Source organism: Pecten maximus, chromosome 1, assembly GCF_902652985.1.
Source record: "Pecten maximus chromosome 1, xPecMax1.1, whole genome shotgun sequence".
NCBI lineage: Eukaryota > Metazoa > Mollusca > Bivalvia > Pectinida > Pectinidae > Pecten > Pecten maximus.
The window spans coordinates 5,982,460-6,124,023 of NC_047015.1; the positions used below are offsets into that span (position 1 = coordinate 5,982,460).

At 38.4% G+C, this 141,564-nt stretch overlaps 3 protein-coding genes and 1 pseudogene across 4 annotated transcripts; 3 read left to right on the forward strand and 1 right to left on the reverse strand.

Annotated features, from left to right (window-relative positions):
- The first annotated feature begins 9,930 nt into the window (after positions 1 to 9,930).
- LOC117323248 lies at positions 9,931 to 13,862 on the forward strand. The gene has a single exon (XM_033878337.1). It carries the CDS (start codon positions 9,960 to 9,962, stop codon positions 12,102 to 12,104), a length of 2,145 nt encoding a protein of 714 aa, XP_033734228.1. The 5' UTR covers positions 9,931 to 9,959; the 3' UTR covers positions 12,105 to 13,862.
- Positions 13,863 to 21,505: 7,643 nt separating this feature from the next.
- LOC117323251 (piwi-like protein 1) lies at positions 21,506 to 53,896 on the forward strand. Its single transcript, XM_033878352.1, has 20 exons — positions 21,506 to 21,582; positions 24,579 to 24,724; positions 26,724 to 26,886; positions 28,552 to 28,627; positions 28,747 to 29,037; positions 30,201 to 30,396; positions 32,882 to 33,000; positions 34,487 to 34,567; positions 34,894 to 35,007; positions 35,307 to 35,498; positions 36,274 to 36,352; positions 36,829 to 36,927; positions 37,267 to 37,407; positions 37,598 to 37,900; positions 41,371 to 41,466; positions 41,756 to 41,872; positions 45,535 to 45,918; positions 46,615 to 46,682; positions 48,105 to 48,282; positions 51,982 to 53,896. The coding sequence occupies exons 2-20, from the start codon at positions 24,614 to 24,616 to the stop codon at positions 52,066 to 52,068; spliced, it is 2,895 nt and encodes a 964-aa protein (XP_033734243.1). The 5' UTR covers positions 21,506 to 21,582; positions 24,579 to 24,613; the 3' UTR covers positions 52,069 to 53,896.
- A 7,478-nt stretch (positions 53,897 to 61,374) lies between these two features.
- On the reverse strand, positions 61,375 to 68,230 carry LOC117323258 (UPF0561 protein C2orf68 homolog). 2 transcript variants are annotated; one of them, XM_033878375.1, is made up of 4 exons: positions 68,066 to 68,230; positions 66,196 to 66,317; positions 62,250 to 62,329; positions 61,375 to 61,944 (listed from the first exon to the last, which is right to left on the reverse strand). In XM_033878375.1, exons 1-4 carry the CDS (start codon positions 68,140 to 68,142, stop codon positions 61,810 to 61,812), a joined length of 414 nt encoding a protein of 137 aa, XP_033734266.1. In that variant the 5' UTR covers positions 68,143 to 68,230; the 3' UTR covers positions 61,375 to 61,809. The 2 variants fall into 2 exon arrangements, with proteins under 2 accessions (XP_033734266.1, XP_033734257.1); XM_033878366.1 differs by lacking the exon at positions 68,066 to 68,230 and adding an exon at positions 67,397 to 68,037.
- Positions 68,231 to 68,291: 61 nt separating this feature from the next.
- On the forward strand, positions 68,292 to 119,795 carry LOC117321689 (annotated as a pseudogene).
- The last annotated feature ends 21,769 nt before the right edge of the window (positions 119,796 to 141,564 follow it).

The window sequence follows — 141,564 nt, forward strand, 5'->3', positions numbered from 1 at the left end:
ATGTCATTCTGATGAATTTGACGTTTTCAGTTTTTCTGTGACACATACAGTTTCCGGTATACGCCATTTTGAATTTCCACTATATATTCTATATTAAAAATAGTTTTACATTTTAAACTTCTTCTCAAGTTCCACTAATGGCACTCAGCTCAATCTTAGCTGAAATAATCCTTGGATTGTCCTGGCCAAGTTATGGTATTTTTTAAGTTGATTTGAAATCCAAGATGGCCGCCATGACGTCATGTATTAAAAAGCTTAAAATGCCCATAATTAAAAAAGTATTCATTTTACAGGGGTCAGGTAATTACGTTATTTGTAGTTAAAGCCTGGCTCTAGCTTTTACTCACTAAAAGTTATAGGGTCAGAGGTCAAATAAAAGCGTTCGCTATGGGGTCAAATAAGTCTATTTTTAGAAAATCTTCATTTTTAAATCTTTTTCCAAAAAAAGAAATTTAAGTATGATTCAAAATTTTATTCTGATGATTTTCATGTTTTTTGGTGTTTCGGTAACGTTTACCATTAACGCGGAACGCCATTTTGAATTAATTTGGCATCTGATATATAACGGCATTTGAGATATAACGTTAGTTGGACGAGGGGAGATAACTCGTATAAGGCTGTACGAGTTATTTCCCTTCGTCCACTCCTTTGTTGAAATGTAATATCTCAGATGCCAGATTAATCAAAACTAGAATGTGGATGACCTATCAAGTGTTCTAAAATAGTTTTTTTTATGTTTGGAAATACCAAGCCTTTAGGTCATTTATGCTAAATAGTGAAAAGCCCGTCAAATTGTTCCGAAACAATTTCTAGTTTGATACATATTTGGTCTTGGGCATCCTTGGGTGAGGATGAATAAATTTTGTATAAGCAGTGGAGGCCCCCCAGGGGCTTTTGGGTTGGACCCAATAGTGGAAATATAGCGAATTATTTAAAATCCATCTGTAGGAATGAAATAATTTGGTGTGAAGCATCCTTGGGTGATGAATCAATTTTGTGCAAAAATTGCATTCGAATTGAACAAGTCAACTGAGCATATGTCAAGGTCAAAGGTCAAGGTCAAATTTGTATCTTTTCACAGGTGAGCATTTTGTTAAAACCTTAAGAAGCAAAGTTGCTCAAAATTAGAAAAAGAATCATCTGACTAAAGATTAGGGTCACTGGGTCAACAGCTAATTACAGATTTTATGCTTTTTACTGATAGACATTTTGTGATGACTTTATGAGGCAAAGTTAGTTCGAATTAAAGATCAAGGTCATGATCAAAGACAAATTGTCTATCTTTTCACTTCTAAACATTTGATGATGACATTACAAAGAAAAAAACATTGGATGGAACTTGTCATTAAATCAACTGACTAAAGGTCAATGCTACTGGGTTCACACGTCCTGGTCAAATTGTGTGTTTTCACGGAGGAACATTTTATTTTGACATTATGAAGCTAAATTGGTCAGATTCAAAGGGATATAACAAGATGACCAAAGATTAAGGGCTTTGGGTCGTCAGATTTCAAGGTCATTTGGGTCTTAGGTGAGGCACAAATTTGATCTCTTACAATGGCCCTGGATAAAAAAAAACCCAAATCAAGCTTTACAATTGGGTATTATACTAATGTGTGGAGATGGAAGAAAAGCGTCCCTTTAAAGTACATGTATACTCTTTGTTTTAGTAATTATATTTCGTTTCCTACTTGTAATTTTGAAAACTCAAACTGAGCCTCAGCGATATGGGCAGATGAATTCTTGATGCTATACCGGGGGTAAGTACATAGGTAAGCACTAACCTGTCAGTACTCTAGCGTGCTTTGAATTTTGTTTGGAACCACAATGCTCAATTTGGTTTAAGGGAAATGTTAACAGAAATACACGTAAACTTAAGAGCGCTTTGTCATATTTGCTGAAATATCCAGGTGAGTGATGCAGGCCCCATGGGCCTCTTGTTTTTGTTTATTTGTGATCTTGGTTTTTCCTCACGACTTGTGCAAAATATGATCCATTTAAATTCACCATTTTTACAGTACATGAGAAGGAAATATCAAAGCTAGATCATCGTTTAATTAAATGGGGAAAGCAATTTTCAAAAAGTTGAATATATTCAGAGTGGTAAGATTGTAGATTGATTTTCTTCTTAATGAACACACAATTGGCTTGGCAGACATCTATAGAGTTTACTTTTGTTTGATCATCTTTTTTGAAATATAATATTGTAACAGGTATTACGACAATGACGTCGTACCAGCCATATTTTTTGACACAAGATACAATTTTGCAAGAAGCATACGTAGATGGAGAGATATCAAAACTGTTCAAAGGAATGACTCCTAGTAGGTTATTAGGATGAATAACCTTTGCCTACCACACTTTCAAGATCACAAAAATCAAATGCGCCAGTAGGATGTTGAGATAAATGACCTTTATCTATATGAAGGTCACAAGGGTCAGATGTACTACATTAGTAAGTTTGATTAAATTAAAGACATTTGCCTTCTTTCAAAGTCATGGGGTTCGAATGTAGCAGTAGCATGTTGTGATGAATGGTCTTTACTACTTTCAATGTCACGGGGATTTAAAGTACTAATGGTATTTCGGGGTGATGGGATGAAGTATTATAAAATTTGATCAAACGTTTACCTTTATTCAGGATCACTTTTCAAATGTCTAAAAATCTTCCACAACATCTAACTAACAAGGAGGTACAGAGATGTAAATGAATGATTTTGGCCATACAAATGTATTTTGAAATCACAGGAAGTATACAACCAAGGGGCCGGATCGTGATGTAGTATGCAGGAATGATGCTCTATCAAATTATCTAGGATAAATCAATGGCCATCGCCGGCCTCACTCAACGTAAGATAGACTAAGCTATTGTGTTAACTAGGACCATACAAAGGCCGAAGGTCTGATGACAAGGCCAGTATGATGCTGTAGCTACACACAATGTAGCATTTAACACTTTATATGACATAACAGATTTGTCAGTGTCACTATTTGATGTCTCTACATCACACAGGAAATCTGAATCATGTCCACTCCAAGGATCACTGAGTGTAAACATAGGTCATTAAGTCGGTATACCGTATTTATATCGTAGTGTTTAGACTGTATACGTGACTCGTGAAACAAGCATCACTAGTAACTTGATCTATTATAGTATAAAGGCATAACTGAGGATGGATCAGTCTAGTTTTCAAAATCTAGATATGAAAACTTATGTCGAATGGTGTAATGGAGTATGAAAGGGGAGGAATGAAAATAAAGAATAACAATGAATATGTAGAGGAGTAAGGAAGGAGGAATTTGGGGGAGGAGGAGTAAGAATGGAGAAATTAGGGGAAGGAGGAGTAAGAATGGAGGAGTTTGGGGGAGGAGGAATAAGTATGAAGGATTGGGAGGACAGGGGTAATATTGAGCATTGAGTGGCCAGGGATACGTATGGAGGATTAGGGTGGCCAGGGATACGTATGGAGGATTAGGGTGGACAAAGATACGTATTGAGGATTGGGGTTGACAGGGATACGTATGGAGGATTAGGGTGGACAGGGATACCTATGGAGGATTAGGGTGGACAGGAATACGTACGGAGGATTGGGGTGACCAGGGATACGTATGGAGGACTGGGGTGGACAGGGATACGTATGGAGGATTAGGGTGGACAGGGATACCTATGGAGGATTGGGGTGGCCAGGGATACGTATGGAGGATTGGGGTGGACAGGGATACGTATGGAGGATTGGGGTGGACAGGGATACGTATGGAGGATTGGGGTGGACAGGGATACGTATGGAGGATTGGGGGGACAAGGATACGTATGGAGGATTAGGGGTGACCAGGGATACGTATGGAGGATTAGGGTGGCCAGGGATACGTATGGAGGACTGGGGTGGACAGGGATACGTATGGAGGATTAGGGGTGACCAGGGATACGTATGGAGGACTGGGGTGGACAGGGATACGTATGGAGGACTGGGGTGGACAGGGATACGTATGGAGGATTAGGGTGGACAGGGATACGTATGGAGGACTGGGGTGGACAGGGATACGTATGGAGGACTGGGGTGGACAGGGATACGTATGGAGGATTAGGGTGGATAGGGATACGGTTTGAGGACTGGGTTGGACAAGGACATGGATGGAGGATTATGGTGGACAGGGATACGTATGGAGGACTGGGGTGGACAGGGATACGTATGGAGGACTGGGTGGGCAGGGATACGTATTGAGGATTAGGGTGGACAGGGATACCTATGGAGGATTAGGGTGGACAGGGATACGTATGGAGGACTGGGGTGACCAGGGATACGTATGGAGGATTAGGGTGGACAGAGATCCGTATTGAGGATTAGGGTGGACAGAGATCCGTATGGAGGATTAGGGTGGACAGGGATACGTATGGAGGACATGGGTGGACAGGGATACGTACGGAGGATTAGGGTGGCCAGGGATACGTATGGAGGATTAGGGTGACCAGGGATACGTATGGAGGATTGGGGTGGACAGAGATCCGTATTGAGGATTAGGGTGGACAGGGATACGTATGGAGGATTGGGGTGGACAGGGATACGGTTTGAGGACTGGGGTGGACAGGGATACGTATGGAGGATTAGGGTGACCAGGGATACGTACGGAGGACTGGGGTGGACAGGGATACGTACGGAGGACTGGGGTGGACAGGGATACGTATGGAGGACTGGGGTGGACAGGGATACGTATGGAGGATTAGGGTGGACAGGGATACGTATGGAGGATTGGGGGGACAAGGATATGTATGGAGGATTAGGGGTGACCAGGGATACGTATGGAGGACTGGGGTGGACAGGGATACGTATGGAGGACTGGGTGGACAGGGATACGTATGGAGGATTAGGGTGGACAGGGATACGGTTTGAGGACTGGGTTGGACAAGGACATGGATGGAGGATTAGGGTGGACAGGGATACGTATGGAGGACTGGGGTGGACAGGGATACGTATGGAGGACTGGGTGGGCAGGGATACGTATTGAGGACTTGGGTGGACAGGGATCCGTATTGAGGATAAGGGTGGACAGGGATACGTATGGAGGATTAGGGTGGACAGGGATACGTATGGAGGACTGGGGTGGACAGGGATACGTATGGAGGACTGGGGTGGACAGGGATACGTATGGAGGACTGGGGTAGACAGGGATACGTATGGAGGATTAGGGTGGACAGGGATACGTATGGAGGATTGGGGTGGACAGGGATACGATTTGAGGACTGGGGTGGACAGGGATACGTATGGAGGATTAGGGTGACCAGGGATACGTACGGAGGACTGGGGTGGACAGGGATACGTATGGAGGACTGGGGTGGACAGGGATACGTATGGAGGATTGGGGTGGCCAGGGATACGTATGGAGGATTAGGGTGACCAGGGATACGTACGGAGGACTGGGGTGGACAGGGATACGTATGGAGGACTGGGGTGGACAGGGATACGTATGGAGGACTGGGGTGGACAGGGATACGTATGGAGGATTAGGGTGGACAGGGATACGGTTTGAGGACTGGGTTGGACAAGGACATGGATGGAGGATTAGGGTGGACAGGGATACGTATGGAGGACTGGGGTGGACAGGGATACGTATGGAGGACTGGGTGGGCAGGGATACGTATTGAGGATTAGGGTGGACAGGGATACCTATGGAGGATTAGGGTGGACAGGGATACGTATGGAGGACTGGGGTGACCAGGGATACGTATGGAGGATTAGGGTGGACAGAGATCCGTATTGAGGATTAGGGTGGACAGAGATCCGTATGGAGGATTAGGGTGGACAGGGATACGTATGGAGGATTGGGGTGGACAGGGATACGGTTTGAGGACTGGGGTGGACAGGGATACGTATGGAGGATTAGGGTGACCAGGGATACGTACGGAGTACTGGGGTGGACAGGGATACGTATGGAGGACTGGGGTGGACAGGGATACGTATGGAGGACTGGGGTGGACAGGGATACGTATGGAGGATTAGGGTGGACAGGGATACGTATGGAGGATTGGGGGGACAAGGATACGTATGGAGGATTGGGGTGGACAGGGATACGTATGGAGGATTGGGGGGACAAGGATACGTATGGAGGATTAGGGGTGACCAGGGATACGTATGGAGGACTGGGGTGGACAGGGATACGTATGGAGGACTGGGGTGGACAGGGATACGTATGGAGGATTAGGGTGGACAGGGATACGGTTTGAGGACTGGGTTGGACAAGGACATGGATGGAGGATTAGGGTGGACAGGGATACGTATGGAGGACTGGGGTGGACAGGGATACGTATGGAGGACTGGGTGGGCAGGGATACGTATTGAGGACTTGGGTGGACAGGGATCCGTATTGAGGATAAGGGTGGACAGGGATACGTATGGAGGATTAGGGTGGACAGGGATACGTATGGAGGACTGGGGTGGACAGGGATACGTATGGAGGACTGGGGTAGACAGGGATACGTATGGAGGATTAGGGTGGACAGGGATACGTATGGAGGATTGGGGTGGACAGGGATACGATTTGAGGACTGGGGTGGCAAGGGATACGTATGGAGGATTAGGGTGGACAGGGATACCTATGGAGGATTAGGGTGGACAGGGATACGTATGGAGGACTGGGGTGACCAGGGATACGTATGGAGGATTAGGGTGGACAGAGATCCGTATTGAGGATTAGGGTGGACAGAGATCCGTATGGAGGATTAGGGTGGACAGGGATACGTATGGAGGATTGGGGTGGACATGGATACGGTTTGAGGACTGGGGTGGACAGGGATACGTATGGAGGATTAGGGTGACCAGGGATACGTACGGAGGACTGGGGTGGACAGGGATACGTATGGAGGACTGGGGTGGACAGGGATACGTATGGAGGACTAGGGTGGACAGGGATACGTATGGAGGATTGGGGGGACAAGGATACGTATGGAGGATTGGGGTGGACAGGGATACGTATGGAGGATTGGGGGGACAAGGATACGTATGGAGGATTAGGGGTGACCAGGGATACGTATGGAGGACTGGGGTGGACAGGGATACGTATGGAGGACTGGGGTGGACAGGGATACGTATGGAGGATTAGGGTGGACAGGGATACGGTTTGAGGACTGGGTTGGACAAGGACATGGATGGAGGATAAGGGTGGACAGGGATACGTATGGAGGATTAGGGTGGACAGGGATACGTATGGAGGACTGGGGTGGACAGGGATACGTATGGAGTACTGGGGTAGACAGGGATACGTATGGAGGATTAGGGTGGACAGGTATACGTATGGAGGATTGGGGTGGACAGGGATACGATTTGAGGACTGGGGTGGCAAGGGATACGTATGGAGGATTAGGGTGACCAGGGATACGTACGGAGGACTGGGGTGGACAGGGATACGTATGGAGGACTGGGGTGGACAGGGATACGTATGGAGGACTGGGGTGGACAAGGATACGAGTGTATACGACTGTATACGTTAGACTGATCCTCTACCTACTGTATACGTTAGACTGATCCTCTACCTACTGTATACGTTATACTGATCCTCTACCTACTGTATACGTTATACTGATCCTCTACCTACTGTATACGTCAGACTGATCCTCTACCTACTGTATACGTTAGACTGATCCTCTACCTACTGTATACGTTATACTGATCCTCTACCTACTGTATACGTCAGACTGATCCTCTACCTACTGTATACGTTAGACTGATCCTCTACCTACTGTATACGTCAGACTGATCCTCTACCTACTGTATACGTTATACTGATCCTCTACCTACTGTATACATCAGACTGATCCTCTACCTACTGTATACGTTATACTGATCCTCTACCTACTGTATACGTCAGACTGATCCTCTACCTACTGTATACGTTATACTGATCCTCTACCTACTGTATACGTCAGACTGATCCTCTACCTACTGTATACGTTATACTGATCCTCTACCTACTGTATACGTTATACTGATCCTCTACCAACTGTATACGTCAGACTGATCCTCTACCTACTGTATACGTCAGACTGATCCTCTACCTACTGTATACGTTATACTGATCCTCTACCTACTGTATACGTCAGACTGATCCTCTACCTACTGTATACGTTATACTGATCCTCTACCTACTGTATACGTTATACTGATCCTCTACCTACTGTATACGTCAGACTGATCCTCTACCTACTGTATACGTTATACTGATCCTCTACCTACTGTATACGTCAGACTGATCCTCTACCTACTGTATACGTCAGACTGATCCTCTACCTACTGTATACGTTATACTGATCCTCTACCTACTGTATACGTCAGACTGATCCTCTACCTACTGTATACGTCAGACTGATCCTCTACCTACTGTATACATCAGACTGATCCTCTACCTACTGTATACGTTATACTGGTCCTCTACCTACTGTATACGTTATACTGATCCTCTACCTACTGTATACGTCAGACTGATCGTCTACCTACTGTATACGTTATACTGATCCTCTACCTACTGTATACGTCAGACTGATCCTCTACCTACTGTATACATCAGACTGATCCTCTACCTACTGTATACGTTACCATGTTACCAAACTTCGCTCTGCCATTGAAATGCCGCGCGATGCCTGAGAATCAGTAAGTATGCCTAAAATAACAATGCAGCGATTGACTCATCGCTGTTAAAATAAATCGCTGTAAAGACGCGTACCCTGGATGTTTTTATAATGAACGTGTGGTAAGTGATCACGCGCACCTGTGAGAGGGCTGCTTACTAAAAAGTAAGGAAGAAAAAAAACCGCCCAAACACCGTGAAGATTATGTTCTGTGGGGAAAGCAAGCTTAACAAGAAATATCTTTAAAAAAGGTAAACGGCATAGTTTTAATGCTAGTGGTTATAATGTAAAACTGCTGGTGAAATAAATTAACGAACTAATTAATAAATGCGCAGTTTCATCACGGATAACAAAATTATATCAGTTTGAATCATTTTTGGTGATAATAAGACTGCATTTCAATCAGGAATATGATTTTATTAATGTGTCATTTGAATAGATACATCCACTTATGTTTCGCCTTTAACTGGATATCTGCATTTTGCATTGATCGCTACATTGACCAATCACATACTTCAGCTTGACCAGTAACGCCACCTGTCGCGTCATATCCGGGGTCAAAAGAAAATTATACGGCTGTGCCGAAAAAACGTTGGCAAACGTTTGATTATTTCTCAAACGTATTTGTTATGATATTAAATTATTGCCACCTTCAAAAGAGCGATCATTGATCCAGGGTTCAGTCACACCCGAATGACGACAGTGACCGTGATGTTGTGTACAGTCTACCACTAACGCACCATCACAATAGTCACTAAGTGGTATGTGTGACCTAAATGAAACATCATACAAATGACACGTACAGAACATCATTGATCATATGTATCCCCCCTTAACTCTGAAATCGATGAATTTTTGAAAATTGTATGTATACACACCAAATAGAAAACAATTAGACAGCTTCCGGGCTGGAGTACATCATGCTGAATGTTAATATAAATATCGCCCTTAACCGTGATGACTGTTCCCCAGCATCAAAGCTGCTAGCCCAAAGTACTGTCCGCTTGAGACACAAAGTTTACTTAACTATGAAAACAAAACAAAACAAATAAATTGATCAATCATAGTGACTGAGCCTTTTGAAATATGCATTATTGCATTTGGTTATGTAGATCTCCCAACTGATATATACATATGACCACCGCTGATTTGATCATTACTGTGATAGTCTTATCAAGCTTCCGCCATATCGTACAGCCAGGCTTCCTCACAAATACATCCCCGAACCATAACATTTAAGCCCCGCATCCTACTTGTAAACACCAAACGATCGAGGGTGTCTCATACCAAATCTATCTCATCTAGGGAAGACATGGAATACTTAGCGATTATCACCGTTCTCATGTTACCGTCTTTCAGATGCCAGTATATGGTTGACAATTTGAAGTTGGAATGGAGTTTAGGCAGTCAAAAATGTCAAAACAGCTGGACCTGTGCTGATAACGCAAGTGACGTGACGAATCTTTGCGCGTGCGATGACGTATGTAAAACATACGATGACTGCTGTTTGGATGTTGACCAGGATCTCGATTTACATCGCGACACCTTTGTATCCTGTCAATATATACCGGAAATTAAAGAAAAGACTTATGTATACATCGTACAAACTTGCCCAGATAGGAATGATAATGGCGATTTGAAGACATTGTGTGAAAATGGAACATTTAATGATGACATCACGATTAGGACTCCGGTGTCGAGTGTTAAAACTGGCTTACTATACAAGAACATGTACTGTGCTATGTGTCACCACGAGGATTACATTACTTGGAGATCGGGAATTGATTGTACATGGAGGATTGACTATTATGACAGGAACTATTCTTTAGCTGCTTTACGAAATGATTCCAACTGTAGGATCGTTTTCGAACCGCCACCATCTCCGGTAGGTTTGGAACCAAGAGAATGTCTCCCACTCATCGACACTTGTGAGGAAACATCTAACGAAAGGTGCCAGGCAGAAAGCAGAGCTCTGGTATTTGGTAATACTATATATAAAAACATTCACTGTGCGTTATGTAATGGTGAGGTTTTGGCCAACTTATCGTGTGATCCGTACAGTGTGAATATATTACCGAAAAATCCTAACAAACGGAAACCCATCAACTATAGTTATAGGTTACTGGTGGACCTTAACGCCCTGACAAGCACTGGTGTGTCCTCGGCCAGGAGGGCTTCCGACAGGAAAGACCAGCGGGACTTATCTGACCTCTGTACAGATTCCTGGATATTCGACCCTTTGGCTGAAACCTGCCGCCAAATATTTTGTGTTGCACCATTTGTATATAAAGACAGAAGATGTAAACTGCCATCGTGGGAAGATACAAATAACACCAAAACACGAGATGAGGAACAACACATGTCCTGTCCGTTTGTACGTCTCAACCATAGTGAATACAAAATCGTTAACTTAGACCAAGTATTTGTGTTATCTTCTGGATTTATTTACAGTAAGAACGACTCCTACATAGGAGAAGGATTCGCCTTGGTATGTGTCCAGGAACTCGGGAATCAATCACGTCTGCCGGAAAGCGATAGTATAACGTTACTTTTTACCAGTGTGGAGAGTGTTCTATCTGTGGTGTGCCAGTGTTTATCAATAGTTGCCCTGAGCATTGGACTGACGATTTACGCATGCTTTCCAAAATTACAAAATATCCCCGGTAAGAACTTGATTTGTCTGATGGCCAGCCTTCTTCTGGCACAGGTGCTATTCATCTTGGCGCCGCTTTTCATTGATATTACCCATCTGTGTACCCTGGTGGCAATAGTGATGCACTATGCGTATCTGGCTGCATTTTTCTGGATGAATGTAATGGCAATTGATATATTTTTAACGTTTTCAAAAGGATTTGCTCAGTCGAGAACTGACAGTTTGCAACATTTCGTTTGGTATTCATTGTACAGCTGGTTAGCGCCTGCTGCTATTGTCTGCGTGGCAATCATTTTCGATTTTACAGCAATAGAATCGGATTCGAAGCCTAAATATGGAGCGGTCGTCTGCTGGATTTCGAACAGCTTCGCATTATTGTACTTTTTCTTGGTTCCTTTATTTGCCCTGGTCTTCACGAATATAGTACTGTTTCAGTTTACGGCTAGAGCCATATACGTATCGGACAAAGAGACATCACGCATCCTAAAAAAACGACAAACATGCAAGTTGTTGATATATCTGAAGCTGTCTAGTGTCATGGGTTTTACCTGGGGCTTCGCCTGTGTCGCCATTTTCTTAGATTTGCCGCCATTTTGGTATCTATTCATTATTTTCAATGCCTTACAGGGTGTGCTCGTTTTTCTGTCATTCGTATGCTCCACAAAGGTTCTCCGTCTCCTGAAATCAACACGGTTTTGTAGTTGTCTCAAAGTTTGTCCTACCTTACACGACATACGTACAAACAGTTCAAATGACAGACCGTCCAAGTCGAACAGGACCGTGATGTCAAGCATCACCATTAAATCTAGTGGGAACAGCGAGTCGGCCTGTTAGTTTTCATATTAACGGATTACCACTCGTAATTTGTCTACTCTATGTGCGGTTCCGCTTCGAATATAATAATATCTCGATATTTTATTACGTTTCCTGAAGATCTATTTTTGTAATAACTGATATTTAATCAGCCAACCCAATTTGTTCATGCATCAAGACTATAAAGTTCGATTAGATGAGAATAAAATCACACAAGACTTGTACTCAAGTAAATTTTCTAAATTTTGATAAAACAGAGTATCGATGTTCGTGAATATCTTCATTTATCTATCGATGTCACGGAAATACGCCTATGTTTATGTATACCCGTAGAAGTAAACTGTCTATGTATAAGTTTTATAGGCTGGACATTTTAATTCAAATATTTTTTACCCGTGTATGTTTAAAGAATGTGTGACACTCAAATAAAATAAATGATAATTATTATGTTATTATTATTAGTAGTAGTAAACTGTTTATATATACCTGTAGAAGTAAACTGTTTATGTATACCTGTAGATGTAAACTGTTTATGTATACCTGTAGTAGTAAACTGTTTATGTATACCTGTAGATGTAAACTGTTTATGTTTAACTGTAGAAGTAAACTGTTTATGTATACCTGTAGAAGTAAACTGTTTATGTTTACCTGTAATAGTAAACTGTTTGTGTATACCTGTAGTAGTAAACTGGTTATGTATACCTATAGAGGTAAACTGTTTATGTATACCTGTAGATGTAAACTGTTTATGTATACCTGAAGATGTAAACTGTTTATGTATACCTGTAGATGTAAACTGTTTATGTATACCTGTAGAGGTAAACTGTTTATGTATACCTGTAGTAGTAAACTGTTTATGTATATCTGAAGATGTAAACTGTTTATGTATATCAGTCGATGTAAACTGTTTATGTATACCTGTAGAGGTAAACTGTTTATGTATACCTGTAGTAGTAAACTGGTTATGTATACCTATAGAGGTAAACTGTTTATGTATACCTGTAGATGTAAACTGTTTATGTATACCTGTAGAGGTAAACTGTTTATGTATACCTGTAGAGGTGAACTGTTTATGTATACTTGTAGTAGTAAACTGTTTATGTATACCTGTAGAGGTAAACTGTTTATGTATACCTGTAGCAGTAAACTGTTTATGTATACCTGTAGATGTAAACTGTTTATGTATACATGTAGTAGTAAACTGTTTATATATACCTGTAGAGGTAAACTGTTTATGTATACCTGTAGTAGTAAACTGTTTATGTATACCTGTAGCAGTAAACTGTTTATGTATACCTGTAGAGGTAAACTGTTTATGTATACCTGTAGAGGTAAACTGTTCATGTATACCTGTAGTAGTAAACTGTTTATGTATACCTGTAGATGTAAACTGTTTATGTATACCTGTAGATGTAAACTGTTTATGTATACCTGTAGATGTAAACTGTTTATGTATACCTGTAGATGTAAACTGTTTATGTATACCTGTAGAGGTAAACTGTTTATGTATACATGTAGATGTAAACTGTTTATGTATACCTGTAGAAGTAAACTGTTTATGTATATCTATCTATCTATCTATCTATCTATCTATCTATCTATCTATCACTATCTGTCTGTCTGTCTGTCTGTCTGTCTGTCTGTCTGTCTGTCTGTCTGTCTATCTCTGTTTATAATAATGTCTGTTTGCGGTTGAAAATTGAATTTTATGTACAAATTTAGTTCTGCTTCTTAACAGGACCTTTCATTACCAATAAAATGGCAGATTGTTTTCTTGTACATTGTTTAGATTTTGTCTTTTGTTTGTTTCCTCAACATAAGAACTTTGGTAATTTAGATCTAATAGTTGGTGTAGAAGACCGAGAGGTTTGACCGACGAATTATGATGTGTACCAATGTCTTGTATGTTCAATATCACTCCTTCGCTCCTTCGACCTAAACGCGAAGGAGCGAAATCACGATGGCGAAGGAGCGAAGACACGGTGGCGAAGAAGCGGAGGAACGAAGGAGCGAAAAAGCGAAGGTTCCATCGCTCCTTTGCCATCGTGTTTTCGCACCTTCGTTCCTTCGCGTTTAGGGCGAAGGAGCGAAGGAGCGATATTGGAAATTTGCCCCTAACGGAACACCAGTATAGCCTAGCAGGACGAATACGACTGGGTGATTGTTAGGACTAACCTTCTTCAATTCAATTTATTTCCGAAAGTTTTACAACTTATAGGATAACAGTACATAGATAAGGACAAAGACACCAACTCTTAGCTGTTCCATCACACTCTACTAAATCGTCCTGGATACAATCACCTTTAATAATAATAACAATCCGTTATAGTTAGCACGATACAACACAGTGATAGTACTCCATTTTAAACACACTTCGATACCAAAACAGAATACTTCCCTGTGTTTTTACATCAGTGCCGTATCTAAACTTTCTAATTAAGATGTAAAATCCAGTCATTTAGTTCTAGGAGTTATAGGAAGTACCAACTCCTTGTGTTTATTAGTCAAACCAATCCCTACAGAACTCAGAAACACACTATCCTTAGGGACTTGGTTCGCAGGAAACAGCAGCTGATTGGTTGAGTAAGTTGTGCGAGTTCATGTTGTCGGTTTGTGGCGAGTCGTCCTGGTACAACCACCGTGTTATCGTTACCCAAATGGGACTTTTCGACCACCATTCTGTTTGATTTTTAATGTTTAGAGTATGCATGTCTACATAAATACGGTTATATTATTTAAATATTTATTCAAAGTACGTTAAAAAAATAATTTTAGTCAATAGTATGGGATTTGCCACCCGAAATTGTCACTGCTACCCGCTGTTTGGGCCGAGATCTGCCGGACGAAATGAACCTACCGGGTAGAAAAACAAAAACATTCACTACATAGCACGCGCTGCCATCACATCACCTTTTAGTAATATTATTCATTTATGACTTTGTTTTCTAATTAATTATAATAGGCCCTCGGCGAATTAATTATCGACCGAGGGTATCGTTTTCACAAACAACGATATTTTTCGTTGCTAATCTACTAAACTTTTGTAACTGTTGTGTGTCCCATGTTCTATGTCTATATGTGATCGTTTGTAATTTACTTGTGTCTTGATTAAGAGGCAGTTGCCTCGACAATTCAACAATTAACTTGTCTGTACTGTCAATTTACTTGTCTGTACTGTCAATTTACTTGTATGTACTGTCAATTTACTTGTCTGTACTGTCAATAATGTCTACCACGGTCTGTTCAATTTAGGTTTTAATGTTCTGATAAAATATGTTTCCTTCTCCTTTCTTTCAACGGTATCTTCTGTAAAAAGTTTTAAAAAGGGAAATATCTGAACTGCATGTTTCTTTCCGCATATTTTCTATATTTCGGCACATTGACACGTTGGTTTTGTACGCGAACCTGTGCCCGTAGAGAATGGTTTGTTTCTCCAATTTAGTATTTCTTACATTCTGGCCATGTTATGACATAAATTACGTTTTTGGATTCGTATGTCATATTGGCATTTATAGTAAAATGCCTTTGACTAAATCGATAAGATGTCCCTTCTTCTAAATGTGTGCATGTACCGCTTCGTGGATCTATTTCGTAACCTTAAATTCCGTTTGATCCTCGAAATTCGACTTGCATAAAAGTCTTCTCAAATATTTGGTTTGCCGCTTACTATTGATATATTGTTTATTTCTAAATATATATTTTTCATTTGAGTATCTCCTTTTAGTAAAACGTTTAAGTTGTGAACTGTTCGGCTAATATTCTGACATTGTTGGTTGTGTGTTGTCACTAACGGTATCGTTGATGACTGATTGATCCTTTTGCTGAAGAGTTGGCAATTCTGTTCGGTTTATTGCGGTTGTCTTTTTTACTACATCCTCTATTAATTCTGTCGGATAATGTTGAGATATATGATGAAACAATCAGCTTAATATCTTTCCCCAGTATTGTCTAACTTCTCTAATCCCAAATTGTTTCCAGATATCCCAATGTTAAGGTTACATATGGGTGCCATTTTCGTACCCATTGCTGTTCCTTTAATCTGTAGAAAATGTTCACCATTAAATGTAAAAGTATTTTTATTTTAAATGATTTCTGTTGCTTCTAAAATAAAATTCTATTTAAAACGACTAGTAAATGTATCTGTTTCCCTTATAGTTTCTATCCACGTGTGTTGGATTCTTTCTGTAATTTTCGCTAAATTGCTGTCTTTTACCGTTGATGCTGCTCCATAGCTGATAGGTCTGTCAGGACATTTTCATTTATACTTATCAGCATATTGTTGAGTGTTTCCTTTTGTTTCTTTTCGTTGTTGAAATCTTTCCTGTATGCTCTATTATAATCCAATAACCAAATTTCCTTATATCGCCACCTGTCTTTTGACTTTTTCTCTTCTCCTTCATATGCAGTTTACCACATTTCCCAATATCCAGTAGCTTTCCTGAAGCCTCGGCTTTAAAGTTTGTGTTCATTTTTCGTCCATATCTATCACTTTTGTCTGAGGGTTTGTAGATCTTACATTAAGAACTTTAACAGTGTAAACAATGAAAAATGTCAAATTTTCGAGACAATCCGTCCCTTCATCAAGACACAGATAATACAAATACAATCACATGATATACAAACAGTACTAGAAAATACAATAAGATAAGTTAGAGTAATATTTTCGGTAGTGGTTGAAATAACAACCATGAATCCTTCAGCTGGCATGGTCCGAAGGCGTAGGCTAGCGTGACAATGACAGAGCCATGTCCTGTTAAGTTATTGTTATGTGCACTTTGTCTCACAATCTAGTATATACTTTGTTGATTTGACTGTTAAATGTTTGATTACCTGTACAGTTGAATTTACACAAACGTGATTCATGTGTTGATTATGTTTGTTCATTCACATTCAGTTTTTTCATAATAAGCATTTTGTTTTTATTCCTCTCTGTTTTTTTCATATTTTCTGAATATGACAATGCACAAGCAGTGCGCTTGTTGCAATGGTAGGTCTACAGTTAGACTTAGTTGTAACGGTATGTCTACAGTTAGACTTAGTTATAACGGTATGTCTACAGTTAGACTTAGTTGTAACGGTATGTCTACAGTTAGACTTAGTTGTAACGGTATGTCTACAGTTAGACTTAGTTGTAACGGTATGTCTACAGTTATACTTAGTTGTAACGGTATGTCTACAGTTAGACTTAGTTGTAATTGTATGTCTACAGTTAGACGTAGTTGTAACGGTATGTCTACAGTTAGACTTAGTTGTAACGGTATGTCTACAGTTAGACTTAGTTGTAACGGTATGTCTATAGTTAGACTTAGTTGTAACGGTATGTCTACAGTTAGACTTAGTCGTAACGGTATGTCTACAGTTAGACTTAGTTGTAACGGTATGTCTACAGTTAGACTTAGTTGTAACGGTATGTCTACAGTTAAACTTAGTTGTAACGGTATGTCTACAGTTAGACTTAGTTGTAACGGTATGTCTACAGTTAGACTTAGTTGTAAAGGTATGTCTACAGTTAGACTTAGTTGTAACAGTATGTCTACAGTTAGACTTAGTTGTAACGGTATGTCTACAGTTAGACTTAGTTGTAACGGTATGTCTACAGTTAGACTTAGTTGTAACGGTACGTCTACAGTTATACTTAGTTGTAACGGTACGTCTACTGTTAGACTTAGTTGTAACGGTATGTCTACAGTAAGACTTAGTTGTAACGGTACGTCTACAGTTATACTTAGTTGTAACGGTATGACTACAGTTAGACGTAGTTATAACGGTATATCTACAGTTAGACTTAGTTGTAACGGTATGTCTACAGTTAGACTTAGTTTTAACGGTAGGTCTACAGTTATACTTAGTTGTAATGGTATGTCTACAGTTAGACTTAATTGTAACGTTATGTCTACAGTAAGACGTAGTTGTAACGGTATGTCTACAGTTAGACTTAGTTGTAACGGTATGTCTACAGTTAGACTTAGTTTTAACGGTATGTCTACAGTTAGACTTAGTTGTAACGGTATGTCTACAGTTGGACTTAGTCGTAACGGTATGTCTACAGTTAGACTTAGTTGTAACGGTATGTACTTAGCTGTAACGGTATGTCTACAGTTAGACGTAGTTGTAAAGGTATGTCTACAGTTATACTTAGTTGTAACGGTATGTCTACAGTTAGACTTAGTTGTAACGGTATGTCTACAGTTATACTTAGTTGTAACGGTAGGTCTACATGAGGCCAGCTTCCTTGATTTCCCTAAAATGACGGAAATTGAGTTTAGCAGATCTTGCAATGGGTGTCTATCAACTGAACAAGCCAATTAGTATACTACAGATCATTTGTTAGAGGACAGCCAGTATGAACTTAGGGCAGGAAGGGGAAACCTAACTTAATAAAGGTTCAAATCCGTTCTCGACATGTTGCTTCAAAGATCTACATCCTATGGATTGGATAATATCAGGTTTGACTCCAATATGAGGTTGGTATTGCCAGAGTAAGGTTGGTACCAGAGTATGTCCACAACACCAGAGACTTGTATATCAGATATACAAGTCTCTGACAATACCTACCGTTTTCCACCAAGACTTTCCGTGTGTATCATTACCCAGAACTCCAAAGTTTACAAACAATACACATTAATCTTACATGTGTGTTCCTTTATCTTTTACACCAATCCTCCACGGTTCCTGATCTCTAAATCTAAATAATCTTTTTTTCTTTTTTTCGCGACATTTTACGAATTTCACTTGTCATTCATGGTGGTTCTCTGCAATGCATTATTAATATTTTTATAGGAATATATTCCATGGCGATGTGGATAAGTAAAGTCGACCGAGACGTCTAGATAACTATGTATTAAAACATCATCCCAATCAACATTATAACGTTTCTCTCTATACGTTTCGTAATGACCTTGGTCATACAGCCATGGCAAAGGTTACGTTTAAGTGATGACTTTTTCGGTACGGATATATTAAGGCTACAGAAAACCGGACAATGATACCTCAGACGCTGGTCTAGAAAACGTTCTCCTGTAGAGCAATGATCTACCAGGCGATGATTACTAACACATATAACATCAAACACAGACGAAGAATTCCCAGTGTAAAAAATAGGCCACGCACCAAGACAAAGGATTAAGCATGCTTCGTCAGCTGGGTGACAGACCATATTTGACACCACGACTACAGGCCGCGTCGACAATAAACATGATTTTTATTCGACTATTTTGGTAATTTGTCATCTTCTGAATCTAATAATGAATCGATATGCGAATTTTTGAGTGATATGATCAGGGACGTGTACGTACATACTACAAGCTGGTATATCAAATGATACGTTACATGAGATGGATCATGGTTGATATTTTCCTAATATAAGAAGTTAGTATATCAAGTTAGCATGGATGAAGGTTGCGATTAATGAGGCATGTTAAAACAAGAGGCCCAAATGACCTGCATCGCTCAACTGGATATTTCAGTAATTATGGCAAAATACTGTAATTTATTCCAAATATTTTTCTACTTTTGAACTGCCTCTCCCAACAATGGTTCAAACTACAGGTGGACTAAATCCTGCCATTCTTGATAGAGAAAAAGTATCTTAAAGTTGTGTTTTATTTATTTATCTATTTTTGCTATATATCCCCTATTGGGTCCCCTTTTTTCTGCCCCAATGGTGTCACATCCTTCATTTATAAATGCAACATGTAACACTGCCACATAATTATCCAGACCAAGTTTTATCAAAATATATTTAGTTGTTCAGGATATTAGCGTTTTAACAATATTTACCTTTCGGGACCAGGTGAACCAAAAATCGTTCATAATAATATTAAAAGAGCAATAACACTCTAAGTTACTGTCGAATAATTCCCAGTTTCGAACTCGTCCTATAGTTCGTCGATTTATGGCAGCATACAATGTTTCATCAAACATGGTTGATATTTACTCTAGTAATCGTGTTCACAATTAGCAAGGTCCAATAATAATATTATTTCAAAGAGCAATACCTCTGTAAGTTACTGTCGAATAATTTCCATTTTCGAACTTGTCCGATATCTTGTCGATTTAGGGCAGCATAAGAAGTTTCATAAAAATTGGTTGATATTTACTCTAGTTATCGTGTTCACAAGGTCCAATAATAATATTATTACAAATGGCAATAACTCTGTAACTTTCAGTGAAATAGTTCCCATTTTCGAACTCGTCCGAGATATTGTCAATAGGCGTTTTAGTCTGGTTCCCCGACCCTTATTTCCGTTTCCGTTGGACTACAATATAGGGTCCCTATATATAGTGTAGTCCAACGGAAACGGAAATAAGGGTCTAGGACTACTGTATACAAAGTTTAATCAAACTTGGTTCATACATTTTTACTTCAGCTATCGTGTTCACAAGGTCCAATGATAATATTATTTACAATGGGCTATAACACTAGCTGTAACTGTCGAATAATTCCCACTTTTTAACTCATCTGAGATTTTGTCGATATATATATCTACACAGTTCCACCAACCTTGGTTGATATTTACTCCAGTTATCGTGTTCACAAGGTCAATAATAATATTATTACAAAGGGCAATACCTCTGTAAGTTACAGTCGAATGATACTCATCAATGTCAATATATATATGGCTGCACTTCCACCAAACTTGGTTGATATTTACTCAAATTATCATGATCACAAGGTAAGTGTTGACGGACGGCTGGACGCCGGATGCCACGCTATGACATAAGGTCTCCTTGGTCCTAAGCTTAAATTAGAGAAAGGTCATGACATAAACAATATTAACAAACAAAGAAGAATTACCCTATAGTTACAACTGTGGTTATTAGTCGAATATGAAAATAACAAAATTATAGAAGTTGCTTAGTAAGCTTACTAGATATGTATACAAATAAAACGTTTCCCCACATTATGAAATTACTGTTGCATACATTAAGTGGGAACCTATTTTGTATTCCACAAAGTCCTTGTTGTATAGTCTAGTTCAGCACATTGATATATATGTCACACGAGTATTTTAATATGAATATGTGGGTATTTCTTATTATTATGCACAATTAAACACGTTTCAAATGAAACACAGTTTATTGAACATAAACACCGACACGGAGACAGTGACCTGAAATAAAAAAGAACAATACCTAGAATACATATGGACACGTGTAAACGATGCCGACAATTACATTATTTAATACTATAATATTATTTTATCACCTTGGCCAGTGTCCCAGGGTAATACAATTATATATTCTATAACTACTTAGAGATTTTCTCCTCTACCATGTGGAACAAAGCTTTCCTGATGTGAATATTAATCTTTTACTTTATAATTGAATGTAAATTACAATTATGCTAATCAAATTTGATATATTTCGTTTCGTTTCGTTTTATACTTCAAAGGTTTATATGAACCACATCCGGGCATCATCAAATAAACATTGAAAACGAGGCTTAGCGCGAGTAGAGGTTTTGATTTGCTGCAGTTGTAACAAAGTTTGTGAAATGGTGAGAATTTCATAAATGTTCTGTAGGCCTAATCCCATATGTACTATATATTGGTGACTGAACACTTTTATTTTACGTGATGTAATCAAACAGTTCAAAGATAAATATTCGCCATCTGACAGGTGACTAAACATTCTGTTCATCTTTGTTATGCATGTGCCATGATGTGGCTACTGGATACCACTCGGCCCACTGGTCAACACATGGATGATCAGATTTAGAGCATATATGTTACAATTACTTTATGATTGAATTCACATGGACGTAAATATGCGAGTTCTATTATGATATGCATAAAACATGACTTCCATAGCCTCGTCTCTGTGTCTGTCAATGCAACTTTTGACAGATTAAGGCAAATTTAGGAAGGTGTTTACTAAAGTCTCCTAGGCGTTTCTCGTAACATATTTTTCCGAAATATATTATCTATTTTTAGCCCACTACATTTTTGCAATCACCAATATCTTTAATTTTCAATAGGGGAAAATACACAGCATTTTTGAATATGGGAAATTACGGAAATTGGTAGAATGGAGCTTGTCTCTGATTTTTCCTTTTATCCAATTGCAAAGGAAAAGTAAACAAAACGTTGAAATTATAAGACAATTCCATTGTACACTGAAATAATGATTTCAAAATAATTAAAGAAAAATTAAAAAAAAAAACGAAGCATAAAAATGTATAAATTATCATCAGAGACATATATACAGAGATTGGCAGCTCTCTATTTGCCCTTGTGTTTACATAGTGGCCCCTGACCTTCCCACAATCCTCTGCGGTCGCTCGATTCAGTCTTCACTAGACGCCATATTGGAGAAAACTTGAAAACCAGACACATAATTATCGATAATTTCTATTTGAAATCATCACCAAGATCCAATTATGTGCTTTAATTTTATTAATATCAGAGTACAGAAGTGTCATCAATATGAAATATATCACAATTTGCTGTCCAAATGTTTGTATTTTGAGTATGAATGTCAAGCACAATGCAGGAAAGATCGGCGGGAATCTCCAATTTTCGAAAAGTCCCTATGGGGTTTTCGAGAATATGGATAAATGACAACAATGTGCATGATAATCAAGACCACATTCCATAAGTATGATAGTTTTTGGTTAATGTGGTAACTTTTGTAGTGGCCTAGATAAAACAATGTGCTTTTTGTGTGCGTTTAAAATTGACGATGTTTTGGTTGGACGTAATGGCTGCTTAATTACAAAACTTGGACATGTCGATAAGACCCAATGGTTTTTAGAAAATACGGATAAATGGCAACAATGTGCATGATCAATAAGACTATATCCTATAAGTTTGATAGTTTTTGGTTAATGTGGTAACTTTTGTAGTGGCCTAAATAAAACGATGTGCTTTTTGTGTGCGTTTAAAATTGACGATGTTTTGGTCTGACGTAATGGCGGCTAATTATAAACTTGGACATGTCAAATAGGACCCAATGGATTTTCGAAAATACGGATAAATGACAACAATGTGCATGATCAATAAGACTATATCCCATAAGTATGATAGTTTTTGGTTAATGTGGTAACTTTTGTAGTGGCCTAAATAAGACGATGTGCTTTTTGTGTGGGTTTAAAATTGACGATGTTTTGGTCGGACGTAATGGCGGCTTAATTACAAACTTGGACATGTCGAATAGGACCCAATGGATTTTCGAAAATACGGATAAATGACAACAATGTGCATGATCAATAAGACTCTATCCCATAAGTTTGATAGTTTTTGGTTAATGTGGTAACTTTTGTAGTGGCCAAAATAAAACGATGTGCTTTCTGTGTGTATTTAAAATGACGATGTTTTGGTCTGACGTAATGGCGGATTAACCAGAACATGTCGAATAAGTTCCAATACATCGATACACACATGCGCAAAGCCTGATTTACCTGCGCTCGCGTGTGTTTGATAGGAGACAGGACGCTCTCGATAAGGGATATGCTTGAGTGGTCACGAATAAAGGGAGCCACTACGTGTACGGGGAAATAGTGATGTTACTTATCTCTCTGTATATATGTCTCTGTTATCATGAAATGATTTTCTGTAAATTATTTTTTTATGCAGTGTTCACCCATGTTTTTTTTCCCCTATTTCTATTATTGTTCTTTAAATTTTAGTCCAGCCATCCATATTGGTTTGACTTGCAGTAACGAAATTCAGACATGATTATTTTCTGCTTTTTGTAAAATTTCGATGTTCACTTCTGTCCCTTGTAACCCGGCTGGGGGAGGTCCCAGAGTCCCCCCTTCCAGCTTTTTTCTTTCTTTTCTATATGCACTCATGACTGCAAATCCTCTATAAACGCAAATGATTTTACAACAAACTATCTTTCCTAATGTCTTAAAAAGTACATACCTATCAAGTTTAACAGTAAGTTAACTGTTTTACAAGATTTGTATTTTATAAATCTAAAGTTTAAAAAAGAGGCGAAATGGTTAGAACTATCTTTAGATCTACCTCTTCGTCCACCATTCTGACATTTCAGTTTAAAACACAGGAAAAATATATAAAAATTGTCTGTTTCCTGTTATTTTATTTTTCATTTGTTAAAAGTGTTACACCTTCATATACTGTGGTGGATTTTTTGTACTTTTTATTGAAGAAAAGTAGGAAAATACATAACTGAAAAGCTGGTATTTATAATTGGAAAAATACCACTTAAAATTTAGGGAAAAAACTGCATTTATTGCCTAGGGGAAACAGCTGAAAGTCTGCTGTGAAATTGGGAGTAAAAAAAACTGGTAACCATGCAATACTGCAAACAGGGTGGCTCGGTAGCTGTGATTGCTAATGGCCTTGGGCTGGTACGAATTGCCAAATGCACTCGAGCTAGAGCTGCAGACTATTAAGTAGTACCTATGTAAAAAAAAATGGAGCTTTTGGCAAAAGTTTGGCTGTATCTTAGTAATTTTTCTATCTTTTTTCGATCCATTAGAAAATTTTCATCTGAAGCTATAGGTATTGTTCATTTCTCTCTTTTCAGAAGTTATGTTAATGTAGAAGTTTGATCTGAAAAAGATGGCGTCTGGAGGATATGGGCGAGGAGGACGCGGTGCTGCCCTTCTTCAAGCCCTAAATGCACCTGCACGTAAGCCTGGAGGAACAGAGGAGAGGCAGGCTCCTACAATGGTTGGTTTAGTTAGTATACATTGTAAAATTATGGATAAAGTTTTTAACAAGTGTATTATCAAAACAAATAATAGGAAGCAATGTTAAAATTTGTCATTGATAAATTTATATGTAAAGACACGAAGGTATTATTGTGGACTTATTTTATTGTTTTAATCTTAAACCAGCAGAGTCAAAAGCACTGCCTTAAAATTAGATAATGTTATGAATTAGTAATTATTAGTTATCTGTTAGTTAAAGAAATGAACAAGCTATGGTTCTTTAACCAATATCCTGATAATCCAGCACTGAAAAATAGTTTTGGTTTCGTGCATTTGATGCTTTTTGATTGAAATATATTCAAAAACCACTGGCCATGGGCAAGTGAGCTTACGCAGTGGAAAGGCATCCGTCATCCGTCCGCCCAGTGTCACCTTTTCCATTTAAACAACTTCTAATCAATAACCAAGAGGCCTAGAAACCTAATATTAGGCATGTAGCATGCTGGGATGAAGGGCTACCAAGTTTGTTCAAATGAATGAAGTTGACCTTCATTCAAGGTCAGGGGTCAAATAGGCTAAAATCTTTAAGCGACAGCTTCACAATAACAAATAGGCCCAGGGACTTGATAATGGGTCTGTAGCATGCTGGGGTAAAGGACTACACAGTTTAGTTTAGTTTAAATCAATTTTATTGCATAATGGCAAATGGATTGGACAAAAGTTATGCAACTTACCAACGTCCTTTCCGTAACAAATGTGTATAAACAATGTTTCACGTGACATAATTATTAAACTTTTTTAACAAAAGGTTGGAAAATGTAAAGCAGCGAAATAGATTGTGAACACCAAGTATGATATAATGTTTATCGTTTATACATGCAAGGGGTTTCAGTGGCCCTGACGGCGCAAGTAAAACACTACTGTTCATACACTCCGATCCTTCTACTTTCTAAGAGTTCGTCACATCCTGTGCTTAGAAGCATTCTCCAGTCTGACGTTGTCCATCTTTGATCACTCCATGGAATACCTAATTACTTAACCTTCACAGTTTGTTCAAATGAATGACCTTGAGCTACATTCAAAGCCACAGAGGTCAAATAGATCAAAATATTTCAAAGATTTCTTCTCAATAACCAAGAGTCCCAAGAAGTTAATATTCATAGTGTATAAGCCAACTGTTGGGGGAAGTATTAGTTCCATAGGGAAGAAACATTTTCAATGGAGGTAGGCACCATGGCAGTGGCAAAATAAGTATTTCTCCAAAATTTTCAGATGAATGACCTTTATCTTCTATTACTTAACCAAAAGATGCAGAGACATAATATTTGGCTTATAGCATGCTTGGATGAAGGCTAGGAAGTTTTTTCAAATGAATGACCTTGACCATTATTTAAGTTTGAAAGAGTTGAGTTGGCCAAAATATTTAAAAGATACCTTTTCAAACAATTGTGAGACCCTGAGATCTTATGTCTATCTGGTCTCTGTATGTTTATATATAATAAGGATCAGTGGATAGCAGGTGGGCAATTCGGGCCCATTGGGCCCTTGTTTCAGGAATTAACTGTATATTTTGTAAATTTGGGTTAAATATGAAATGATTTCAGTTGGAAATTTAGTCCAATTACAGCCCCAAAAAGCTCCAAGAAAAAGTCATGAAAACCCCTGTGTGAAAGACAATATTCATATTTAAAACCCCTGTGTGAAAGACAATATTCATATTTACTAGTGTTAGCTATAGGAATTTGTCATTTCATAATCAGTTATCTGTTATTAATCATTTGGAGAGTTTTTATCATGTTCATCATTTAATGTAAGGTGTACCTGATGTAGGATGCATGGCAACTACGTCAGATATATAACACTAATACAGTATTCCAGTGGCCAAGTCAAAGTCTTCAGTTGGCTATATTTGTGTTAAAAAACCCCAGAAAAACAACTAAATGCTACATTTTTACTTGTTAATGTATTTAAGTTTTAATATTACTGAATCAGTGAAATGTTTTTTGATCATACAACAGCAGTCCCAGTCTGGTATACAACAGACCCAGCCACAACAGCATGAGCAATCTGTAGCAAGTCCGCCACCACCTGCCATGCCTATTGCCAGAGGTAGAGGTGCATTGGGACTTCTGGCATCAGCTGCAGGAAGAGGAATCCTGCCCCCTAAAGCACAACCTTCAGGTATGGTGTAATGAATTCAGAATCACATGTGACATGTTGTTTGGGAACAAATCTGTCAATATCCTATTTTCGACCAATTTCTTTGAAACCTGGTTGGCTTTATAACTATGAAATAATGTTGTTTGCCTGGCACAAATTTTGATTCAATTATCTTTACAAAAGTTATTGTCAATTTAGTATTTGATTATTGTCCAGAGATTTTAGCCATACACTTTTTGACCGATTTCTTTGAAACTTGGAATGCATTATTATCATGACACATTGCAAATTCCCAAAACTGACCCTTCTTGAAACCCATCACCTTTTGATACGGACACAATGACAAAGAATAGAATTGATCCCTCTGAGTTCTTAATACTGAACTGATTTTGTGTCCAGAATGGTTAAAATATACCCCAAACTACTTCTGTACGCCTGAGCGAACATAACGGGTACCTGACTAACTGACTGAAATCAACACCTGTTTTTTTTGCGACAGCCAGGGACCTATAGCCATACTGGGCATCAAAACTTCTACAACTTCCCCAGCAAAACCATTATAAGTAGAATTTTGTGCATTTGACAAGTTATAACCATGCCTGTGAATTAGTGCACTCAAAGTATGGGTTAAAATGCAATTGTATTTCTAACCCAAACTTGCTGGTCGAAAAACTGCTATGTTAATGTTAGTTAATACCTGCAGCTAATCTAGCAAGGAGGGGGTAACATGTCCCGCCAGCCTGTTACATCTTGTATCATTTCAGTATTATTTTGCACCAATGTATTCAGATAATGAAACAGACTATATAGATAACCTGTCATCAACGCAGCAACAGACAGTGCTGACCTAGCAAGGAGGGGGGTAACATTTTCTACAAGTCATTCCTGTTACAGCTTGTAGTTATGTGTGTATTGTATGACCATGAATTCAGATATTAACATTGATATATAGAAGAAAGAAACAGACTAGCTAACCTGTGTTCTGAAGCACATGTACTTGTTGTTGATCCAGTGAGAAGGGGGGTAATGGTTTAGCTCATATCATGGGTTTTGTATGAGATTATTGTAATTGATTAAATGGAATAATGTGATGAACTCTTACGATCAATTATAATCAGATTTTGTTACCTGATGGTTAATTTTGTGAAACCTGTCAGGGCTTTATCACCCATCCATTTACGTCTGGTAAACGGACCCATTCCCAATGGAGAAAAGGTGTGATTTTCCCCAATTTCCTACTTGAAAAAACAATTGAGATCCCCACCCGATAACCATATATATAGCATTGTTTGACATCAACAAATCAAGCTATTAACAAATTGAATATGAATATTATTTTGATGTTTGGTCAAATCCAACCAGATCCACGACGTGGGTCCTCTGGGCCTATTTGCTCAAGTTATTAAATTTTATTAATAAAATGAAAGTTTTTGAGTTTATGTAATTTGCTCTTACTGTTACAATATAATACTTATTTAATAATAATTAAATTAATTAAATTATAATAATATTATTTTATTTGTTGGATGTCAGTGTTACATCTATATTGCAGGCTAACATAGATACTAAACCCTATATTGACCCATATTTTATTATAGTTAAAGGATTTTACATAATAATTTCAACTTAAGGTTCTTCAATACTTTTGCTGATTTTTGTGAAATTGTTTTTGTTTCTCTACAACAGCAGGGACACCAGCAGGAGCAACCCCATCAGAAGCAAATGTTCAACCAAGAGGAGTAGAAGCTCTATTTAGACTCACGTAAGTTTCAATTTTACTAAACAATTTTATGTACAGAAAAGGGAGTTTTTTTCATATTCAAAAGATAAGTTCAATGTATAAAAAGCCTATTTCTATCTCAGTGAAATTTATATATGAAGGTCTGGAAGAGGTGGAATGATGGCTTCAGCTGCAGCCAATGGTGGACGACAACCTGGCCATGTCCAGTCTGTACAACAGTCGCCCCCACAGAAGCCGCAACCAGCCAATGTCCATCAGTCTCCTCCTACAATGCCACCCCAACAGGCAACAGTCAAGGCTCCTGCCCCAGTGGCAGGTATGGGCCAGACCTCTGCAGTGTCTGGTGAAAAAGCGCCACTCACCAGCAGATTTGGAAGCATGTCATTGGATCGTGAGGAGGTTGTTCACAGACCTGGCTCTGTGGGAAAGCCGTAAGTGCTTTTGAAACGATAGGGCAGCTTACTTCTAGTTTCATTTAGGACCTTACAGAAACATGTATACAATCATAATGTTTCACATTGCAATAAGTCCTTAATCTATATCAGCCAATTTGTCAACTTTAAACTAAAAAAGGTTACTGTTTTTGCATTAAATAATAATGTTTGTTTACAGTTCTTACAGTACTTTCATTTCTGAATAAATATATCTTTTCTTTATTGGATATGCTGTTTAATGAATTACCCCTACAAGATGAATTATACTCTATTGTGTATGAATAAAGGCAAATAACTCCCCAGAATAGCAAACATAAAGTTTATTAAAAGTGTAAAGGGTAATTATAACATCCAAGATGAGCAATCCTGGACTTTGTACAACTAATGGGTTAAAGTGAGGTAAGTCGATGCAAAGTTGTGTATTCTGTAGCAGCAATATAAGCACAAATTTTGTGTATTAATTTAATTTTAAAGCCATATGTAAAAAGGTAAGAAAGAAAATACATGGACCTGATATCATTTTAGACGGATCATATGTTGGAAGATAATAAAAAAAATGTATAGAACTCACAGCAAATATATAGAACTGAAGTGTTTCGCAGCAAAGAAATAGCTGTTTATGCTCATTATCGGAGTTATTGGCAGGATTTGGAAGATGGGATAAAAAATAACTCCCTATGACAAATTGTGGGTATTATCTGATGCAGAGAGTAGACTACAAATTTCAAAATATTAACTTCGATGATCGTATTCAGCTCAAACTATAGCTTCCTTATGGGCGAATGAGTCCACTCATACCTATGATTGATCATCGTTCAGTCCTGAGTAAATATGTCACTATTGTTGATGGCGACAAGATAATGTATTGTTTGCCTTAATTCAAACAATACACACCCTTGCTGGTGTACAATGTAGTTGCACCAACCGCATTGATCAGTATGTATGACTGTATTGTTTGTGGATTGTTTGCGCGACAGCTTCCTGCAAACTGATTTTGATTTTCTCAGTGCTAACAATGGCAGTTTCCATGTGTCATTTTGATTCATAAATGATTTATAAGGATGTCATTTTAGTCCCATGTGTAATGTGCCCTTGTTAGAAATATGCATTTCTAAATGTATTTAATTTCAAAATTATTACCTCATTATTTTGTTTTGTAGCTTGCCTTTGTCTGCAAATTATATCAGGCTACGGTGTCTCAACCCTGGGGTGTACCAGTATCATGTAGATTTCAGTCCACAAGTGGATTCCAAGAATATGAGATTCAAAATGATGAGTGAGCTGAGGGATATCATAGGAAGTACAAAGGCTTTTGATGGTAGCATTCTCTATCTGCCAATCAAACTGCCAAGTCAGGTATGATAGTTATGTTTTTGTTTTCAGGATGTAGAATCAAAGGAGTAACAATTGTTACGATTAGTAATAGTAAAGAGGAATATACTTTATTACATTTTTAGCCCACCATCTGATGATGGTGGGCTATTCAAATCGCCCTGCGTCCGTGGTCCGTCCCTCCGTCCGTCCGTCCGTAAACAATTCTTGTTATCGCTAATCCTCAGAAAGTACTGAAGGGATCTTTCTCAAATTTCATATGTAGGTTCCCCTTGGTGCCTAGTTATGCATATTGCAATTTGAGACCAATCAGAAAACAACATGGCCGACAGGCAGCCATCTTGGATTTTGATAATTGAAGTTTGTTATCGCTATTTCTGAGAAAGTACTGAAGGGATCTTTCTCAAATTTCATATGTAGACTCCCCTTGGTGCCTAGTTATGCATATTGCATTTTAAGACCAATCGGAAAACAACATGGCCGACAGGCAGCCATCTTGGATTTTGATAATTGAAGTTTGTTATCGCTATTTCTGAGAAAGTACTGAAGGGATCTTTCTCAAATTTCATATGTAGGTTCCCCTTGGTGCCTTGTTATGCATATTGCATTTTGAGACCAATCGGAAAACAACATGGCCGACAGGCAGCCATCTTGGATTTTGACAATTGAAGTTTGTTATCGCTATTTCTGAGAAAGTACTGAAGGGATCTTTCTCAAATTTCATATGTAGATTCCCCTTGGTGCCTAGTTATGCATATTGCATTTTGAGACCAATCGGAAATTAACATGGCCGACAGGCAGCCATCTTGGATTTTGACAATTGAAGTTTGTTATCGCTATTTCTCAGAAACTTATGAAGGGATCTTTCTGAAATTTCATATAAAGGTTCCTCTTGGTGCCTAGTTATGCATATTGCGTTTTGAGACCAATTGGAAAACAACATGGCCGACAGGCAGCCATCTTGGATTTTGACAATTGAAGTTTGTTATCGCTATTTCTCAGATACTTATGAAGGGATCTTTCTCAAATTTCATATGTAGGTTTCCCTCTGTGCCTAGTTATGCATATTGCATTTTGAGACTATTCGGAAAACAACATGGCCGACAGGCAGTCATCTTGGATTTTGACAATTGAAGTTTGTTATCGCTATTTCTCAGAAAGTACTGAAGGGATCTTTCTGAAATTTCATATGCAGGTTCCCCTCTGTGCGTAGTTATGCATATTGCATTTTGAGACCAATCGAAAAACAACATGGCCGACAGGCAGCCATCTTGGATTTTGACAATTGAAGATTGTTATCGCTATTTATCAGAAATTGCTGAAAGGATCTTTCTGAATTTCATTTGTAGGTTGCCCTCTGTGTCTAGTTATACATATTGGATTTTGAGACCAGTCAGAAAACAACCTTGCTGACAGGCAGCCATCTTGTATTTTGAAAATTGAAGTTTGTTATCGCTATTGTACAGAAGGTACTGAAGGGATCTTTCTCAAATTTCATATGTAGGTTCCCCTTGGTCCCTGGTATTGCATTTTGGGACCAATCGGAAAACAACATGGCCGACAGACAGCCATTATCGCTAAATCTTAAATTTTATATATAGGTTCCCCTTGTTTGAAAAGTACTAGATCTAGAGGGCTGTTTCTGAATTTACACAGATTAGTAAGACTTAGAAGAAGGGAAAAGTAGAGAAAAGATCAATCTGACATGGAACCTATAAAGATCATTCAATGGTGGGCGACAAGAACCCTCTGGGATCTCTTGTTATCAGTGAAATATCAAAAATCATTCATTCTATAAAAGTGATATTTTTCACTAGTGAATAATATCATATTTTTCACTAGTGAAAAATATCACTTTTGCTGATTTGACCAATCAAATTAATGATTAGAAAATACCAAAATAATTGACCAATCAGAAAGCCCGACATATATGTCAGCACCTGGACAGGAGAAACTACTTTTTTTGTTTACAAATTATCGCTGTAGTCCTAGTTAGCATACGGGGTAGGGTTTTCGTTGATAAAAAATGTAATAAACAGAATATCTAACAGTGTCTTCAGTAAAACCAAATATATTTCACTCGTGTGGCTAATATTTTGATATTTTCACGCGTGCTGCGCACGCGTGAAAAATATCAAAATATTAGCCCCACTCGTGAAATATATTTGGTATTACTGAAGACACTGTTAGATATCCTCTATGTAATCAATTTACCTGTGCATGTATTAGCTGGTGTAAAAGGTATTGGTGGATACTTTCAACCAATTTAGTTCATACTTGTACAAAGTATCATAGCACGAAAACCTACAAATGATTACAATTGTCAGGGTAAATGGTTCAGAGGTCCTATTTAACAACGAAATAATTTTAAAAGTGTCTGCAAACAGTTATTATTAGATTTAATCACTTAAACAATTAAATGATAATGGTAGCAGGGGTATATAAAACAATTTATTTTAAACATGAAACAACAAAACGTCACTGTTAATGAGGTAATTTCGTGTTGTAGGAGACAGTGGCACATTCCAAACGCCTCACGGACAATGTAGACATCACAATCACAATCAGACAGACCAAGGTGGTAGCTCCAGAGGCCTGTGTACCACTCTACAACATCATCTTCAGGAAGTAAGGCTATAAGTATGAGTTTCAATATGGAGGGGACTTTTAGACCACCGTCTTCAGATGGTGGGCTATTCAAATTGCCCTATATCTGTGGTATGTCTGTCTGTCCATCCCTCCTTACACAATTCTTGTTATCACTATTTCTCAAAAGTACTCCAGGGATCTTTCTGAAATTTCATATGTATGTTTCCTTTGGTCCCTAGTTATGCCTATTCAATTACGGAACTGAATGCAACATGGCTGATAGACGGCAATCTTGGAATTTGTCAATTGAAGTTTGTTCGTCATTGCTATTTCTCTAAAAGTAATGGAAGAGTCTTTCTGAAATTTATTATGTATATTCCCCTTAGTCCCCTGTGCAAGCTCTATTTCAGGACCAACCAGGGAAAAAACATGGCTAACAGGCAACCATATCATATTGTGACATTTAAAGTTTGTTACTGCTATTTTTCAGAAAGTACTTACGAGATCTTTCTGAAATTTAATATGTATGTTCCCTGTGGTCGCTTGATGTGCTTTATCCATTTTGGAACCAGTTAAAAGCAACATGGCTGAAAGGTGGCCATCTTGGATTTTGACAATGGAAGTTTGCAGCTTCTTAGAAAGTACTAAAGAGATTTTTCTGAAATTTTGTATGTATGTTTCCCTTGGTCCCTAGCTGTGCAAATTCCATTTTGGGATCTATTGGAAAACAACATTGCTGACAAGCAGCCATCTTCAATTTTGACATTTGAAGTTTGTTACTGCTATTTCTCAGAAAGTACTAAAGGGATCTTTCTGAATTTAACATGTATGTCCCCTTGGTCCCTAGTTAAGTATATTTTATTTGGGGGACAAATCAAAGGGCAGCATTGTTGTCAGGCTATCATGTTGGATTTTGACATTTGATGTTTATTATTGCTATTTTTGAGAAAGAACTTGAAGAATCTGAAATTCCATCTGTTGGTTCCCTGTGATCACTAGTTGTGCATATTTTATTTTGGGAAAGATAAGAAAACAACTTAGCTGACAGGTGGCCATCTTGAATTTTGACAATTGAAGTTTGTTAACAATGTGATGATGGGCTATTCAAAACGCCCTGCATCCGTGGTCCGTCTGTCCGTCAAGCTATCTGTCTGGCGTCAACTTTTTCCTTTTAACAACTCTTCAGTAACTAAAAGGCCCATTTCATTCAAGGTCACTGTTAAAATTAGCTAAAATCTTTAAACTTCTTCTCTTTACGCAAGAGGCCCAGAGACCTGATATTGTGTCTGCAGCATGCTGGGGCATTGACCTCAAATTCAAGTCACTGGAAATCAAATCTTCCAAATTATATCAAAACACTTGTTATGAGACGAAGCGGGACAGGAGAGAGATATGATTATGCATAATACTTGTATTGTTTTCTCTACACTATGAATAGAATTCAGATGACCTTTAATGCACATCGGTCTCTTGTTATATTGTATTAATAGTTATTAGTTGTCATTCATGTTTTTATTGACAACAGGATAATGAGAATTCTGGAGATGGTTGAAGTTGGTAGATATTTCTATAACCCAAAGACGCCGTCAGCAGTCCCACAACACAAGTAAGGGAACAATGTCTTGTTTCTTCTATGTTTTTTCAGGCCATTTTTGCATTTCATTTCTAACTGTGAATTGTATAAAAAAGAATCATCTATACAGCATATTATACTTTTTCATCGCTGATTTTTTCCAAATCTTGTGTCTGTATTTTTAATGTTAACTCATATTAATATGAAATGGTTCATATTAAGATAACTTTTAAATGGTATAAAAACAAATAAACCAAACACTTATTGAATGTTTTTACCATTATTTGTGAATTTGATTAAATTCTTAAGGAAACATGAACATGATCGATAATAAGTAAATACACTGTCATAAATGATAGGTTGGAGGTATGGCCAGGCTACATCACCTCTGTGTGTGAAAACGAAGGTGGATTAATGTTACTTGCTGACGCTAGTCATAGAGTGCTTCGGACCGAAACAGTCCTCCAAATGTTGTAAGTATCCGAAAACCTATACCTAGCACGGGGGAAAATGGTGTAATTGGCTAATTGTGTCTTTTTGTGTTACAGCACAGACTTATGTGATTCATCTAAAGGCTGTATTAAGAATTAGCACAGGCATATGTGATTCATCTAAAGGCTCTATTAAGAATTCAGTATTCAGAGTTGTGGTTAGTGAGGGATGTGGAGAAGATCAATGAATTAATGATATTTATAATATTTTTATTTTTTTGTAGAAGTTTGTATAAAGTTGAATGAAGAAAAAAAACTAATAGTTACAAATCATGTTGCAGGCACAGCATTCTTCAAAGGAACCCACAGAGCTTCCATGATGTTTGCAATCGCACCTTGATAGGGACAATTATCCTCACCCGATACAACAATAAAACGTATCGAGTTGATGACATCCTTTGGGATAAAAATCCACAGCACACATTTACTTGTGCCAGTACAGGAGAATCAACAACATTTATAGAGTACTACAAGTAAGATAACGGAAGGTTGGGTCTCCCACAACTAATTCAGCCAATCGGCTGCTGTTTCACATGAACAAAGTCAGTGGTAATATAATTAGTTGTGTGAGACCTTCAAATAATAATCGAGGAATTGGATTATCTGCTCTCGATCACCCCATGTTTCTTTAAATAATCAAGGGAGAGGACATGTGTCGGTTCCCTTTTGTTCGTAATTTGCTTACTCAACATAAATGGCCATCTTAAATTTATAACTGAACACAAAATACTCTTAAAACTTTTAAATAAATGCTTTGCCATCCCGCCCATAAAAAAAACATCATGAAGCATTAATAAAACATTCTTTTGCCACTCTCCTCCCCCATGTGGCACGATTCATACAGATGATGAAAAGTAATAGAAGTTGGGATCAGTGCTGGAAAACTGCTTGAATTTAGAGTCAGTGCTGGAATTTGCTCACAAGTGTTTGAAAAGTACTTTAATTCATACTTGCTGTAAAAATGTAATTCTTTTCAGATCCCTTGAAAATGAAATATTTACTGCAGGAAAATTATGAAAAAGTACAATTACATGTCTTATTTCTTTTGTTATTTGAACCATATGTTATAGATAAAAGATAACCCAATTTCAGTTAAATGTGGACAAAAAATAAAAACAAAAAAAATACATGAAACGAATTTTTATCCTCTAATTAATAGACTTTTACTTGCATTATAAAAGCAATAATAGCATTTTGACCTAAGTTTGTGTAATAATCCTTTATCAGAATTTTTTTTTTTCTTTACAGGAAGGCGTACAACAAGAACATTTTAGACCATGAACAACCTCTTCTACTTCACAGACCGAAAAGGAAAACTTTACCAGGGGTATGTGTCTCCATATTAATCTATCACAATGGGCGAGTATAACAATGAGTTTGTACTTATCACTTCTCACACTGTCAGTATCTGTATTAAGTAATATGTATCATGCTTACAGTCAAACCTCCATGATTCAAACTTTGTTGATTCAATTTTCTCGCTAACACTAACTTTTTGTTTGGTCTCAAATTTTCTCACTAAAATGCTACTAACGAACCTGTATATGATTCAAATTTTTACAAATCAAAGTTCTTGATGTATCGGACTGAGATGGTCCTGATCAAATGTTATTTTTTGGGTAGGTCTGAAATCCAAGATGGCCGCCATGGCTAACAGTATCCCTATACTTGCTCAGAGTATGTCAACTACAAGAGTATAAGGGTCTTTAGAGTCATATGACTGTTAAGGCCCATGGGCCTCTTGTTTACTATTTTGCTGATGTCTGAATGGCACAATAATATTTTGATTGTTATGTATATCAGGGCAAAGAAGCAAAAAGTGAAGCTATTTGTCTGATTCCCGAGTTATGCTATGGCACAGGTCTGACAGATGAACTCCGAAATGACTTCAAAGTAATGAAGGTAATTATGTATTTTTACATGTTTGTCAAATTTGATGAGATGTATTAATATTTATCAGAAATAGGTTGTACATTTCACTGTTATCTATGGAGTTATATTACCCTATGTAACTGCAGCTCAGCATGGGGAATACATTGTATTAAAAGATAATATTCCATGCTTCTAATTTGTATGTCATCTGTAAAATTCTTTCTCATACCAGACAGCTAGATTTAGAGTGACCTATTTATAGCAGCCCCTTTCTAGCATTGTTTGGACAGTATTGATTTATTGTTTGATTTTAAGCTGTATCTGATGTTTTAAAAGTTGGGCATATTTGTTTTCAATCAATTTGTAAAGGACCTTGCATGTCACACTCGAGTCACACCAAACCAGAGAAACCTGACAATGAAGAAATTCATCAACAGTGTGAATAGAAATCCAGATGCTAAAAAGGAACTGTCAAACTGGGGATTGGAGCTGATGGATGACACTCTGAGCGTGAGTATTTATTTTGAAATAAATGGAGAAAATAAATGTATTTGTTGTGAAGACTTTAGGAATACTATTGCCTTAATTTAAATATCTGCTACAGCATATCAGTAGAATTGCATTTACATGATGACATAATTCTCAGCATGAAAACCAAATGTCATGAGTGAGATTCTCTAAAATGTTTTTATTTATTCAGATGGACGGTAGACAGCTTCCGCCAGAAAAGATAATATATGGAAATTACACGGGTTCAGCTGGTCCTAATGCTGACTGGGGTCGCGATGCTACTAGACAACATGTGATAACAGCTGTGCCTCTTAAGAACTGGGTTGTGCTATACACCAAGCGAGATGGGACTAAAGCATCAAACTACATCAAACAGATGCTCCAGTGCTGTCCTCAGATGGGTATTGAATGTCAACCTCCAGTTCGGTTTGAGTTACATGATGACCGAACAGAGACTGTCATCAGGACACTGAGGGAAAACATTAACCCATCTGTAAGATCATTACTTCTAGTCACATAGTGTTTTTCGTGATTAAGATTAAGATATTATGAGAGCCATGCTGTTTTTACATATGTATGTACAGTAAAACCTGTTAACTTGAGCTCCTTGGTTTATATTGGAATATAGAGGAAGTGATTCAATTTATAAGTGTGATCTGAGGATAGTTCTTCACCCTTAGGTATTGATCATGTGTGAAAAAGTAACCAGCATTATGTTAGCTACAATGAGATTGCATTTGGTAACGATGCCAATAGTGATGTTTTTAATACTGTATCACAGAAAAGGAAGGCATGTAAAAGTTGGAAACATTTACATATAAAGTGACTGATCTACCTTGAGGGTGTGCAGAAAAAGCTTTAATCTTAGGGTTGATATATATATATGTATGACATGGAGGATCGAGTACCTTAGAAAAAATTTATTCAGTTTCAGTTATATAGACTTCACCTGTTATTATGGAAAATCGCATGTTTGATATTTGAATTATTTTTCCTTGCATAATCTTAGGACTAACAAACATTTAAACTTCATTACATCTAGTAGTACGTAACATCTAGTATAGGCTTGTTAAGTCACCTGAGACGAAGTCTCAAGTGATCTATTCTAATCGCCTTTAGTCCAAAACCATTGAACCAAATTCAATGAAATTTTTCAGGAACCTTCTATGGCTAAAGGTCAACCAAAATTGTGAATGATATGGTCCCCATCCCCCAGGGGCCTGAGGGGCGGTGCAAAAAGGGGTCAAATTAACTAAAACTTCAAAAATCTTCTTCTTTACTCTCAGATATGGTGGAATCAAATGCCCTTCATAGATGGATGGTCTTAATGTGCTTTACCAAAATTGTGAATTTCATGACCCTGGGATCTCACCTTTGCCCCAGGGGAGGGGGTAAACTTTACTATAGTTTATATAGGGAAATCACGTTTTTGACAATCATTTGTTGGATTTCTATTGGAATTCATTCTAACTTGGTTAACGTTATAAGCATGAGATGACAGTTTGATGGTATGTACATATTGGACCTGACTGACCCACAGGGGCTGATGGGCAGGGCTAAAAAGGTCAAATAGACTGAATTTCAAAAATCTTCTTCTCAAGACCCTAATAAAGTAGAATCAAATGCTCGTCATAGATCAAAAGGTCTTAACCCTTTGCCACATGCAGGTTATAACACTTCAGCACTCTGTGCCAATAGTGCAAAGATACATTGTTGCAATGCAACATTATTGCGCTGACTGAAATATACATACACCATCTCAATGGCGGTTTTTCAGAAATTAAGCTTTGTTTTGATTAATTTTTCTAAACCTAATTTTGAAAGTGAAATAGTTGTTTTAGACATTTTTAGTAAGTTACAATTATGTTCAGAATTTCTTAAATTTTAATTCTGTGCTATTTTCTTTATAAAACCAACAACACATAACCACGAAATCAGCTGTATACAAACAGAACAGAAAAATTTCAAAATATTTTGACAATGTAATTTATAATTCATTGAATTCCTGTACATGAAATGATTCAACATTAACTCCCAAATGAAACAAACTGAATTTTCAAAGTTTTCACAAGAATATTTCAACAGTTCAGGCTTAAGCCTAGAATATTTTATATCCGATGTCGCGACGAAGGAATGTGTATCCGACCATTTTGGGTCAAATCTACCTTCGTTTTTCAAATGCCGGCGAGCGTAGTTATTAGTGTGTCGAGCTATGGTGGAAACTGATTCTCATTGAAGAAAAGGTAGAAATAATCAATGGGACTTGCAGTATCAACATCAAAAGTTTCTGGAAGTTCTGGCCCCGTTTCCCTAACAAAATCATTTACTGTGATCGGCAAAAAATCTCTGTCAACATTACCTAATGGCGGCGGTACAACTAGTCGCCGTTCGTCCTCATTTTCGGACTCGTTATCTGTTGACAGTTCATTTAGAACATCGTTAAGATCAATATCTGACTCAATGTATTCAGGTCCAAAGCCATCGAACTCTAAATTATCATCATCGTCGTCAAAAATGTCGCGCAAAATCGTAGCCACAGCCGCCATCACGCCTCGTTGTTGTCACACTTTTCTACACTCATGACTCACACTTTCTAGGTTAATTTATTCAAAAACTTCCGTATGAATGACGTGTACAAATCTGATTGGTCGATGCATTGATATCTTCTTAAAATAGTATCAGGGATTTCCAGATAGGTGTCGCTCTCAATCACGGGATTTTCCATGTCTAAGTTTACCGAACCGGCATGGCGTCGAGAGGCGCTTACATTGAGATAACGTAGAGGCGTCGAGAAGCGCTTACATGGAGATAATGCAGAGGCGTCGAGAAGCGCTTACATGTGGCAAGGGGTAAAGGCGTCCAGAGGCGCTTACATGTGGCAAAGGGTCTTAAGGTGCTTTATCAAAATTGTGAATTTCATGACCCTGGGGTCTCACGTTTGCCCCTGTGGAGGTGGTAAACTTAACTATAGCTTATATAGGGAAATCACATTTTTAACTATCATTTGTTTGATTTCTATTGGAATTCATTCTAACTTAGTTAACATTATCAGCATGCATGGGATGACAGCTTAATGGTATGCACATGTTGGCCCTGACTGGCCCCTTGGACTGACTGGTGGGATAAAAAAGGGTCAATTGAATATTTCAAAACTCGGTGACCGTCAAAGCCCATGGGCCGCTTGTAAAAGTTCTGATAGCCAGAATGTAATTTACTATACTACATTTGGATATCAAATGTATACATGTAGATGTAATTTTTGTCCATTTCCTTTAAAAGTAAAACTTTAATTTAATTTTAAATCCAGTTATTTACCTAATGTTGTGTGAAAAAAAGGAGTAATTAAAATAGACAAATAAAATGATCATCATTCTGTGGCTGGATATTAGTTCCTTTAATATCAGAAAACATGTGGCTGACTGCATGTTGATCACATTGCCAACTTCTTTGATAGATGAACTTCAGTTACCTCTACCTATAAATACCTAGATTGAATTGGTTACAATTAAAGATTGATACTTTTATGATTAGTATCACTTTCCAAGTAATGTAAGTTTTATATTTGTTTTACCCCCACTTTAATCACATTGAAGCACCAACAATTGTTGCTTGAAATAGCAATGTTTTACAACATCAATGTAACAGAAATCAATTATTAATAATCTGATGTATGCTTTGGATCTTCAATTTTGAAGGTATAAATTTTAAAATGTTTTGAATACTGTTAAGAACATGGATGTTTTAGCAAGTCCCCTTTCATACTGAACATAATTGCATCTTGCAAAAATGACTGTCTGATTGGAATTTTTTTTAATGGCAAATTGGGAATTTCAGCAGATGAGAGTAATGGGGCTGTAAGATGCCCAAGTTCTTATTGTAATAAAATCCCTGGTTGTACTTAAAATATTTCATTCATTCGTAGTGAATGCTGACTTCATTTGACATGACATTTAATCCGTACAGATTCAGATGGTTGTGATTATCTGCCCAACTAGTCGAGATGATCGGTATTCAGCAATCAAGAAATTGTGCTGTGCAGAATGCCCTGTTCCTTCTCAGGTAAGACTACTGTCCATATACATGGTGACAAATGTCTGGTATTCTTTTCACTAATAGATCTAGAGTTTGTATTCCTAAAACTATTTATTTAACTCAAACTCAGATTCTGTGTTTCAAGTATAAAAGTATATTTATTGACAAGTCACTTGATCCCTTTAATAGTTACAATACATGGAGGATATAAATAACTAGGATAACATATTCTGGCTCATTGTTAATTATATTGAAGATATGTCTACTGTCTGGTGGTGATAGTATGTGTTTTATGTGGTACATTTGTTTAACTTAGGTCATCATTGCCAAAACCATCATGAGAGAGGACAAGTTAAGGAGCGTTACACAGAAGATTGCCCTGCAGATCAACTGTAAGATGGGAGGAGAACTCTGGGCATTAGAAATTCCAATGGTAACACATCAACAATTTTCTTCCCTTACAAAATCAATCTATGGGCGAACTTGATTCTGACATGCCAGTGTCGGCGGCAAGTAGGCAAAATTACTTGATTGTGTCCCGAATATGCGTGCGCAATTTCAGCACATGCCGATCGGCGTAAATTCCTGCTGGTTTGGAAGCACCGGCAAACTAAATGGCGAAATGTCCAACTGAAAGATTAGATTAAGTGAGAAGTTTGAGAATTTCAACTTGTTTTTTTTAGCTCACCTGGTCCGAAGGACCAAGGTGAGCTTATGCCATACCGTTGCGTCCGTCTGTCCGTCGTCTGTCGTCCGTCGTCCGTCCGTCCGTCAACAATTGACTTCTTCTTCATAACTGCACATCAGAATTTGACCAAATTTGGTCAGAAGCATCCCTATGGGTAGGGGACTCAAAATTGTACAAATGATGGGGCTGACCCCCTGGGGGCCTCTGGGGCGGGGCCAAAAGGGGTCATTTTTGCGCTATTGATATAAACGACTTCTTCTCTGAAACCAAGCAATGGCTATCACTCATATTTGCCTGGTAGCATCACTATGGGGTGGTGATTCAAAATTGTACAAATGATGGGGCTGACCCCCCAGGGGCCTGAGGGGCGGGGCCAAATGTGGTCTATCTTGCTATATTGATATAAACGACTTCTTCTCTGAAACCAAGCAATGGCTATCGCTCATATTTGCCTAGTAGCATCATTATGGGGTTGGGATTCAAAATTGTACAAATGATGGGGCTGACCCCCCCAGGAGCCTGAGGGGTGGGGCCGAATGTGGTCAATTTGGCTATATTGATATAAACGACTTCTTCTCTGAAACCGAGCAATGCCTGTCACTCATATTTGCCTGGTAATATCACTATGGGGTTGGGATTCAAAATTGTACAAATGATGGGACTGACCCCCCAGGGGCCTGAGGGGCGGGGCCAAATGTGGTCAATCGGGCTATATTCATATAATTGACTTCTTCTCTGGAACCAAACAATGGATATCTCTCATATTTTACTGGTAGCATCACCTTGGGGTAGAAATTTGAAATTATACAAATGACGGGGCTGACCCCCTGGGGTCTGGGGGGGGGGGGGGGGGGGGCAAAAGGGGTCAGTTTTACAGAATTGATATAAACGACTTCTGCTCTGAATGGATATCGCTCATATTTGCCTGGTAGCATCACTATTGGGTGGGGATTTAAAATTGTACAAATGATGGAGCTGACCCCCCAGGGGCCTGAGGGGCGGGGCCAAGAGGGGTCAATTTGGCTATATTGATATTAGCGACTTCTTCTCTGAAACCAAGCAATGGATATTGCTCATATTTGCTTGGTAGCATCACTATTGAGTGGGCCTTCAAAATTGTACAAATGATGAGGCTGACCTCCCGGGGGCCTGAGGGGCGGGGCCAAGAGGGGTCAATTTGGCTGAATTGATATGAACAACTTCTTCTCTGGAACTAAGCAATGGATATCGCTCATATTTGCCTGGTAGCATCACTATTGGGTGGGGATTTAAAATTGTACAAATGATGGAGCTGACCCCCCAGGGGCCTGAGGGGCGGGGCCAAGAGGGGTCAATTTGGCTATATTGATATTAGCGACTTCTTCTCTGAAACCAAGCAATGGATATTGCTCATATTTGCCTGGTAGCATCACTATTGAGTGGGCCTTCAAAATTGTACAAATGATGAGGCTGACCTCCCGGGGGCCTGAGGGGCGGGGCCAAGAGGGGTCAATTTGGCTGAATTGATATGAACAACTTCTTCTCTGGAACTAAGCAATGGATATCGCTCATATTTGCCTGGTAGCATCACTATTGGGTGGGGATTTAAAATTGTACAAATGATGGAGCTGACCCCCCAGGGGCCTGAGGGGCGGGGCCAAGAGGGGTCAATTTGGCTATATTGATATTAGCGACTTCTTCTCTGAAACCAAGCAATGGATATTGCTCATATTTGCCTGGTAGCATCACTATTGAGTGGGCCTTCAAAATTGTACAAATGATGAGGCTGACCCCCCGGGGGCCTGAGGGGCGGGGCCAAGAGGGGTCAATTTGGCTGAATTGATATGAACAACTTCTTCTCTGGAACTAAGCAATGGATATCGCTCATATTTGCCTGGTAGCATCACTATTGGGTGGGGATTTAAAATTGTACAAATGATGGAGCTGACCCCCCAGGGGCCTGAGGGGCGGGGCCAAGAGGGGTCAATTTGGCTATATTGATATTAGCGACTTCTTCTCTGAAACCAAGCAATGGATATTGCTCATATTTGCCTGGTAGCATCACTATTTAGTGGGCCTTTAAAATTGTACAAATGATGAGGCTGACCCCCCGGGGGCCTGAGGGGCGGGGCCAAGAGGGGTCAATTTGGCTATATTGATATTAGCGACTTCTTCTCTGAAACCAAGCAATGGATATTGCTCATATTTGCCTGGTAGCATCACTATTGAGTGGGCCTTCAAAATTGTACAAATGATGAGGCTGACCCCCCGGGGGCCTGAGGGGCGGGGCCAAGAGGGGTCAATTTGGCTGAATTGATATGAACAACTTCTTCTCTGGAACTAAGCAATGGATATCGCTCATATTTGCCTGGTAGCATCCTTTTGGGTAGGGATTCAAAATTTTATAAAGGAAGGAACTGACCCCCACTCCCCACCGGGGTGCAGAGGGCGGGTTCAAAAGGGGTCAGTTGGTTTAAACAACTTCTTTTCTGAAACTAAGCAATGGATATCACTCACATTTGTGTGGTAGCATCCCTATGGGGTTGTGCCAAAAGTTAATTTTATTTCATGGATTAATGCATTTTTTGACATAAAATCCTCACGTACCCATATAAAATGCCTATGATATATTGACATAGCAATACCAGTGACAAATATACTTAATCATCATTCTTGTTTCATATCTCATGAAATCCAGGTGAGCGATACAGGCCCTCTGGGCCTCTTGTTTTTGTTTTTTTTTTCCTTTTTTTTTTTTTAATTTCTCAAAGTTTAACTGCACGGTAGCTCAAATCTACAGCATAACACCTGGATAGGAATCTGTGAGTTGTCAAAGCTACATTACAACATTTAAATGGAATCACCGGTCAGATTTGACACATTGAATCAACAGGTTGTTTACATTATACCACGACAGGTCAAGTCAGCTTGCAAATTGGAGCGGTCCCATCTGCAAAGGTCAAATTGACTGAAATTTCAAAAATCTTTCTTCTCATGTAGAATCATGTAGAAGTAGAATCTAATACTCTTCATAGATGAAAGGGAAGGTTCTTAATTTGCTTTACCAAAATAGTGAATTTCATGACCCTTGGGTCTTGAGTTTGCCCCTGGGGAGAGAGTAAACTTTTTTATTGTCCTTTGTTTGATTTCTATTGGAACTTATTCTAACTTGGTTAACAGTATCAGCATGGGAGTTTAAATAGGGAAATCACAGTTTTAACTATCATATTTCTATTTAAAAACATTTAAAAATTCAGGTGACTGTTGTGAGGCCCAGGGGCAAACTATCATATTTCTATTTAAAATCATTTAAAAATTCAGGTGACTGTTGTGAGGCCCAAGGGCATACAACTTAACATTTGGTGGGGGACTTTAATTTGCCAATTTATCTTGCTATATATAATTCTCCTCTTGATCCTTTTCCACAGAAAAAACTGATGGTGATCGGGATTGATGTTTATCATGATGCTGCCAAGGGTAAGAGGTCCATCGCAGGATTTGTGGCTAGTACCAACCCCCAATGTACCACATGGTATAGCCGAGTCTGCTTTCAGATGCCAGGCCAAGAACTGGTAGATGGCCTCAAACTATGCCTCATCTCCGCCATCAGAAAGTACCATGAAGTTAACCATGTGTTCCCGGAGAAGATCATTGTATTCAGGGATGGTGTGGGTGATGGACAGCTCCAGTATGTGTCTGGTCATGAAGTGGAACAGCTGAAGGGCTGCTTCAGCCAGTTTGGAGAGGATTACCAGCCACGTCTGGGAGTAGTTATTGTCCAGAAACGTATCAATACAAGGATATTCCTCAAGGTATTTACATTTTAACAAAATTTATGCCATTTCTGTGTAGGCTCTGGCTCATGATCAAATGAAAGGAAAAGATATGATGATTAATATCACAAAAGTAGATGTGTGCTGTATATACATTGTGTATTTAAACTCAATATTACAAATTGGCAGGAGCCAACAATCTGATGAAGGTCGGGGAACACAACTTGTGTTGTCAAGTTTTTGCATCTAAAGTATAAAATTTGTGGGATCATCTTTAGATGGTCAAAAATGGTTGCAATTATCAAAATCTAAAACAAATAAACAAGTTTCAATTTACAAAATATGTGTTCGAAGTCATTAAATGTAGTGTGGCAATTATAATTGATAATGTGGATTGGTAAGGTCTGAAAATAAAATTACATGACTTCTGGATACAATTTTGACCATTTTATTTGTAGTAGAAAATGTATGGAATTAAATTACAATCACGAGTGCCCAGAGTCAACCAAAATACAAAATATATGGTTAGTAGTATGGTGAGTCCTTCAGGAAAGTGTCTTCACAGAAATGGATGTCAGAATTCCTCTAGTATCTCTCACAACAGTTTAAAGATGAAGTTGTCTTGGCAATTTCAAGATCAGATATATTGGAAGTAAGCAGACATGGCTTAAATGAATATTTTGAAGTACTTGTTATATATTTCTGCTGACTTGTTCGTATTGACATTTCTTACAGGGTCACCGTGAGATGGAAAATCCACCCTCAGGAACAGTAGTAGATCACACCATCACAAGGAGGGAATGGTTTGTTGAAAATGTTTCAATTTTGTTTAAATTAGTGCCTCATTTCAATTTTTAGGTCACCCGAGACAAAGTCTCAGTTGACCTATTGCGATCGCCTTTTGTCCGGCGGCGTCCAATTTACATTTTCAACTTCTTCTCAATAACCAACAGGCCCAGAGACCTGATATTGGGTGTGTAACATGCTGGGATGAAGGGCTACAAAGTTTGTTCAAGTGGATGACCTTGGCCTTCATTCAAGGTCACAGGGGTCAAATTTGCTAAAATCTTTTAAACAACTTCTTCTTGTTAACCAAAAGGCCCTGAGACTCAATATTAGGCCTGTAGCATGTTGGGATGAAGGGCCACCAAGTTTTTTCAAATGGATGACCTTGACCTTCATTCAAGGTCACAGGGGTCTAATATGCTAAAATCTTTTAAACAACTTCTTCTTGATAACCAAAAGGCCCAGAGACCCAATATTAGGTCTGTAGCATGCTGGGATGAAGGGCTACCAAGTTTGTTATAATGGATGACCTTGACCTTCATTCAAGGTCACGGGGATCTAACATGCTAAAATCGTTTTTAAACAACTTCTTCTTGATAACCAAGTGGCCCAGAGACCCAATATTGGGTCTGTAGCATGCTATGATAAAGGGCTACCAAGTTTGTTCAAATTGATGACCTTGACCTTCATTCAAGGTCACAGGGGTCAACAAATATGCTAAAATATATCATAACTCAGGTGACCGTTAAGGCCCATGGGCCTCTTGTTGTTGTTTGTTTTAGGTCACCTGAGACGGTCTCAAGTAACCTATTCTTATCGCCTTATGTGGGGCATGTGTCCATAAACAATTTACATTTTCAACTTCTTCACGAGACACCCCTGAACCAATTGTGATATAATTTTACAGAAATTTTCCATAGCCTAAAAATTGTGAATTATATGGTCCCCACCCCCAAGGGGACTGAGGGGCGGGGCCAAAAGAGGTCAAATTGACTGAAATTTCAAAGGTCTTGTTCCCAAGACCAAAATAAGGTAGAATCAAATACTCTTCATAGATGGAAGGGTTTTGAGGTGCTTGGCCAAAATTATGAATTTCATTACACTGGGGAGGGGGTAAACTTTACTGTAGTTTTTATGGAGAAATCTTATTTTTGACTATCACTTGTTTGATTTCTTTTGGAATTGAACTTGGTTAGAATTAGCAGTTTGTTGGTATGCAAATGTTGGCCCTACTGACTCCAAGGAGCTAATGGGTGATGTCAGAAAGGTCAAATTGACAGAAACATTTCAAAACTCCAGTGACCATTAAGGCCCATGGGCATCTTTTTTTCTTTCTTTTTTTTTTATGTATGAAAATGTGATATTCTATTTGAATTTTAACCTTCTGATAAAATTCAATGTAAATAAGTAAAAAGAAATATTGTTTTAATGTTTTTTAGGTATGATTATTTCCTTGTGTCACAGCATGTGAGACAGGGCACCGTGTCTCCTACCCATTACATAGTGGTCCACGACAACACAAACCTCAAACCAGACCACATGCAGAGACTGTCCTACAAAATGACACATTTGTATTATAACTGGCCAGGAACTGTCCGTGTACCAGCTCCTTGTCAGGTGAGTTGATCAGCAGAATTCATTAGTAAAGGGAAGACAATATGCTTAGGATTAGTTTTTAGCCGGTGGGCGAAGCCCACTGGCTTATGCTATCATGTATGGTGAAAGGCCTTGTGGGCAGGATAACTAAAAATTAAAGGGTCTGTTGTATGGAAAAGACAGGTCAGTATGGTTTTTGAGGTTTGAGTGATAAACAGTTAATCTTTAATTGATTTATTAACGCCAGGGACATTTCAGGTCCTCTGCCATTTTAGTCGTCAATCAAAGCACTGCACTTCTACATTATCAGCGGCAAATGTTGCTTGGTAATGCTTCATCAAAGCTTGCCTGATGGGGCATAAAATGATTAATCATGAAGGCCGTTATTATTATTTCATAATTGAACTACTCTGGTGTAAGTGGTACAACCATTTGTACCTGATAAATGAAAATGGCCCACTCTCTCTCATAGGTACTCTTATAGGTACACGTGTGCAATCGGGGAAAAAAATAACTCTAGTCTAAAACCACATGATAGGCATTTTCAATCATGGCGTGTAACTATTTCAGACTCATTGAATGTTAATTTGCCCATAGCAGACAATATCTAATATTCATTGATACTTGGCCTCATGATCCGCACACTGTTAATATGAAACTGTCATTACTAGGCCAAACAAGATTGCGATCATGCAGGCATGTATATCACATTGCCTGTATTTGGCTTTCAAAAGGCTCATTCAAGACAGTGTGTGTTAATTGTTAGGCACAATAAGGTCTTAATACACAGTGTGCAAGTACAGCGATTGACTATGTCTTTGGCTGTACAAGTTAGGAAATATTATTATCTAGCTATAGGTTGTTTGACATCGACATAATCGTTGATAGAATGAGACGTCGACTTGGTCATATTTTACACACTCTGTTAACATATTGGTCAAAACTTGATAGCCTAATATAGACATAAATATCATTCTATTGTTATTTTATTATCTCACTAGTTTCCAGTAACACTGAGTTAATTGTACTACCAGCATCTGTGTCAGTGTCTATATTTTGGGTTCCTAGTATTTTGTCTTAAGTTTTTAAAAAGGTAACACGTCCAACAAGTATAAGCTTATATCAGTTCCTATTTTAGTTTGCACCCATTACAGGTGATTGAGTGACTTCATAGCTTTAATACTGTGGTGAAAATTGCCATGGTGTGAACTAGATCATGGTATTGACCAATTCTCTAATGGGCATCAATTGAGATGCTTGGACACATAGAAACATCGCAGACTAGTACTGGCAGCTTGTCAAATGTTGCTAATGTTTCACAATAAATTTTCTGTAGGAATTGTGAACATATCTACAAAACTTTGATCAGTCAAACGAGCTGCATGTTTTGATAAGATTCATATAAAAACTTGGTGTCGCTACACACCAGCATTTATGATGCTCTTGAAATTGAAATCGCTATATCTATATCTATGGAAAGTGTGCTTAATTTCATTTCACAATTTCCTGACCTTGACGTTTTCAGGGTAATTTGAATGTGTTATATGTCACAGAAAAAAAAAATGAATGTGGTGCATTTATTACGCCTATTCCCATCTATGACCCATGTATGGCTGTCCTTTAGGATTTGGGTATACATAAGTTCACACACTGGCTTGACTTCTCATTAAGGGGTTACAACCCATTCACCTTCTTCCATGCTGGAGCTTGTCCGTTTGGTTGTAATGTGATGTCACACATGGAGTCTGGAAACAATGGGGACAATCAGAATCTTGGTATTTAGACAGGTGGACTGTGCACGTCTGTTTTAATACACCGGAAAAGTAGACTGCTAGTATTAGTTTTGGTATAACCTCTTGTTCATACATTTATAAAAAAAAAAATAGACTTATATTGATTACATGATTTTACAAGGCTGCAATTAGAAAACATATGTTTGTTTCAGTAAACAAAAATGTAAAAACCTAATTGATTGTCATGATGATAAATCAATAATTCAGATATGTTCTAGAGATATAATATTTATCAACATTACATGTGAAACACCGAACACAAACTAACTTTTTTAGGTGCTGTGAAAGAGCAACCTTAAGCAGTCATCGCCATATTTCGCAAGAACAAATTCATTTGGAACTCTCGAGGGAATCAAAATGTCACTTATTTGAATGATAAATCTTGATAATTCAAACGGGACTGGAAATAATTTTCCCCAAAAATGCGAACAGCACACTAGACAATCTTGCCTCCTTCCGCGAAGTATTTGTTTGTGATTAAGTTATATGATTTACGCTTTTATATGTTTGAAGACATTTGTAGAATTCAAATAATTATAGAAAAACAGCTTAAATCGTACACAATGACCTGTTTTATCCACGAGTATTCCAAACTATTTTCTGTGCAAATTATTACGCTTGCTTCCTGGTTTGTGCGAGGGAAGGTAACTTGTATACACTCCAGTTGATGTGACATTGGAAATTCAATGAGTTCTTTGGTTGATAAAAATCATTGATTGCACTTGTTTCAAGAAACATGACGGATGTCACGGATTGATCAATCTGAGAATTAAGCTTACTCATAGTATGCCAATTTAAAAGAGGTTTAAAAAAGTGATTCTTCTCTTTTTCACAACTTCAATGCAACCACAGCCTTTTTAGCCCACCATCATCAGATGGTGGGCTATTCAAATCGCCCTGTGTCCGTTGTCCGTCCGTCCGTAAACAATTCTTGTTATCGCTATTTCTCAGAAAATACTGAAGGGATCTTTATCAAATTTCCTATGTAGGTTCCCCTTGGTGCCTAGTTATGCATATTCCATTTTGAGACCAATCGGAAAACAACATGGCCGACAGGCAGCCATCTTGGATTTTGAAAATTGAAGTTTGTTATCGCTATTTCTCAGAAAGTACTGAAGGGATATTTCTCAAATTTCATATGTAGGTTGCCCTTGGTCCCTCGTATTACATTTTGGGACCAATCTGTCCTGAAAACAACCTGGCCAACAAACAGCCATTATCGCTAAATCTCAAATTTCTTATATTGCTAGGATTCCCTTGTTTGAAAAATATTTGAGGGATGTTTCTCAATTTGCACAGATTAGTAAAATGAAGGAGAAAATAGATAGAAGATCAATCTGACATACAACCTATAAAGATCATTCAATGGTGGGCGCCAAGATCCCTCTGGGATCTCTTGTTAAGTAAATGAAATTTCTTAAAATGACAGAATAATCATCAGTAAAACATTCAGGAATGCACTTAAAAAACCATAAAAATGTCTCTTTATTACATGTCATTTCATATTTATATAATATTTGCATAGTATTTGCTTTTCACTTGTATTTCCAACCCTCATGCACATCACCTATTAATGGCCTCGACACTTTGATTTGATCATTTATTTATTTATTCATTTATTTTTTCTTGATCACTCAATCCTCATAAACAATAACAACCTGTCTTTTCCATACACGACAAGATTTGAAAAAATCAGGCCTAGATGATATAAGGAACTTTTTTCATCTTGTCCATTAAATGTATAACAATCATGATATATAAAAGCCCACCAACAATGTGGCCATTTGCCTCTTGTTGAAAAAGTGGAAATATTAATTTACATTTTGTATCAAGAACAGACTGGGCTGACTTAATGCATGTTTGACTAGTTTGTCAGATTTCAAACTGTTTACAGTGAATGATTTAATTTTTGTTTTTTCCCTTTCAGTATGCCCACAAACTTGCTTACCTCGTGGGACAGAACATCCACAAAGAACCTGCACCAGAACTGTCAGACAGACTTTTCTTCTTGTAAATGTCAATCCATTTCTTATCGGAGAGCAGCTTAATGAGTTAATACTCATCTTCATTTAGGAGAGCATGCAAGAAGCATGAATGACACCAAATATATCCAGATTCATGATTTTAATGTATCCCAATTCAGTGATAAAATGGTAGCAGTTTGCTGTAGATGAACATTGCTATAGGTTGATGCGACTCATCACATTGAATTTTCTACACAAAGTGTTTTCCAAGACTGAGCAGAATTTACATGTACAGAGTTCTGTTTGTGCTTTATGATGCATTCAATTGGTAAGGTTGTGTGGGGTTTCATAAATACTGGGTATGTTTATTTTTGACAAGCTGTGTTAGTTGGGACAAATCTGAAAACAATTTTCTTTGTGCAATTTACATAATTATTTAGACTTCACCTATAAGGCTAGGTGATGCTCTTGTTGATCTCATTGAGGAAAAAAAAACCAAAAACAACAGCATTGAAATAATTCATTTACAACTATGTTATTAGTAGCTGTGTGCCTGGTAAAGTACAGTTGCATAAGGCTGTGGTGCTATTTAAATGTAATACAGAAAACGTCACAACTAAATCCCTTATTTCTCAGGTGAATTTATTTCTAAACGATTTGTTTGACATTCCTCAACTACATATTTTATTCAGGCATCCATAGATTTGGTTGAATAAGAATATGTCTTTCATGTTTATGAATGTTGAATATGTTTGATGTAGTAGATTAACTTCATGCCTTTTTTTCTGAGGAGCAATGTTTGTAATGTAAATTTGGTGTATGTCATTGTTGTGATATCACAAGTTACCAGTGTTCGTACATATCTACTGGGAGGGCTATTCCAATAGGATAAAACATGGTTATAACCAATCTCGAGGGAACAAACAGTCCACTTTGCTATTCATATTAACCTTAACAAATCAATGTTCAAAACTGATACAAATTTTATTAAAGTATCAACTTTGATATCTCTCTATTAATCATAAAAAAGTAGATAAGTTGATAAGATTGTGGCGGCCATCAGTCAGGGCTGAGGAGTCAAAAGTCAGAAATTGGTTCATATTGACACTTTCTTGTCATAGCAGTTGTCTTGTCATAGCAGTTTGAATTGTAAAGTTATACCCGTTCAATTTGGTGGTTATCTGTCATTGATATTAAGTTTAAAATTACATATGACCACTTTTAAAATAATGGCTTGTGTTCAAATCTATAACCCATGAACAGATTTGGTTTTATGTTTACACCAGACTTCTGCTGATTAAACATGGTTAATACGAGCATTCAACAGATCTACTGTAAGTTATACTTTTTGATACTCAACTATATGAACAGTCTGGCGTAGTGATATGACTTAGACTTTAGTGCTTTGTAATCTCAAATATGGTAGCAGCGTTTGCAACAGTAATATAACCATGAAATATTTAGGGTGAGAAAAATATACTTGAAAGCACTCGTCCCTCTCACTTCTAAATTTCAATTAAAAAAAGAAACAACAACACAAAACCTGTGTAAATATGTTTTCAATGTTTTAATCATTATATAATTTGAGCTGCGGTTTTGTGAACCTTTTTTTTTATATATAAAAAACAGTTGATCATTCGCTTCACAATAGCGACATTTAAACTGATGTCTACAGGCCTCATAGGAAATAACAAACAGGTTCTAAGCAGTAAAATCTGTTTTTGGACTTGGATTTAGATAAAGTTTAATCATGTATTCGCCTGTGATACTTCATTGTATCGGATATTAGACTATACAAAAACGAGATATAAAAGTGTGTATATATATATATAGAACTGAGACTCGCTAGTGTTCAAATATTCTCATTCTTAATGTCTTCAAAAAAATGTTTGTTATTGATATGATATCAGGTCCAGATTTATTTCTATCATATACCTGTATTAGTCTAGCCTTTCTTTATCACATAAATGCATCAGTATCACATGGACGCTTCTGCAGAGCAATCACGGAGCTATCTGCTTGATAGAACTTTGAGTATGATTTAATTAATCCTAATTCATTTAGAAAATTCTATAGACTTTTGCAATAAACGCTAAAGACAATATTTGTAAACATAATTATCCCCTCGCGACGAAAGTCGGGGAGGGGATATAGCGTTCCGTTCGTACGTACGTATGTTCACTTTTTGTCAGCGCTCTTGCGACTTCATTTTTGAACGGATTCTGACCAAACTTCATATATGGGTCCAGCATGGGAATATCTCGAACGAGTTCGTGTTTCAGGGTGCCAAGGTCAAGGTCACCGTTACTATTTATAGAAAATCTTTGTCAGCGCTGTAATGCGACTTCATTTTTGAACGGATCCTGACCAAACTTCATATATGGGTCAAGCATGGCAATACCTCAAACAAGTTCGTGTTTCAGGGCGCCAAGGTTAAGGTCAAGGTCACCATTACTATTTATAGAAAATCTTTGTCAGCGTTGTTGCGACTTCATTTTTGAATGGATCCTGACCAAACTTCATATATTGAGCCCATGCCTGATAATAAGCCCATCCATGTCTATTGCAGTTCAGTGCAAATGACAACTGATGTTATTTCAATGTCCTGCAATAACCCCACTCCCCATTTTGCTTCAGAGTTCATGTGTTAGCACGCGAGGGGATTTGTATCGGTTGCGATGCCTTGTTTAATTATCATTTTCTTTTGAAATTTACTCGTCACCAGGGACGAGTGCACCATGGCATTTACACGTCCCCAGCCAAATTTAACTCATCATCTAGGACGAGTGTTTTTTTCGCACCCTGATATTAAAGGTTGATGTGTTCAAATTGATAGTACTTTATTTGTGATGAAAGGAAGGGATGAATTTAACCAAGATATGGAATGAAAGATTTGGGGACAAGTGAAGTTTTAGTCTGTTATCCTTCCGTTGTGAACGCGTAATGAAAACAAAATTGAAACTGAAATCTTCCAGATTTCTAGTAAAGTAAAGAATATGCTTACTTGGCCTTCTTCTGTTGCCAGGCTCTTAAAATGTATTTGAAAACTGAAAAATGTGTTGCCAAACAAGTTCATTAAGTATGGTATAGATAGTAAAGGCACATTACATAAGTACCTAATTGTTGTCCGAGAGAGAGGAAGGAAATCCACTATGTATTGAATATGTTGTTACATGTTGATAAATGTATGGTACATGTCTACTTTAACTAGTCAGTGTGTGGCTATAGCCTTACTTTTTCTGGATTTTATCTATGCAATCAATATTGTTTGTTGAATGTCCAGGCAGACAACTTGTTGTTATGGTTTGGGCTATTCCAAAATTAAACATACAGGAGGGGGGCACTTTCCAAAAGGCTCTGCCTCTCGTGGAATATTCAAATCTGATCTGATATGGGGAATGGTAGAAGTTCTTAACTAATATCACCAGCTGTATTAATACCTCTCCTGTACAATTATGGAATAGCTCTTACAAAATTGTCTTTGTGAATTTTGCAGATTTTGTGGTTAAAACATTTTAAAGGATATATGTATGTTTTACTAGCAAAGTTAGATTTTATGTTGTTCAGTGCACATACATGTTTAGTGAATCTATTATTATAAAATAAATTTCTTGTTGAAGTATTTCTTAACGATTGTTTTATAAAACATCTATAAATGTTGTGGAAAATTATGTTCAAATTTTATTTAGTAATATATATCCTAGTACCCTACAAAAAAAATACTATATTTAAAATATGTATTCTCAGGTTTGTATTATAAAGTTTAAAAAACGAGAAGTCAGATTTTCTATGTAGCTTGTTTGAGGAAATTCTGTTAAAATATTATGGGTTGAAAATATAAAGCCTGCTTCAAAAAATATTTTTTGGGTATTTGGAGTTGTGATCAGAAACACCGAGATCTGTGTAGGTTCTTCTTAGCCCCCTAGTTGTTCCCATTTGATTTTGGGACTGATCAGAAAAACAATATGGCTGACAGATGGCCATATCTAATTTTGGCTATGAAAATTTGTTATCGCCATTTCTTTAAAAGTGTTGGATGGATCTTTCTCAATTTTCATGTGTAGAACCTAATATTTGGGACGTGTTCCTGTTTCTTGGGACACAGGTTCACTAGCATTGAACTTCTGATACCCTCTACTAAAATTCGTGATATTCCTGAATTCATTTACATTAATACTACCAGCTGCAATTTGAAGGCTCTGTCAAACTGTGTAGAATAGGTGCCATCACAAATCAATCATCTGTGCATTCTTTGATTATAATTTTACATCCTGTAGGGGACTTTGATTCTCTGAATTATCTTGTATATGTTTTAATGTCTAGTTAACACCCATCTCTGATAACTGATGGCAATGCCTGGCTGGCTAGGTGTCGGCAGTACATTTTTTGACCAGTAATTCCCTTGTATGTCTGATGTGTTGAATGATGGCAAATAGACACATGCCAACCATATATGAAGTCTGATCCTTTGTTGATGTTTTAATACAAGATTTTGTCTATTGTATAACTTTACAATATCATTTTAATCTCCAATATTCTGGTGCTCTAGTGTTTGGAATATGGATTTCATTCATTATTCAATTTTTTTTGTGGTTTGGTTCACTATAATTTATGGCTGAAGAGATGCAATTACCAAACAAAAGGCATTTATCATTTATAAGATCTGATAAGGACTTCCTCCTTCACTAAAGAATAGTATGTATTCCTATTTATTTCTATAGGGAGCCATTCAATTGGTGGCAGTTTTTTTTTACTGGTTATGAGGTAATCTTCCAAGCATTAATTAAATAATCAGTCGATTTGGTAATAAAAAAACATGCAGCTAACGTTTATAGCAAAAGTAGTTTATTTGAAAGTCCAATGAAAACTGTCCGTCTTCACTGATTTGGAAGAGAACTTTTGAAGTGTTTAACAAAATTTCACGACTATTTCTGAATTGTGACTTCCATTAAGCATTTTTTCCATTTTGTTAGACTTTATTTATTCTTTGAGGTTTTAGAGGACTTGTTAAAAGTGAAAGATTCAAAATTTTTATTTGTTATGTGCACTGAAAAATTGTTTGTACATTTCTTTTGTATTGATGAACAATATGTAATAAAAAGTTATTTTTTAACAACTGTGTTTTCTCCTGTCATTTACTGATTTTTTTCTTCTGTCACCCCCTAGGGTGAGTTCTCTGACCTCTATGGTGTGATTTCTCTGTCACCCCTAGGGTGTGATTTCTCTGTCATCCCCTAGGGTGTGATTTCTCTGTCACCCCTAGGATGTGATTTCTCTGTCGCCCCCTAGGGTGTGATTTCTCCGTCACATAGGCTATGATAGATAACACATGCTGACAACAATACAATACCACATAGACAATTCAAACATTCAGTCATTACAATATTTGTTAAAAAATATATTGGAACAACTGGACTCCAAGGGGCTTTTGGACAGGGCCAAAAAGATTCAGATTGACTAAAATCTCAAAAATCTTCTGAAGACCCAGTAATGAAAGAATTAAATACTCTTCATAGATGGAAGGGTCTTGAGGTTCCAAAATTGTGACATTCATGACCCTGGGGTTCCTTGGGATGGGTAAAAAAAAAATGGGTTAGGTAGAAAAATGATATTTTAGTTGTATTTTGTTTAAGGGCAAATTGGCTGAAATTTCAACAACTTTTTCAGATCCAGATATGTCAGAATCTAGTACTCCTCTGACAGAAAAGGAAAGGTCTGAGTTATTTTATCAAGATTGAAAATTCATTAAACTGGGGCATCACATTCCCCCCTCCCCCTTTCCCTAAGGAAAGAGTAAAGTTTACTAAAGTCTATACACATGTATTAGGAAAATTGGCTATATTTTGTTCCATTCTCGGTTAATAATTTAACAATTCTTTAATCTGTGAGGAAATTTTACACTTTTTGAAAATTAAGATTGTTAAACCCGAACTATCCCCTGAGGATAAGGGGCAGTGCAAAAAGTGCTCAAATTGGCTGAATTTCAACAATCTTCAATAGTTAGACCCTGATATGTCGAATGTACTCATTAGAAATGAGAAGATCTTCAGGTGCATTATAAAGATTGTAAAAGCCTTTATCTTGGGGCACCACAACCACCACCCCTCTTCGAAGGGGGTAAAGTTTATTATAGTTCATATAGAAATAGTAATGAAAAATGTTGTAACAATATATCCCAATATACATCTTAGGTTTTATTTTGTATTTCAAGTAAAATTGCAAACTTTAATGCAAGTCAGATGACTGTTAAGGCCCTTGGGCCTGTTGTTTCTATTTGCAACAAAATACATTAAATGAATTCAACATAACATTGATATTATACAACTTTACATAAGTATTAGTATTGTATTGTTTAGTCGAGTCCATCAACAATTTGAGTCATTTAGGACCAACTATGTCGGAAGACTAATTATATAATGTGGCAGATAAAGTAGACGAGATACCAAACCGGGCACCGGACAACCTCCAGGAATCCAAAGATTGCCAGGGGATGATATTCTATTGTTGTACATCAAACTTAGTTAACAGGCCATTATCTTCATGAAAGTTGAATAAGTGCACAATTTTCAGTAAAAATTTCTTCCACCTTTTAATTATGCCCCTGCCATTGGTAGCGCGCAGGAGGGGGATGCCATATAGTGTAACCCATTTCTGCCCATCTCATTCCAAATTGAAAACATTGAAACCCCTCAAAAGATTTGATACATATTCATACTATAGTACCAAAAAAGTTATTCACCCAATTAAAATTTGGTTGTCATTAGGTGCGGGGTCACTGACTACTTCTGAAATCAAGAGTTTGTGTACAAGTTTGATCAAAATGTTCAACTCACAAAAATACATACTGAGGTCAAAAATCAAGGTAAAAGGTCAAGATCATTAGGTTCAAAGATCAAGGTCGAATTTAGTATTTTTCTACCGATGAACATTTTGTTTTGACATGCAAAGATGGTAAGAATCAAACAAAGCGTCAACTGACGAAAGTTTTACTGATAAATATTTTGTGATGACTTGAAGCAAAGTTGGTCAGAATTAAAAAAAAAAAGGAATCAGCTGACCAACGGTCAAGGTCAGAGGTTAAAGTCCATTTTCATATCTTTTCACTAACAAACATTTTGTTATGGCATGGAGCAAAGTTTGGAATTATACAAGAATAAACTGATCATAGATCAAAGTCAGTGGGTCAAAGGTCAAGGCCATTTGAGTGTAAAGGTTTAAGTAAACAAATCTTACCCAACAAATGGGTATTATACAGGAATTTTCATTTCTGTTAGCCAAGCAAATAAATGGTGCTAGATGGAAACAAGTCACATCATAGTAGATGTATAATGGGTTTTGCTTTCTGGTGATTGTTTTTGTTAGTCCAAATGTCAAATGTCAACCTCAGCGATATGGGCAGATGGCTTTTAGATGATTATGGGGGTTTGGCCACTTTCTCACCAGTCAGTGTTCCAGCTAATACTTTTGTGTACAATAACATCATACAAACATGTATGTAGTGTCATATCATGAAGTTTTACATAATGACTGGATTTCTCATGCCATCATACTTACCCACAGAAGGAAGATATATATATATATATTTTTTTTTTTTACCTGGGGTATAAAAAAATATTTATATAATAATGACCATAGCGTTGTCTGGTTCACCTCCTACAGTGTGACCTTCTTAATAATTTTAACCTGTGTCAGTGGATATTTTGGGTCTTGTCCTACCGTTCGTTTTGCTTTGTAATTGGGTGTTTCCAAGGAAGATTAGTAATGAACTGGACATTTGGTAAGAACATTGTGACCAACAGGCCAAGGCTACTTGATGTGGATCAATAGGGAAGTTCCTACCATTTTATCTATTGTATACTTTTTAATTTTGTAAGAAAGCGTCCAAGTTACTGTAGAAGATGTCCCATACGTCTCCTCTAATTAGCCCATAACATATTGTTCATTAGAAAATCTGTAAAGCAGAAACTACCTCACATTACATTGGACCCATAACCGTGAACATCTAGTGAATTTATCTTATTATAACAAATTATTTACCAATTAGGAGATAGATCTTGAACTGAACGCTTTGAACATGCATTAATTTCTTTCATACTGGTTCGCAATGTCATAACACAAAGATTTGAATATTTTACCTGATCTATCAGAGTTACTTACCTTCGTTTCACTCTGTCAGTATGTATGATATAGTGATACCTTGACAGTCGATGAGGGCTGAGAATGCCATGACTTTAGATAAAGTGATCTTTGATTTTTCGTCAAGTGACTTAAGAATTTCTTGGTTACTGAGAAGTCGTTTAAAAGATTTTAACACATTTGACCTATGTGTCCTTGGCAATACATCAAGGTCATTGACTTGAACAAACTCTGTAGCCCTTCATCCCAGCATACTACTGCCAAATACATGGCTCTGGGCCTCTTGGTTAATGAGAAGTCATATAAAGATTTAACACATTTGATTCCTGTGACCTTGACAATGCACTTAGAACAAGTCATTCAAAGATTTTAAGACATCTAACCCCTGTGACCTTGAAAGTAGATCAAGGTCATTCATTTGAACAAACTTGTAGCCTTTCATCCCAGAATGCTACTGACCCAATATCATGACCCTGCCAGGGCCTCTAGGTTATTGAGAAGAAATAAAAAATGTAAATTGTTTACGATGCACGAGGACTCATCTCAGGTGACCTAACAAAGCGAAGTGAGCAGGGCTCACATAGGTATACCATCAAATCAGCAAAAGGAGGCAGACAGAACCAGGAAAAGTTTGAAGTTTGTCAATTTTTCACCTGGAAAAAGTGGTCTAATTTTGTGGATAATCTTAATTACAAGTAGTCTGATGCTTGCCCTGAAGCAATTGCCAAGAAAAAGCGTGAAATTTTACCATTTCGTCCCTTTACAAATAGGGAGTGCCAAGATCCTGTCGGGATTTCTTGTTTGGGTTTTAGGAGTGACCTGCTTGAAGGTGAAGATATTAGGATAACCCTGTTAAGATTGTGTAAGGAAGGGTGCCCTCTGAGCATCCTAAATGACTACTATTCTGGAACATTTTCTTCAGGTTGGTAAAGTAAATATGATAAAAGTTATATGACACAACCAATACGATATTTAAGAGTGTGACGTTTTGATGACTACACTGTCACCTTCATCAGACCATTGACCAATGTGAAGCGTACTAGCACAGTCTTATATAGAAATAATAATGAAATAAACCGTTAATGGATGAACTAAAGACCAGGAGGCCTAAAAGTGAAGAAACTAAAGACCAGGAGGCCTAAAAGTGAAGGAAGTGTAGTAATCTCAAAAGTGACAACCACATAAAGGTAACTACAAAAAAAAAAAAAAAAAGGCAATGCTATTTTTTTTTAAAACAGAAAATAAACCTTTTATTCTCGAGAAAATATCACTTTTGTACTGCCACAGAAAAATGTCCAGTCTGTAAAACAGGGATCCTTCTGGTATAAACATCTATGTAGGACAGATGTGCTGCAGAAACCAATTCTGTGTCCACCAGTCTTCAGCAGATGTGCTGGAGAAACAAGTTTAGTGTCTACAAATCTATGGCAGATATGCTTGAGAAACCAGTCTCTGCACTTAGGGCAAGGCTAACAAATAGCAAAATTGTGTCTTCTACTGACACCGCAAGGCCGTTTGATGCGACAACATTGATGTCTCTCTCTCTTCTTGAGCTTGGCTACTTGAAACCTGGCTATTTGTGTAATCTAACTTGGAATGTTAGAACGTTTAAACCTGTGGAGACAGGCTTAGAGCTGTAACAGTCAGATATGTGTTCAGGAAACAGGATTGTTCTGACTAGCATGCTTTTCAAACTCTTGTTGTAGTCTCTCCTCAAGTGCACCCACAAACAAGGGAGGTAACTGTGCCTCCTGACCAATTCTCCTGGCAACTGTCCCAGCTCTGTCACACTGAAATGTACAAGAAATCGGTATAAGTGATTCCAAGTGATTCCAAATGCAACTACAAAACACCAAAAATGAATGTTTTCCATGGAAGTCTCAGATGGTGTGCAAATAATCTCATAGATAAATGAGGGATATCTGCATTTTCAGTATTTATAGTATTGTTGATATACATGTATATTGATTCATACAAAATCCAGAAAACCATATTGAATGAAATAACATCATCTTAAATGATTAAGGACAGCAGATCAACATCTTATCCTACATACAGATGAAGACTGATAAGAAAATGAGGCTAGTCATGATACCTTGTAGATGGTGAAATTGTAAACTTCTCCATTTTTGTCTTCAAATTCCAAACAAAACATTTCTTCTTTTACATTTTCATCTAAAAAAGAGAGAAACAAATGTTTTAAATTCATGTTTTTTTGTTTGTTTTTTGTTTTAAATAATTATAGATAGCAGAAATGGATATACAGATATCAGCATCAGATTATATATGACGAGGAGATGAACAATAGAAAAGGATAAGAAGAAAATGACAGGAACAGTCACTCTGTACATGTGTTAAAGCTAAAATTGTGGATGTGTTGCTTTTGAAGCAAGAAACTCATTTAAAAAACCTAAACCCAAGATAAGTTTGGGGAACTGAACAATAATTGGAAATTTTGAATTTATCTTAAAAAGTAACTGGAGAGGAAAGTATTGGGCAAGAACATTTTCAAATTGGTTAGAAGATACTTGAAAACGTTTTCTCAACCTAAAACAAGAGGCCCAAAGGGCCTGCATCACTCATCAGGATATTTCAGTGAACATCAGAGAACACTAAGAGTGATTAAAAGGAATTACATCTATTTCCCTTCTTGGGCCCTACACCTCCTGTGTTTCTATTCCCCCGAGGGTGCTTCTGACTAAATTTGGTCAAAATTCACTTTTGTTCATGACCAGTGCATATTATGCAAGCTCCTCCAAACCCCAGGGTGATCAGTCAGCATTTATGCAAAATTTGTTCCTCTACTCCTAAAGATGCGTCTGAATATATTTGGTAAACATCCATTCAGTTGTTCATGACTAGTAACAACTTTTAAGAAAAGCTGACAGACAATGGCATAAGCTCCTTCCAACCAGGTGAGCCTAAAATCTATCATATTTACTGCCAATTTTTTTTATAATATTACAGTAAATAAACAAACTAATTGATAAAAATGCACACAAAAACAAATGATTGAATGAAATCAAAAATACTATTTTCAATTCTATGTGTCTTTCATTTTAGCTTTTAAATACCGATAAACTTTATACCAATTATTTGTTTATTGGTTATTAGTCAGACTGATCTTCTCTCTACTTTTCCCTTCTTTCTTCTTTTCCTCTTAATCATCTGATAACAAGAACAAGTGGAGCTGACATGTAAAGCTTGAGAAGCATCCCTCCAGTTCTTTTCGAGAAATAGTGATAACAAACTCGAATTCTCAAAATCAAAGATGGCCAACAGTGACCTGTCAGATTTTTTTTTTCTGATCAAAAACCTATATGAAATTGGCACAACTAGGGACCAAGGGGAATCTACAAACGAAGTTTGAGGATTATCCCTCCAGTACTTTTCAAGAATTAGCAATAACCAACTTCAACTCTCAAAATCCAAGATGGTTGCTTATCGGCCATTTTGGGAGCAAGGGAAGCCTGCGCATTAAGTTTGAAGAATATTTGTACAGTACTGGAAGAAATAGTGATAACAAGTATTGTTTACGGTCAGACACACACCAGATGGGCAGACAGACAACCATGGACACAGGACAATTTGAATAGTCCATCATCTGATGATGTTGGTCTAAAAATTGGTTACTAGTGATTATTGTAAATATAAATGAGGCCAAAAAATCTACAATTTTATAAAGTAATAATATTTAAATGACTTGCCATCAAATATAACAAGTTTGAGCAAGGGATTACAACTTCACAACAAGAGCCCTGCAAGTGGGAAGCACGATACACCAGTCACTGGAAAAGCTACCACAGGAAAATGAAGCGTCATTGACTGGAGTATTAAACCCTGCTAATATATGTTGAACATAAATTTTGCTTCTTGTTGTAGTGAACAAAATCTTAAAGGAATTGAATAAGAAATAGAAAACTTCTTACATTTTCTACACATTTCCAATAATTGGCAATAAAAGGGGCATAACTCTGCTAAAAATAATCACAAAATTCCATCACACGAACTCGTTTGAGCTATTGTGCCATAGAATATTTGTAGCAAGTTTCATAAAAAAAATTGTTGATAAATAAAGGCTAGAGAGTGCTAACAAGGAAAAGTAAATGGACAGATGTCTAATAGTGCATGGTATATACCATAATACAACCCATGTTGACGGCATATAAAAACCATCTAATAGCAACAAACACTGGCATCAGCCACCGCAAAATGCTTATACTAAAATTTTAGTAACTTATTAGGATACAAATTCTCAATGCCAAATTAATTCATCTGATACATAAACATAAGCTATCTTTGTGAACTTGATTCAAATATTAAAAATAATACCAACAAACTTAGATTTGATGAATAATTACTACTAACAGCAAATCCATAATATGTAAAAAAAAAAAAAAAAAAAAAAAAGAAAAAAATATTTCAAACACTCAATTGTCATTATATCATATCTAAACCTATAATGGTACATGTAGGTTTTTGTTTGGTATTGTTTAACATCCTATCAACATCTATGGTCATTTGAAGACGGCCTCCCCTGTAAGAGAGATGCATGTGTGTATCCAAGGTAGTGTTTTGGGAGGCTGCAGTATATTCATGTCTGTCTCCTTGTGATATCGCAAATGTGATGTCGACTTCATAATGCTACCTCAGTGAAGTATACTGCCAAAGACAGCAGGACACCTCACCTGGTCACACTATACTGACAACAGGCGAACCAATCGTCCCACTCCCTTAAACGTTAAGCAGGAGTAGCAACAACAATTTTTGTAGACTCCGGTGTGTCTCAGCCAAGGGACAGAACCAAAAGCCTTCCACAAAGCAGCGAACGCTCAACTAAAGGCCAAAAGCCTTCCACAAAGCAGTGAACGCTAAACTAAAGGCCAAAAGCCTTCCACAAAGCAGTGAACGCTCAACCAAAGGCCAAAAGCCTTCCACAAAGCAGTGAACGCTCAACCAAAGGCCAAAAGCCTTCCACAAAGCAGTGAACGCTCAACTAAAGGCCAAAAGCCTAAGTTCCACAAAGCAGCGAACGCTCAACTTAAGGCCAAAAGCCTTCCACAAAGCAGCGAACGCTCAACTAAAGGCCAAAAGCCTTCCAAAAAGCAGCGAACGCTCAACTAAAGGCCAAAAGCCTTCCACAAAGCAGGGAACGCTCAACTAAAGGCCAAAAGCCTTCCACAAAGCAGTGAACGCTCAACTAAAGGCCGAAACCTTCCAAAAAGCAGCGAACGCTCACTAAAGGCAAAGCCTTCCAAAGCAGCGACGCTCAACTAAAGGCCAAAAGCCTTCCACAAAGCAGCGAACGCTCAACTAAAGGCCACAAGCCTTCCAAAAAGCAGCGAACGCTCAACTAAAGGCCAAAAGCCTTCCACAAAGCAGGGAACGCTCAACTAAAGGCCAAAAGCCTTCCACAAAGTAGTGAACGCTCAACTAAAGGCCGAAACCCTTCCAAAAAGCAGCGAACGCTCAACTAAAGGCCAAAAGCCTTCCACAAAGCAGCGAACGCTCAACTAAAGGCCAAAAGTGAGACAGTGGTGATGGTATATACCTATGGACTTGGAAAACTTTAAAAGTTAATTTTGACGCAAAAATTGGGGGGAAAAGTTACAAAATAGTTCCACATCATTTTGTTGCCATTACATCACTGGTATTGAATAAACCAAACGGTAATGGTGTAGGATGTGTACTTATTGACTAAAAAGCATCCCAAAAACTTACCCCAAAAATTACACTTTATTATGTGAATTTGATGCAAAAAAGCTAAAACATGGTAAAATTTAATAAAATTACTAAATATTTCCATATTATTTGATAGTAGCATCACTCCTAGGCCTGTACTGAATGTATACTGAACTTGAAGATTGTGGAATGCATACTTATGGACTTAAAAGCTTTTCCAAAACTTACCCAAAAAGTTTAAAAGTTTTTGGGTGGGAAATAGACACCGGGGATACAGCATTTAAAAGCTCACAGTTACTCGTAATTGGTGAGCTAAAAATAGAGTTCTTATCTTTACTCAAATTAATTATGAAGTGCACCTTTCTGCTGCCTCATAGGAGGAATGTAGACACTGGCTTCAGGCTTCTTGTTCTTGGATCCAGAATGTTTGCCAGGTTTCGACATTCCCTTCTTTGCCTTTACCTCTTTTTCATATGTGTTTCTGTAAGTATATGAGTCATTGACAGACATGATGTGTAATAGGCAAATGTAACATTAAATGTGATCATATCCAAATCTTTTCCAATATTATATATTTTTTCCCCAATATTATTCAGACATATTAACTTATTATAAACATTATGAGTCGACAAATATGTCAAATAGACATTCCTTGCAAATGCAAATACAAAGTAAAACAAGATTAATAATATAATCTCAATAATCAAGTAGAAGCCCTGATAGGTTAGTGAGTCAACCATATTTTACAAAGACCTTACACAGATCATATAACAGCCACTGGATCCAACAAACTGGAAACGTGGGTCACATATCATGGCCCAACATATGTAAAAGGAATATAAAGATTAGCATCCAATAGCTGTTCTAAAAGAATTCATCCACCATATGACCATATCCACATTAAAAGTGTTATGTATAACGGAACTATTCCCTGATACCTACTTTGAAACAAAGTGCAGCTGACATTTCATTACCAATACGAAGCGAGGCTACACATAGTATTGGATTGGGGCCTTCTAAACTCTGCAGTTATAATTAAGGAATTATCTGTTGAAGGATTGAAAGAGCTAGTGCAGGTTGTGCTTCAAGTCATGAAAAATTATTTCTTCTCAAGACCAGTATTGTTTAAAATTTTCAGAATACTGTGTCATTTAACCTATGTTAAAAAACAAGAGGCCCCTGGACCTTAACTGTCATTTGAGTGCTGAAATTTCAGTCAGGGCCAACATGTGCATACCACTTACCCCATACTGACAATTGTAGTATTTCCAATGGCAATTCAACAAAGGATGCTCAAAAATATGATTTACCTATATAAACTTTAGTAAAGACTTCCACCTCCCCAGCAGAAAACATGAGATCCCAGGATCATGAAACATGAACATGACCCCTAACCCCCATCATAACATTTTCTTAACGTAAATGATGATCTGTATCTTAATCAGATTGGTAAAAAGAATGTCTGAGGAGGGATTGAAAACAGACGTAGTGCGAGACGTGTCACTTTGTGCATAATGCATATATTGAAAGACTTGTTTGAATACTTGTTTGACTACTCACTGGCATTTATACAGGGGTCGGATCCAAGCAGAGCACAAACTATAATGTTGTTTGCACTTTCTTAGATACATTGACATGACCATACTGTAATCATAGGGGCATATCTCAGAATACTCTGAATATTACTGAAACATTGTGTGTTTTTTTTAAAATCCCAATTGAAAGCTTTTCAACTTGCACTGTCAGCTTTAATTGCCAAAGCATGTTTTTAAAGTAAAGTAGAAAGGCAATAAAAGGTCTTTAATTTGTAAGGGGTGCATATTTACTCTAGTTGGGTTCATGGCCCCTATAGGCCTAAGAGGACACAACAAATTCTGCATGGGTTCCCACATTAGTCGCCTATTACAGTCATGTCGTTGGCAGACAGGTCTAGTCACCTGTCACTTGTCATGCCTGTATAAATCTTAAAAAAGTAATCATCAGAAATGTACAAATAAAAAAATCACGGAATTCTGTAGATCTATACCAATATGTGTTCACAATAACAGTGTACACCACGACTAACCTCTGGATTATTACATTCAACAACGAAACATGTTCAAATGCGAAATCAAAATTATGCAGTTCTGCCATTCGACTCATGGATCAGCTTTCTTTTGACTGTGACGGTACTGTATGCACGTAATGATGCTTCTATAGTATTATTACAACATATTAGTATAAATGTACCTGTCCACTTGATTCCTTATAATACTTTTCATGAATCCATGTTTCATATCAATCCTGGAGACCGGTGTTCCAGCCATGATTTGTCGGCAAAAATAGCTTTACCTTAAATGTTAATGTGATAAACGTCATCAATTTACGTGTTATTTGATTTTCGTGTCGGTATCATCTAAACGCTTGATATAAATAATTCCTCGAGGTTAAAACGCTTTTGGAACCACGATGTGATTGTGTACACTATGTGACGTTTTGTGAACGTGCATGAAAGTATGGCGGAAAATGAGAGCCGGGAGCTCGCAAACGAGCTCAAAGGGTATCTTAAAAAGAAAGCGAGATAGTTCACATCTTGGCAAACTCGATGATGACAACCCAATAAGGTCTATTCTAAAGAAAGGAAAACCATCTAAACCAAAGGAATCGAATCCGGAATCATTCGACGTACGCACGTCGACAAAGACGGAGAATGAGACTAGTCCGACTAAAAAAGGAATATTGAAATCTTCTGTCGTTGTACCATCACAACAAGGAAATATCGCTCATAAAAGTATTCTTAAAAAAACGCAAGAAAACACAGATGTCGATTTAGTTACAGAACAAGTTCAATCTGTTGCAACTCTTATCAAAACACCTAGAAATATATCTCAGCCTCAAGTAAAACAAGAAATTCAAGATGAATTGTATGAAATTGCCGAGGCTGAACTTCTTTCTGAAGAACAGGAACTTGCAGAACAGCGGCCACCGTCTCCTTCTCCACAACCCAAAAAAACAACACCTGATGCTAAGCGAGAATCCAACGTAGAACCAGAGCGTATAAAAGAAGACCGACGCTCAAGCTCCAGTAAACACAAGTCTGGTTCTTCAAAATCTCATTCATCAAAGAAAGAAAAATCATCAGAAAAGAAGTCCAAGACTGATAGAAAGCAACAGTCTGTGCCAACAACAAAAAATGCCCAAGTAGATGATTATGATGATGATGAAATTGGTAAATATGATTAAGCGCATCTTCAGAAAAACACTTTGTTTTAATTGATGTTACTATACAGGGTGTAATACAAACAAGCATGAAACTTGATTTAATCTTGAACGTTAAGTAAAAATTGTGAATTTCATCTAAAAAATCAGTAAGTAATTATTATTGGTACAACAAAAAATTGAATGAACCCCATGCCCACATTCATGTAAAGTCGAACTGACCTGATAGTTGCATGTGCAAACTTGGTAAGCGTTTTATGTCAACAAAAATCAAGAGGCCATGGTTATAAGCAAGCGATAGAGGACCAAACCGTCTATCCATCATTTCACGACAAACACTGATCATATTTGTATACAGCACATTTTAGTGAAAATTGCACTCATGGTCTGAATTTATGCATGTTTAGCTATCAATTTTAGGTCAGCGCTATATATGGCCTCTGGGAATCTGGATATCATCGCTGCATCATTAATTAGCTGAAAAGTTAAACTATCATCAATATCTCATCAGTTATGATTATGTCTCATTGTCTGTGAAAATAAATTACTATAAGGTATTTTTCATTTATTTATTCAACTTGAGAGTCTTTTCCCTGAAAACTGGGCATCAATTTTAAACACGAATGTTGTAGATCCTATGACTTTAAACCCACATACAAGTGTACTTCCAAAGAGATGTTTACATTTTGAGCTCTTTATAGTTTTCAGACTTAATATATACCTAACAAAGTATCGCAAATCAAAAACTGGGGGGAATATGTATTTATGAAAGTATACGGGAAATTCCCAAAAATAATATAAATTTGGTTACGACATATCTAGACCAAGTTTCTATGCGAAATAGTCCCATAATGCAATGGGTGGGTTATCAGTCTATACAAAATGACGGATCGCCGAATGCGTGAGCCTACCTAAACACAGATTCTGCCAAAAAGAAACATAAAAACAACTGAAATTGGCAAAACCCGAGTATTTCCTTAGGAATGGAAATGATTCATTGGAATTTAGCGAGAGAAGAAAAGGGAATAGACTCAAATTCCGATTTTACCGGTTGTCTATTGCATAGCTGGTTAGCTTTTGAACATTGTCAACTTCACCGATCTAAAATTTCATCAATGGTTTGTTTTATGCGAATTGCTACAAAATTTTAAAAGTCAATTTTCTGTGAAATTTATTACAATTGAAATTAAGTCATTCCTTTGAATGCCAAATACCCATGGCCAGTATGAATTGTACAAATTTATACATGAAAGGTACTTATGGTAACATGCAAAGGTAGTAATTGAGTTAAGAATATTAAAAAATTTCAAAAATATTGCACAAAAACAAACTTACACACAATCACAGGCTGTCAAGTGTTGAGCAGTTCTAGCAATTTTTACTAACTTGAAAGAGGTGGCCTCTTTTGCTCTCCTCTGTCTTGTTTGCCAATATTTATACAACTTTTTATCACAGTCACTGTCTTGTCGTGTCTCTTTATTTTGTTGTTTCTGTTTTCAGTGGCTCATTAGTTAATCACTTACCAAGAACTGTCTGTCTTTTCAGGCTCATATTGATGGCAAATGATTTTTGTAATATGGGTTGAATTTACATTTTCAAATAGTAAAATTTCTAAGAACTTTGGGATATCTTTGGAGTGTCATATTAAGATAAAGTTTACAACTTTCACTATTTTAGAAAAAAAACAAGATTCTGTTTATTTCTATCTTTATAGCATCAAATCGTTCTCTTGCTCTTGTGCTCAAATTTATCTGTATTATAGAGATTGGGAACAGCATCTTTCAATGGTATCTGTACTTTGTGTTTTTTTGTTTTTTTTTTTTTTTTTAATTTGGTGTTTGATAAACATGTTTAAAATTTATTTACAGATTTCAAATATTGCATATCAACCATGTTTTTTTTCTTTTCTTTTCAGAACCCATTCAGGATCCTAAGGTTGACAGAAGTCGTTCCTGTCCCTATCTGGATACTATCAACAGGTACAACAGAGGTTAATTTAGCCCCATTTCTTTACAATCTATTGGTAAATTTCCCTCATTAGAATTGTTTTCCCCTGACTTTCCCTACAACTTCAAAAATTCTCCAGATGACTGCTTCATTTTCTTCATGATAGCATTGTCTTTTTTATCAGTTATTTTGCCATTAACCTAAGACAATTTTTTTGAGGGGGGGGGGGGGGGGGGGGGGGGGGGGTGCATTATCCCCTAAATGCCCCATACTCCTTGACCAAGGTATTACCCAGGACCTACCAGAGACCTGCAGTCCCTTGGAATCATGGCTTTTCCCCCTAGATAGTACAAAGGGCATATTCCTCAAAATTCTGCTTTGAGTCCTGTACAATATACAAGATAATAACTCGGTTTGTAGAAAATCAGATGAATGGAGCCTTTGGTGAAGGTCAGTGTGTGTGATTCAATCAGTTTACATTTCTCAGTAAGCAAGGATCAAAGACTAATTTGTGTCCTGTAAGAGCCTTTACTGCAATAGCTTTGTGTAGTATGTAGCGGGCATCCTGTATATATATATATATGATGTCAGTGAGGTAGCCTCCAGTTACTACAAAAACACACTGTCTCAGAATGACACTGGCTGTTCACAAACAAATTATTTTATTATTTCTATTTTTAGCTCCCCTGGTCCAAAGGACCAAGGTGAGCTTATGCCATAACATGGTGTCCGTCGTCTGTCCGTCTATCTGTCCTCCACAAATTTAGTTCCGACTGTTAGCTATAGTATTTATTGACCAATTTACATGAAATTTGGTCAAGATGTTCAATTCACAAAAATCTACACTGAGGTCAAATATCAAGATTAAAGGTAAAGGTCATTAGACCAAATGGTCAAGGTCAAATTTTGTCTTTTAAATAAGGAGTCATACAACTGACCAAAGATCAAGGTCACTGGGACAGGGTCAAAGGTCAAAAACATTAATGCTTCATATAAAGTTGATAGTTTGATATTGTGATGCAATTATTTTCTTTATTTATCTTGATTAGTAATTCACTTAGAGATAACATCATGATCATTACAAATAGACAATTCAGACTGGTTATCAGATTGCTGTAAAAAATCACACCAAATGTTTAGACTTAGAAATCCAGAGAAAAATGAAATACAAAGTGCAAGTAAAAATGTCTAATAGTAAATACCTTTACAAGATATACTGTTAAAGAGGTTAATTCATCCTTCTACATAAAATATAATAATGCACACACACTGATTACAGATTCACATTGAATTTAACTGATCAGTACTGCCAACATCTTGAATGCTCATTCAGAATGGGCCCTTCAGTAAGATAGAGAAACTACTGGTCAAATTGATAATGTTAAGATTAACAAAATGTATATTTTCTGTTACAGATCTGTGCTGGATTTTGATTTTGAGAAGCTGTGCTCTGTTTCATTGTCACATATCAATGTGTATGCCTGTCTGGTGTGTGGAAAATACTTTCAGGGTAAGCAATCACAAATCTCAGATTATCAGATAAACTTCATATCAATCTTCAAAAAAATTGGTAAGTTCATATCTGTTTACACAAATTATTCATTCAGATAAAATATTTTTTTTCCAAGGTCAATTTATAACAACCTGGTAGATATATCTATATATGCATATGGCTGTGGTTTTGTTGTAGGTCGAGGCAAGATGTCCCATGCATACACACACAGTGTACAGGATAGTCACCATGTGTTTCTCAACCTCCTCACACACAAGTTCTACTGCCTCCCAGACAACTATGAGATCATTGACTCATCTCTTGAGGACATTATAGTAAGTTCAGTATTGAGTCTAGAGTTTTGTTTTGTGTTTGTTACACATCCTTACAACAGATATAAATAGAGATGGTGTTCAATAAGACGGCCACTCTAGGGTTACTTCAGACTACAACTAAAATATCATTATCTAGATACAGCAGCTCTAGGGTTACTTCAGACTACAACTGAAATATCAATATCTAGATACAGCAGCACAACACTTACCAGTCACATTGCCTTACCACTGCCTAGGGTATTCAAGCTGATTAAGGACAAATTCTAACGACTGGCCCACAGATAACAGAACACATTCTGTACTTGAGGGAAGTCACTTCTGTGTCCATCAGCAGGAGATTCCCAACTTACCATACTATTATGAGGTTAAACTAAGAAGGTCAACTTGCCAACACACTTAATTCATCATTAGGTTTCTAGCACAGTTTATAAACATTACTAATGCTTTTAGTTTGCAGCTTTCCATTACAGAAAGCTTTAAAATGTCATCGATACTTTTACCTAATAAATCAAAAATGTCCCTTTGGAGGTAGTAGTATAATAACTAAAACATTGATAAATGAAAATTTTTAAGTTGTAGCTCTTTGATTATTTACCTGAACCACAAATCCTATTTCAACTTTGGACCTGAAAACGTTTTGGATGGTAACATTTTAGTATGGCAGAGTTTTACCAAGAAATTTGGGTCTATGGCTCCTTACTTTCAAAGTTATGGAACCTTGTTTAAATTCTTCAACCAGATCACAATTACCACAATTTCTAGCTTGCCTGGACGAAGTTGGCATCGCCCATAGACAGCTTGGTTAAAGTTTTTATAAAACAGTGTTGTGTCAATACTAATGAGGATACAGTTTAGGTATTTGACGTATGTGTTCCTTTTGAAAACATTTTTCCATTGGTATATTACAGACCTGCAGACCTTGACCATGACCTTTGACCTATTCAAGGAAAAGATAATTCTCAATTTCAACCCATTCGATGAGCTATGTTGTCTTCTTACAACTCTTGTTTGATATCTTTTCATTGGTTTTAATTTATGATATTGTTATTTACTAGTATTAAACTTAATAGATTTATAGCTATTTGTATTATTGGATGTGGGTTATAGATTTATAGCTATTTGTATATTAGATGTGGGTTATAGATTTATAGCTATAGCTATTTGTATATTAGATGTGGGTTATAGATTTATAGCTATTTGTATATTAGATGTGGGTTATACCCTGAGTAAGTATGGAATAAGGCCCTGAGTGATGAGAACTTTCTATTTCATTTCAGTACGTGTTGAACCCAACTTTTATGATAGATCACATTAAGAAGCTGGACTTTACAAACAAGTTATCTCGTGCTTATGACGGAACAACATACAATCCAGGTATGATGTGCATACTTCTCAGATTATTCCCCTACCAGTGAAACTTTAAGGGGGGGGGTCTATAGTTTTCTTTTCATCTCCTCTGATCAAATTCAATGATAAAAGACTATGATATCTCAGACAAGCTCGAGTATCAGGGTTATTGGGTCACGGTCACCGTAACTAGAAAATCCTACGGCTTCATTCCTTGAGGGATTTATCAAACTGTACACACGAATTAAGGACCATAATATCTCCGACAAGTTTCAGTGTCAGGACTGTTGGGTCAAGGTCACCGTTACTATTTTTTGGAAAATCATTGTCAGTGTTCTAGAGGCATTCATTACATGAGGGATTTGGATCAAATTCACACAATCATGTCGGACAAAACTTGAAGACTTGAAGATTATATGAAATAGCTCCTCTATTTGAGTCTGAACAAAGCAGTACTTGAACAGTAATGTTGATTTGATATATGTATACAGTATTGTTTGGGTAGACATGTTTGATATCTGTTTTTAAACGAACATTAATGTTCGGTTATTGCCATCAAGAACTGGACTGAGAAATATGACCATATTTGGTAACCACATTCACCAATACGCCATCTACTGTCTGTTTCAATGAAATATGGCTGCCCCCATTGCCTTACGCTTCAAATGATTTACCTGCAAAAACATCTTCGTTTTATATAGTAGTTTTACCGAAAATGTTGAAATATATTCAGTAGATATTTTCAAGATGCGTACGATTTGAGAAATGCATAACGCTAGCGAAATGTTAAGACTAAATGAACCTGAACTTTGCGAATAACTCCAGGTCAATATATTTATGTAAACAACTATTGCGCAGGCGCATTCGTCTCCGGATGTTTAGAAAGTTTTGCTCTTCCGTGTTCATTCCAAAACGGCTGACATTATAGCATAGGTCTGCAAATATGTCCGCGATTTTCTTAAATATGTAATATGCATATTCTCGAATGTTACATCAGTATCAACTAGGTGTGTATTTCTATAATTTAGAGAAAGAAATATATCAATAACGGCATACGATACGATACATTGTATCATACTATAGGTTACTGTACGTGTTAACGGTGTTTGCGAGAAAGAACTGTACATATGTACTGTAGTCTCTAGACTTACAATTAGGTGGCATTTGTGGTCGGGGTGACTGATCATAGCGTTAACGTTGTCATCGATTTCCATATACCAATTTCCTTTGACGAAAATGACCAATAAATCAAATGCAAATGATAATATCTTGTTATGTGCACGGGATTGCTTGTTGTAGGCGATATACATGTACTTGGAACGTATTTACTGTTGTAAGGGAGGTAACTGCAAGATTACGGAAATCAAAAGTTAAACCAATTTGATTGGTCGATTCTTCCATGACTTTGGCAGGGGGTTTACAATCGAAGTGACAGATAACTACGGCAATATTCGGATGATATCAACAATAACATTTATGGATACGTGTGGTTGGCAGTTGTTATGTTTAAACTGAACAATTATATAGCTTGTTTTTTTTTCGGCAAAGACGAGAATATTTACTGAAACGGACCACACGTGAAGCGGACTTGGAAATACCGAAACGAAGAAAAATGGGGCTTAATTATAATATAAATTGGCATTATTTTCAGAGAATTGACCAAAATATATGTTCTTCAATGCCTAATTGTATCATATATAAAATATTAGAGGTTTATTTGACCGAATTTTAAATTAATTATTCATTTGCGAATCGCGGCCCGATTGTCGTTAGAGTTGAATTACCGAAATGGCCGATTGTGGACCCAAAATCGATATTTTTATGAGATTTTTTTCGATTGTGACGAACTACTGAGACGGTGTTAAGTTCATGTTAAGTCAATCTGATTAAAATCAGCTGTTACATGGCTACGTTTACTATGCACTACGTCTACAAGGTAAATTTTTTTAAAGACGGAAATCCGGATTATCTAAAAACAAATGCAAAAATACTTGTGATATTCACTTAATTTGATATTCAACCGTTAATTGTTATATGTAGTTTTATAACTTCTGACATATTGTGATTGATACTCTATATAATATTTTCTAACAAATTCATTTTAATAATTTGTTAATTTAGAATTTTCATCAAGTCATGATCAAGACTTGAAATTCTCACTACACCATACTTCAAACACGGCGTAATCAATGAATTGATTGACTGAAAATTGAAGTCAAGCAAATGAGTTAATATTTACCTTAAATATTTTTTCAATATACAACAAATGTTCAGATGACTTTTTGTGCCATGCTGTTACAAGATTTCAGAACTATAAATCAATAAAAAAATGGTTCATATATTTCTATATATGACTTCACAAATTATGTGGGGTCTGAAGATCTGAATGAAGATAATAAACGATGTATTAAATTATTTTTATTAAATATTCAAGTCACAGATCATTCTCTTTTAAAAATGTTGATTTCAGGTCCATTTTGGTAATTCAACTATGACGGCAACAGGCCTCGAATGGCGAATGATTACAAAATTTTTAAATACGTCTCGGTCAAATAAACCCCTAATATTTTACATATGATTAATTTTGACATTGGAGAACATATAATTGTGTCCATTCTCTAATATAAGCACTTACATAAACCTCCCATGACTGATGGTGAACTTAAACTTGCAAATCTACTGTGTCATTCCAATTTTGATATGTGTAAATATATACACGTACGGTATATATATAGATATATATATGGAATGATTCACAAATTTGCATACAGTTATGGAGTCTTATAACACCCCGAAAAATGTTCTCTCCACATACAGGATGTGATTTGTGCAATTACATTGCTGAACTGTGTGATTCACTATGATTGGATGCTCAACATTGGAAAGGGACAATAAATAGGGAATGTCCGAATGTGTCATCCCATCGAACGGACTGTAACCTTTATCAGCTTTGAAGTTGAAAATGAAGCTTGAAGTTTTCTGTTCCTGTTTGCTGACTTATTTGATGAAGATAGTCTTTATATGGTTGTTAGCTCACCTGCCCGAAGGGCAAGTGAGCTTATGCCGTGGCGCAGCGTCCGTCCGTCCGGCGTCAACTTTTCCATTCAAGCAACTTCTTCTCAATAACCAAAAGGCCCAGAGACCTAATATTGGGCCTGTAGCATGAAGGGCTACCAAATTTGTTCAAATGAATAACGTTGACCTACATTCAAGGTCACAGGGGTCAAAAAGGCTAAAATTTTTAAACGACTTCTTCTCAATAACCAAGAGTCCCAGGGAGTCGATCTTGGGTCTATAGCATGCTGGGGTGAAGGGCTACAAAGTTTGTTCAAATTAATGACCTTGACTTTCATTCAAGGTCACAGGGGTCAAATATGCTAAAAAAAATTAAACGACTTCTTTTCAATAACCAAGAGTCCCAGGGAGTTGATATCGGGTCTGTAGCATGCTGCGGTAAATGGCTACAAAGTTTGTTCAATTTAATGACCTTGACCTTCATTCAAGGTCACAGGAGTCAAAAAGGCTAAAAAAAATTTAATGACTTCTCAATAACCAACAGTCCCAGGGACCTTATATTTGGCCTGTAGCATGCTGGGGTGAAGGGCTCTCAAGTTTGTTCAAATGAATGACCTTGACCTTCATTCAAGGTCACAGGAGTCAAAAAGGCTAAAGTCTTGAAACAACTTCTTCTCAATAACCAAGAGTCCCATGGAGTTAATATTGGGTCTATAGCATGCTGGGGTGAAGGGCTACCAAGTTTGTTCAAATGAATGACCCTGACTCACATTCAAGGTCACGTCGATCAAGTATGCTTAAATCTTTAAATGACTTTTAGTGAAAAGCCAAAGTGCAGAGAGACATTATATTGGTCCTGTAGCATGCTTTCAAATAACTGCAGGATCCATATATGAAAAGATCACTGCATTGCAGGTGAGCGATTTGGGCTCATTGGGCCCTTGTTATTCTTTATCACATTGTGTACAATACTGTAATTATACCAGAAGTATGTCTTCTCATATAAAGATTTATTAACATCAAATGATTCCTGAACAAAAGGAGTCAAGTTTTTTGTTTTGAAGTACCATACATGCTTGAGTACAGTTTCAATAGGATACATTCCTAATCCGGGCCTTGATTACCAGCTCTGGTTTTGGTTTTCAGTAGTTCTTTATGTGTGTTTCATTATATTAAGTTGAAATATGCTAAACTAACGATGGAACTAGCCTAAATTTAGTGCATATTAGAAGTTGGCATCAATAAGGTCACAGAGTCCTGGCTGTATTATAACTGATGATGCCTTCCCGAAAGAAAGAAGACGTATTTTATTTTCATTCATCCAAGATAGATCAATAAACTTCCAATTTCAATTAGGACCTTACAGAAACATGCATGTGTTCAATAATATCAGAACAGCTGCAAACATTTCAAATTATTTGCAATTAATTCCTAAACCAATATCAGTAAATTTATCGACTTTAAACTTAGAAGATTACTGATTTTCCATTAAACAATAATGTTCGTTTACAGTACTTCCAGTACTTTGATTTTGTTTGATTTGTGGGTAGACATGTATAATTAGGAGATGAGACAATCACAGTGAACCATACCTTGATCTGTATCATAATGTTTGTAACATTTACACAGTATTTCTGTCTATCAAAGATATACCTATGGGTGGTGTACTAACAGGTGGTGTTCTAACGGTTGGTGTACTAACGATTGGTGTACTAACAGGTGGTGTACTAACGGGTGGTGTACTAACGATTGGTGTACTAACGTGTGCTGTACTAACGGGTGGTGTACTAACGGTTGGTGTACTAGCGATTGGTGTACTAACGGGTGGTGTACTAACGATTGGTGTACTAACGGGTGGTGTACTAACGGGTGGTGTACTAACGATTGGTGTACTAACGTGTGCTGTACTAACGGGTGGTGTACTAACGGTTGGTGTACTAACGATTGGTGTACTAACAGGTGGTGTACTAACGGGTGGTGTACTAACGGTTGGTGTACTAACGATTGGTGTACTAACACGTGCTGTACTAACGAGTGGTGTACTAACCGGTGGTGTACTAACGGGTGGTGTACTAACGGGTGCTGTACTAACGGGTGCTGTACTAACGCGTGCTGTACTAACGGGTGGTGTACTAACGCGTGCTGTACTAACGGATGGTGTACTAACGGGTACTGTACTAACGGGTGGTGTACTAACGGGTGCTGTACTAACGGGTGGTGTACTAACGGGTGGTGTACTAACGCGTGCTGTACTAACCAGTGCTGTACTAACGGGTGGTGTACTAACACGTGCTGTACTAACGCGTGCTGTACTAACGGGTGGTGTACTAAGGCGTGCTGTACTAACGGGTGGTGTACTAACGCGTGCTGTACTAACGGGTGCTGTACTAACGGGTGGTGTACTAACGCGTGCTGTACTAACGCGTGCTGTACTAACCAGTGCTGTACTAACCAGTGCTGTACTAACGGGTGCTGTACTAACACGTGCTGTACTAACGGGTGGTGTACTAAGGCGTGCTGTACTAACGGGTGGTGTACTAACGGGTGGTGTACTAACGCGTGCTGTACTAACGGGTGCTGTACTTTATAGCTATAGCTATTTGTATATTAGATGTGGGTTATAGATTTATAGCTATTTAATAGCTATTTGTATATTAGATGTGGGTTATAGATTTATAGCTATTTGTATATTAGATGTGGGTTATAGATTTATAGCTACTTGTATATTAGATGTGGGTTATAGATTTATAGCTATTTGTATATTAGATGTGGGTTATAGATTTATAGCTATAGCTATTTGTATATTAGATGGTGGTTATAGATTTATAGCTATTAGCTATTTGTATATTAGATGTGGGTTATAGATTTATAGCTATTTGTATATTAGATGTGGGTTATAGATTTATAGCTATAGCTATTTGTATATTAGATGTGGGTTATAGATTTATAGCTATTTGTATATTAGATGTAGGTTATAGATTTATAGCTATAGCTACTTGTAAATTAGATGTGGGTTATAGATTTATAGCTATTTGTATATTAGATGTGGGTTATAGATTTATAGCTATTTGTATATTAGATGTGGGTTATAGATTTATAGCTATTTGTATATTAGATGTGGGTTATAGATTTATAGGTATAGCTATTTGTATATTAGATGTGGGTTATAGATTTATAGCTATAGCTATTTGTATATTAGATGTGGGTTATAGATTTATAGCTATTTGTATATTAGATGTGGGTTATAGATTTATAGCTATTTGTATATTAGATGTGGGTTATAGATTTATAGCTATAGCTATTTGTATATTAGATGTGGGTTATAGATTTATAGCTATAGCTATTTGTATATTAGATGTGGGTTATAGATTTATAGCTATTTGTATATTAGATGTGGGTTATAGATTTATAGCTATTTGTATATTAGATGTGGGTTATAGATTTATAGCTATTTGTATATTAGATGTGGGTTATACGCTGAGTAAGTATGGAATAAGGCCCTGAGTGATGGTAACTTTCTATTTCATTTCAGTACGTGTTGAACCCAACTTTTATGATAGATCACATAAAGAAGCTGGACTTTACAAACAAGTTATCTCGTGCTTATGACGGAACAACATACAATCCAGGTATGATGTGCATACTTCTAAGATTATTCCCCTACCAGTGAAACTTTAAGGGAGGGGGGGGGGGGGGGGTGTCTATAGTTTTCTTTTCGTCTCCTCTGATCAAATTTCACACAATGATAAAAGACTATGATATCTCAGACAAGTATCGGGGTTATTGGGTCGCGGTCACCGTAACTAGAAAATCCTACGGCTTCATTCCTTGAGGGATTTATCAAACTGTACGCACGAATTAAGGACCATAATATCTCCGACAAGTTTCAGTGTCAAGACTGTTGGGTCAAGGTCACCGTTACTATTTTTTGGAGAATCATTGTCAGTGTTCTAGAGGCATTCATAACATGAGGGATTTGGATCAAATTCACACAATCATGTCGGACAAAACTTGAAGACTTGAAGATTATATGAAATAGCTCCTCTATTTGAGTCTGAACAAAGCAGTACTTGAACAGTAATGTTGATTTGATATATGTATACAGTATTGTTTGGGTAGACATGTTTGATATCTGTTTTTTTGTTTGATTTGTGGGTAGAAATGTATAATTAGGAGATGAGACAATCACATTGAACCATACCTTGATCTGTATCATAATGTTTGTAACATTTACACAGTATTTCTGTCTATCAAGGATATACCTATGGGTGGTGTACTAACAGGTGGTGTACTAACGGTTGGTGTACTAACGATTGGTGTACTAACACGTGCTGTACTAACGGGTGATGTACTAACGATTGGTGTACTAACACGTGCTGTACTAACGGGTGGTGTACTAACGGGTGGTGTACTAACGCGTGCTGTACTAACCGGTGATGTACTAACACGTGCTGTACTAACGGGTGGTGTACTAACACGTGCTGTACTAACGGGTGGTGTACTAACACGTGCTGTACTAACCGGTGATGTACTAACACGTGCTGTACTAACGGGTGGTGTACTAACACGTGCTGTACTAACGGGTGGTGTACTAACACGTGCTGTACTAACCGGTGATGTACTAACACGTGCTGTACTAACGGGTGGTGTACTAACACGTGCTGTACTAACGGGTGGTGTACTAACACGTGCTGTACTAACGGGTGGTGTACTAACACGTGCTGTACTAACGGGTGGTGTACTAACACGTGCTGTACTAACGAGTGGTGTACTAACGGGTGGTGTACTGACGGGTGCTGTACTAACGGGTGCTGTACTAACGGGTGGTGTACTAACGGGTGGTGTACTAACGGGTGCTGTACTAACCAGTGCTGTACTAACGGGTGGTGTACTAACACGTGCTGTACTAACGCGTGCTGTACTAACGGGTGGTGTACTAAGGCGTGCTGTACTAACCGGGTGGTGTACTAACGCGTGCTGTACTAAGGGGTTGCTTCCCAAAAAGGGGTTGGTGTCCTAAGGGCGGCTTTCCTCCCTCTTTGCTGTACTAACCATGCTGTACAACCCCATGCTGTCTAAGGGTGCTGTACAAAATTTTTCTTTAAACTTTTTGGGGTACAAAGGGCTTTCTGAAACAAAACCGGTTTTGGTGTACAACGGGGGGGTGAAAACTAACGTTTGTTTGTACAAAGGGGGTCGTACCTCCCGGGTTGGTGTACAAACCGTTTGCTTACTAACCCCCCCTTGCTGTCCTAACGCGTGCTTTCCAACCATTGCTGTCAAGGGGTGGTGTACAAACCTTGCTTTTAACTAACATTTGGTGTACTGCCCGGGTGGTGTACTAAGGGGTTTGGTGTACAAATTTGCGTGCTGTACTGGAGGGGTTTGCTGTCCCTTAACGATTGGTTTTACGGAGGGGTTTGCTGTACTAAGTTTCCTGTACGGGAGGGGTGGGTACTAACGTTTGGGTGTCCTAACGGGTTTGGTCAACGGGTTCCGTACTAACGGGTTTTTGTACTAACATTGGTGTACTAAGGGGACTGAAAACTAACGGGTATTCCCGGAAGGGTTTGGTTTACTCCCCGGTACTGTACTAACGGGTACTGTACAAAACGGGAAATGCCAAAAAACGGGTACTTAACTAAAGGGGTTGGTGTACTAACGGGTGTTTGGTACTAAACGTTTGGGTGAACGGGACGGGGGCGGGACAACGGGTCTGTACTCCCGGGTTTGGGTGTCCTAACGGGGTGTAAATGTGGATACTTGACTTGTGTTTTACTATTCCTTTACAGGTATTGTTGGACTTAACAACATCAAAGCCAATGACTACTGCAATGTCATTTTACAGGTGAGTACTTTTCACCCTTGGTTCCATCAAGAATTACTATAATTGCTGATAGTGCACTGATTGTCATAAATAGCATTGGAGATATAGTTCTAACCAGGTATACACAGTAGAATAGGTTATAGCATGATTTTAAATGAAATTATACTGTGGTATTAAATTTAAGATAATAATGGAAAGGAATAACAACTGAGATTAAATGTTTTATGTTCGACATAAACAACAACAGTAATGGCGTCACTAGTAATTAAATGTCATATCATCTAATATCACTGCTAACTCTTTATAATCATTGGTACAGAAACCAGTGTATATTTCTGTATTACAGTTTCCATCATTATACTCTTCCTCCAAGTTAAATCTTTGATTCCCCGGGCCTTTTTAGTTTTGGGTATATGTTCATGTATTACTTTGGGCATTTCCTTTTTCTTGGTGCGGTGGCCGATTGGTTAATTTTCCCCAAACATTTTATCATTTCCCCTCCCCCTTTTGGGGTTTGGGCGAGTTTGAAACATACATGGGGCATTTTGCCAGGTACTGACCATAGGTCGTGGTTTTTCTCTGGGGTTTTCCAGCTTTTTTTTCATCCCCCCCAACCCGGGCCCCACGCCCTTTTAATTTCCCCTGGCTATAATGGATTAAAACAAAACCCCCCAAACAAAAACCAAGGGGCTTTTCCCTTATTTTCTACAGAAAATTTCCCACACTAATCGGTGGTCCATCTGTCTTTCACTTTTTCTTTTCCTTTTGAGATTTTCCTCAGAACCGAAAACCGGGTATTTTAAAATTTTCAGTAGACGGTTTGGATGACTAATCTTAAACCTTTTTTTTCTCATCTCCGGGCCTCCCCCAAATTATCCCCCCAAGGAACTACTTCCTTCGGGGAGAAACTACAAAAAAAATAAAGGGGCCAAACCCTGGTGCCCAAAATTTTTCCTTATCGTTCAGCTTTTTTGGGGGAAAACTAATCCAAAAATTGGGGGAACCCCACGAATTTTTCAAGGCTCGTCGTCCCCCCCAAATTTTGGGGCAGCCCTGTAGTCTTGTGTAGAAAGAAGAATTTTCAGCCCCAAAAGGGGAAAAGGGGTCGGAAAAGGGTTTCTTTAGATCATTCGGGTATATGTAAAGGATTTTGCTGCCCTTTCCTTTCTTTTTTTTTCCCAAAAATTTAGGGGTTGCTAGGGAAACCGGTCACTATATGGCAGCTATGGTAACCAGTCACTTAAACATGTTTTCCACGGGAAAATTTTGTTCTGCAAAACTCTAAAAAGTTCCCAAATTTCAAAAAAACTTTACACTAATAAGGTCAGGGTTTTTTTTTTTTTGTCAAAACATGGGGTTATGGAAAAGGGCCCACAATACCCCAGTTTCCCAAAAAAGATTTAAAATCCCTTTCCTTTTTGGCCCATTTTTTTTCTCTTTGGTCAATGTTGTAATAAAAAAACATGAAATTTTGGGAAAATTAGATTTTTTCCCAAAAAAATCCCATGGCCCCCAAAACCACCTCTGTTTGGGGTAAAAATTCAGTTTGCCCTGATTTTGATCAAATTTGGTATTTTAGGGTTTGGGAAATTTTCCAAAACACACCATATAGGTTTTTTTGGGCTTTGAAAATCATGCGGGAAAAAATTTTTGCCTTTTTAAATAACCCGCCCCCGGAATTTCTGTATTTTGCAAATAACGAGAGCTTTATTTTTTTAGTCACCCTTTTGGCTTACAGTTCTGGTTTTTTACGGAAATTCATTATCCCCCTTTTAATAAAAAAAGGGAAATGACAAAGTTTGAAAACCGAAAATTTTTTGGGGGCAATGTGGCCCTTTTGTTTGGTTTTTTAAATTTTCCTTGACATTTTGGGTTTAAAGCTGTTGTCCTGTGTTAAATCGTTCGGGGAAAAATTTTTTTTCCCCTTTAAAAATACTGCCCCCCCAAAAAACCAAAAGGGCCTAAAATCATAAATTTTTTGGCGGGTAGGTTTTGTTTTTAAACCCATCCAACAAGTTTTTAAAAAAAATTGCCCTTGCCCCCCTTTTCCAAAGCCCCTAAGAAAATTTTTTGTTAAAAGCCAATTTTTTTCGGGTTTAACCAAATTCCTAGAACAAAATTTGTGGTATTTTTTCTGGAATGATCCCCAAAGGTTGTTAGTTCCATTAAATGGGTATAAATTTCCCTTTTTTCACCATTATATACATTGTCAAAGGGTAAAATTTTTTCGAAATCGATGCAAATTAAAGGGGTTTTTGAAATTTTTTCCCCCCATAAAAGGGTAAATTTTTTAATTTGGCAAATGGGCCCTTTTTCGTATTTCACCCGTATCTCATTTATCCCTCCTAGGACACCCCCATCTAAAATGACAAACACCTTATTTGATTAACCCGGAAAAATATAGATCCCCTTAAACTTTTTTTTGATAGTGTAATAAAATTGGCGGGTAAAAAATGTCGGGTTTGGGGGTTTGAAAACAGTCTGACTAAAACCACTTTACTGTATAACGACAGGGACTCATTGGTTTTTCATGCCCCTGGTTCCTCAATGCCCTACATTGGGGCCCGGGAAGGGCACGAACTCCCAGCACTTTGTCAAAAAGACTTTCCCCGTGGCAAATGAAGTCTAAAAAAACCCCCCAAAATTTGGCGCCTGTAAATTTTTTAATGTTAAATGATAGTTTAAATACAATATTTACCCAGCTTCAAAAACAATATTCTCCACTTAAATAAAATATAACTCCAGATTCAATAAATTTTATTTTCCCCCCAATTCAATCCCAATATTACCCCGACCCAATAAAAATTTCTCCAGCTTCATACAATTTTACTCCAGCTTAAAATACAATATTCCTCCTTTTTAAATCCCAAAAATTAAACTCCAGATTCAATAAAATATTACTAAAACACTTTCAATACAATATTACCCCCAAAGTTTCCAAAAAGATTACCCCAAATTTTCAATATAATATTACTCCACTTCAATAAAAAATTTACTCCACACTTAAATACAATTTACTTTACTCCCCAGCTTCAATACAATTTATTAAAAATAAAATGATTTTTGAACTTCAGAGTCGATTCGCCCAAAAATTTTGGGGCCAAATTGTATCAACACATTTTAAAACCTGGCTACCCAAAATAAAAAACCGATAAGTAAAAACCGATGGACATTGGCACATTACAAAATTTAATTATTTTTAGTCTTTAATTTTTAACCCCCTTTCCACAAACTATTGAATGTCCCCTTAGGGGACGGGTTTTAGCGGGATTATCCCCTGTAGTTCTTCAAAATTGAAAAAAAGGGTTTTTCTGTTTTATTTAAATAAAAAAGAATTTTTGGTTTTTTTTTAGGGCGTTTGTATCAAGATACTAGTGCCCTGTAGTAGTCACGGGCGGTCTGTCAATCAGTGGGGCATAGATAAAAGTGCCCATAGTACCCACTGGCTGTCTGTCAAAAATTTTGTGCTTGAGATACAAGTGCCCTATAGTAATCCCCTGGCTTTTCCTGCCCTATCGGGTGGCGTAAAGATACAATTTGCCCTATAGTAATCACGGGCTGTCTGTCTATCATGTGCAGAGTCCCAATTGCCCTATATTTTTATCCTGGCTGTCGCCCTATCATGTCCCGTGAGATAAAAAGTCCCTATGGTAATCACTGGCTGTCTGTCTATCATTGCTAGATCCCAAGTCCCCCTATGGTTATCACGGGCTGTCTGTCTTCTTTGGTGGGGTGAATACAATTTGCCCTATATAAATCACTGGCGGGTCTGTCTTCAGTGGGGGGCGTGGATACAAGTGCCCTATGTAATCACTGGCGGTCTTCTATCAGTGTGCGTGAAAATACGAGTGCCCTATAGTAATCATTTCCCGGGTCTTTTCAGGGGTGCGTAAAGATCGAGGGGCCCTTGAAATCAAAGCTGTCGGGTCATTGTCGTGAGAAAAACGATTGGCCCTATAGTAATCACTAGCTTTTCCTTTCTTCATGTGCATAGAAAACAGTGCCCATAGAAATTTTCAGGGGCTTGTGTCTGCCCGGTTTTTTTGAGTTTACGGGGCCCTATAGTAATCATTTGGCTGTCTGTTTATCATGTGCTTTAATACAAGTGCCCATAGAATCACTGGCGCTGTCTAAAGGTGCGTGAGAAAACGAGTGCCCTATGAAATCACTGGCCTTCTGTCAGTGGTGGTAACGAGTCCCCTTAGAAAATAAACTAGTGCCCCTGTCAGTTCGTGAATCCCGAGTGCCCTATAGTAATCACTAGTTTTGTGCCCTGTCTTTTTGTCCCTGAAAAAAACAGTGCCCTATAGAATCAGGTTTCCCTGCCCTTCATGTGCGTGAATACAATGCCCTATAGTAATCACGCGGGCGGGCTTCAGTGTGCGTGAATACGAGTCCCCTATAGAAATATTTGGCCGTCTGTCATTGGCGTAAAGATACATTCCCCTAATTAAATCACTACTTTCTGTCAGTGGGCGGAGAACGATGCCCTATGAAATCACTCCTTCTTCTGTCAGTGTGCATGAGAAAACGAGGCCCTTAGTAATCACTGGCGGGTTGTCTGCAGTGGGGGTAAATTTTCGGTCCCCCCTATAGTAATCACGGGCCCTGTTTTGTCTGTCAGTGTATGAGAAAACATCCCTATATAACCCACGGTGTGTCTGTCAGTGTTTTGTGAATACGAGTCCCTAAGTAATTACTGGCTGAAATGTCTGCCGTGGTGCGTGAGTACAGTGCCCTATAGTAATCATTGCGTTTTGTCTTCAGTGGGCGTGAAAAAACGAGGGGCCCTTTAAGAAATCATTTGGCGGGCTTCTGTCAGTGGGGCGTGAAATACGAGTCCCCTATATAATCCGGGCTGTGGGGCTGCCCGGGGGGTTTTGAGATACGAGTGCCCAAAGTAATTACTGGCTGTATGTTTTCAGGGGTGAGAATACATTTCCCCTTAGAAAATCATTTACCGTCTGTCTGTCATGTGCGAAAGATACGGGGGGCCCTAGAATCACAGCTGTCTGCCGTCAGTGTCTTTTAAGATACGATGCCCTATAGTAATCCCGGCTGTCTTTTGGGCCCAGTGTGCGTGAGATACAGTCCCCTATAGTATCACTGGCTGTCTGTCTTTCAGTGTGCTTAAAAACGAGTGCCCTATATAATCACTACTGCCCCCCCTTCTGGCATGGCTTGAGATACGGTGCCCTATTTTAATCCCGGGCTTTCAGTCTGTCTGTCTGTCAGGGGTTAGAGATACGAATGCCCTAATTAATCACTGTCTGTCTGTAAAGTTTTTGCGCCCAAAATTTTTATTCTCTGTACTCCTTTTAATGTTCCCCCCCTGCCCTTTTGTGAATATCATTTTAAATTGTTTCTGTTGTTTTTTAAATAAAAGTGAGAAAAGAAATTTTAAACAAACCGAAAATAAAATTACAGGAAATTTTATTTTATAAAATTTCACGTAAATCAATTTTATTATAATAATTGGGGCAAAACAGAAAGACTCTTTATTCCCAGTGGAAAAAGGGGCAGTATCTATCCAAAAATTAAAATTGTTTTTTTTTAACTTAATTTTCTTTGTATTGAGCAACTCCAAAGGATAAAAATCTGAAAAACGATTTGTTTTTATCCTGTATCTTAAGGTCCCCTTCGTCATCCAGCTGGCCGACCCCGCTGCCCGGTAAAATTCCCCCCCGGGACCTTTCGGGGCAACGAAAATTTTAAAAAAAAACTTCTTCTCAAAAACCATAGGCCCGAGACCTGCATTGGTCCTGACCCATGCGGGGTGAAAAACAAACCAATTTTTCAAATAAATTAATTAAACCTAATTTTCTTCTCAAAAACCAAAGGGTTCGGGGTACTTGTTTTGGGTTTTTTCCCCCGGGGAAAGCAGATGGGGTAAAGGGCCCTACCAATTTTGTTCAAATGAATGACCTTAGCCTACATTCCATCACAAGGGGTAAAAAGGGGCAAAAATTTTAAAACCTCTTTCATTAAGCGGGGGCAAAGGGAGGATAATGGGTCGGTAGTATGCTTGGCTAAAGGGGCTACCGGGGTTTTTTTAAAATAGTGTCCTTGACCTAGGTTAAAGGACTTCTCTAAAAACCCAAAGGGGCCCAAAGGGAAAATTTGGGTTTTTAATCTGTACGTGTTTGGGGAAAAGGGGGCAACCAATTTGGGGAAAATGAATGCCTTTATTCCGGAAAAAGGGGTGCCCAAAGGCTAAAATTTTCTAAACTATTTTTCTCAAAATTTAATGGCCCAGTGACTTAAATATGGTCTGACCCTGCTGGGTTGAATGACCAAACCCCTACTTAAAGGGAAAAAGGGTAAAACTCAAAAGTCTTTAAAAAACAATGATTTTCTCAATGGGCCAAAAGACGGGCGACTTGAACTTGACCAAAATTTGTTTTGGAAAAAAGGACTAGAAACTTTGCAACAAAATTAAACCTTTAACCAACCTGACATTTGAAAAAAAGCTTTATTTAAAGTTAGTACTGCAAAAATGACCTTGACTGAATGACCAAATTTTGCTATAAAATCGGGGTTTTTTTATTTCACCCCCTTGGGGTTTTTTTTTGCTTAATTACTTTGCTGTATTCTATGTTTGTATACAAGACCTTTTTGGGAGACCCCTGGCTTTTTTCCCTGTGCCCTTTCCACCCCCCTTTCCCCTGTACCCTGATGTTTTTCGAGAGAACATCACCCACGGGTCCCCTTTTCCACTTCCCTCGCTAAATTTAATGGAAATCAAAAAAAGGGAGTAAAAAAACCCCAAAGATTCACACTTTAAAGGTTTGAGTTGACAGGGCCCCCTCCCCCCCCATTTGTTATTCAAGGAAATGAAAACTTAATTACACAACCAGTTCTTTTGGAAACATTAAACATGGAAATTATTACATGAGACAATGTTTGATTGACTGGGAAATTTTTAAACATTAGACAATTTTATTGAAAAGGGTAATGTATTACATGTAGACAGTGTTATGATTACAGGAAATTTAAATTACATGTAACAATTTTATGATTGACATGGTAATGTTTTAAAATGTAGACAATTTATGATTGACATGGTAATGTATTACTGAATGTTATGATTGACAGGTAATATTAAAAATGTAAATTTATGATTGACATTTTAATGTTTTACTTAGACGTTTTATGATTGACAGGGTAATGTTTTTACATGAAAGCCCAATTTTAAATGATTGACATGGTAATGTATTACATGAAAACCCCAATTTTGGTTTGATTGCCAGGGTAATGTTTTAAACCTGTAACAAGGTTATATTGCCCGGGGTAAGGGTATTACAGGTAACGATGTCATGATTGACTTTGGTAATGTTTAAAATTTAGACATGTTAAAATTGAAAATGGTAATGTTTTAAACATGAAACCGGGCCTATTTTGACATGGAAATTTATTACATGAAATTTTTTTAAATGTTTTAAACATGGTAATGTATTCCCGTGACAATTTATGATTGACATGGAAATGAAATTAAAACATGTAGCAATTTTATGATTGACATTTTAATTTTTTTTTACATGTAGAAAATCTTGATTCCCTGGTTGTATTACATGTAAAACAATGTTTGAGGAAAATGGTAATGTATTACCTTTAGAAAATGTTATGATTGCATGGAATGTTTTACAGGAAACAATGTTTGATTGACAGGGTAATTTATTAAAATGTAAAAAATGTTATGTTTTGACATGGTAATGTTTAACATGAAAGACGATGTTTGTTGACGGTTATGTTTTAAATTTGAAAATTTGTTTTGACGGTAAGGTTTTACCTGTAGAAAAATGTTATGATTGAAAAGGTTTGTATTCATTGCCCAATTTTTATGATTGACAATGGTAAATGTTTCCATGTAGACAATGTTATGATTGACATGGTAATGTTTTACATGTAAAACAATGTTATGATTGAATTTGGAATGTTTACATGTAGAAGGGAGGTTTGATTGGGGGGAATTATTCCCTGTAGAAAATTTTATGTTTGCCCGGGTAATTATTACATTTAAAAATTTTATATTGACGGGTAAGTTTCCCTGTGACAATTTTATGTTTTGACAGGGTTTAATGTATTCCGGTAAATTTATGATTGACTTGGAAATGTTTTACAGGTCCCCCAATGTTATAAATTGACAGGGTAATGTTTACATTAGACTTTTTTTTGATTAAAACGCGGTTTTTATTACATGTAACGATGTTATGATTGACATGGAAATGTATTACATGTCCCCAATGTTATTTTTGCCCTGGTAATGTTTACTGAAGACGTTTTTTATAAATTGCATGGTAATGTATTACTGTAAAAATGTTAGGTTTGGACAGGGAAATTTATTCCCTTTAGCCCTTTCTTTTATTGACATGGTAAATTACATGTAGAAAATTTCTTCTGTTTTTAAATTCATTAGATTTCAGTATTTAAAAAAAAAAAACCCTAAAAAATAAAACACAGGGGGGTTTGTGCTTACGACTCTTTTCATTTTTTTTTTTTAATTATCCCTTTTGGCCAGCTCTAAGGGGCATATTATTTAAACTGCCTGATCACAAAAAAATTATAACTAAAAAAATTTTCTTGTAATTTTAAAGTTCTACAGTTTTGGTTTTTATATTTTTGCAGAGATTCAAAAAAAATTTTTTCATTCAAGAAAGAATAGAACAATTGTAAACCCTTCCCTATCAAGAAATTATTACCTCCGGCTTTAAAACCCCCGTCATTTGATTACTGGGATACACCGTTTTTTCAGTCAAAAACCCAAAAATTTAAACTGATGATAGTTTTTTACCCATTCTTTTTGATAATTTTGGGGTAACCCCGTTCCCCCCCCTTTCAAATTTTTAGAGGGTTGGGGTTTGATTTTACTTTAAAAACCAGCATTCTGTTCCCTTGGGCATTGACCGGTTTTATTTTGGCCTGTGTGAATGATAAAGACTGTACATTATAACCTTTTTTTTGGGGAGTGGACACTTACATCAAACCTTTTACCCCCAATAGGTTTGGGGGGATACAAAATTAAAATCAAGCCTTTTTACCCCACAATAAGTTGGGGAATACACTTACTGAAGGGCCCCCTCCCACAAGAGTTGGGGAATACCTTACATCAAGCCCCTTTTTTCCCCCCCAATAAGTTGGGGGGGAAAAACACTTACACAAGCCTTCTAACCCCCAATAGAGTTGGGGAGATACCTTACATCAAGCCTCCTACCCCCCATAAGTTGGGGAGATAACTTACAAACAAGCCTTTCTACCCCAATGAGTTTTTGGGGGAAAACCTTTCAAATAAGCCCTACCCCCCCCAAAGAGTTGGGGAGATCACTTACGGGAAACCCCCCTACCCCACAAAAGAGTTTGGGGAGATACACTTCCTCAGCCTGCCCCACAATAAGGGTTTGGGGGGTACCTTACCCAGCCTTCTAACCCCCCAATAATTTTGGGGGAAAACACTTACATTTAAGCCTCCCACCCCCAAAAGAGTTGGGGAGATACACTTTCATCAACCTTTTCCCCCAATAGAGTTGGAGAGTTTCACTGGAGTCATGTCCCCACGCCGACCTCCTGTTCTAGAAAAAGGTTTTTTTTTTTTTTAAAAATGGGAAAAAACTGTCTTTAAAAAAAATTTTTGGGAAAAGATTTCAGTTTGTCCCTTTCCCATGGAACATGAAATTTTGTTTGAGGATTAAACTAATGGCTAAAGACTTTTTGGGTTTTGGTCAGTTTTGTTTTAAAAATTTTATCCTAAATTTTATTTTTTTACAGACAAAGGGGCTTGGCTCGTAACTTTTCTAACATAACATGGTAATTTTTTAGGGAAAATTCTGATGATTTTCCCCCAAAATCTAAAGTTTTTCCCCGTAATTCTTAAAACTTGGGAGATGCCGGGTTAACAATTTTTCCCGGAAACTTGCTAATGTATTATTACTTGATGTTACACTTTCAGAAAAATAGACTTTGGCGACCTTTTGTTTTCCTGAGACCCCAGCTTTACCAAAAAAAACCTATGATCTTATGGCCAACTTGTCCACGACGGGGGCCAAAATCCCGGAGGCACATACAGATTCAAAGTCATACATAAGGGAGGTCAATCTGCAGTAAACTGTCCAAGTTAAAACCCTTTTAACCTCCCCTCCTTCAAAAGTAACCATTCTAAGCTCCCCAACTGTCCAAGGGATTTATTCTAAAAGCCTTCCCCCCTCAACTTTCCAAGGGAACCATTCAACGCTCTCTCAACGTCAAATTTTAACCATTCCCAAGCCTTTAACTTCCCAAAGGGAACCCTTCTAAGCTCTCACTTCCAAGGTAACCATTTCCAAGCTCTCTCAACTGTCAAATGTAAACCCTTTTAATTCTCTCAAATGTCCAAGGTATCATTCAATGCTCTTCAACGTCCCAAAGTAACCCTTCTAACCCCTCTCCCCAATGTCAAATGTAACCATTTTTAAAGCTCTCAACTGTCGGGTAGGGAACCCTTCTAAAAGCTCTCAAAATGTCGCTAGGGACCCTTCTAATGCCTCAATTGTTCAAGGGACCATTCTCATGGGTCCACTGTCCCAAGGGAGCCATCTAACGCCCCTCAAACCTCAACTGTCCAAATTTCCATTTTAAAAGCTCTCAAATGTTTTTAAGGTAGCCCTTTTTAATCTCTCAAATGTCCAAAAGGGAGCCATTTAATGCCTCAACTGTTCAGGGGCCTTCTAAGCCTCAACTGTCCAAGGGGGCCTTCTAATGCCCCTCAACTTCCAAGGGAGCCATTCTAAAACTTAAAATTTTACTGTCCCAAGGTAACCATTCTAAGCTCCCCAAAGTTTCAAAGGGACCATTCTAAAAGCTCCAACTTCCAATTTCCATTCTAAAGCTCTCAACTGTCCAAGGGAAACCCTTCTAATGCTCTCCCCAAATTTCAAAGGGAAACCATTCCAATTCTCTCAAAATGTCCAAGGGAACCATTCTAATCTCTCAACTGTCCAAGGTAGCCATTCAATTCTCTCAAATTCCCAAAAATAACCATTTTAATGCCTCAACTGTCCAAGGTTAACCCCTTCCCCATTTTCCCCCCCCCAACTGTCCAAGTAGCCAAATTTTAATGCTCTCACTGTCCAATGTAACCCTTTTAAAGCTCTCAAATGTCCCCCCAAAGGGCCCATTTTTTAATGCTCTCAACCCGTTCAATTTAACCCTTCCAATGCTCTCAACCTTTTTAAAATGGGCCCTTTCCCAAAGCTCTCAAATGTCCAAAAATAACTATTTTAATGCCTCAAAATGTTTTTAAGAAAAAGCCTTCTAAAGGGTCCAAAAATTTCCCGGGGAACCATTCCAAAGCTCTCAACTGTCCAAGATAAACCATTTTCCCCCGCCTCAAATTCCAAGATACCATTTTTAAGCTCTCAAATTCCAGGAGCCATTCTTCTCTTCCCCTTTAAATGCCCAAAGGGAGCCATTCAAAAGCCCAACTGCCAAAAGGGAAACCATTCTAAAAAGCTTCTTCCCCAACTTCCCCCAAAGGGACCATTCCCCAAAGCTCTCAAAGTCCCAGTAGCCCCCTTTTCTAATGCTCTCGACTGTTCCCGGTAGCCATTTTTAAAGGGTCCACTGTTCAAGGTACCTTCTAAAGGGGTCCTCAAAATGTTTCCCGGGAAACCCTTTTCCCAAGTCTCCAAAATGTTCAAGGAAACCCTTTTAAAAGCTCTCAAACTGTCCCTAGGGAACAATTCTAATGCTCTCAACACTGTCCAAAGGGAGCCTTTTAATGCTCTCAAAATGTCCAAATCCATTCCCAAAGCTCCAACTGTCCCCAAGGGGCCATTCCAAAGCCTCCCAAATGTCCCCAAATTTGCCATTCCAATCCTCTCAACTGTCCAAAGGGAACCCTTCAATGCTCTCAACTGTCCTAGTAAACCCTTCCAATGCCTCAAATGTCCCAAAGGGAACCCTTCTAAAAGCTCTCAACTTGGGCCCAAAGGGACCTTCTAAAGGGTCTCACTGTCCAAGGTAGCCATTCCAATGCTCTCAACTGTCCCAAGGTAACCCTTTTAATGCTCCAACTGTCCCCAGGTAAACCCTTTTCCCAAACCTCAAAAATGTCCAAGGGAGCCATTCCAATGCTCCCCCAAATGTACAGTAAAGTCATTGTGTCAAACACGGGTTTAATCCGATACTGATTTTAGTCGAAAGTTGTTTGGTTTCCCCAATTTTTTTTCCTTTCCCTTTTCTTTGTAAATTAAAAACCCGGGTGATTTTAACCCTGTTTAAACCAATACTGCCAATTTTTTGAATTATTTTTTGGGGCCCTCCCTTCTTATTTTACCAAAATTTCCATTTTTTTGTTGACACGAAGGGCAACATGCTGTCTCAGGTATATTTACTGAAACCCCGGCCTGATTTGCCGATGGGGACCCATCACCTTAACGGTTTTTAAACCCCCAAAACCTTGGTTTGTTTCTTTCGTCGTCCCAACATCAAACCCTTGCTTATACTGGTGCGCAAAGGGGAAATAAAAAGTTGGGGTGAATAAGAATAAAATGTAAAACATTTTCATCTACAAAAAATAACACATTACTAAAGGGGTTCTGTTTACTGTTTTGACATCATGGGTGCCCAACAATAGGGAAAGGAAAAAAAAAAAAAACGATAATTATATCTCCTAAACATGCCCTTTAAAAAGTGGAACCCCTATAAAACCCAACATGCCCGGGGCATGATTTTGTTCGCTTTCCGAGGGTTCGGTTTTTGGGGAATTGATCGAAAAAAAGACCGGTCAATTCCGGGATAATTTAAATTTTCCGGGGCGATGTTTTTTTTGAACGTACCCAATTCAAACCGGCCCTATTTTTTTTTGACGTAATAATTTGGTTTGTCTGAATAATATGAATTTAGGAAAATTAATTAAAGTATATTTGCAGATTTATAAGAAAAACCAAAAAACCCCTTAAATGTTTTTAAACCCGTAATTTTGGGACATTACAACTGCCCCTTTAAAGATCACCTACATTTTGTAAAATCGTTGGGAAGCTTTTGCCTGTGGATGGGGGCCCATAAAGGAATATTTTAAAAAATCGAATAATAGGGAAAAGGGGTAAGATTTTTTGTGTCAATTTAATTACATTGATCAGTTATCGGGGCCTATTTCCCCAAAATCGGATTTTTCCCAAACCCCCTTTGTGCCCCATTTAAAATTAAAGCAAAAATCCCCCGAAACGGGCTCCCCGCTTACTTGCATTTAGAAGATAAACAAACTGCCCCCCAAAAAGTGTGACCTTGTTTTTAAAAATTGGTTTTGTTAATTATACACTAGGCCCCCCCTTTATAATTTCCCCTTGGGGTATACATCTTGTTATTGGATCCCCGTACAAAATCCCTTATGTATACGAGGTCCCCCAGACCAAAGGGTTCAACCCCAATCCCGCACAGGTTTTGTTTTCACCGGGGGTTTGGGTGGCCTGACCCCCGTTTAAACATCCTCAGGTAAAGGGCCCGGTTTTCCCTAAGTAATTTTTTTGGGATAATTTTAAAAACAAAAGGGGCCCCAAAAACGTCCGGTGTTCGGAATTTCCCGGGATCGGGATTTGGGAAATTTTTTAAAACGGGAATAAAGAAGGACCAAATTTCCTACAAAACCCTTCGTTTGTATTTAGGGTTTCGGGTTTTAGAAAGGTTTTGGTTTTTCGGAAATTGCACTGTACTTGTCTGTCCAAAATTTTTTTTTATAATTCCCGAATTCTGAAAACCAAGGGGTAATGGGAAAAATAATATTCTTTGGGTTAAATTTTTTTCTACAATCCCTTTTTGGGGAAAAATCAGGAGCCAATAAAAACTGGGGCCCCAGGGCCTTTCACCTTTTTAAAAAAATCTGCCATTTTATCAAATTTTCCTGAAATTTTATTTTTTCAAAAATTGTTTAATTGTGAACAATATTGGGAAAATTTAAAAAAAATAAAGATTTCAATAAACCCGTATAATTTTCTTTAAAATATGTATTGTTTTCATAGAATTTATACGGGAATGTGTACTCCCATCATGTGTAAATTTACTGTCTTTGGCAAAATAATTTTATCCCTGTATTTTGTTTTGATCTGTAGCCGTGCCTGTATTGTTAATTTTAAAAAAACCAAAAATTGTTATCCCGTAAAAATTTATTTTTTGCTTCATTTATGGGTTTTTTTTCTAATATTTTTTCAAGCCTTTTAGTCTTATTCACATACAGCGGAAAAAATACTCGGGTATTTTTTTCTCTGTAACACACGGGCATTAATATTTTGCTCGGGTCCCGTTGACTTCGACTTTTTCCGAGTTTTACTGTATATACTTTGGGGAATTTGTGATGGGCCATTTTGAGTTTTTAATTTGGGCCTTTTTGTTTTGTTCAGGGCTTGGGGAAAAGGAAAGAATTCAAATCCCTTTTAAAAATCCCGCCTCAATGATTCCCTGTCAGAAAACTACATACAGGTGATGATCCGGGGTAGCCTACATTATCTAAAACAATTATTTACCCCAGCCAAATCCCTGGCAGGGGTTTTCCTTTTTAGGATTTCAGAGACCACTTTAATTTGGTCTGGTTAAAATCCCATTTTTTCCTCGGGGTTTATCAGCTGTGCCCATGGGTTTACCAGCTGAAGTTTGGGGGGGGGGGCAGCCCGTAAGGACAAAATACCTACATCACAAAAAAAAAGACCATTGCCCCGTATTTCAAAATTTAGGCCTGGTAATCAACACGTAAAGGGGTGGCAGCATCTTCCCCCATTAGTAAGTGAAAGGGAAAGGCAGGATCTTTCCTCAGTAAATATGGGGGCAACTGTTCCCCTCATAAGTGTGGGGTTTGGGAGCATCTTTCCCCATCATTAATTTTGGGATGGCGTATTGTTTCCATCGTAATGATCGGGGGCAGCTGCCCCTCAGTAAGTAACGGGAAAGGCGCATCTGTCCCATCAGTAAGTGACGGGGGGTAGTACTTTTCCCCTCAGTAAAAGTGGGTGGCGCTGTACCTCAGTAAATGATCGGGGGGCAGCTCCCGTCCCCCTCAGAATGTCGGGGGGCAATAAACTGTCCAATCAGTTTAAATGATCGGGTGGCAGCTGTCCCATCAAAAAGTGAGGGGGGGGGCACCCGTCCCATCAGTAAGTGACGGGGGGCAGTAAAATTTTCCAATTTATAAGTGATGGGGGGGCCCCTGTCCCATCATTTAAAGACGGGGTTTGGGAGCGGGCCCAAATTTGTAATGACGGGTTCAGCATCTGTCCAATCTGTAAGTGATGGGGTGGCCCTGTCCCATCGTATTTTCCCGGGGGGCCGTAAACTTCCAATCAGTAATGCTGGGGGGGCAGCTGTCCTCCGTAAGTGATGGGGGGGGGAGAAACTGTCCCATCCTTAAAATTATTGGGGGGGCAGCTGTCCCCTCAGGGAAATGAGGGGGGGCAGTATCTTTCCAATCAGAAGGATGGGTGGCAGCATCTGTTTCCCAAACGTAGTGAAGGGGGGCCCATCTGTCCCTCATAATTTCGGGTGGGGAGTATCTGTCCCCCTAGTAAATGTCGGGTGGCATTAAACTGTCCAATCATAATTTATGGGGGGGCAGTATTATCAAATCAGTAATGAGGGTTTGGGGCATCTGTTTCCCAAACAGTGGGGCTGGGGGGGGCATAAGCCCGTTTCCCTCAGTAATTTATGGGGTGGCACGTCCAACATTTAAGATGGGGGGGGACATCTTCCAATCCCGTAAATGAGGGGGGCAAGGGAATTTTTCCCTCAGTAAGTGTTTGGGTGGCAGTATCTGTCCCCTCAGTAGTGTCGGGGGGCGTAACTGTCCAAACAGTAAGTGATGGGGTGGGAGTAACTATCAAATCATTAAAATGATTGGGGTGGGACATCGTCCCCAACGGAATGGGCGGGTGGCAGTTTTCCGTCCCATCAGTAAAAGGGTGGGGTGGCAGCGTCCCATCCCGTAAGTGCCGGTGGGAGTTCTGTCCAATCATTAAATGATGGGGGGCAGAAGTTTTCCATCAGTAAATGATGGGTGGCAGCTGTCCAATCAGTAAATTTCCCGGGGGGCAGTACTGGCCCATCAGTAAGTGAGGGGGGGGCAGTATCTGTTTCCCAAACAGTAAATGTCGGGGGGGCAGTTCTGTCCCATCAGTAAATGATGGGGTGGGGTATCTGGGCCAATCAGTAAGTGTGGGGTGGCAGCTGTCCCAAACAGAAATGTGGGGGGGGAAGCTTTCCCTCCGTAATTTTTGGGTGGCAGAAGGGTGTCTCCGTTAAAAAAAAAAATGGGGTTTGGGGTATCTGTCCATCATTTAAAATTAGGGGGGCAGCCCGTCCCCCTCATTTAATGTCGGGTGGCATTTTCTTTTCCAATCATTAAGTGGGTTGGGGGGGGGGCAGATCTTCCAATCAGTAAGTGGTGGGGTGGGGATTTTGTCCCCCCATTTAAATGTCGGGTGGCATTAAAAACTGCCCCTCAATAAATGTCCCGGGGGGGCCCGAAGCGGGGCCCTCCGTAAGCCGCTGTCTCAGCTATCCTGGATGCTGTGTCATGAGATAAGAAAGGGTATCTAAAAGGTCTTCAGTAAAACCAAATTATTTTTACGATGGGGCTAAAATTTTGATATTTTTCCCCGATTTTTCCAAAAACGAGGGAAAAAATCAAAATATTAGCCCACGAGTGAAAAATATTTGGGTTTTTCTTAAGACCCCCTTAGATATTTTTTGTTTATTACATTTTTTTTCAACAAAAAAACCCCACCCCCTAGGGTAACTAAAGGGCCCACAGCGTAATTTTTTAAACAAAAAAAATAATTTCCCCTGTCCCCCGGGGGGACCATATTCGGGCTTTTTGATTGGGCAATTATTTTTTGGATTTTCTAATCCCAATTTTATTGGTCAAATCAGCAAAATGTATTTTTTCCCATGAAAAATATGATATTCTTCACTAGTGAAAAAAAATCACTTTTAAAAGAAAAGAATAATTTTTGATATTTCACGGGAAAAAAGTAATAAATTTAAATTTGTAACTACTTTAAATGAGACCTTCAAAACTTTTGTACCAAAAACCTCCCCTCCCGAACTCAACCCCTTTACTTTTTTGGGATGCTGCATATACTCATTTCACTAGAACTGGTTTTTTCTCACCTGAAAGAAGGTTTAGCTTTTTGTCATGGGGCACGTCCGCCCTTTCCCCCGTCCCTCTTTCTTCCTTTAAAATTTCTTTTAAATCGCTACTATCCAAAAATTCTTATTTGGTTTTGGGCCAAATTTGGGGCAAAACCCTCCTTGGCAGAAAAGGGGAAAAGATTTTGCATAAAATTGGGGACTCTGACCCCCCAGGGGCCAAAGGGGGGGGGCCAAATTGGGAAAAAGAGGTTTTCCTTTTATTTGCTACTAGCCAAAAATTATGAATTTGGGTTTTAAAACCCCAAATTTTGGGCAGAACATTCTTGGGGGAAGATTAAAAGATTTTGGGATAAATTTTTGGCTCGGGCCCCAAAGGGGGCCAAGGGGCGGCCCCCAAAAGGGAAATAGAGGTCATTTTTTTAAATCGCTACATCAAAAGTTTTAATGGATTTGAAAACCCTTTGGCAAAACATCCTTGGGGGAAAGGGGAAAAGATTTGCATAAAATTTCTCGACCCCCCAGGGGCCAAAAGGGGGGGGGCCCAATAGGGGGAAAAAAGGTAATTCCTTTAAATCACTACTAATTTATAAAGTTATGAAAGGGTTTAAAAAAAATTTGGGCGAAACATTCTTTGGGGGAAAGGGAAAAGTTTTGGATAAATGGGGGGGCTCTTTACCCAAAAGGGCCCAAAAGGGCCCAAAGGGCGGGGCCCAATAGGGAAATAAAGGGAATTTCTTTAAAAACCACAGTCCCTAAATTTTTAATGGATTTTTAACCCAATTTTTATTAAACAAAAAATCCTTTGGGGGGGGGGAACGATTTTGCTAAAAGGGGGGACCCCCCCCGAGGGGCAAAGGGGCGGGGCCCCAAAAGGGAAATAGAGGGAATTCCTTTTAAAACACTACTAGGCATAAAGTTATGAAAGGATTTAAAACCCCCAAATTTGGGGCAAACATCTTTGGGGGGAAAAAATGAAAAATTTTGGGGTAAATGGTGGCTCTACCCCAAAGGGGCCCAAAGGGGGGGGGCCCAAAAGGGGAAAAAGAGGGGAATTTCTTTAAAAATTCCGGGTCTAGTCATTTAAAGTTTTTAAAGGATTTAAAACCCCAAAATAGTCAAAAAAAATCCCTTGGGGGAAGGGGGCCCGATTTTGCATAAAGGTTTTACTCTGACCCCCAGGGGCCAAAGGGGCGGGGGCCCAAAAGGGGAAAAAAGAGTCATTTTTTTTTAAACACTACTAGTCAAAAGTTTGAATGGATTTAAAAACCCCCTTTGGTCAAAACAAAACCTTGGGAGAAGGGGGGAAACCGGGGGTTTTTTGGGGGAAAAAAGGTGGGCTTTTTTACAACATATAGTTTCTTTTACAAACATTCTATTAGTATCCGATATTTTTGCAGAGATTCACAAAAAATTATTTCATTCAAGAAAAGAATAGAACAATTGTCAACTTCCCTATCAAGTAAGTATATTACCTCCGTCATTATAAACCTCCGTCATTATGATGACTGGTATACACTGTTTTCAGTCATAAAAACAAATTTTAAGCTGATGATAGTTGTACACATTCATTCATGATAATTTGGTGTACCAGTCATTCACTTTATTAGAGGTTGGGTTAGATTTTACTTAACACCAGCATTCTGTTCCTTGGTCATTGACACAGGTATATATTGTGCCTGTGTGAATGATAATGACTGTACATTATACCTTTTGTTTGGGCAGTGGACACTTACATCAAGCCTTCTACCCCACAATAGAGTTGGGGAGATACACTTACATCAAGCCTTCTACCCCACAATAGAGTTGGGGAGATACACTTACATGAAGCCTCCTACCCCACAATAGAGTTGGGGAGATACACTTACATCAAGCCTTCTACCCCACAATAGAGTTGGGGAGATACACTTACATCAAGCCTTCTACCCCACAATAGAGTTGGGGAGATACACTTACATCAAGCCTCCTACCCCACAATAGAGTTGGGGAGATACACTTACATCAAGCCTTCTACCCCACAATAGAGTTGGGGAGATACACTTACATCAAGCCTTCTACCCCACAATAGAGTTGGGGAGATACACTTACATGAAGCCTCCTACCCCACAATAGAGTTGGGGAGATACACTTACATCAAGCCTTCTACCCCACAATAGAGTTGGGGAGATACACTTACATCAAGCCTTCTACCCCACAATAGAGTTGGGGAGATACACTTACATGAAGCCTCCTACCCCACAATAGAGTTGGGGAGATACACTTACATCAAGCCTTCTACCCCGCAATAGAGTTGGAGAGATACACTGGAGTCAGGTGTCTCACAGCCAGACCATCCATGTTCTAGAAAAGGTTTTTTTTTTAAATAATGGAAAAATCTGTCTTAAAATTTACGAACAGATTTCACTTTTGTCCTTGCTATGTAACATGAATTTAGTTTGAGGATTAAAACTAGATGGCTACAAGACTTCATTGGATTTTGGTCAGTTTTGTTTAAATTGTATCTCTGAATATATTTTTTCACATGACAATGGGGCATTGGCTCTGTAGACTTGCTAACAGAACATGGTAATTTTCAGGAACATTCTGATGATTTTCCCTTGAAACTCTATGTATTCCCTGTAATTCTATAGACTTTGTAGATAGCCGGTTGTACAATTTTCCAGGAGAACTTGCTAATGTATTATTACTTGATGTTACACTTGCAGAAACATAGACTTTGGCGACCTTTTGTCTCCTGAGATCCGAGCTCAACACAAGAACACAACCTATGATCTTATGGCCAACATTGTCCACGACGGGGAGCCAAAGTCAGGGAAGGGCACATACAGAGTGCATGTCATACATAAGGTAGGTCAATCTGCAGTAAACTGTCCAAGGTAACCATTCTAACGCTCTCTCAACTGTCAAATGTAACCATTCTAATGCTCTCAACTGTCCAAGGTAGTCATTCTAATGCTCTCTCAACTGTCCAAGGTAACCATTCTAACGCTCTCTCAACTGTCAAATGTAACCATTCTAATGCTCTCAACTGTCCAAGGTAACCATTCTAATGCTCTCAACTGTCCAAGGTAACCATTCTAATGCTCTCTCAACTGTCAAATGTAACCATTCTAATGCTCTCAACTGTCCAAGGTAGTCATTCTAATGCTCTCTCAACTGTCCAATGTAACCATTCTAACGCTCTCTCAACTGTCAAATGTAACCATTCTAATGCTCTCAACTGTCGCTAGGTAACCATTCTAATGCTCTCAACTGTCGCTAGGTAACCATTCTAATGCTCTCAATTGTTCAAGGTAGCCATTCTCATGCTCTCAACTGTCCAAGGTAGCCATTCTAACGCTCTCTCAACTGTCCAAGGTAACCATTCTAATGCTCTCAACTGTTCAAGGTAGCCATTCTAATGCTCTCAACTGTCCAAGGTAGCCATTCTAATGCTCTCAACTGTTCAAGGTAGCCATTCTAATGCTCTCAACTGTCCAAGGTAGCCATTCTAATGCTCTCAACTGTCCAAGGTAGCCATTCTAATGCTCTCAACTGTCCCAAGGTAACCATTCTAATGCTCTCAACTGTTCAAGGTAGCCATTCTAATGCTCTCAACTGTCCAAGGTAGCCATTCTAATGCTCTCAACTGTCCAAGGTAACCATTCTAATGCTCTCAACTGTTCAAGGTAGCCATTCCAATTCTCTCAACTGTCCAAGGTAACCATTCTAATGCTCTCAACTGTCCAAGGTAGCCATTCTAATGCTCTCAACTGTCCCAAGATAACCATTCTAATGCTCTCAACTGTCCAAGGTAACCATTCCAATGCTCTCAACTGTCCAAGGTAGCCATTCTAATGCTCTCAACTGTCCAATGTAACCATTCTAATGCTCTCAACTGTCCCAAGGTAACCATTCTAATGCTCTCAACTGTTCAAGGTAACCATTCCAATGCTCTCAACTGTCCAAGATAGCCATTCCAATGCTCTCAACTGTCCAAGATAGCTATTCTAATGCTCTCAACTGTTCAAGATAGCCATTCTAATGCTCTCAACTGTTCAAGGTAACCATTCCAATGCTCTCAACTGTCCAAGATAGCCATTCCAATGCTCTCAACTGTCCAAGATAGCCATTCTAATGCTCTCAACTGTCCAAGGTAGCCATTCTAATGCTCTCTCAACTGTCCAAGGTAGCCATTCTAATGCTCTCAACTGTCCAAGGTAGCCATTCTAATGCTCTCTCAACTGTCCAAGGTAGCCATTCCAATGCTCTCAACTGTCCAAGGTAGCCATTCTAATGCTCTCGACTGTTCAAGGTAGCCATTCTAATGCTCTCAACTGTTCAAGGTAGCCATTCTAATGCTCTCAACTGTTCAAGGTAACCATTCCAATGCTCTCAACTGTTCAAGGTAACCATTCTAATGCTCTCAACTGTCCCTAGGTAACAATTCTAATGCTCTCAACTGTCCAAGGTAGCCATTCTAATGCTCTCAACTGTCCAAGGTAACCATTCCAATGCTCTCAACTGTCCAAGGTAGCCATTCCAATGCTCTCAACTGTCCAAGGTAGCCATTCCAATGCTCTCAACTGTCCAAGGTAACCATTCTAATGCTCTCAACTGTCCCTAGGTAACCATTCCAATGCTCTCAACTGTCCAAGGTAGCCATTCTAATGCTCTCAACTGTCCAAGGTAGCCATTCTAATGCTCTCAACTGTCCAAGGTAGCCATTCCAATGCTCTCAACTGTCCAAGGTAACCATTCTAATGCTCTCAACTGTCCCTAGGTAACCATTCCAATGCTCTCAACTGTCCAAGGTAGCCATTCCAATGCTCTCAACTGTACAGTAAAGTCACTTGTGTCAAACACGGTTGAATCAGATACATCGGATGAGTCGAATGTTGTTTGGTCCCAATTTTTTCCTTTCCTTATCTTAGTAAATTAAACACGGATGATTTGAACACTGTTGAATCCAATACTGCAGTTTAATGGAATATATTTTTTGGTCCCTCCCTTCTTAATTATACCAAAATTTCCATTTTTGTGTTGAACATCGAAGCATCATGCTGTCTCAGGTAATATTTACTGACCTCGGCCTGATTGGCCGAGTGTGACCGATCAGCCTTAACGGTCTTACCAGAGCCTATTGTTAGTTTCTGGCTGTCTGTCGAACATCATCCCATTGCTTATACTGGTGCGCAGGTGAAATAAAACGTTAAGGTGTGAATAAGAATAAAATGTACACATTTTCATCTACAAACAATAACATCATGACGTACTGTGTTCTGTTTACTGTTTTGACATGCATGGCTGCCGAACAATAGAAGGAAAAAATAAACGATAAATTACATATCATGCCTAAACATGCACTTTTAAAATACAGTGGAACCTCTATAAACCGAACATGCATGGGACATGGATATTTGTTCGGCTTACAGAGGGTTCGGTTTGGAGAAGTTGATCGAAAAATGACCGGTCGAATTCCGGATATAATTGTCGGGACGATGTTTTGTTAGAACGTACCCAATTACAAACCGGCACATATTTTTTGTGTACGTAGATAATTTGGTTTGTCTGAATAATATGAATATTATGAAAGTTAATTAATGTATATATTGCAGATTATATAAGAAAGACAAATAACTATAACTGTAGTTTTAAACAGTATTTGTACATGTACAACTGCACTTTACGATCGACCTACATTTTGTAACATCCGGTGAAGCTTCGTCATGTGGATGGGGCCGATACGGAATATTTTACACATCGAATAATATGAAAGGTGTGAAGATTTTTTGTGTCAATATTAATTACAATTGATCAGTTGATACTGGTCGTATTTCCGACATCGGATTGTCTAACAACCCCCTTTGTGCCTCATTTAAATTAAATGCAAAACTCGCGATCGGGCTCCTAGCTCTACTTGCATTGAGAAGATAAACAAACTGCCGCGCTTCAATGAAGTGTGACATTGTTTCATAATTGTTGTGTTAATTATACACTAGGCCTACCGTCATAATGTCCCCTTGGGGTATACATCTTGTATATTGGATACCTGTACAAATCACCTATATGTATACGTAGGTCCCGAGACAATTAGGCTTCACACAATACCCGTCACAGGTGTTGTTTCACGGTTGGCTGGCCTGACCTCGTGTCATAATCACTCAGGTAAGGCCGGTTTTCATAAGTAATTTTTGGTATATTTTAACAGGAACCGGACACAAAATCTGTCCGGTGTTCGGAATTCAGAGGGATCGGTATTTGGAAGTTTTTTAATACTGTAATAAAGAAGGACCAATTCCGTACAATGACCATTCGTTTAGTATTCAGAGGTGTTCGGTTTTTAGAAGGTTCGGTGTTCGGAAGTTGCACTGTACTTGTCTGTCAATGATTTTTTTTATATATGCCTGAATTCTGAATACAATGATGTAATGGTAACAATAATATTCTGGATTATTTTATTCTATGCAATACCTTGTGGAAACATCATGCAGCCAATAACACTGGCCGCAGCCTTCACCTTTTATACAAAATCTGCACATTTGATCAAATTTTCCTGAACTATTTATTGTTTCATATTGTTTAATTGTAGAACAATATAGGCAAATTTAAGAAAAATAATGAGTACAATATAAACATGTATATATATTCTTATACTATATGTATTGTTTTCATAGAATGTTATACTGTAATGTGTACTACTATCAGTGTGTAAATCACATGTCTATGGCAAAGATAATTTTATACATGTATTTTGTTTTGATCTGTAGCCGTGCAATGTATTGTTAATTCAATAAACAAATAATTGTTATCACGTAAAATTTATTTGTTTGCTTACATTTATTGCTTATTTTCTAATATTTTTTCAAGCACTATAGTCTTATTCAGCATACAGCGGATGATACTCGGGTATTTTGTCTCTGTATACACACGGACATGAATATTTTGCTCGGTCCCGTTGACTTCGACTTTTCCGAGTTTTACTGTATATACTTTGTGAATTTGTGATGTCCATTTTGAGTTTATAATTGGCCTGTTGTTTTGTTCAGGGCTTGGGTAAATGGTACGAGATGCAAGATCTCCATGTAACAGACATCCTGCCTCAGATGATTCCTCTGTCAGAAAGCTACATACAGGTGAGTAGATCTGGATAGCCTACATTATCTAAAACATATTATTTACTGAGCCAGTCCATGGCAGGTTATCCTTCTGAGGATGTCAGAGACCAGCTTTTATGATGTTGGTCTGGTTGACATCACCATTTTGCTCTCGCGTCAATCAGCTGTGCCCATGGGTTTACTCAGCTGAAGTTTGACAGCAGTAAGGACAATATACCTACATCACATAGAAAAATTAAGACCATTGCCTGTATTATCAGAAATTTAGGCCTGGTACATCAACAGCAGTAAAGGGGTGGCAGCATCTGTCCCATCAGTAAGTGATGGGATGGCAGTATCTGTTCCATCAGTAAATGATGGGGTGGCAGCTGTCCCATCAGTAAGTGATGGGGTGGCAGCATCTGTCCCATCAGTAAGTGATGGGATGGCAGTATCTGTTCCATCAGTAAATGATCGGGTGGCAGCTGTCCCATCAGTAAGTAACGGGATGGCAGCATCTGTCCCATCAGTAAGTGACGGGTGGTAGTAGCTGTCCCATCAGTAAATGATGGGGTGGCAGCTGTACCATCAGTAAATGATCGGGTGGCAGCATCTGTCCCATCAGTAAGTGATCGGGTGGCAATATCTGTCCAATCAGTAAGTGATCGGGTGGCAGCTGTCCCATCAGTAAGTGATGGGGTGGCAGCTGTCCCATCAGTAAGTGACGGGTGGCAGTATCTGTCCAATCAGTAAGTGATGGGGTGGCAGCTGTCCCATCAGTAAGTGACGGGGTGGCAGCTGTCCAATTAGTAAGTGACGGGTGGCAGCATCTGTCCAATCTGTAAGTGATGGGGTGGCAGCTGTCCCATCAGTAAGTGTCGGGTGGCAGTATCTGTCCAATCAGTAAGTGATGGGGTGGCAGCTGTGCCATCAGTAAGTGATGGGGTGGCAGAAGCTGTCCCATCAGTAAGTGATGGGGTGGCAGCTGTCCCATCAGTAAGTGATGGGGTGGCAGTATCTGTCCAATCAGTAAGTGATGGGGTGGCAGCATCTGTCCAATCAGTAAGTGATGGGGTGGCAGCATCTGTCCCATCAGTAAGTGTCGGGTGGCAGTATCTGTCCCATCAGTAAGTGTCGGGTGGCAGTATCTGTCCAATCAGTAAGTGATGGGGTGGCAGTATCTATCAAATCAGTAAGTGATGGGATGGCAGCATCTGTCCAATCAGTAAGTGATGGGGTGGCAGAAGCTGTGCCATCAGTAAGTGATGGGGTGGCAGCTGTCCAATCAGTAAGTGATGGGGTGGCAGCATCTGTCCAATCAGTAAGTGATGGGGTGGCAGCATCTGTCCCATCAGTAAGTGTCGGGTGGCAGTATCTGTCCCATCAGTAAGTGTCGGGTGGCAGTATCTGTCCAATCAGTAAGTGATGGGGTGGCAGTATCTATCAAATCAGTAAGTGATGGGATGGCAGCATCTGTCCAATCAGTAAGTGTCGGGTGGCAGTATCCGTCCCATCAGTAAGTGATGGGGTGGCAGCTGTCCCATCAGTAAGTGTCAGGTGGCAGTATCTGTCCAATCAGTAAGTGATGGGGTGGCAGAAGCTGTGCCATCAGTAAGTGATGGGGTGGCAGCTGTCCAATCAGTAAGTGTCGGGTGGCAGTATCTGTCCCATCAGTAAGTGATGGGGTGGCAGTATCTGTCCAATCAGTAAGTGTCGGGTGGCAGTATCTGTCCCATCAGTAAGTGATGGGGTGGCAGTATCTGTCCAATCAGTAAGTGATGGGGTGGCAGCTGTCCCATCAGTAAGTGATGGGGTGGCAGAAGCTGTCCCATCAGTAAGTGTTGGGTGGCAGAAGCTGTGCCATCAGTAAGTGATGGGGTGGCAGTATCTGTCCCATCAGTAAGTGATGGGGTGGCAGCTGTCCCATCAGTAAGTGTCGGGTGGCAGTATCTGTCCAATCATTAAGTGATGGGGTGGCAGTATCTGTCCAATCAGTAAGTGATGGGGTGGCAGTATTTGTCCCATCAGTAAGTGTCGGGTGGCAGTATCTGTCCCATCAGTAAGTGTCGGGTGGCAGAAGCTGTGCCATCAGTAAGCAGCTGTCTCTAGCTATCCTGGATGCTGTGATCATGAGATATAGAGGATATCTAACAGTGTCTTCAGTAATACCAAATATATTTCACGAGTGGGGCTAATATTTTGATATTTTTCACGAGTGCGCAACACGAGTGAAAAATATCAAAATATTAGCCACACGAGTGAAATATATTTGGTTTTACTGAAGACACTGTTAGATATTCTGTTTATTACATTTTTTATCAACAAAAACCCTACCCCGTATGCTAACTAGGACCACAGCGATAATTTGTAAACAAAAAAGTAGTTTCCCCTGTCCAGGTGCTGACACATATGTCGGGCTTTCTGATTGGTCAATTATTTTGGTATTTTCTAATCATCAATTTGATTGGTCAAATCAGCAAAAGTGATATTTTTCACTAGTGAAAAATATGATATTCTTCACTAGTGAAAAATATCACTTTTATAGAATGAATAATTTTTGATATTTCACTGGTAAAAATGTAATAAATTAATATTTGTAACTACATTGACTGAGACATATCAATACTTCTGTACAAAGACACTGCCATCCAGAACTCAACCACTTTACTTTTAGCATGCTGCTATATACTGCATTATCACTAGAACTGGTTTTTAGCTCACCTGGACCGAAGGTGAGCTTTTGTCATGGCGCAGCGTCCGCCGTCCGTCCGTCCATCTGTCGTCCGTCAACATTTGCTTCAAATCGCTACTAGTCCAAAAGTTCTTATTGGATTTTGACCAAATTTGGTCAGAAACATCCTTGGCAGAAAGGGAACAGATTTTGCATAAATTGTGACTCTGACCCCCGAGGGGCCAAAGGGGCGGGGCCAAATAGGGGAAATAGAGGTTATTCCTTTCATTCGCTACTAGTCATAAAGTTATGAATGGATTTGAACCCAATTTGGTCAGAAACATTCTTGGGGGAAGATGAACAGATTTTGCATAAATGGTGGCTCTGACCCCAAAGGGGCCAAAGGGGCGGGGCCCAATAGGGGAAATAGAGGTCATTTCTTTAAATCGCTACTAGTCATAAAGTTATGAATGGATTTGAACCCAATTTAGTCAGAAACATCCTTGGGGGAAGGGGAACAGATTTTGCATAAATGGTGACTCTGACCCCCGAGGGGCCAAAGGGGCGGGGCCCAATAGGGGAAATAGAGGTAATTCCTTTAAATCACTACTAGTCATAAAGTTATGAATGGATTTAAACCCAATTTGGTCAGAAACATTCTTGGGGGAAGATGAACAGATTTTGCATAAATGGTGGCTCTGACCCCAAAGGGGCCAAAGGGGCCAAAGGGGCGGGGCCCAATAGGGGAAATAGAGGTAATTTCTTTAAATCGCTACTAGTCATAAAGTTATGAATGGATTTGAACCCAATTCAGTCAGAAACATCCTTGGGGGAAGGGGAACAGATTTTGCATAAATGGTGACTCTGACCCCCGAGGGGCCAAAGGGGCGGGGCCCAATAGGGGAAATAGAGGTAATTCCTTTAAATCACTACTAGTCATAAAGTTATGAATGGATTTAAACCCAATTTGGTCAGAAACATTCTTGGGGGAAGATGAACAGATTTTGCATAAATGGTGGCTCTGACCCCAAAGGGGCCAAAGGGGCGGGGCCCAATAGGGGAAATAGAGGTAATTTCTTTAAATCGCTACTAGTCATAACGTTATGAATGGATTTGAACCCAATATAGTCAGAAACATCCTTGGGGGAAGGGGAACAGATTTTGCATAAATGGTGACTCTGACCCCCGAGGGGCCAAAGGGGCGGGGCCCAATAGGGGAAATAGAGGTCATTTCTTTAAATCACTACTAGTCATAAAGTTATGAATGGATTTAAACCCAATTTGGTCAGAAACATCCTTGGGAGAAGGGGAACCGATTTTGCATAAATGGTGGCTCTGACCCCAAAGGGGCCAAAGGGGCGGAGCCCAATAAGGGAAATAGAGGTTATTCCTTTAAATCACTACTTGTCATAAAGTTATGAATGGATTTGAACCCAATTTGGTCAGAAACATCCTTGGGGGAAGGGGAACAGATTTTGCATAAATGGTGACTCTGACCCCAAAGGGGCCAAAGGGGCGGGGCCCAATAGGGGAAATAGAGGTAATTCCTTTAAATCGCTACTAGTTATTTAGTGATGAATGCATGTTCTAAAAACAATTCTTGAGGTTTTTCAGACCTTAGAGAGTCTGGACTTCATTAATCTTTAAAGCAGTTCGGATTCCCACACTATAACCATATATAGCATTGTTTGAGATTTACAAATAAAACAAATTTAATATGAACATTATTTTGACATTTGGTCTAATCCAACCAGGTGAGCGATACAGGCCCCATGGGCCTCTTGTTTTTCTTGCAAGTTACTAATTTGTCAGTGATATTAGCTTACCCTTTTAAGGTACACACTGTATTAACCCTGTGAGGGAGGCCGTGGTGGCCGAGTGGTTAAGGTGTCCCGACACTTTATCACTAGCCCTCCACTTCGGGGTTGCGAGTTCAAAACCCATGTGGGGCAGTTACCTGGTACTGACCGTAGTTAAATCTTTGATACACCTGAATGATTTATAATAAGGACTTGTATTGGTAAAGGAACTAAATGACATAATGGCTTACAACTCAGGATATCTGTCACCTTGGTACAGACAAGGTACATTGTATATAGCTGAGAGTCGGGAAACCTGTCGTTGTGGTACAGACAGGGTATATAGATGGGAGTCGGGGAAACCTGTCATCGTGGTACAGACGAGGTATATAGATGACAGTCGGGAAACCTGTCATCGTGGTACAGACAGGGTATATAGATGACAGTCGGGAAACCTGTCATCGTGGTACAGACAGGGTATATAGATGAGAGTCGGGAAACCTGTCGTCGTGGTACAGACAGTGTATATAGATGAGAGTCGGGAAACCTGTCATCGTGGTACAGACAGGGTATATAGATGAGAGTCGGGGAAACCTGTCGTCGTGGTACAGACAGGGTATATAGATGAGAGTCGGGAAACCTGTCATCGTGGTACAGACAGGGTATATAGATGGGAGTCAGGAAACCTGTCATCGTGGTACAGACGAGGTATATAGATGAGAGTCAAGAAACCTGTCATCGTGGTACAGACGAGGTATATAGATGAGAGTCGGGTAACCTGTCGTCGTGGTACAGACGAGGTATATAGATGAGAGTCGGGAAACCTGTCATCGTGGTACAGACAGGGTATATAGATGACAGTCGGGAAACTTGTCATCGTGGTACAGACAGGGTATATAGATGAGAGTCGGGAAACCTGTCGTCGTGGAACAGACAGGGTATATAGATGAGAGTCAGGAAACCTGTCATCGTGGTACAGACAGGGTATATAGATGAGAGTCAGGAAACCTGTCGTCGTGGTACAGACGAGGTTTATAGATGACAGTCGGGGAAACCTGTCGTCGTGGTACAGACGAGGTATATAGATGAGAGTCAGGAAACCTGTCGTCGTGGTACAGACGAGGTATATAGATGACAGTCGGGGAAACCTGTCATCGTGGTACAGACGAGGTATATAGATGAGAGTCAGGAAACCTGTCGTCGTGGTACAGACGAGGTATATAGATGAGTGTCGAAAAACCTGTCGTCGTGGTACAGACAGGGTATATAGATGACAGTCGGGAAACCTGTCGTTGTGGTACAGACAGGGTATATAGATGAGAGTCAGGAAACCTGTCATCGTGGTACAGACAGGGTATATAGATGGGAGTCGGGAAACCTGTCGTGGTGGTACAGACAGGGTATATAGATGAGAGTCGGGAAACCTGTCGTCGTGGTACAGACAGGGTATATAGATGAGAGTCGGAAAACCTGTCATCGTGGTACAGACAGGGTATATAGATGGGAGTCAGGAAAGTTGTCGTCGTGGTACAGACGAGGTATATAGATGGGAGTCGGGAAACCTGTCGTCGTGGTACAGACAGGGTATATAGATGAGGGTCGGGAAACCTGTCGTCATGGTACAGACGAGGTATATAGATGACAGTCGGGAAACCTGTCGTTGTGGTACAGACAGGGTATATAGATGAGAGTCAGGAAACCTGTCATCGTGGTACAGACAGGGTATATAGATGGGAGTCGGGAAACCTGTCGTCGTGGTACAGACAGGGTATATAGATGAGAGTCGGGAAACCTGTCATCGTGGTACAGACAGGGTATATAGATGGGAGTCAGGAAACCTGTCATCGTGGTACAGACGAGGTATATAGATGAGAGTCAGAAAACCTGTCATTGTGGTACAGACGAGGTATATAGATGGGAGTCGGGAAACCTGTCGTCGTGGTACAGACAGGGTATATAGATGAGAGTCAGAAAACCTGTCATCGTGGTACAGACGAGGTATATAGATGGGAGTCGGGAAACCTTTCGTCGGGGTACAGACAGGGTATATAGATGGGAGTCGGGAAACCTTTCGTCAGGGTACAGACAGGGTATATAGATGAGAGTCAGGAAACCTGTCATTGTGGTACAGACGAGGTATATAGATGGGAGTCAGGAAACCTGTCATCGTGGTACAGACAGGGTATATAGATGAGAGTCGGGAAACCTGTCGTCGTGGTACAGACGAGGTATATAGATGAGAGTCAGGAAACCTGTCATCGTGGTACAGACAGGGTATATCGATGGGAGTCGGGAAACCTGTCATCGTGGTACAGACAGGGTATATAGATGAGAGGCGGGGAAACCTGTCGTCGTGGTACAGACAGGGTATATAGATGGGAGTCGGGAAACCTGTCATTGTGATACAGACAGGGTATATAGATGAGAGGCGGGGAAACCTGTCATTGTGGTACAGACGAGGTATATAGATGGGAGTCGGGAAACCTGTCATTGTGCTACAGACATGGTATTTAGATGAGAGTCGGGAAACCTGTCATTGTGATACAGACAGGGTATATAGATGAGAGTCAGGAAACCTGTCGTCGTGGTACAGACAGGGTATATAGATGAGAGTCAGGAAACCTGTCATCGTGGTACAGACAGGGTATGTAGATGAGAGTCGGGAAACCTGTCGTCGTGGTACAGACGAGGTATATAGATGGGAGTCAGGAAACCTGTCGTCGTGGTACAGATGAGGTATATAGATGAGAGTCGGGAAACCTGTCATCGTGGTACAGACGAGGTATATAGATGGGAGTCGGAAAACCTGTCATCGTGGTACAGACAGGGTATATTGATGAGAGTCTGAAACCTGTCATTGTGGTACAGACAGGGTATATAGATGAGAGTCTGAAACCTGTCATTGTGGTACAGACGAGGTATATAGATGAGAGTCGGGAAACCTGTCGTCGTGGTACAGACAGGGTATATAGATGAGAGTCGGGAAACCTGTCGTCGTGGTATAGACAGGGTATATAGATGGAAGTCGGGAAACCTGTTGTCGTGGTACAGACGAGGTATATAGATGAGAGTCGGGGAAACCTGTCATCGTGATACAGACAGGGTATATAGCTGAGAGTCAGGAAACCTGTCGTCGTGGTACAGACAGGGTATATAGATGAGAGTCAGGAAACCTGTCATCGTGGTACAGACAGGGTATATAGATGGGAGTCGGGAAACCTGTCATCGTGGTACAGACAGGGTATATAGCTGAGAGTCAGGAAAGTTGTCATCGTGGTACAGACAGGGTATATAGCTGAGAGTCGGGAAACCTGTCGTCATGGTACAGACGAGGTATGTAGATGAGAGGATATGTGAACCATAGCTATACAGACGATAATAGAGTTAACCAAGGTGATAGATCAAACCCACACGTTCCTACGAAGAGTTGAAGGGTCTCTTCACACAATGGACTTCCCTCGTATGTGAATGTTTGGTGTGTGTAAATATCTGGGTGTCACACTTTGAGGTATTAAGGTGATCTTTGATCTATCAACATTCATCACAATTCATGCTTCTCAACATTTGGTCTACTAACCATGTACACACTTTCTGTATTGATTTTGATTTTGATTTGTAATGCAAATTGTGAAAAATAATAAAATTAGTGAATGATACTGTTAAGCCTTTGTAACAAATCAGGGATGTGGTGGGGCTGGAAAGGACTGGGTGGGGCTGGAAAGGACTGGGTGGGGCTGGAACAGACTGGGTGGGGCTGGAAAGGACTGGGTGGGGCCGGAAAGGACTGGGTGGGACTAGAAAGGACTGGGTGGGGCCGGGAAGGACTGGATGGGGCTGGGAAGGACTGGGTGGGACCGGAAAGGACTGGGTGGGGCCAGAAAGGACTGGGTGGGGCTGGAAAGGACTGGGTGGGACCGGAAAGGACTGGGTGGGACCGGAAAGGACTGGGTGGGGCCGGAAAGGACTGGGTGGGGCCGGGAAGGACTGGGTGGGACTAGAAAGGACTGGGTGGGGCTGGAAAGACTGGGTGGGACTGGAAAGGACTGGGTGGGGCCGGGAAGGACTGGGTAGGGCCGGGAAGGACAGGGTCGGGCCGGAAAGGACTGGGTGGGGCCGGGAAAGACTGGGTGGGGCCGGAACGGACTGGGTGGGGCCGGAAAGGACTGGGTGGGGCTTGGAAGGACTGGGTGGGGCTGGAACAGACTGGGTGGGGCCGGAAAGGACTGGGTGGGGCCGGGAAGGATTGGGTGGGACTGGAAAAGACTGGGTGGGACTGGAAAGGACAGGAAAGGACTGGGAAGGACTGGGTGGGACTTGGAAGGACTGGGTGGGACTGGAAAGGACTGGGAAGGTCTTTGAAGACCTTGGTGGGACTGGGTGGGGCTGGGAAGGACTTGGAAGACCTGGGTGGGACTGGGGAAAGCTGGTAAGGACCAAGTAGGACTCTGTGGGACTAAATAGAAATGGGAAGGACTTGGTTGGGCTGGATGTGACTGGGAGGTAATGAGTAAACAGATCTATTAAATATTTTTGAGATGAAAGTAAATCAAGGTAGTTCTGATTTGTTGTATAAGCATGCTGTCATTCATGATCTTCTGGGTGAAGTATGTAAAATAATCATAATGCCTCGGAGTATGGTACTAATTTAACCCACTTGTTTAGAAAATTTAACCCACTTGTTTAGAATCATAACTCCTTGGGGTATGGTACTAATTTAACCCATTTGTTAAGAATCATAATTCCTTTGGGTGTGATTTTAACTATTGCCATATATCATTTAACTTTTACATAAACTATTTGATTTTACAAACAAGGTCTGTAGCTTCTTCTGGGTTTTTTTAGGGAAAATAGATTGATTTCAATTATAGGTATTTAAAAAGGATGCTATGCATTAACTTAATGTTATTTCAGCAGTATTGGTAAAACATCTAGATGATTTTTGACCTCGGCCCTAAGAGAGAGCCTATATTAGCTTTGTGGCCAGCTGGGTTGAAATTCAATATTTAAAAAATACAAATAATGACCTTGACCTATTTGCAAGCTTACATGAGTTCAATATGGCAAGATTATTAAAAAAAATATCTCAAAATAGAATGATAAAATCTTTAGTCATGATTTTAAGCCATGAACTAGATATAGATGGGGTGGATGGCTTGGTTTTGTTCGTTTGCCAGAAATAATATGTGGATGAGTATAATGAACCCATCATGAACTTATTAATTATTCTTCATTTCCATACTTGGTTTTTATCGTAGATGTTGGATATCCTTATGAAACAGATTATCGTGTATACTTACAAAGGACTGTATTCTTCAGTATTTAACCATTGCTGTTTTTCTTACAAATTTCCAATCATCATGAATAGAACTAGCTCACCTGCTGTGTTGTGCCATTCATCGTCAGTCTGTTGACCCTCCAGCATCAACTTTCCATTTCAGCAAATTCTTCTCAATAATAGAGGCCCAGGGACCTGATATTGGGCCTGTAGCATGCTAGTGTAATCACAGGCCCTTCCATAGAAAATGTGAATTAAGAAAAGAAACTCAAAAAGAAATTCACAAGGCCGGCAACTCCATTAGGAGTAAAACGGCACCCCATCTTACTTCAATAGACTATAAAACACTTTCATTCGGACTAACATGGCACATACTACATTGTATATAGGACTGTCATCAGGATACATTTACCACTAGGCTAAATGAGAATATCCTGTCCTTGCTGGGGCTCGAACTAGCAACTTCTCAGGGCAAACATCCCACCACTAGGCTAAATGAAAATATCCTGTCCTTGCTGGGGCTCAAACTAGCGACTTCTCAGGGCAAACATCCCACCATTAGGCTAAATGAAAATATCCTGTCCTTGCTGGGGTTCGAACTAGCGACTTCTCAGGGCAAACATCCCACCACTAGGCTAAATGAAAATATCCTGTCCTTGCTGGGGTTCGAACTAGCGACTTCTCTGGGCAAACATTCTACCACTAGGCACACATGAATTAAATCTCCCAAAAGCAAAGCACTTGGTGTTTTGTTTTCAACTTGACTCAAGTGAGCAATTCAGGCCCATTGGGCCTCGTGTTTGATAGACAGGATAGGCTTGAGTTTCTGAGGTTGTAAACTGCTCCTAACAGGTACAGAAGAATTATTGCTTTTGTGTACTGTATGGTTTATACTAATCTTCATGTGTTTCAGATATTTGAGTTGAGGAGAGACATCCCAAATCCAACATTTGGTATGGCAGCTGAAGACCAGCCTCCCCAGCCAGAGAACTTTGCTTCCATGGAAGTTTAGCTGATTGGTCAAGTTTTCCTTTACCATCATGTGCTACAGAGTGGTATATAGTAAAATACCAACATGTGCTACAGAGAGTGGTATATGTCTTACAAATATTATCCTGTGCTAGTGGTATATGGCTTACTAATACCATCATGTGTTATAGAGGTGATACATGAATTACCAATACCATTGTGTCAAACAGAGAGTGGTATATGGTTTACCAATACCATCCTGTGTTTCAGAGAGTGGTATATGGTTTACCAATGTTATTGTGTGGTACAGAGAGTGGTATGGTATATGGTTTACCAATACCATCATGTGTTATAGAGGTGATACATGGTTTACCAATACCACTGGTGTTTCAGAGAATGGTATATAGCTTACCAATTCTATTGTTACAGAGAATGGTATATGGATACCTATATCATCGTGTGTTAGCGGTATACGATTTATCAGTAACATTTGCCATTACAGCTTACCAATACTGCTGTGTGATATTTAGAGAGATATAGCAGATTTGTTTAGTTTACAATACAATATGTATCACAGAGAGAGGCTCAGATGATTGGTCAGTTTAGATAGTAAGATTTTTTTGAGTAAATATCAACCTGATGAAACTTTGTATGCAGCCATATATTGACAAGATCTTGGACAAGTTTGAAAATGGAAATTATTCAACAGAAACTTACAGAGTTCTTGCCCTTTATTATAAAATTATTATTCGAAATTGTGAACACGATAACTCAAGTAGATATTAACCAAATTTGATGAAACTTTTTGTGCAGCCATATATCAACAAGATCTTGGATGAGTTCAAAAATGGGAATTATTCAGCTGTAGCTGACAGAGTTCTTACACTTTATAATAACATTATCATCAACAATTTATTTTAGCTCACCTGGCCCAAAGGGTAAATCTTTTAAAAAAGCTACTAGTCCTGAAAAACGTAATGGTTTTTGATGAAATTTGGTCTGGAAAATTATTTGGCAATGTTGTAAGTTGCAGAGATTAATAATGTGACACCCTTGGGGCGGAGATACGAGGCCGTAAAGGGAAATATAGCAAAAGAAATATTAAAAAAAATAAATGTTTTAAAATACTTTTTCAAGAATGACCTGATTAAGTCAACCTTCAGTTTCAAACATTGTTGGGAGAGTCAGTTCAAAAGTAGAAAAATATTTGAAATTTAACTTTAATCTTAAATCAGAGTATTTTGCCATACTTACTGAAATATCCAGGTGAGCGATACAGGCTCTCTGGGCCTCTTGTATGTCTTACCAATGCTATCATGTGTTGCAGAGAATGGTAAATTTTTACCATCATATGTTAAGAATGCTGTAATGAAGTCTGATATGTTATGTATACCTGTTGAATACAGACTGCATCTGCTTCCTTGATAAGGTCTATATAACTTTGAGATTGTGTTCAGTGTGAGTATGTCATGGATGTGATATTTTTAAAAGAGTAATCTGTTTCCCCGAAAAAATAAAAATGAGTGATCCTCTGCTTTCAATTATCCAGTATGTGCTCAAGTACAAGGACATGATAGTTATCGTGTATTGCCTGAATGAATCTAAAACAGGGTTTAAATCTAAAACAATGTTAAAATTTCTAATTCTTCTGTGTTTTATGCATTATTTCATAATGTGTAATGATTTAGGTAATTTTCTCATCTCAATGTAAAGCCTGATTATGTCATGTATGTAAAAATTTGTTGTGATGGGTTACAGTCAAATGGTGTGTAAATGATGAGAAGTTTGAAATCTGGAGACAAATATCTAGTGAACCCATGTCTGTGAATGAGAGGCATTTTTTAATCAATATTGACAGCATTTGTATAAAACAGGTAAAATGGATTAAATGTATTGAACATTTCATTGATGTTGGTATTTGTATACAGCGACATGTTTATTACATGTTTAAGTGACTGAGACAATTTCAGGTCTAAGAATATATAAACCCATGTACACACTGATGCCTTTGATTACATGATTGTGTGTATCTTACTTATAGTAAGTCTTGTGCTACATGTGATCAGGAGGCACTTGAGGACTAGGTCTAACCTGACAAGTTAACAAGTCGATCATGCAGCTAATTAGTCACACTTAATTAAGACAATTACTCAAACCATGGCAGCTAGTGTGATTGATTTTCAATTTAAATATTATCAAACATATTTTGGTTTTTTGGTCCCGTAGGTTGAGTAATTCATTTGACTGTATTGAAGTGATTTTATCTTTACAAAAAATATTTTTGAGAAACATCAAACATTTAGCTCTTGTATTGTAGGGTAGCATTTAGGTGTTGTACTGTTAAAACCCACAAAAGACAGTTATACCAATATCACAGCTGACACCCAGAGGACATTTATACGGATATTACAGCTGACAACCATAGAGGACATTTATACCCATATCACAGCTGACAACCATAGATGACATTTATACCCATATCACACCTGACAACCATAGAGGACATTTATACCGATATTACAGCTGACAAAAATAGAGAACATTTATACCGATGTTACACCTGACACCCAGAGGACATTTATTCCTATATCACAGCTGACAACCATAGAGGACATTTATACCCATATCACACCTGACAACCATAGAGGACATTTATACCCATATCACACCTGACAACCATAGAGGACATTTATACCCATATCACACCTGACAACCATAGAGGACATTTATACCGATATTACAACTGACACCCAGAGGACATTTATACCCATATCACAGCTGACACCCAGAGGACATTTATACCGATATTACAGCTGACAACCATAGAGGACATTTATACCGATATCACACATGACAACCAAAGAGGACATTTATACCCATATCACACCTGACAACCATAGAGGACATTTATACCGATATTACACCTGACAACCATAGAGGACATTTATACCCATATCACAGCTGACACCCAGAAGACATTTATACCCATATCACACATGACAACCATAGAGGAAATTTATACCAATATCACACCTGACAACCATAGAGGACATTTATACCCATATCACAGCTGACAACAATAGATGACATTTATACCCATATCACACCTGACAACCATAGAGGACATTTATACCGATATTACAGCTGACACCCAGAGGACATTTATACCCTTATCACAGCTGACAACTATAGAGGATATTTATACCCATATCACACCTGACAACCATAGAGGACATTTATACCCATATCACACCTGACAACCATAGAGGACATTTATACCCATATCACACCTGACAACCATAGAGGACATTTATACCGATATTACAACTGACACCCAGAGGACATTTATACCCATATCACAGCTGACACCCAGAGGACATTTATACCCTTATCACAGCTGACAACCATAGAGGATATTTATACCCATATCACACCTGACAACCATAGAGGACATTTATACCCATATCACACCTGACAACCATAGAGGACATTTATACCCATATCACAGCTGACACCCAGAGGACATTTATACCCTTATCACAGCTGACAACCATAGAGGATATTTATACCCATATCACACCTGACAACCATAGAGGACATTTATACCCTTATCACAGCTGACAACCATAGAGGATATTTATACCCATATCACACCTGACAACCATAGAGGACATTTATACCCATATCACACCTGACAACCATAGAGGACATTTATACCCATATCACACCTGACAACCATAGAGGACATTTATACCGATATTACAACTGACACCCAGAGGACATTTATACCCATATCACAGCTGACACCCAGAGGACATTTATACCGATATTACAGCTGACAACCATAGAGGACATTTATACCGATATCACACATGACAACCAAAGAGGACATTTATACCCATATCACACCTGACAACCATAGAGGACATTTATACCGATATTACACCTGACAACCATAGAGGACATTTATACCCATATCACAGCTGACACCCAGAAGACATTTATACCCATATCACACATGACAACCATAGAGGAAATTTATACCAATATCACACCTGACAACCATAGAGGACATTTATACCGATATTACAGCTGACAACCATAGAGGACATTTATACCGATATCACACCTGACAACCATAGAGGACATTTATACCCATATCACACCCGACAACCATAGATGACATTTATACCAATATCACACCTGACAACCATAGAGGACATTTATACCCATATCACACCTGACAACCATAGAGGACATTTATACCCATATCACAGCTGACAACCATAGAGGACATTTATACCGATATTACAACTGACACCCAGAGGACATTTATACCCATATCACACCTGACAACCATAGAGGACATTTATACCCATATCACACCTGACAACCATAGAGGACATTTATACCCATATCACAGCTGACACCCAGAGGACATTTATACCCATATCACAGCTGACACCCAGAGAACATTTATACCCATATCACAGCTTGCACCCAGAGGACATTTATACCCATATCACACCTGACAACCATAGAGGACATTTATACCAATATCACAGCTGACAACCATAGAGGACATTTATACCGATATCACAGCTGACAACCATAGAGGACATTTATACCATATCACACCTGACACCCAGAGGACATTTATACCGATATTACAGCTGACAAACATAGAGGACATTTATACCCATATCACAGCTGACAACCATAGAGGACATTTATACCCATATCACACCTGACACCCAGAGGACATTATACCCATATCACACCTGACAACCAGAGGACATTTATACCAATATCACACCTGACACCCACATAACATTTATACCCATATCGCACCTGACACCCAGAGGACATTTATACCAATATCACACCTGACACCCACTTAACATTTATACCCATATCGCACCTGACAACCATAGAGGACATTTATACCCATATCACACCTGACACAAGAGGACTTATATTATACCCGATACATATCCGTAACCGTAATAGAGGACATTTTACCGATATCACAGTGGACACCATAGAGAGACTTTAACAACAATGACAACAGAGGACAATACAACACCTGGACACCAGGGGGACTTACGTATAAACGAAAGGGCATTTATACCACACACACCGGTGCACTAGAGGAATTTATACCCGAATCAATGCTGACCCCTACGAGGAGACAATATCGCTATGAATGAAAGAACCATAAAAAATGAAGAGTACATTAAGCCAATACGAAACTGAACGAAACAATCCTAACAAATGCTGGGCAAACATGAAACCTGAATACCAAGAATTATACCGATAAACAGCTGACAAGCTTGGGAAAATTATAGGCCAAATGAACACTGCAACCATATTAGGTATTTTACTTCAACCGACAAGATGGAATTTCTTAAACATATAAGAATCTGAAAAAGGAATTTTAGAATATATACACGCAAATTTGGGAATTAAGTAACACTTACAACATAGAGAGACAGGAATAATTACAATGAGGCAAACAAAAGAAATAAAACACTCTGAACATGTACATTTTCGATACGGAGGCGCCCAGGGACAAATTTATACCCATATCACAGCTGACAACCATAGAGGACATTTATACCGATATCACAGCTGACACCCATAGAGGACATTTATACCCATATCACACCTGACACCCAGTGGACATTTATACCGATATCACACCTGACACCCAGAGGACATTTATACCGATATCACAGCTGACAACCATAGATGACATTTATACCGATATTACAACTGACACCCAGAGGACATTTATACCCATATCACACCTGACAACCATAGAGGACATTTATACCCATATCACACCTGACAACAATAGAGGACATGCATACCGATATCAGAGACACCCAGCCCAGAGAAGACACCAATATCACACCTGACACTCGGATTACATTTATACCCTTATCACAGCTTGCACCCATAGAGGACATTTATACCGATATCACAGTTGGCACCCATACAAGATACTGTGTAAGAAGAAATGAAGAAAGGACAACACCGGAACGCCAGGGAGCGGCTCGTTAAACGGGTAATGATGACAGCACACAGCCGGTGTATACTGATGTTATCACGGAAATTAATGATAGACTACGAAGGGAGAACAATATCGTTGTGTTTAGAATGAAAGAACCAAAAAATGAAGATGATTAAGGCAAGACGAAAGCTGACGAAACAAGTCAAACAAATGCTGGCAACATGAAACCTGAAATACCAAGAAATGATCCGAAAAGTCATCAGACTTGGGAAATATGTGAGGGCAAATGAAAAAGCTAGACCAGTATTAGTGTTTTTTGTTTCTTCAGAGGACAAGAAGGATTTCTTTAAAAATATAAGGAATCTGAAAAAGGATGAGAAATATACCCAAATTAGGATAAGTAACGATCTTACAAAGTAGGAAGAGAACAGGAAATGTATTAGAAATGAGGCAAAACAAAAAGAAAGAAACACGTCGGGGAAATTCATGTTTCGAGTACGGGGGCCGCCATGGGACCGAAAAGTTGTCAGGCTTAAAGACAGCTGCACATAGAAAAAATTGATGATACAAATCTACTTCCTGGTCAAGTACCGTACAAAGATAGAAACAGTTTAGAATTTTTACTAATGCTGATACACCAACTAACAGATTGAAAGAGCTTGAAATTACCGAAATGGAAAAAACAGAATTCGAGGAACAGTACTCCACATCAATTCATATTTTTGCGAGCGTCGACTTGGCCAAAGGGAATACCCGTTAGATTGGTTGTATCATTAATTTTTTTTCTTGAATTTGGGAATTCAAAATACTTACATGAGCTTATCATGGGATACCGGTATTTCAACTATAAGAATATAAATTGGGAGAACTGTACAACAGAGCACAAAAACAAGGCTGAAACTTAAATTCATCAAAACCCTTTTCAACACGTGCAAGTTCCAACGAGAATAAGAATAACTCATGAGCCATGCCTATTGGACCTCATACTCACAAAAGAGGAAAATATGGCTGCCAGCGTAGAACTAAAAAGTGCTCTGTGCAAAAGTGACCATGGGTGTATAACATTCCAGTTCTTATGTGAACAGATTACACAATCTAGTGTGAAGTTAACTTAATTACAACCGTGGAAACTAAGATTAGTAAAGAGTTAAACATAGACAGGTAGCATGTCTTAGACTCGATGATATGGAGAATAACTACAACACCTTTATGAATGAATTATTAACTGCGATTGAAAATCGCATTCAAAAGAATAAAAGTAGGAAAGAATAAACGTCAATTGCCGTCAAAACAATGGAATCGGTCAGGAAAAAGTATAGATATTGGAGAAGGTTCATGGAAACAAAGGATCACAAGTATGTAGATTACGTAAAGACTAGAAACAAAGTAAGGTACTTGGTCACAAGTCAAATATGGTGAAGCTTTAGGAAGATACTGATATTAGGCAGATAGGTACCTGGGAGGTAGTGCTGTAAAGCATATGTAGGTCAAATATGTTAGAAATCTGAAGACACCTTTCATATCTATTTTTAGATACCATTTCCTGAAGCATCGTTTACATAAGGTCCAGGTCAAAATATAGAAGAAATATATAATTTGTATACCGAAATAAAAAATAGAAAAATGGTATGCTACGGGAAATGAAAATAATATGTTATATAATGTAACAATAGTGTAACTGAAAGAGAGGGAACCTTTCTGTCGTCTGTGGAAGCTTCATTCGTGTACGTCTAGTAACCTCGTCAAATCTCGGGTTGATTCAAGCGGGACTAAAATTGATGATGAGGGTGCTAAACATACATGGATGGAATGATGATGTTTTCAGACGACAGAGTGCCTGTTAGCTCTCTTTAATGTACACCATTACATCTTTAGGTCAGGTGACTTATTCTAATCGCATTTTGTCCGTCGTCGTCGTCCGTCGTGCGTCGTGCATTCGTAAACAATTTACAACAGGCCTGGAGACCTGATATTGAGCCTATAGTATGTTTGGGTGATGGGCTATCAAAGCTGTTCAAATGAATAACATTGACCTTCATTCAGGGTCACAGGGGTCAAATATGCTAAAATGTTTAAACGACTTCTCATTAACCAAGACACCAATATACATGATATTGGGCCTATAGCATGCTAGGGTGAAGGTCTATCAAGATTGTTTAAGTGAATGACCTTGACCTTCATTCAAGGCCACATGTGTCAAATATGCTAAAATGTTTAAACGACTTCTCATTAACCAAGACGTCAATGGACCTGGTATTTGGCCTATATCATGCTAGGTGGAAGGTCTATCAAGATTAGTTAGGTGAATGTCCTTGACCTTTATTCAAGGTCACAGGGGTCAAATATGCTAAAATGTTTAAACGACTTCTCATTAACTAAGACGACCAGAGACCTGATATTAGGACTATAGCATGCTAGGGTGAAGGTATATCAGGATTGTTTAAATGAATGACCTTGACCTCCAATCAATGTCACTGGGGACAAATAGGATAAAATCTTTAAAAGACTTGATCTTCATTCAAGGTCACATGGGTCAAATATGTTAAAAATCTTTAAACAACTTTTCACTGATCAAGTGGCCTAGTGATGTGATATTTGACCAATAGTATGCTTGGGTGAAGCGCAATCAAGATTGTTCAAATGACCCTGAACTTCATTCATGTCCGCAAGGGTCAAATATGCTAAAATCTTTAAACAATCTCCCATTAAGCAAGAGGTCCAGAGCCTTGATATTGGCCCTGTGACATGCTGGGGTGAAAGGCTATCAAGATTGTTTGTAAGAATGACCTGGATCTTTATTCAAGGTCATGGTGGTCAAATATGCTAAAATCTTTTAAACAAAATCTTCTCTGTTAGCAAGAGGCCCAGAGAGCTAATATTTAGCCTGTACCGTTGGAGCATTGACCTCAAATTCAAGTCACTGGAATCAAATCTGCCAAAATATATTAACTCATGTGACCGTTAAGGCCCATGGGCCTCTGTCTCTTGTTTTATTTCCCATCGAACCGGGCAATGTCTATTTCTGTCTTTACTCCTTACTTTGAATGTGAGCGATTCAGGCCCCCTGGCCTCTTGTATATAACTTGTTAGTGCAGTTGATATATTATACTGATTCAGGGTTAATATTCCAGTTTGTGACTATTTAAACTGTGATAAATAACCATTACTTGCTAAATCTTGTGTCAATAGTTATTTAATGCTAGCATTCATTCTTAATGCGCTCATTCTATTTCAGATGACGTGAAAGACATTTGGCAATATTAGTACACACACTCGAGAGCCATTCAGTCGACCGTATGTAAACGCAGACCTATTTAAATCAACATGGAACCACTAGTAGTTGTCTCAGGTGTCCGTGGTCTCTAAGTCACACACTGTTAGGGTATTTAAAGTGACTGGTCGTGCTGGCGGAACTTGTTGGGATCTACAATAGCCAGTCATTGATTCTTCATTACTGTTGAGTCTTTAGAAGGATACGATATCTACCTTATCGTAATTAGTTCGTCCTTAGGATTGCTGATAGCCTTGTTCTACAGGGATATTGATCGAGAACCTCCTATTTACATTTTAATATCTTGACAGTCGTTTAGGAATGAATAACATAGTCCGTTTAATGCAAAGATCAATGCAATTTATTTATATTTTTGTCTAGAGCTTGGTGGTGCTTGTGCAGAAAGTTCGATTGGTGACGAGCTGATATGGGTGAATGTAAAATAACTTGTTTATTGTTCGGTTCATTCTGGAACTGATTTTATTGAGAATAATGCAGATTTTCAATTTGTTTGAAAGCCCGGCTGACTGGGAATTTGTTTTACAATCTCGTGTCTTCTCCAGTATATACATACGGTCGGCCTGTCCAGATGTTACCCCCCCCCCCCCCCCCCCCCCCAAACAAAAAACAAAAAACAACAAAACAAAACAAAAACAAAAAACAAACAAAAAACTCAAACAAACTTACGCTTGTTCTTATAAGAACCTCGGTTGCAAGATAATTGATCAGAAGTAGATGTGTGTCATTTGGAAGTAAACTGAAATTCAATAGATGTAATGTAACTTGAGAAGAGCCGCCAGAATCATTATTGACCACATATTTAAGGTTAACGTGTTAAACTTGTCGTTATAGACAGAAGGTTTAGTTGATGCTGCTTTGGGCTGGGGCTACTGACAGTAGTGTTCTACAGCCTTTAGGGAATTGACTTGTCACAGTTTTAAATAAAACACGATCTCAAATATTGAATCATGACTAATTGTACAAGATAAAAATCATGCTAAAGGCAAACAAGTCTTACAGGGTATAGACTGATGTAAAAGTACATCTAATTAGATTTGTAGTTTTTATTAGGTCACCTTAGCCTATGGTCTACAAACATCATGTCCAAGATATACTTGAGGCGATAACATCGCCTTACCGTTATAGAGAGCGCAGCTCGAACGGGCGAAGCCCGTTCGCGTAGCGAACTTAATGGTAGAGATGTCTCGGAAACCCCCCCCTTTTCCCCCAATATACTTAGAGCTCAAAAACTTTCTCAGTAACCGGAAACAGGATGTCACGACAAGATCCAGTGTTGCGCAAGACTGTATTCAAAGTCACATTCTCGGGAGATTACAAAATATCAAGATTTTAAAAATATGCAAATGTTTGACTTCACATTAGTTAGAATTTGTTAATAAAATTTATCACGAACAAGTTCTTAATTTTTTATATTCAAAACGTAACGGTATAATTTTCAATGAAAATATTTCCGGTGTTTTACGAGTGCAGCTCCGGTCCGTTCGAGTTGCATACAAGTTTACCAAATATAGCACATAAAATAAAGAGGACTTCCGAATTTTTTTGTTGTCGTCTGCTGTTCATCTGCGAGATCTGCTGTCCCATCACCTTGTCATCGCTTAATCAGTCTATTTTAAGACTTATTCTACGATTAGTTTTTGTAGTAAGTTATCTAAATCATAATTCTTGTTGATATATACTTTATTACAAATCAGTGTATACATGTAGATCTGTTGGCAATATATTCATTTTGTAACGTGGGATTTACTATTCTAGTACACTAGATTATGTGTGCTTGTTTCTCGAAACTATGGGCACCGGGATTGCTGCGCTCTCACATAGGCCATGCCTAAAATTATATTATGTATTGTCTTCTCTCGGACGGAACGAAGGAAGAAACAGGGTAAAATTACTCGTCCTAAAGATAGGCCTATAGCTCTCCAAACTTCATGTCCACAGAAATATATACCTGTATAAACATCAAGTCCAAGGGATGGTTGAATACCAACATATCACAGGGATGGTTGAATACAACATCATGTCAAAGGGATGCTTGAATACAAACATCATGTCCAATGGATGCTTGAATACAACATCATGTCAAAGGGATGCTTGAATACAAACATCATGTCCAATGGATGCTTGAATACAAACATCATGTTAAAGGGATGTTTGAATACAAACATCATGTCAAAGGGATGTTTGAATACAAACACCATGTCCAATGGATGCTTGAATACAAACATCATGTCCAATGAATGCTTGAATACAATGACAAAGAGATGCTTATATACAATCATCAGTCAATGGATGCTTGTACAAACATTTTGTTCAGCAAAGTTTGACAAATGTCCATATTTTGTCAATGTTTAGACACACTGAATGTCTTCGTTCGGCGCATGTCCATATGTTGCCCAGGTCTAGACACATTTGACAACTGTCCATACTTCGTCCATATGTAGACATATTTGACAACTGTCCATACTTCGTCCATATGTATACACATTTGACAACTGTCCATACTTCGTCCATATGTAGACACATTTGACAACTGTCCATACTTCGTCCATATGTAGACACATTTGACAACTGTCCATTATATACACATTTGACAACTGTCCATACTTCGTCCATATGTAGACACATTTGACAAGTGTCCATACTTCGTCCATATGTATACATATTTGACAACTGTCTACACTTTGTCATTGTCTGTCCATTGTTTAGGCATGATGCGTGTCCATATGTTTTCAATGACTAGATCCATTGAATATCTAACTTTGACAAGTGTCCATACTTTGTGAATAGTAATGATTAAACGGAATTTCTCTATCCTTTATTTGTCACAGTTTTAACGAGCTGTAGTGATTCATCGAATGTCTAGGTCTGACACGTGTCTAAACTTTGTCAATATATAGACATTTTTGACGAGTGTCCATACTTTGTCAATATATAGACACTTTTGACGAGTGTCCACACTTTGTCAATATATAGACACTTTTGACGAGTGTCCACACTTTGTCAATATATAGACACTTTTGACGAGTGTCCACACTTTGTCAATATATAGACACTTTTGACGAGTGTTCAAACTTTGTCAATATATAGACACTTTTGACGAGTGTCCATACTTTGTCAATATATAGACACTTTTGACGAGTGTCCACACTTTGTCAATATATAGACACTTTTGACGAGTGTCCACACTTTGTCAATATCTAGACACTTTTGACGAGTGTCTATTCTTTGTCTATATTTAGACTCATTTGTTGCGGGTTCATACTTTGTCACTGTCTAGACACATTGAAATCTCGGTTTGACGAGTATCTATATTTTGTGAATAGTAATGATTAAACGGAATCTCTCTCTATCCTTTATGTGTCATAGCTTTAGCGAGCTGTGAACTGTTTATCAATAAGAACGAGGTGAACTGGTAGCTGTCTCCTGTGACGGATTGGCTTTAGGTAAACAATAAAGAACACGTTAGGAGTGCTTAAAGTATATGTCGTGTGATTTTTCGTGTGAAAATTATCTGAACAAATAAGGTTTTGTGTAAGGTAAAGTTTGCACATTTCAAAACGAAAGATAGATTTAGTCAGAGAATAGATATTATTTTCTGTACTGGGTATACCGTCAGGTAATGCTATGTATTATTGCTTCCCGATCAACTTACCTGGCTTACTTACCTGACTTACTTACCTGGGCTACTCACCTGGTGTTAATCACTAGGCACGTTTATAAGTACTATATAGACATACAGCTTTTTATTGTTAAGCCTTTAAACATTCCTGGGAGACTGTTTATTTTATTCAATTGGTGTTCTGTTGACAGAATGTTTTAAATTTTATCCTAAACTTGATAATTGTAGGATTCGTTCCTCAAGTAATCTCCAGTCACTTAGCCGGTTTAAGATCATTACTCATATACAACCTTTTAGATCGCGACCTTTGACTCTGTCAAATTGGCTATTCTCCAAATGTTCGTGTGCCGTCAAACATCGATGATGTGAAGTAAGGTTGGATTTTGACATGTTTTGAACCTTATGCGATTAGCTACATTTACATCTAACAGGAGAAAATGTATGCATTTTTCGCAAAGTATTGATTAAGCTTACACCACGACAAAGTTAATGTGAGTTAGTTCAATTAAGATATAAAATATTGTGATTCGGAAAATATTTCCAAGGGGACCGGGTACTTTGGTGCCAACCATAAAAAATCACGTAGATGAAAAACTGCTTTGTAACCAGCACTTTTCTGTAAGTTTAAAACATTTTGGACCCTTTCCTACCTTCGTGTTATACCACGTAACATTCTACATTAAACCTCAAAATATGGCGCCTTGGTCGTATCTAATAATATGACCGGACGGATTGTCATCCTAAAATACATGCCTTCGAATGATCGTATCGTCATTTCCGTCTCGCCTGTGACGAGGTCGCGAAGCGAGACTAGGTACCGGTGTTACTGTTCCATCGGCGTCGTCAACATTTCACTTTTAAGTTTTGCATTTAAATCCGTTGCTCAAAACGTGTATGTCCAAATTAACTAAATTTGTTTATAGTTAAACCACACAGTGGACTAAACATAGGCATTATTTACGGAATATCATCCTGAATTTTTGGTCCAGTGACTGGAAACTAGGGGTGCTGGGACTCGGAACTTTCCCTAACAATTTGTCCACATAGTTTTGTGTTTAGCTCAGTTTCTTCTACAATATTATCAATATTATTCCAAGCAAAACTGGAATATAGCTGCATTGTAATATGGAACATCTTAACACGCCCTTCAGATTACGTAAATTTAATTTTCTTACTAATATTGTTTAGGTTAAAAACCTCATACTTTGATCAATTGATATAAAATCTTCTCCATTGCTTCTCCACTTAACTTACACATTAGTTTATGTGGATGGATTGTTGATGTTGTGAGTTTGTGTGTGTGTGGATTGTTGATGTTGTGAGTTTGTGTGTGGGCGGATTATTGATGTTTGAGTTTGTGTGTGGATAGATTGTTGATGTTGTGAGTTTGTGTGTGTGTGTGGATTGTTGGCGATTTGAGTTTGTGTGTGGGTGGATTGTTGGCGATTTGAGTTTGTGTGTGGGTGGATTGTTGGCGATTTGAGTTTGTGTGTGGGTGAATTGTTGGCGATTTGAGTTTGTGTGTGGGTGGATTGTTGGCGATTTGAGTGTGTGTGAGTGTGTGTGGATTTTTGGTGATTTGAGTTTGTGTGTGGATGGATAGTTGACGATTTGAGTTTGTGTGTGGGTGGATTGTTGGCGATTTGAGTTTGTGTGTGTGTGGATTTTTGGCGATTTGAGTGTGTGTGTGTTGGGTGGTTTGTGGATTTTGGTGTTTGAGTGTGTAGTGTTGTGTGGTGGGGGGGGGGGGGGGGGGGGTGTGGATTTGGTGTGTGTGTGAGTTTGGTGTAGTGTATGTGGATTGAGTTTGTGATGTGGATTTGTGATTGAGTTTGTGTAGTGATTGTTGTGTTAGTTGTGTGTTGATGTTGTGTGTTGTTGTGTGATGTGTGTTGTGTGGATTTGAGTGTTGTGGTGTTGATGTGTGGTGATTTGAGTTGCTTGTTGTGATGTGATATTTGAGTTGTGTGGTTGTGTAGATTTTGGACTTGTGTGTTGATTTGAGTTTGTTAGTTGTGTGGATGTAGTACTTGTTTGCGATTTGTAGTTTGTGTGTGATAGGTGATTGTTAGTGCTGATTTGGTTAGTTTTGTGTGCTGAGTTGTGTTAATGATTGTTTGACTGGTTTGTAGTTTTGTGTGTGGTGATTTGTTTGACGTATTAGATTTAGTGATGAGTTGTGTATGTGATTGTTGTGACTTGAGTTTGTGTGTTGTGTTGTGACTTGTTTGGTTGATTTGGATGGTTGTGTATAGATTGTTAGTGACTTGAGTTTGTGTATATATAGATTGTTAGCGACTTGAGTTTGTGTATATATAGATTGTTAGTGACTTGAGTTTGTGTATAGATGTATTGTTAGTGACTTGAGTTTGTGTATAGATGGATTTTTAGTGACTTGAGTTTGTGTATATATAGATTGTTAGTGACTTGAGTTTGTGTATAGATGTATTGTTAGTGACTTGAGTTTGTGTATAGATGGATTGTTAGTGACTTGAGTTTGTGTATATATAGATTGTTAGTGACTTGAGTTTGTGTATATATAGATTGTTAGTGACTTGAGTTTGTGTATATATAGATTGTTAGTGACTTGAGTTTGTGTATAGATGGATTGTTAGTGACTTGAGTTTGTGTATATATAGATTGTTAGTGACTTGAGTTTGTGTATATATAGATTGTTAGTGACTTGAGTTTGTGTATATATAGATTGTTAGTGACTTGAGTTTGTGTATATAGATTGTTAGTGACCTTGAGTTTGTGTATATATAGATTGTTAGTGACCTGAGTTTGTGTATATATAGATTGTTAGTGACTTGAGTTTGTGTATATATAGATTGTTAGTGACTTGAGTTTGTGTGTATATAGATTGTTAGTGACATGAGTTTGTGTATATATAGATTGTTAGTGACTTGAGTTTGTGTATATATAGATTTTTAGTGACTTGAGTTTGTGTATAGATGGATTTTTAGTGACATGAGTTTGTGTGTATATAGATTGTTAGTGACTTGAGTTTGTGTATATATAGATTGTTAGTGACTTGAGTTTGTGTATAGATGTATTGTTAGTGACTTGAGTTTGTGTGTATATAGATTGTTAGTGACTTGAGTTTGTGTATATATAGATTGTTAGTGACTTGAGTTTGTGTATAGATGTATTGTTAGTGACTTGAGTTTGTGTATAAATGTATTGTTAGTGACATGAGTTTGTGTATATATAGATTGTTAGTGACTTGAGTTTGTGTATATATAGATTGTTAGTGACTTGAGTTTGTGTATATATAGATTGTTAGTGACTTGAGTTTGTGTATAGATGGATTGTTAGTGACTTGAGTTTGTGTATATATAGATTTTTAGTGACATGAGTTTGTGTATATATAGATTGTTAGTGACTTGAGTTTGTGTATATATAGATTGTTAGTGACTTGAGTTTGTGTATATATGGATTGTTAGTGACTTGAGTTTGTGTATATATAGATTTTTAGTGACTTGAGTTTGTGTATATATAGATTGTTAGTGACCTGAGTTTGTGTATATATAGATTGTTAGTGACTTGAGTTTGTGTATATATAGATTGTTAGTGACTACATTACACACCGGCCAAAGCCTACTGAACAAATTCGTCTTTGAACTCGGAATACTTCAAGTTCTTCCTGAACTGGCTGTACATTATAGAACCCTTTCATTGACTTCGATACGGACAAACAGTCCACAGGGTTAGTGAATTGATGGCAAAATGGTGGTAATAAAAAGATCGATTTAAAGTATAGACTACAGACTGCGGGTGTGAATTCATGTGGACGCTCGTATTTAATGAAATCCCAGTTGATGTAAAGGGTGTGTTGACTCGCGCAATGTGTTTAATGACCAAATATGTTAGAACCAGATCGAGTACTAGCTACGTAGGGGAGGTAAAGGGGAAACATATTGATGTCTCTGGCCTCACTCGTGGTACAGTACGTGACGATTCAGGTGCTGTCTGTGGCTCAAACTGTGTTGACAGAGCTATACAAAGTAATGTCACTGAATTTAAATCGGCTCATCAACCAACCAATACGCTGGAAAATACTGATATGAAATGGTCGCTATCTGTCCGTCCATCCATCTGTCCGTCGGTGTGGTTCACTGTCGATGATTACTTTAGGATGTTGTTTTCGGTCGTTTTGTTTGGATGTTCGTTTCGGACTGAGCGTCATGTTATGGATATCAAATGTGGGGGAAACTGATAACACATTATAAACCTGTATAGACTTGTGTTTATCTTCACCTCCGTCAAAACAGGAGCAGAGGTTTTAGGTTTGGTTTGTATTGTTTGAGGACGGCCACCATTGTGTACGAACTACATGTATGTTCATTCACAGGCGTCTGCATCTGGTTAGTATTTATAGAAAGAAAATAGACTATAGCAGGAGTTTGGGGATAATATACTTAGACTAGTAGGAGTTGGGGATAATATACTTAGACTAGTAGGAGTTGGAGGATAATATACTTAGACTAGTAGGAGTTGGGGGATAATATACTTAGACTAGTAGGAGTTGGGGATAATATACTTAGACTAGTAGGAGTTGGGGGATAATATACTTAGACTAGTAAGAGTTGGGGGATATTATACTTAGACTAGTAGGAGTTGTGGATAATATACTTAGACTAGTAGGAGTTGGGGATAATATACTTAGACTAGTAGGAGTTGGGGATAATATACTTAGACTAGTAGGAGTTGGGGATAATATACTTAGACTAGTAGGAGTTGGAGGATAATATACTTAGACTATAGTAGGAGTTGGGGATAATATACTTAGACTAGTAGGAGTTGGGGATAATATACTTAGACTAGTAGGAGTTGGGGGATAATATACTTAGACTAGTAGGAGTTGGGGGATAATATACTTAGACTAGCAGGAGTTTGGGGATAATATACTTAGACTAGTAGGAGTTGGGGATAATATACTTAGACTAGTAGGAGTTGGAGGATAATATACTTAGACTAGTAGGAGTTGGGGGATAATATACTTAGACTAGTAGGAGTTGGGGATAATATACTTAGACTAGTAGGAGTTGGGGGATAATATACTTAGACTAGTAAGAGTTGGGGGATATTATACTTAGACTAGTAGGAGTTGTGGATAATATACTTAGACTAGTAGGAGTTGGGGATAATATACTTAGACTAGTAGGAGTTGGGGATAATATACTTAGACTAGTAGGAGTTGGGGATAATATACTTAGACTAGTAGGAGTTGGAGGATAATATACTTAGACTATAGTAGGAGTTGGGGATAATATACTTAGACTAGTAGGAGTTGGGGATAATATACTTAGACTAGTAGGAGTTGGGGGATAATATACTTAGACTAGTAGGAGTTGGGGGATAATATACTTAGACTAGTAGGAGTTGGAGGATAATATACTTAGACTAGTAGGAGTTGGGGGATATTATACTTAGACTAGTAGGAGTTGTGGATAATATACTTAGACTAGTAGGAGTTGGGGGATAATATACTTAGACTAGTAGGAGTTGGGGGATAATATACTTAGACTAGTAGGAGTTGGGGGATAATATACTTAGACTAGTAAGAGTTGGGGGATAATATACTTAGACTAGTAGGAGTTGGGGGATAATATACTTAGACTAGTAGGAGTTGGGGGACAATATACTTAGACTAGTAGGAGTTGGGGGATAATATACTTATACTAGTAGGAGTTGGGGGATAATATACTTAGACTAGTAGGAGTTGGGGGATAATATACTTAGACTAGTAGGAGTTGGAGGATATTATACTTAGACTAGTAGGAGTTGGGGGATAATATACTTAGACTAGTAGGAGTTGGGGATAATATACTTAGACTAGTAGGAGTTGGAGGATAATATACTTAGACTAGTAGGAGTTGGGGATAATATACTTAGACTAGTAGGAGTTGGGGGATAATATACTTAGACTAGTAGGAGTTGGGGGATAATATACTTAGACTAGTAGGAGTTGGGGGATAATATACTTAGACTAGTAGGAGTTGGGGGATATATATCTTAGACTAGTAGGAGTTGGGGATAATATACTTAGACTAGTAGGAGTTGGGGGATAATATACTTAGACTAGTAGGAGTTGGGGATAATATACTTAGACTAGTAGGAGTTGGGGGATAATATACTTATACAAGTAGGAGTTGGGGGATAATATACTTAGACTAGTAGGAGTTGGGGGATAATATACTTAGACTAGTAGGAGTTGGGGATAATATACTTAGACTAGTAGGAGTTGGGGGATAATATACTTAGACTAGTAGGAGTTGGGGGATAATATACTTAGACTAGTAGGAGTTGGGGGATAATATACTTAGACCAGTAGGAGTTGGGGATAATATACTTAGACTAGTAGGAGTTGGGGATAATATACTTAGACTAGTAGGAGTTTGGGGATATTATACTAAGACTAGTAGGAGTTGGGGGACAATATACTTATACTAGTAGGAGTTGGGGGATAATATACGTAGACTAGTAGGAGTTGGGGATAATATACTTAGACTAGTAGGAGTTGGAGGATATTATACTTAGACTAGTAGGAGTTGGGGGATAATATACTTAGACTATAGTAGGAGTTGGGGATAATATACTTAGACTAGTAGGAGTTGGAGGATATTATACTTAGACTAGTAGGAGTTGGGGGATAATATACTTAGACTAGTAGGAGTTGGGGGATAATATACTTAGACTAGTAGGAGTTGGGGGATAATATACTTAGACTAGTAGGAGTTGGGGGATAATATACTTAGACTAGTAGGAGTTGGGGGATAATATACTTAGACTAGTAGGAGTTGGGGGATATTATATTTAGACTAGTAGGAGTTGGGGGATAATATACTTAGACTAGTAGGAGTTGGGGGATAATATACTTAGACTATAGTAGGAGTTGGGGATAATATACTTAGACTAGTAGGAGTTGGGGGATAATATACTTAGACTAGTAGGAGTTGGGGGATAATATACTTAGACTAGTAGGAGTTGGGGGATAATATACTTAGACTAGTAGGAGTTGGGGGATAATATACTTAGACTAGTAGGAGTTGGGGGATAATATACTTAGACTAGTAGGAGTTGGGGGATAATATACTTAGACTAGTAGGAGTTGGGGGATAATATACTTAGACTAGTAGGAGTTGGGGGATAATATACTTAGACTAGTAGGAGTTGGGGGATAATATACTTAGACTAGTAGGAGTTGGGGGATAATATACTTAGACTAGTAGGAGTTGGGGGATAATATACTTAGACTAGTAGGAGTTGGGGGATAATATACTTAGACTAGTAGGAGTTGGGGGATAATATACTTAGACTAGTAGGAGTTGGGGGATAATATACTTAGACTAGTAGGAGTTGGGGGATAATATACTTAGACTAGTAGGAGTTGGGGGATAATATACTTAGACTAGTAGGAGTTGGGGGATAATATACTTAGACTAGTAGGAGTTGGGGGATAATATACTTAGACTAGTAGGAGTTGGGGGATAATATACTTAGACTAGTAGGAGTTGGGGGGATAATATACTTAGACTAGTAGGAGTTGGGGGATAATATACTTAGACTAGTAGGAGTTGGGGATATATACTTAGACTAGTAGGAGTTGGGGGATAATATACTTAGACTAGTAGGAGTTGGGGGATAATATACTTAGACTAGTAGGAGTTGGGGATAATATACTTAGACTAGTAGGAGTTGGTGGGATATTATAACTTATACTAGTAGGAGTTGGGGGATAATATACTTAGACTAGTAGGAGTTGGGGATAATATACTTAGACTAGTAGGAGTTGGGAGGATATTATACTTAGACTAGTAGGAGTTGGGGGATAATATCTTAGACTAGTAGGAGTTGGGGGATAATATACTTAGACTAGTAGGAGTTGGGGGATAATATACTTAGACTAGTAGGAGTTGGGGGATAATATACTTAGACTAGTAGGAGTTGGGGGATAATATACTTAGACTAGTAGGAGTTGGGGGATAATATACTTAGACTAGTAGGAGTTGGGGGATAATATACTTAGACTAGTAGGAGTTGGGGGATAATATACTTAGACTAGTAGGAGTTGGGGGATATTATACTTAGACTAGTAGGAGTTGGGGGATAATATACTTAGACTAGTAGGAGTTGGGGATAATATACTTAGACTAGTAGGAGTTGGGGATAATATACTTAGACTAGTAGGAGTTGGGGGATAATATACTTATACTAGTAGGAGTTGGGGGATAATATACTTAGACTAGTAGGAGTTGGGGGATAATATACTTAGACTAGTAGGAGTTGGGGATAATATACTTAGACTAGTAGGAGTTGGGGATAATATACTTAGACTAGTAGGAGTTGGGGGATAATATACTTATACTAGTAGGAGTTGGGGGATAATATACTTAGACTAGTAGGAGTTGGGGATAATATACTTAGACTAGTAGGAGTTGGGGATATATACTTAGACTAGTAGGAGTTGGGGGATAATATACTTAGACTAGTAGGAGTTGGGGGATAATATACTTAGACTAGTAGGAGTTGGGGGATAATATACTTAGACTAGTAGGAGTTGGGGATAATATACTTAGACTAGTAGGAGTTGGGGATAATATACTTAGACTAGTAGGAGTTGGGGGATAATATACTTAGACTAGTAGGAGTTGGGGGATAATATACTTATACTAGTAGGAGTTGGGGGATAATATACTTAGACTAGTAGGAGTTGGGGGATAATATACTTAGACTAGTAGGAGTTGGGGGATAATATACTTAGACTAGTAGGAGTTGGGGGATAATATACTTAGACTAGTAGGAGTTGGGGGATATTATACTTAGACTAGTAGGAGTTGGGGGATAATATACTTAGACTAGTAGGAGTTGGGGGATATTATACTTAGACTAGTAGGAGTTGGGGGACAATATACTTATACTAGTAGGAGTTGGGGGATAATATACTTAGACTAGTAGGAGTTGGGGATAATATACTTAGACTAGTAGGAGTTGGAGGACAATATACTTAGACTAGTAGGAGTTGGGGGATAATATACTTATACTAGTAGGAGTTGGGGGATATTATACTTAGACTAGTAGGAGTTGGGGGGATAATATAATTAGACTAGTAGGAGTTGGGGGATAATATACTTAGACTAGTAGGAGTTGGGGGATAATATACTTAGACTAGTAGGAGTTGGGGGACAATATACTTATACTAGTAGGAGTTGGGGGATAATATACTTAGACTAGTAGGAGTTGGGGATAATATACTTAGACTAGTAGGAGTTGGAGGATAATATACTTAGACTAGTAGGAGTTGGGGGATAATATACTTATACTAGTAGGAGTTGGGGGATATTATACTTAGACTAGTAGGAGTTGGGGGATAATATACTTAGACTAGTAGGAGTTGGGGGATAATATACTTAGACTAGTAGGAGTTGGGGGATAATATACTTAGACTAGTAGGAGTTGGGGGATAATATACTTAGACTAGTAGGAGTTGGGGGATAATATACTTAGACTAGTAGGAGTTGGGGGATAATATACTTAGACTAGTAGGAGTTGGGGGATAATATACTTAGACTAGTAGGAGTTGGGGGATAATATACTTAGACTAGTAGGAGTTGGGGGATATTATACTTAGACTAGTAGGAGTTGGGGGATAATATACTTAGACTAGTAGGAGTTGGGGGATAATATACTTAGACTAGTAGGAGTTGGGGGATAATATACTTAGACTAGTAGGAGTTGGGGATAATATACTTAGACTAGTAGGAGTTGGGGGATAATATACTTAGACTAGTAGGAGTTGGGGGATAATATACTTAGACTAGTAGGAGTTGGGGGATAATATACTTAGACTAGTAGGAGTTGGGGGATAATATACTTAGACTAGTAGGAGTTGGGGGATAATATACTTAGACTAGTAGGAGTTGGGGATAATATACTTAGACTAGTAGGAGTTGGGGGATAATATACTTAGACTAGTAGGAGTTGGGGGATAATATACTTAGACTAGTAGGAGTTGGGGGATAATATACTTAGACTAGTAGGAATTGGGGGATAATATACTTAGACTAGTAGGAGTTGGGGGATATATACTTAGACTAGTAGGAGTTGGGGGATAATATACTTAGACTAGTAGGAGTTGGGGGATAATATACTTAGACTAGTAGGAGTTGGGGGATAATATACTTAGACTAGTAGGAGTTGGGGGATAATATACTTAGACTAGTAGGAGTTGGGGGATAATATACTTAGACTAGTAGGAGTTGGGGGATATATACTTAGACTAGTAGGAGTTGGGGGATAATATACTTAGACTAGTAGGAGTTGGGGGATAATATACTTAGACTAGTAGGAGTTGGGGGATAATATACTTAGACTAGTAGGAGTTGGGGGATATTATACTTAGACTAGTAGGAGTTGGGGGATAATATACTTAGACTAGTAGGAGTTGGGGGATAATATACTTAGACTAGTAGGAGTTGGGGATAATATACTTAGACTAGTAGGAGTTGGGGGATAATATACTTAGACTAGTAGGAGTTGGGGGGATAATAGGACTAGAATAGGAGTTGGGGGATAATTATATTTATACTAGTAGGAGTTGGGGGATAATATACTTAGACTAGTAGGAGTTGGGGGATAATATACTTGACTAGTAGGAGTTGGGGATAATATACTTAGACTAAGTAGGAGTTGGGGGACTAATATACTTATACTAGTAGGAGTTGGGGGAAATATACTTAGACTA

What these genes read in the sequence shown, in the direction of transcription:
- LOC117323258 (XM_033878366.1), bottom strand. Translation starts at nt 67,479, where the DNA reads ATGGTCATGTCAATGTATCTAAGAAAGTGCAAACAACATTATAGTTTG. An exon ending in CGACCCCTGTATAAATGCCA is followed by an intron (nt 66,318 to 67,396) that starts GTGAGTAGTCAA and finishes ATATACTTACAG; the next exon opens with AAACACATATGAAAAAGAGG. An exon ending in ACAATTTCACCATCTACAAG is followed by an intron (nt 61,945 to 62,249) that starts GTATCATGACTA and finishes TGTACATTTCAG; the next exon opens with TGTGACAGAGCTGGGACAGT.
- LOC117323251 (XM_033878352.1), top strand. Translation starts at nt 24,614, where the DNA reads ATGGCGTCTGGAGGATATGGGCGAGGAGGACGCGGTGCTGCCCTTCTT. An exon ending in GAAGCTCTATTTAGACTCAC is followed by an intron (nt 28,628 to 28,746) that starts GTAAGTTTCAAT and finishes TTATATATGAAG; the next exon opens with GTCTGGAAGAGGTGGAATGA. An exon ending in ATGACTTCAAAGTAATGAAG is followed by an intron (nt 36,928 to 37,266) that starts GTAATTATGTAT and finishes CAATTTGTAAAG; the next exon opens with GACCTTGCATGTCACACTCG.
- LOC117323248 (XM_033878337.1), top strand. Translation starts at nt 9,960, where the DNA reads ATGTTACCGTCTTTCAGATGCCAGTATATGGTTGACAATTTGAAGTTG.